This window comes from Schistocerca nitens, chromosome 12, assembly GCF_023898315.1.
Source record: "Schistocerca nitens isolate TAMUIC-IGC-003100 chromosome 12, iqSchNite1.1, whole genome shotgun sequence".
In the NCBI taxonomy this organism is placed as follows: Eukaryota; Metazoa; Arthropoda; class Insecta; order Orthoptera; family Acrididae; genus Schistocerca; species Schistocerca nitens.
The window spans coordinates 73,191,982-73,336,160 of NC_064625.1; positions in this window are offsets into that span (position 1 = coordinate 73,191,982).

A 144,179-nucleotide genomic window follows, 5' to 3' on the forward strand; every position below is an offset into this window, starting at 1 on the left:
TCCTTAGGTTAGTTAGGCTTAATTAGTTCTGAGTTCTAGGCGACTGTTGATCTCAGAAGTCAAGTCGCATGGTGTTCAGAGCCATTTGAACCATTTGAACTTTCGTCACGTCGTGCAGTACAACAGAAAGTTTAGAATACATGTATCCCCACCCTGTTATAGATACGCACCCACTCTTGGATACTTCCTACTGTGGATGCGTCCCACTTTCTAGAAGCACGTAAATTTGTGTTTATTATGTCCGTCAAATTTGTAGACTTAGAGAAAGCTTTTGACAACGTTAACTGGAATACTCTCTTTCAAATTCTGAATGTGGCAGGGGTAAAATACAGGGAGCGAAAGGCTATTTACAATTTGTACAGAAACCAGATGGCAGTTATAAGAGTCGAGGGGCATGAAAGGGAAGCAGTGGTTGGGAAAGGAGTGAGACAGGGTTGTAGCCTCTCCCCGATGTTATTCAATCTGTATATTGAGCAAGCAGTAAAGGAAACAAAAGAAAAATTCGGAGTAGGTATTAAAATTCATGGAGAAGAAATAAAAACTTTGAGGTTCGCCGATGACATTGTAATTCTGTCAGAGACAGCAAAGGACTTGGAAGAGCAATTGAACGGAATGGACAGTGTCTTGAAAGGAGGATATAAGATGAACATCAACAAAAGCAAAACGAGGATAATGGAATGTAGTCAAATTAAATCGGGTGATGCTGAGGGGATTAGATTAGGAAATGAGACACTTAAAGTAGTAAAGGAGTTTTGCTATTTGGGGAGCAAAATAACTGAGGATGGTCGAAGTAGAGAGGATATAAAATGTAGACTGGCAATGGCAAGGAAATCGTTTATGAAGAAGAGAAATTTGTTAACATCGAGTATAGATTTAAGTGTCAGGAAGTCGTTTCTGAAAGTATTTGTATGGAGTGTAGCCATGTATGGAAGTGAAACATGGACGATAACCAGTTTGGACAAGAAGAGAATAGAAGCTATCGAAATGTGGTGCTACAGAAGAAGGAGGTATTGAATAGGATTGTGCAGAAGAGAAGTTTGTGGCACAACTTGACTAGAAGAAGGGATCGGTTGGTAGGACATGTTCTGAGGCATCAAGGGATCACAAATTTAGCATTGGAGGGCAGCGTGGAGGGTAACAATCGTAGAGGGAGACCAAGAGATCAATACACTAAGCAGATTCAGAAGGATGTAGGTTGCAGTAGGTACTGGGAGATGAAGAAGCTTGCACAGGATAGAGTAGCATGGAGAGCTGCATCAAACCAGTCTCAGGACTGAAGACCACAACAACAACAACATGTCCGTCAACATAATGAAACAGAGCGGAGATTTTTGTAGAAAAATGGTTCCCATAGGGAAGATATCAATCCACTCCGACACAGAAATTAAAAAGTTGGCTTGGCTTCCCCCACAGGAACAAATCCAACACTAGATTTTTGTCCCCCCCCCTCCCCAGAACATTTTTTTAGCAATAACTTGTACGCTCTTCAGCCATATGATATACAGGGTGAGCCACTAACTATTGCCACGTAGAATAACTCACAAATTATGATAGTAGCTGAAGAGTTTGTGGGACAAATGTTGCATAGGACAACGAGGGCCATAATATGACGCTGGTTTTTTGTTGCTAGGTGGGGTCGCGTCAAAGATATGAAGGTTAATTTTGTTTTTCTCAAATGGGATGCTATAGTTTGGTACTTATTTTCTGCTAGCGGCCATCGAGACGAATTCAGTGATGTGTAACAGTAAGGTCTTTGAAGGTCAATGAAGGTCAAAATGGTGGCATGAACGTCCATTTACAGAAGGTTTTCGATGTGATGACCATTGGTATCAATGCAGTGCTGCAATCTTCTTATCAAGGATTGAGTGGTATCCCTTATCACATCGGCACGTATGGAAGCACATGTTCTGACAATTCGTTTATCGTGCAAATAGCAAATATTCGCCGACTACGGCGTATCCAACTAAAGTGCCATTGACATGTAAACACCATTCGCCGGTTTCGCAATACAACACTAATAGGAACGGTAAGACTAATATCGTCGAATCAAGCGAATGTGAATGATGTATTCCTTCGAAGAACAACTCGATATGCTTTTCATTTACGGAGAATGCCAACGAAATTCAGTGAGAGCTGGAGACTTATACGCTGAAATACACTCCTGGAAATGGAAAAAAGAACACATTGACACCGGTGTGTCAGACCCACCATACTTGCTCCGGACACTGCGAGAGGGCTGTACAAGCAATGATCACACGCACGGCACAGCGGACACACCAGGAACCGCGGTGTTGGCCGTCGAATGGCGCTAGCTGCGCAGCATTTGTGCACCACCGCCGTCAGTGTCAGCCAGTTTGCCGTGGCATACGGAGCTCCATCGCAGTCTTTAACACTGGTAGCATGCCGCGACAGCGTGGACGTGAACCGTATGTGCAGCTGACGGACTTTGAGCGAGGGCGTATAGTGGGCATGCTGGAGGCCGGGTGGACGTACCGCCGAATTGTTCAACACGTGGGGCGTGAGGTCTCCACAGTACATCGATGTTGCCGCCAGTGGTCGGCGGAAGGTGCACGTGCCCGTCGACCTGGGACCGGACCGCAGCGACGCACGGATGCACGCCAAGACCGTAGGATCCTACGCAGTGCCGTAGGGGACCGCACCGCCACTTCCCAGCAAATTAGAGACACTGTTGCTCCTGGGGTATCGGCGAGGACCATTCGCAACCGTCTCCATGAAGCTGGGCTACGGTCCCGCACACCGTTAGGCCGTCTTCCGCTCACGCCCCAACATCGTGCAGCCCGCCTCCAGTGGTGTCGCGACAGGCGTGAATGGAGGGACGAATGGAGACGTGTCGTCTTCAGCGATGAGAGTCGCTTCTGCCTTGGTGCCAATGATGGTCGTATGCGTGTTTGGCGCCGTGCAGGTGAGCGCCACAATCAGGACTGCATACGACCGAGGCACACAGGGCCAACACCCGGCATCATGGTGTGGGGAGCGATCTCCTACACTGGCCGTACACCACTGGTGATCGTCGAGGGGACACTGAATAGTGCACGGTACATCCAAACCGTCATCGAACCCATCGTTCTACCATTCCTAGACCGGCAAGGGAACTTGCTGTTCCAACAGGACAATGCACGTCCGCATGTATCCCGTGCCACCCAACGTGCTCTAGAAGGTGTAAGTCAACTACCCTGGCCAGCAAGATCTCCGGATCTGTCCCCCATTGAGCACGTTTGGGACTGGATGAAGCGTCGTCTCACGCGGTCTGCACGTCCAGCACGAACGCTGGTCCAACTGAGGCGCCAGGTGGAAATGGCATGGCAAGCCGTTCCACAGGACTACATCCAGCATCTCTACGATCGTCTCCATGGGAGAATAGCAGCCTGCATTGCTGCGAAAGGTGGATATACACTGTACTAGTGCCGACATTGTGCATGCTCTGTTGCCTGTGTCTATGTGCCTGTGGTTCTGTCAGTGTGATCATGTGATGTATCTGACCCCAGGAATGTGTCAATAAAGTTTCCCCTTCCTGGGACAATGAATTCACGGTGTTCTTATTTCAATTTCCAGGAGTGTATGTGTATGATAAATTTTGAACAACTGAACCTTTAACGCATCGGAAACATACCCGGCAAAGGAAAGTTACTAACGAGGTCACGTGAGCTCCCGAGGCCCACCGCACAATGTCCATGGAGACGAGGCACTCGCCGGAGCTTAAGTCTTGGTGGTGAATTAGTACCTACGTACCGCATTTTCAAAATGGGACTACGCCTATTCAGGCTGATTTAGTTTTATTTCTAGACCATGCCCTCGTATGCATATTATAGAATCAGGTTTATCTTCTGAAGAAGGCTCAATTACTTGGGCTGAAACCTAGGCAAAGGTTGGTTTCATTACCGCAATCGAGGCTGATAGTTTATTATATATTAGATCATCACGATTGCTGACAGGGCTACAATGTTGAAAGTATTAAAACGTTCCAACTACATCTGAAGATATGCGAGAGAGAATTGTCAGAGCACGTGCTTCGACAAGTGCCGATGTGAAAAGGAATACCACTCAATCCATGACAAGAAAATTGCAGCACTGCATTGATAACAATGGTCATGACTTCGAACAGCTTCTGTAAATCGACTTTCATGTCACCTTTGTGACTATCGTTGACCTTCAAAGACCTTACTGTTGCACATCATTGGATTCGTCTCGATGGCCGCTATGAGAAAACACCAAGCTTTGTGGTAGATGGCGCTGTAATAGTCACAAACGTATGGCTCACAATTTTAGATGAATTGTTGGTAACAAAAAGTGGTTCAAATGGCTCTGAGCACTATGGGACTCAACTTCTGAGGCATCACTCCCCTAAAACTTAGAACTGCTTAAACCTAACTAACCTAAGGACATCACACACATCAATGCCCGAGGCAGGATTCGCACCTGCGACCGTAGCGGCCGCGCGGTTCCAGACTGTGGCGCCTAGAACCGCTCGACCACTACGGCCGGCAGTTGGTAACAGGTAGGTTTTTTAAATTAAAATACAGAACATAGGTACGTTCGAACATTTTATTTCGGTTGTTCCAATGTGATACATGTACCTTTGTGAACTTATCATTCCTGAGAACGGATGCTGTTACAGCGTGATTACCTGTAACTACCACATTAATGCAATAAATGCTCAAAACGATGTCCGTCAACCTCAATGCATTTGGCAATACGTGTAACGACATTCCTCTCAACAGCGAGTAGTTCGCCCTCCGTAATTTCCGCACATGCATTGACAATGCGCTGACGCATGGTGTCAGGCGTTGTCAGTGGATCACGATGGCAAATATCCTTCAACTTTCCCCACAGAAAGAAATCTGGGGACGTCAGATTCGGTGAACGTGCGGGTCATGGTATGGTGCTTCGACGACCAATCCACTTGTCATGAAATATGCTATTCAATACCGCTTCAACGTACACGAGCTATGTGCCGGACATCCATCATGTTGGAAGTACATCGCCATTCTGTCATGCAGTGAAACATCTTTTAGCAACATCGGTAGAACATTACAGAAAAAAGTCAGCATACATTGCACCACTTAGACTGCCATCGGTAAAATGAGGGCCAATTATCCTTCCTCCCATAATGCCGCACCATACATTAACCTGCCAATGTCGTTGATGTTCCACTTGTCGCAGTCATCGTGGATTTCCCGTTGCCCAATAGTGCATATTATGCCGGTTTACGTTACCGCTGTTGGTAAATGACGCTTCGTCTCTAAATAGAACGCGTGCAAAAAATCTGTCATCGCCCCGTAATTTCTCTTGTACCAATTGGGAGAACTGTACACGACGTTCAAAGTCATCGCCATGCAAATTGTGAGGTCTCTCTCATACCATGTATGACAATGATCTCAACTCTTTTATCCATCCAAGCTACTTCAGTTTCCAATCACGGATTAGTTTGCAATAACAATAATCGTCGTTCAAGGTCAGAGAGAGGGGGGTAAGAGGAGTTGGGGTGGAGGAAATGGATGTAGAGAAGGAAAAGGAGAGGGATGGAGAGAGGGGGAAGGAGAGAATAGGCAGAGAGAGGGGAAAGAATGAGATTAAGATGTATTTCAGTTCCCAAATATATTTAGCAATTCCCAAGTACTGTCAGGCTCACTAGCTATCTGACACACAATATGTTTTTAGGTATAAACGTCGGTTCAGGCTAGTTTAGATATACGACAAACATTTAACAGAAGTACATGTAGATATTAAGGCTGTTCTGTACAGTCTTGGTATGTGGTGTGAGCATCTTGCATGAGAAGAGGGTAACGTGTTATTATGAAATAAACACTTCATTTATTGGTTTGCTGTTAGCATGTTTTTAAAATAATCAGTGACTTTATTGATTGAAATGGCTTTGCTTTGGCTCCCTGGACTGCATTACCTATAACCTTTCAAAGTGCACTTAAAACACATCATCACAACAAAGCACACGATTGTGATGACTTGTTTTAATTGGGCTTTGTAAGTTTATACAAATCGATACACATTATAGCGTATTAAGACATAGTTTCGGTGGTACTAGAAGAAGCTGTAGAGGGTAAAACTTGTAGGGGGAAGGCCGAGATTGGAGCAAATCCAATAAGTAATTGAAGACATAAGGCGCAAGTGCTACTCCGAGACGAAAAGGTTGGCACAAGAGAGGAATTTGTGGTGTACCACATGGAACAAGTCTATGATGATGATAAAAAAAAATTTTTGAACAAGACCCAAGGAGAATTGAATGTAACAGGACACTCCTCAAGGAGACAGGTATTTCATATGAGCAATGTGACCGATTATTTAAAAGAGAAAAGTTAACAGCAAACTAATAATGTTAATATTCCTTCATATTAGGTTCTTCACAGTATGGATGCAGCACATGGCAACGCTGTAGAGAGTAACTTTGATCTATATGTGTACTTTCGTTAAATGCATTGCCATTGTAGCCTGAAGATGACGTTTGTAGCACAAAACATGTTGCTTTATTAAATAACTAGTCTTTTCCACACAGCTTTGTTCATGTACACGTTTGTCACTTGTACTGCACACAAATCCCCTCTGCATCCAGTTCTTCCTTCTTGTCATTGTCCACTTCATCCCCCACCTCTATCCATCTTCTCCTTCCCACTCTCTCTACCTCTCCATCTCCTCCTCTTTTTTCATCAGCTCTGCCTCATCTCTTCAGGCAAACTTTCTTATGACTACCTCTGTACATATCCTCTTGTCCTCTCTCTGTCAGTGTCCTCCTGCGCCTTCTCCATCTTCTCCTTCCCATCACTCCCTATCGAGTTCCTCCTGCCCCCTCTCCCTATCCATCTGCAGGGTAGCCTACACATCAGCAGTTGGAAAACTGTTTACGCCCCTGATGTGTAGGATGCCCTACAAAGCAGGTCCATAACGCAGACCTTCACTTTTCCCACACAACACCCCTTTCATGTAAGGCAACCTATACTGTAGGGGTTGAAAACACCCATTTTCGTCCATACCTCTGCTGCTATTGGAGTTGGTAGGGTGTAACTCCCACAGTGCTGATACTTACAGAGTATGTTGTTTGTGTGCCAAATTTGCCCGAAGTCGATCCAGTGGTTTAGGAGGAGATCCTTGACATGCATAGACACATTGTTTTATATATGTGTGATGATGATGATGAGGCCCCATACTCCGAGGAGCATAGGGGGCGATTGCCTTCCTCCAACCGTAATGGGGATGATGATGAAGATGGCACAACAACACCCAGTCATCTCGAGGCAGAGAAAATCCCTGAACCCACTGGGAATCAAACCTGGGACCCCGTGCGTGGGAAGCGAGAACACTGCCGTAGTGTGTAGTCTTGAATAAACCGACATATTTTCTATTAGTCTGTGAAAAACCTTTTCGTATTGGAAACCAATATACGAGCGCAGTTCAATAAGTAATGCAACACATTTTTTTTCTCGGCCAATTTTGGTTGAAAAAACCGGAAATTTCTTGTGGAATATTTTCAAACATTCCCGCTTCGTCTCGTATAGTTTCATTGACTTCCGACAGGTGGCAGCGCTGTACGGAGCTGTTAAAATGGCGTCTGTAACGGATGTGCGTTGCAAGCAACGGGCAGTGATCGAGTTTCTTTTGGCGGAAAACCAGGGCATCTCAGATATTCATAGGCGCTTGCAGACTGTCTACGGTGATCTGGCAGTGGACAAAAGCACGGTGAGTCGTTGGGCAAAGCGTGTGTCATCATCGCCGCAAGGTCAAGCAAGTCTGTCTGATCTCCCGCGTGCGGGCCGTCCGTGCACAGCAGTGACTCCTGCAATGGCGGAGCGTGCGAACACACTCGTTCGAGATGATCGACGGATCACCATCAAACAACTCAGTGCTCAACTTGAGATCTCTGTTGGTAGTGTTGTCACAATTGTTCACCAGTTGGGATATTCAAAGGTTTGTTACCGCTGGGTCCCTCGTTGTCTAACCGAACACCATAAAGAGCAAAGGAGAACCATCTGTGCGGAATTGCTTCCTCGTCATGTGGCTGAGGGTGACAACTTCTTGTCAAAGATTGTTACAGGCGATGAAACATGGGTTCATCACTTCGAACCTGAAACAAAACGGCAATCAATGGAGTGGCGCCACACCCACTCCCCTACCAAGAAAAAGGTTAAAGCCATGCGCTCAGCCGGTAAAGTCATGGTTACAGTCTTCTGGGACGCTGAAGGGGTTATTCTGTTCGACGTCCTTCCCCATGGTCAAACGATCAACTCTGAAGTGTATTGTGCTACTCTTCAGAAATTGAAGAAACGACTTCAGCGTGTTCGTAGGCACAAAAATCAGAACGAACTTCTCCTTCTTCATGACAACGCAAGACCTCACACAAGTCTTCGCACCCGAGAGGAGCTCACAAAACTTCAGTGGACTTTCCTCATGCACCCTACAGCTCCGATGTCGCACCGTCGGATTTCCATATGTTCGGCCCAATGAAGGACGCAATCCGTGGGAGGCACTACGCGGATGATGAAGAAGTTATTGATGCAGTACGACGTTGGCTCCGACATCGACCAGTGGAATGGTACCGTGCAGGCATACAGGCCCTCATTTCAAGGTGGCGTAAGGCCGTAGCATTGAATGGAGATTACGTTGAAAAATAGTGTTGTGTAGCTAAAAGATTGGGGAATAACCTGGTGTATTTCAATGCTGAATAAAACAACCCCTGTTTCAGAAAAAAAATGTGTTGCATTACTTATTGAACTGCCCTCGTATTAGTTTCGACTGAAATGTGTTGTGGAGGGAGCAGGTGTTGATCACTATGACCCCATCCCTCCCAGTGACTTCGATGTGCTGCTTCACGTACTCCCTGTGTGCTGCTGGGCGGAGGACGCTATACGGGGTCTGCAGTATACAGTAGCAGAAGGGCAGGCCCTTGCAGGGCGCGCCCTTGCAGCTCGGCTCCCGCGCAATAACGGCCGTAATCCGCGAATGCGAGCTGCGCCCGCGCTCTCGACGTGGTCGAGCCTCGAGGCGGACGGCGGCCGGGGCTTTCTTTGTCCGCACAGCCCATTGTCCGCGCACGCCAGCCCTTTGTTAACAGTCGTACCTGGCCGCTACGTCGCACAATCCCGGCCTTCAGCAGCTCGCTGCACTGTTGACTCGCTATCCGCCGACGCAGCAAGCGGACACACCACCCCATTATTCACGACACCTTCCCCCACCAAACTCGCAGAAAAAAAAACACTAACGACGTCTCGCTTACTACTAAACAGTTGAAACAGCGGAAAACATGTTACAGGTTGCCACTCTGATACCTAGGGGGAACATAAATTTGATTTTTAATAGGGGAAAATATTAGAATCATAATTTAATACAGCTTTGTAAGACTTAAGATTAAAGAAGGTAGAAGGGATAGGTAACGTTCCACTGTAATTTCTTAAATCATTGTGGGAAGTGGCAACACAAGTATTATTCACGTTGGTATGTAGAATGTATGAGACTGGCGCTATACCACCAGACTTTCGGAAAAATTGTACTGTAAAGATACAGGGTGTTTCAAAAATGACCGGTATATTTGAAACGGCAATAAAAACTAAACGAGCAGCGATAGAAATACACCGTTTGTTGCAATATGCTTGGGACAACAGTACATTTTCAGGCAGACAAACTTTCGAAATTACAGTAGTTACAATTTTCAACAACAGATGGCGCTGCAAGTGATGTGAAAGATATAGAAGACAACGCAGTCTGTGGGTGCGCCATTCTGTACGTCGTCTTTCTGCTGTAAGCGTGTGCTGTTCACAACGTGCAAGTGTGCTGTAGACAACATGGTTTATTACTTAGAACAGAGGATTTTGCTGGTGTTGGAATTCCACCGCCTAGAACACAGTGTTGTTGCAACAAGACGAAGTTTTCAACGGAGGTTTAATGTAACCAAAGGACCGAAAAGCGATACAATAAAGGATCTGTTTGAAAAATTTCAACGGACTGGGAACGTGACGGATGAACGTGCTGGGAAGGTAGGGCGACCGCGTACGGCAACCACAGAGGGCAACGCGCAGCTAGTGCAGCAGGTGATCCAACAGCGGCCTCGGGTTTCCGTTCGCCGTGTTGCAGCTGCGGTCCAAATGACGCCAACGTCCACGTATCGTCTCATGCGCCAGAGTTTACACCTCTATCCATACAAAATTCAAATGCGGCAACCCCTCAGTGCCGCTACCATTGCTGCACGAGAGACATTCGCTAACGATATAGTGCACCGGATTGATGACGGCGATATGCATGTGGGCAGCATTTGGTTTACTGACGAAGCTTATTTTTACCTGGACGGCTTCGTCAATAAACAGAACTGGCGCATATGGGGAACCGAAAAGCCCCATGTTGCAGTCCCATCGTCCCTGCATCCTCAAAAAGTACTGGTCTGGGCCGCCATTTCTTCCAAAGGAATCATTGGCCCATTTTTCAGTTCCGAAACGATTACTGCATCACGCTATCTGGACATTCTTCGTGAATTTGTGGCGGTACAAACTGCCTTAGACGACACTGCGAACACCTCGTGGTTTATGCAAGATGGTGCCCGGCCACATCGCACGGCCGACGTCTTTAATTTCCTGAATGAATATTTCGATGATCGTGTGATTGCTTTGGGCTATCCGAAACATACAGGAGGCGGCGTGGATTGGCCTCCCTATTCGCCAGACATGAACCCCTGTGACTTCTTTCTGTGGGGACACTTGAAAGACCAGGTGTACCGCCAGAATCCAGAAACAATTGAACAGCTGAAGCAGTACATCTCATGTGCATGTGAAGCCATTGCGCCAGACACGTTGTCAAAGGTTTCGGGTAATTTCATTCAGAGACTACGCCATATTATTGCTACGCATGGTGGATATGTGGAAAATATTGTACTATAGAGTTTCCCAGACCGCAGCGCCATCTGTTGTTGAAAATTGTAACTACTGTAATTTCGAAAGTTTGTCTGCCTGAAAATGTACTGTTGTCCCAAGCATATTGCAACAAACGGTGTATTTCTATCGCTGCTCGTTTAGTTTTTATTGCCGTTTCAAATATACCGGTCATTTTTTAAACACCCTGTAGCAAGAGTAGACAAGTGCTTAACAGCTCAAGCATCCAATTTGCTGACAAGAATAATATACAGATGGATGGAAACGGAAACTGAGAATCAGTTAGATGACGATCAGTTTGGCTTTAGGAAACGTAAAGGCACCAGAGAGGCAGTTCTGATATTGTGGTTGGTAACTGAAGTAGAATGAAGAAAAATCAAGACAGGTTAATAGGATTTGTCGACCTGTAAAAAGCGCAAAACATGCAATGTCTTCGAATCTCTGACAAAAAGAGGTTAAGCTATAGGGAAAGCTGGACAATATAAAATATTTACAACCAAGTGGGGACAATGAGAGCGGAAGACAAAGAACGAAGTGCTTGGATTAAAAATGGTATAAGGCAGGGATATAGCCTTTCGCCCCTATTGTTCACTCTAAGCATCGGAGAAGTAATGAAGGAAATCAGAGGGAGGATCAAGAGTGGGAATAAAATGCACAGTGAAAAGATATCAATGATAAGATTCACTGATGACACTGCTACCCTCAGTGAAAGTTAATAAAATTGCAGGATTTGTTGAACAGAAAGAACGAACTAATGAGAACAGAATGATGATGATGATGATGATGATGATGAAGTCCCATACCCCTTGACAGAGCACAGGGGAACGATGCGAGTCGGTCGCTGATAACCTCCCTGTTGTGCGCCCTAAAACACTAATCATCACGATGCGAGAGATCCGCACCACCATCTAAGCGACGTCCTAGTGGAAGTGGTTTGCCACTGCCTTCCTCCGACCGTAATGGGCATGAATGATGATGAAGACGACACTACAACACTCAGTCATCTCGAGGCAGGTGAAAATCCCTGACCCCACCGGGAATCGAACACGGGACCCCGTGCTCAGGAAGCGAGAACGCTACCGCGAGACCACGAGCTGCGGACTGAGAACAGAATACAAGTGAATGAATTGAATGAAGACAAAAGTAATGAGAAATAACAGAAATAGAACTGCGAGAAACTTAACATTAACTCTGGGGATCATGAAGTACACAAAGTTAAGGAATTGTGCTTACTAGGCAGCAAAATAACCAACGACAGACGGAGCACACTAGTACAGGCGAAAATGGCATTCTTGGCCAAGAGTAGTGTCAGACACAGGTCTTAACTTGAGGAAGACATTTCTAAGAATGTACGTTTGGAACACAGCATTGTATGGTAGTGAAACACGGACAGTGAGTAAAACAGAACAGAAGAGAATCGAAGCTTTTGTGATGTGGTGCTACAGAAGGATGTTGAAAATAAGATGGAGTTATGAGGAATTAAGAGGTTCTATGCGGAATCGGAGAGGTAACGAGTACACGGAAAAATTGACAAGAAGAGGGGACAGGACGAAAGGACATTTGTTAAGACATCAGGGATTACATACATGGTTCTAGAGGGAATTGCAGGGGGTAAAAACTGTAGAGGAGAAGAAAGATTGGAAAAGACGAGGGGAAGAGCGTTAGACGAAAGCGCACCGACCAACACACTATGTTTTTTGGTCGGTACTTCACTTCACTGTCTGATTTTAGAGTCACATGTCGGAACGAGCACCAGAGACAGCCATAAGCAGCTTCTGTCACTTTTTACAGTTTTCGTTATTGCGACAATTGATGTTATGTTCTGAACAGAATTTGCAAATAACTCACGTTCTACACACTTAAGTGCTGTATAGTACCGTGTGATTCGAAAAGAAAGAACAGATTTCAGTTGTTCATTACGGGGAAGAAAGACAGACAGAAAGGAAGAAAGGTAGAAACGCATTGCGCACGTCAATGGACAGAGGAAGGTTCGAAGTCTTATGTTGGCATACACACTATACCATACATTCAATATGAGCACCATGCGTTGCTCTAGAAACATCGAAATGGTAGTCCATTTGATTCCACGTACGAATGAACAGGTCCCAGCTTCAACAGTCCGATTTCTCAGCTCTAGTTGCCATAGATGGGACAAAGATTGTCTTTTGTGTACCCCAAAGAAAAGAAATCATCTTCATTGTCCAACACTTCAGGAACCAGTCTTTGAGATACCTGGAACTCTGTCCGTTACTTGTGGACGGAGATTACCGTTTTCTCGAAGGCATTGATCCAGGTGACGAAAAACATTCTTACCGGGACGGCGCCTTCGAGGACTTTATGCAATACAAGCACGAGCAGCAGTAGCAGCTTGCTTACAGAGGCCAACGAAATCTTTTTTTTGAAAAACAGTATTTTTCTTTGATAGCTGATCTTTATAGATTTTTATGAGCTAGCTTTAGTTTTTTTGTATCACTCATAGTTGTCGAGCAATATTCTGTTTATTATACAGGGTGGTCCACTGATCGTGATCGAACCAAATATCTCACGAAATAAGGAGGAGGAGGAGGAGGAGGAGGAGGAGGAGATTAGTGTTTAACGTCCCGTCGACAACGAGGTCATTAGAGACGGAGCGCAAGCTCGGGTGAGGGAAGGATGGGGAAGGAAATCGGCCGTGCCCTTTCAAGGGAACCATCCCGGCATTTGCCTGAAGCGATTTAGGGAAATCACGGAAAACCTAAATCAGGATGGCCGGAGACGGGATTGAACCGCCGTCCTCCCGAATACGAGTCCAGTGTGCTAACCACTGCGCCACCTCGCTCGGTACGAAATAAGCATCAAACGAAAAAACTACAAACAACGAAACTCGTCTAGCTTGAAGGGGGAAACCAAATGGCGCTGTGGTGGGCTCGCTAGATGGCGCTGCCATATGTCAATCGGATATTAACTGCGTTCTTTAAAATAGGAACCTCCATTTTTTATTACATATTCGTATAGCACGTAAAGAAATATGAATGTTTTAGTTGGACCACATTTTTCGATTTGTGGTAGATGTCTCTGTAATAGTCACAAACATATGGCCCACAATTTTAGACGAACAGTTGGTAACAGGTCGGTTTTTTTAATTAAAATACAGAACGTAGGTACGTTTGAACATTTTATTTCGGTTGTTCCAATGTGATACAAGTACCTTTGTGAACTTACTATTTCTGAGAACGCATGCTATTACAGCGTGATTACCCGTAAATACCACATTAATACAATAAATGCTCAAAATGATGTCCGTCCACCTCAATGCATTTGGCAATACGTGTAACGACATTCCTCTGAACAGCGAGTAGTTCGCCTTCCGTAATGTTCGCACATGCATTGACAATGCGCTGACGCATGTTGTCAGGCGTTGTCGGTGGATCACGATGGCAAATATCCTTCAACTATCCCCACAGATAGAAATCCGGGGACGTCAAATCCGGTGAACGTGCGGACCATGGTGTGGTGCTTCGACGACCAATCCACCTGTCATAAAATATGCTATTCAATACCGCTTCAACCGCATGCGAGCTATGTGCCTGACATCCATCATGTTGGAAGTACATCGCCATTCTGTCACCATGCGGTGAAACATCTTGTAGTAACATCGGTAGAACATTACGTAGGAAATCAGCATATATTGCATAATTTAGATTGCCTTCGATAAAATGCGGGTCAATTATCCTTCCTCCCATAATGCCGCACCATACATTAACCCGCCAAGCTCGCTGATGTACCACTTGTCACAGCCATCGAGGATTTTCAGTTACCGAATCGTGTATATTATGCCGGTTTACGTTACCGCTGTTGGTGAATGACGCTTCGTCGCTAAATAGAACGTCTGCAAAGAATCTGTCATCGTCCTGTAATTTCTCTCGTGCCCAGTGGCAGAACTTTACACGACGTTCAGTGTCGTCGCCATGCAATTCCTGGTGCATAGAGATATGGTACTGGTGCAATCGATGTTGATGTAGCATTCTCAACACCGACGTTTTCGAGATTCCCGATTCTCGCGCAATTTGTCTGCTACTGATGTTTGGATTAGCTACGACAGCAGCTAAAACACCTACTTGGGCATCATCATTTGTAGCAGGTCGTGGTTGACGTTTCACATGTGGCTGAACACTTCCTGTTTCATTAAATAACGTAACTATCCGGCGAACGGTCCGGACACTTGGATGATGTCGTTCAGGATACCTAGCAGCATACATTGCACACGCCCGTTGGGCATTTTGATCACAATAGCCATACATCAACACGATATCGACCTTTTCCGCAATTGGTAAACGGTCCATTTTAACACGAGTAAATGTATCACGAAGCAAATACCGTCCGCACTTGAGGATTGTTAGGTGATACCACGTACTTATACATTTGTGACTATTACAGCGCCATCTATCACTAAGCGAAAAAAGTGGTCCAACTAAAACATTCATATTTCTTTACGTACTACGCGAATATGTAATAAAAATGGGGGTTCCTAATTTAAAAAAAAAAAAAAAAACGCAATAGATACACGTCTGATCTATGGCAGCGTCATGTAGCGGGCCAACCATAGCGCCATCTGGTTTCCCCCTTCAAGGTAGACAAGTTTCGTTCTTTGTAGTTTTTTCGTTTCTTGCTTATTTCATGAGATATTTGGCCCGATCACTATCAATGGACCATCCTGTATAGTATAAAGGTTCTATGCTATACGGTGAAGGGGGAAATTAATGAAGCGCTTTGTTACAACGTAAGCATGGTTTGTATTTACAGTAAGCTAATTAAATCAATGATATGTGCTAACAGAGGTTTCACTTGTCAGCTGGAATTGGTTTGTATTTTCTTTCCCTTTTTTCTTTCAAGCTTCTTGTGTAGCTTTTTCTACGATGAGTCTCTTGCTGAACTTCTCGGTGAAGTGACCAACAGTAGTCCCCTATGATGTTGGTCTTCAGCAGCCTTGGTAGCGTTTTTCCATCACTTTAATGTCCTGGTGAAAACGCTCTCGTTGCTCCTCACTAACATCTCCCATATTGTCCGGAAAGTAATCAAGGTGACTGTTCAAATAGTGAACTTTCAGGCTCAGTAAACATCCTAAACTTTTAAACTTCTTTAACATTGTAGCTGTAATAGAAACTTATTATCGTTTTTGATGTCCTAAGAACTTTGTAACGGCTTACTTGAATGATACCCATGCTTCTTTCTCATTTAAGGTCATTGTGGATTCAAAGTTAACATCAAACATCAATTTTCTAATGTCAGGTCCGACAAAGACACCTTCTTTTAGTTTAGCTTCCGAAAGGTGTGGGTACTTTTGGCAGAGATACTTAAAACATGGTCCATCTTTAGGCAAAGCCTTTGCAAACTGTTTCGTTAGGCCTAACCTTATATGTAGAGTTGGCAGAAGTACGTTTTTTTGGATCTACAAGGTCTTTGCATAGACTGTTCTTCTCACCAGGTTTTAAAGACTCCCTCGCAGGCCAGTTCTTTCTGCACAAATGTTGATCCCTAGCCCTACTGTCCCAATTCACACAAGAAACATGAAAATTTGGTAAAGCCACCTTGCTGACCAAGGAGCACACATGTTACTTTTAGATCGCCACATATCATCCAACCATGAGCAGAACAGATTTTATTTAGCATCATTTCTAGGTTTTCATAAATTTCATATGTACAGAATGTCCAACAGATATAAAAACATATATGTAGCATTGTGTAATAAAACAGCCTTTAAACTAGTTATGGATGAATCAATAAACAGCCTCCAGTCTTCCTTTTTGTATTCAATACCAAACTCATTCATCAGACTGGGAATGTCTGAGCAGTACACTAAATCACCTTCTTGTTGAAAAAATTGCTGCCCTGTCTTACTATACATGTATATGCTAGTTCCAACTGCCAATAAGTTCTTTTCTTTTAATCTAGCAATTGAGCTTTTTCTTTCGTTAAGCCCAGATCCCTAACCCAATCGTTAAGCTCGGTGTGAATAAAAAATTTGTGCTCTAGACTTTCTGTATTACAATGGAATTCATCATCATCTGGTTCATCTAAATCACATTGTAGATCAGCAAATCCTTCTGCTGGAATAGAATTTAAATCACCTGGTGGTTCAGGAACCGGCAAATCTACACCTTGCCCTACTGGTCAGATGGCGGATGGGAGGTTACGGTACCTTCTCGTTTTTCGAAGTATGACCAGTAATATCAACACTGCAAAAGTAGCAATCGTCTGAATGATTTCCTAGCTCACTCCATAACATTGGAACAACAAATGTAAAGGCTTTTTTCTCCTTATTGGACCATTTTCTCAGTCACACATAACATGCCTTATGCGTCGCCTAAGATTTATCTTGAGCACCAAGTTTAGATCCAAAGTATGATAGATAAACCTTTTTCACGAAGTCTGTAATGTGTCTATGGTGTTTTTTAATCACAAATTGACCAGAAATATAACAAAAACAGTCATCAGAGGTTTTACAGCCACGATTAGATATTTTACTGAGCACATGTACAGGAAACGGGAAAGTGAGGTTAGGTTGGCAGTAAACAAATCGCCATCTGTTAACACAATAATAGAATCGACCTCTTTTGCCAGCAAATGTTTTTCATCAGTGCTACCAACGTCAACTTCATTCATTACTCTTCCTTTTTAAATAATTTTGAGTATATAAAAGCTGTTAGATTCTTTCAAAAATTGTTAATTTAGTAAATTCAGTTGTAAAAAGTGAAGAAATGGTGCGTGATACAGTTTTTAAAGTAGCATATTTAGATTTCCCACTCTAAAAAACGTAAGAATAAGGTATTTTCAACAAAAAAGTTTTTCCATCGTTGGCGTCTGTTGTGGGACGCACCCAGTGCTGAAAGCATATCGACGTACTCATCATTTGTGTACTCCATAGGGAAGCCGCCCTACATGAAACGTGACAAGTTATGGTTGTGTACTGCTTGGTTAGTAGACAGATTTGTGCAGTTTAATGGATCCTACTGTCATCTTAGTTTGATTTCCCAGCAGTCTATTCAGTGAACTACGACGGATGGTATGTTTGTGGGGATTGGTTCCTCTGTACACTCCTATGCGCTGCACGATGTGACAGTGTTGCCATCTCCTCGTCTTCATACATGTGTTTTCAAATTCAACAGATCTGATTTTTCTAGAAAAACTTCTGTCTTCAGTCTGGACGTGGAATCACATGCCGACCTACAAGGGCGAAGTTTTTTGCTTCACTCTGCAGATAATATCGGGCTATTTAAAGGTGGTTTACCGCTGACTCTGCGACTCAAGAGGTCAGTATTAAATGACAGGCAGGTACGTGGGTCTCAACACAATCGCGTCGAAGAGGTGGTAACATAAAATGTGTAACACTACTAAGAGTGGCAATCGGAGCTGCTCCTCTAACTGCAACTTTGTCCCATTGTCTCCACAAAAACTGTACGAGGGTGAGTCAAATGAAAACCTTAAGTTTATAATAACAAATCTAAATTTTGCGCCGTTATCCTGTAAGTTGGTACGCGTGCTACAAACAGCACGCAGAATGGCCTGTAGGTGGCAGCATAGTGCAGATGCACACATACCGTCGCAGTATCAGTATAAAGATGACCGCCCCACTTGCGACTTGCACCAGGGAAGAACATCGTTCTGTTATTCGGTTTTTGCGTAGTGAAGGTGCGAAACCTATTGAAATTCATCGTCGAATGAAGGTTCAGTACGTTGATACACGTTTGTCACAGCAGCAAGACTACGAATGCTCCCTGTGGAAGATGCTCCTCGTCCAGGTGAGGCACAACGAGTTGTGACTCCACAGAACATTGCAGCAGTTGAAGCAATAGTGAAGGAAAACCGCCGAGTGACACTGAATGACATTGCAGCATGTTTACAGATTAGTCGTGGGTCAGCACACCACTTTGTGCATGATGTGCTCCAGTTTCACAAAGTGTCTGTAAGATGGGTGCCATGGCAGCTGACTCCTGAAATAAGAGAACGACGTGTTGATGCTTTTGAAGAACTTCTTCGGCGCTTTGAACGAGTAGGTGATGGCTTCCTTGCAAGAATCGTCACTGGGGACGAAACCTGGGTTCACTTCCACCAACCGGAAACGAAGACAGCGACCAAGGAATGGCGCCATTCCTTATCACTAAAACCAAATAAGTTTCTAACAGAACCATCAGCAGGGAAGGTTATGCTGACTCTCTTTTGGGACGAAAAAGGCGTCATTTTGGAGCATTACATGCCTAGAGGGACCACTGTCACCAGTGCATCATACACAGATATCATAAAAAAATCATCTTCGGCCTGTAATCAAATCAAAGCGACGTGGATTGCTTTCAGCACGTTTCCTTTTGCAACATGACAATGCAAGGCCCCACACTGCCCGTACAACGGTTGCAATAATGACAGACCTGCATTTTGAGCGTCTTCCTCATCCACCATACACACCAGACCTTGCCCCAAGTTATTTCCATATGTGTGGACCACTCAAAGACGCAATGGGAGGAAAGAAGTTCCGTTCTGATGAAGAGGTAAGCCACGCGATACGCCACTCCAAAAAGAATTTTTTTCTAAAGGAATTTATGCACTTTGTAAGCGCTGGAGGACTTGCATTGAGCGTGGGGGAGATTATGTTGAAAAGTGATACAGCTTTGTACCACTTCAGTACAATAATTAATATTTTTAAAAAATTATTTAAGTTTTTCATTTGACTCACCGTCGTAATAACTGACATGAATGATCTTCCTGTCTCTTTAACGGTGGCTACATCGGACAACGAAACCTACAGCAGGTACTTCAGGCAGAAAATTTTGCGGAATAACGGTCTGGGGAAATGCCACAAACAACAGAGAACAAGTAAGCCAATTAATATTTCTGCATATAGAACAACAAACACAAATGATATACATGGGAAATCCACAATGCCAGATTTTCTGTAGTAATTACACGTCCTCCATGGGATGATGAATTTATGAAACAAGCAAACAAAAGCTGAATGAAATATTCGTGCAGCCACTAGGTAGTTCTAATTGGTAAAAAGGGTAGGAAACAGCTGTGAGACAAAGAGAGGTCACATCATTTTGGCCATGAGGGAGAATGAGATTCGAATGCAAGCGGTGACGTGTGTGGCAACTCTGAGCAAAGTATCACCGCGGCGTGTGGCGTTGTATCGGTTCACAGAGCGTAGTTTCGTATGTAGCTCTAGCTGTGTGTAATGTTCCGCGTGTCCTGATGCAACACGACTGGATGCCTGTCATGATTACTCTATGCACGTCTGACATCAAGTGACGGAGGCCAAACAACATGCTGCTAAGAACAACTAATGAGCGAAACTTTACAGACTAAACAAACTTTCGCATGATGTCTAACTGCCAAGTACCATAGCTCGATGAAACTTGGACCTACAAAGAAAGAACTGCCACAGTATAGAAGCACTCCGTCTTCAGGCCACAAGTGGCCCATCGGGATCATCTGACCGCCGTGTCATCCTCAACTGAGGATGCGGATAGGAGGGGCACACTGCTCTCCCGGTCGTTTTGATTGGTTTCTTTGACCGGAGCCGCTACTATTCGGTCGAGTAGCTCCTCAATTTACATCAGGAGGCTGAGTGCAACGCGAAAAGTGGCAACAGCACATGGCGGCCCGGATGGTCATCCATCCACGTGCCGGCCTCGCCCGACAGCGCTTCGGTGATCTGAACGGAACCGGTGTATCCACTGCGGCAAGGCTGTTGCCCACAGTATAGAACAGAAAATAAAAAAACCAAAAACACCTCTGAACAGGCCTTGGAGGCCCAGTGGTACCGACCGGCCGGGGTGTCAGCCTTAGCCCTTAGGTGTCACCAGATGTGGATATGGAGATGCATGTGGTCAGCACACAGCTCTCCCTGCCTTTGTCGGTTTTCGCGACCGGTGCCCCTACTTCTCACTTTAAGTAGCTCCTCAATTTGCCTCACAGGGGCTGAGTGCGTCCAGCTTGTTAACAGAACTCGGCAGACTGGGACAGTGGTGTAGAAGATAACTGAAAGAAATAGGCAGTGAAACGAGCAGAAATAACCCTTTTAATCATAGACAATAACATGGTTGTCTCCTAGACATTACAGATGGCGAGAGATGACTCTTAATAGGGTGTGTGATCACCACGGGCGGCATTGCGTGCTCCCGCGCTGGTTACGTGGTTGGTAATGAGTTATTTTGCTAGGGCGTTCCATTCAGCATGTTGACAACTGCTAGATGACCGTTGGTGCGTGGTGACCAGAGATGGGCAAAACTGTTCTTTTCAGAGATCGGATCAGAACTGTTCACTCCCTGAAATGAACTAGGTCTTTTTCATGACTCACCACTCATTCACTATAGAAAATAAATGGAAGGCACATTGCCCTTTAAACTTGGTTTATTCCAGTACTATACCTGTATTTTGATCTTATTTGATCCTATTTTGAAGTAACACAGATAATGAGTAAGAATTTTGTATTGTTTATTGAAATTTCCACGATATGACAAAGTTTTTGATTATCAATTTATTTTGCACTATCGTGGTTTTTTGGGTGATCGGAAAATGTTGTAACCTGAGATTTACGTTAACAATGTATTTGGCTATAATGTACTAAAATTTCATTAACCTCGTACAAATACATCCCAAGCCATATATTTTTAAAGTGAACGTTTCCTTCCGAAGACGCCCAAAATCGCAAAATCCGTACTACAATTAGAAAAAAAATATAAATTTGACTGTACGACCAAAGTGCTGCATATAGCCTTATGCAGAATAAAACAAGGAAAATATTGGTGTATCACATTTTGCGATACGTTTATTGGTTCGCTCGTAATTAAAGTGTAAATTCGAGTGTCCATAATAAAAAATCCTATAGTAAGAGCAGTCGTCAGGAACCTCATCTGATCAGTTTAAACAAATAAAAATAAAATAAAAACAAATGATGTATACAAAACATAATTATGTAATATACACATCGGTATTAGTACGAAGAACAATATCCAATATAGACGAACTCCGATGCAGAGGCGCTGAGTCAAGCTGGTCGAGCCGCGAGCTGTATTGCTGCGTGAGCTAAGATCGCAGAGACCAGAGTGACACCTGAGTTGCTTTGCTCAACGCTCTGGCTAGAGTCGAGAACGGTGGGGTGAGCGTTGAGCGGGGGGAGGGGGGGTTCCGAGGGTGGGGGGAGCGGTGAGCGGCCACCAGTCACCCGCTCCGAGACAAATCGTCCACTCTCTTGCGAGCAGGTTGTTGCAAGTAGTTCTTATGTTCTCTGCTAGGAGGCTCTCTGTCCTGTTGCTCGCATCAACTGCCCAGAGGGCAGGACGTGCGACTGAAACGATCGCCAACGGAGTGCGATGCTAAGGTGCGCCAGACACTGCACGTGGCAGAGGAAGCACAGAGACGGCACGGGATATGTGAAACACAAAATCCAATGGGGCACTGCACAATGCAGGCAGCCAAGGCAGAAGCAGGGCAGAGGCCGGCGCTGGCTGTGTTGTGTGGTGCGCAGTGTGCTGATATGCTCCTTCTCTCTCTCTCTCTCTCTCTCTCTCTCTCTCTCTCTCTCTCTCTCTCTCTGCTGTGGGAAACGTTTGGAGCTACCGTTCTTTTTTTCTGAATCACTGATTGTTCACTTCTTTGAAAGATTCAACTCTATAAAACAGTTCAGGAGCGGATCCCCCATCTCTAGAGGTGACGGCTGAAATACTTCTCCCCAACGCATCCCACACCTGCTAGATAGTATGTAACTACGGAGAATGGGCAGGCCAGTCCATTCGCTGACTATCATTTCGTTGCAATAACTCCTGCACCAGCTGGCCGCGGTGGCCGAGCGGTTCTAGGTTCTTCAGTCCGGAACCGTGCGACTGCTACAGTGGCAGGTTCGAATCTTGCCTCGGGCATGGATCTCTATGATGTCCTTAGGTTAGTTAGGTTTAAGTAGTTCTAAGTTCTAGGGGACTGATGACCTCAGATGTTAAGTCCCATAGTGCTCAGAGCCATTTGAACCATTTTGAACTCCACCACCTGCGCCATTAGATGCGGCCGCGCATTTTCAACCATTAAAATTAAGTCAGGGCCGAATGAACCCTGAAAAGACGCCCATAAGTAAGAAGTACTGTTTCACAATAACATTCACTGGTGAGTGTAACAAGTTCATACGAGGGTTGTTTGGAAAGTATGGAAAGATTGATCCCAAAATGGAAACCAGATTCAGCTACACCTTGCAGGTACTTCTGTACATAGTGGCTGCTCCGACTTAGACATTTGTCAGAGCATATTACCAAATTTCCAAAACAATCCTCTTAGAAGGCAGCCACCTGTGCTTTCTGATAATTCTCTACACTGGTCTATAAGACATAGCCTGCGCCCAAGTGTTGTCTTCGTATCCAGCGTTTCATGTGATGATACTCAGGACGAGGTGATAGCAATCTATAAAAAGAGTAGAAAATCGAATGCACATAATATACTGGCCAATTTCCGATTTGTTGTAGAATCATCGAACATATTTTGTGTTCAGACATAATGACCTTTCTACACTCTGAGAAGCTCATCTGCAGAAACCAGCAAGGTTTTAGGAAACAGCTGTCATGCGAGACACAGCTGGCCCTCTTTGTGCATGATATACAACAGGCTCTAGGTACCGGCTCCCAGGTTGATGCCATATTTCTATACTTTCGAAAGGCGTTCGACTCAGTTCCGCACTGTCGCTTGATCCAGAAAGTGCGCGCTTACGGTTTATCCGATGACATATGCGGTTGGATAGAAAGTTTTCTAATAGACAGGAAGCAGTATATCGTTCTGAATGGGGTGACTTCAACAGAAACAAGGTGTGCCCCAGGGCAGCGTAATAGGTCCGCGGCTTTTTACGATTTACATAAACGATCTGGTTGATTGTATTGACAGCGGCCTTTGACTGTTTGCCGATGATGTTGTAGTCTACAGGAAAGTAGTATCACACGAACGTTGTGAACAAATCAATGAGGATTTGCAGAAAATAAAGGCGTGGTGCGTTGACTGGCAGTTATCTGTCAATATTAGTAAGTGTAACCTACTGCGTATAAGAAGGCGAAAATCCCCATTAATGTTCGAATACAAAATAAATGTCCGTACGTCAAGAATCGGGGTGTGGCTCTTCGAAATGATCTCAAATGGAATGATCAGATTACACAAGTAACGGCTAAGGCAAACTCTAGATTGCGGTTTATTGATAGAATTCTGAAGCGATGCAGTCCTTCAACAAAGGAAATAGCTTACAATACGTTAGTTCACCAGTCTTGAAATATTGTTCGTCAATATGGGATCCTTACTAGTTGGGTCTGATTCAAGATATTGAGAAGGTCCAAAGAAGAGCGGCAAGATTCGTGACTGGTACATTTAGCCATCGCGAGAGTGTTACAAATCTGATAGAAAGTTTGAAGTGGGACATACTTGCAGATAGACGGCGCGTTAAACAGAAGGGACTGTTCACTACCGAAATCCGATTTTCACCGAGGATGTAGAGCATATTACCACCAACTTTCAAATCGCGCAATGATCACCATTCAAAGATAAGGGAAATTAGAGCTCGTACTAAGGCGTACTGAGGCGATCCGCGAGTGGAACAGAGGGGAGGGGGTGGGGGTGGAATATGACTTTGGCGCGAATTGTGCTCTCCGCCACACACCGCTTGGTGGCTAGCAGAGTATATATGTAGATGTAGATGTAGACGAGCCAATTAGGGCTGTGTTGTGGGTGATCGAACACTTCCCATCGAAAAGGCTGCAGTAGCGTCTTCACTACCCCTGCAGCGTGCGGCTGAGAATTGCCATGAAGAAGGAATTGCGTGGCAGTTGTGTTAGGTGGGCTGCATTCATTAAGGCGCAGCCTCTCAGCGGGCCCTCCTACTTGGCGGGAGACATCTTTCTTCTAGGCACCTTTACTCGCTCACAAAGCGCTAGCAACTGAAAAGAGCGTCTTGATGCGATCGAGGAGCATACTAGAGACACTGCCCAAAACGTCTGTGAAAAGCCTCGTCGGATTTTCATAGTGGTTTCCATTTCGCGAATGATCGTTGCTCACTTTCTAAATAGCCCTCGTAGATTTGGAGGTCAGTACGCTCATGCAACATTGCACTTTCCCATACCATAACACCTAGACTACCGAAACGATCATGTTCAACAGCATAGCGTCATATGGCGAGTGGTGAGACCCCGTAATGCAGCCAGGAACATTTTCCCATGTTTATCCAGTACTCCTCCATTACAGAACAGAAAGGTGGCTTGCAGAGTACAGGGTGCGGCGCTTGAATACGATTAAACTTCACTTTGAATTGTCCACCATATCGTAATTCCGACGGAGGTCGCAACTGGCGTTCTTGAAAGCCATAGGCACATAGTAAACGGTCAGAAACTCAAAATTGCCGAGATTTTATGGAAAAGTGCGGAGTACAACCGAAGAGCCGCGATTATCGGAAGTATTTGCACTGGTTCCGGGGATCAACTATTTACGGTATTGTGGCCAAGTACAATGCTTTGGAGAAATCTGGGGAAGGTTGCGCTAACCCTGCGAGGAAGCCTCATTTGGGGAGAGGCGTGTCATGACCTGCGCAGTTACGGAGAAGGCTCAGGCCTGATTTCGGAGGGCCCGGGGCAATCGATGAGGAAACTGGCGTCAGTATTGAATGTCAGCGAGTGTCGGATGGCAGAGGAGGATCTCATACCAGCCGTTTAGTGCAAAACGGGCTCCCGGATAGCGTTGATATATTCAGGTCAATAGCCCACGTTTGAACTCCCTCGACTACTGTGTTTGGAGGCAAACGAAAGAGTTACCAAGAAAAAGAGGCACCCTTATGTCGCACCTCTACGCACCGCTATCGAAGCAGCATTTGCGAATATGGACAGCGCAGTTTCAAAGAGTGCGTGCTATCAAATGGTTCAAATGGCTCTGAGCACTATGAGACTTAACATCTGTGGCTATCAGTCCCCTAGAACTTAGAACTACTTAAACCTAACTAACCTAAGGACATCACACACATCCATACCCGAGGCAGGATTCGAACCTGCGCGGTTCCAGACTGAAATGCCTGGAACCACTCAGCCACACCGACCGGCTGCGTGCTATCGCTTCAGGACAAGATAGGAGGTGGTCTCTGCAGGTGAGGGGGCCGCGAGGGGGCTTACACCGAGTAATGGTACTCTTGAAAGATACCACAACTTAATACGTAAAAGGATTTTCGTTTTGACTTGTACTTCGTTTCAATAAATTTGCCTTAAAAACGTTTCATTTGTCCGGATTTAAGCGCCGCAACCTGTATGGCGGTAAATGTAGACATCATAACAAAATCATCATATTTTCCCTTACTCAGGTTTTCTGGTACTGAATTTCACTTCTGATCTCAAATAACGACTACGTTCTTTGATGAGCCCGAAAACTTTACGTAATGCGGAATTGACGAACAGATGTCACGAGACGCACCCCCCTCCCCCCCCCCTCCCCCCGGGGCTATAGAAGGAAGGGGGAAGCATTGTGTTCTCGGTAGAAAACAGTATTGGCACAATGGTTCGCACAGGAGACCCCAGTGACTACAAAAGTGGACTAATCACTGGATCTGACTTCAGTAATAAATCCACCATGGACATCTGAACCTTTTTAAGGCTTCCCAAGTCCACTCATCCATCTTCTGACTGGTTTGATGGGGCACACCACGAATTCCTCTCCTGTGCCGATCTCTTCATCTCAGAGTAGCACTTGCAACCTACGTCCTCAGTTATTTGCTAGATGTACTTCTATCTCTTTCTTCGCCCACAGATTTTACTCCCTGATGGCTTAACACATGTCCAGTCGTCCCGTGCCTTCCTCTTGTCAGTGTTTTCCTGATGTTGCGTTCTGCGCCGATTCTGCTGAGAACCTCCTCATTCCCTATCAGTCCATCTAATTCTCAACATTCTTTTGTACCACCACTTCTCAAACAGCTCGATTCTGTTCTGCTCCAGTCTTCCCACACTCCCCGATTCACAGCCATACAAAGTTGAGTTCCAAATGTACATTCTCAGAAATTTCTTCTTCAAATTAAGGTCGATGTTTGATTCTAGCAGAAGGCCAGGAATGTCGTCTTTGCTTGTGCTAGTCCGCTTTATACGTCCTCCTGTCTTCTTCCTTGCGCTGTTTCTTTCCAAGGCAGAATTTCATCACTTTGTGGTCCCCAGTTTTCATACTAAGCGTATAGCTTATCTCACTTATGCTTCTCTTTTGGCACTCTACATTTATATTCTGTACTCATCAGCCCGTTCATTTCGTTCAACAGGTCCTGTAGTACCTCCTCACTTTCATATCAATGTCGTCAGCGAATTTTATCATTCACGTCTCTTCACCCTCAAATTAAATCCCACGTCTGAATCTCTCTTACTTTGTTTCTTCGATGCCTAGTGAACAGTATGGGCGAAAGATTACATCCACATCTTGTGCCCTTTCTATTTAGATCACTTTGTTCATGGTCTTTCATCCTTATTCTTGCCAAACGGTACCAAGAACCTTCGTAAGTACTTAAGAAAACTGTTTGATCTTAAAAAGGTAATCTGACTGGATCAGAACAAGTGGCGAGAAAATTCATAGCACGGAAATCGCACCGCACGGTATTTGCTACGGTGGTCGCTCTATTGTATATTTGATTTGAGAGAAATAGGTATGAATTACGAAATTCGGAAAGAAGCTAAATAGATTCACTCGGAGTGGCTATACGAAAACACCAGTGGACGTTCTGCTGGCCAGTTTGCCACTTCTGTCAGCTATCGTGCGCTGTGCGGCAACCCAGTTTCGCAAATTTTGTTATGATTATTCATACGGCAATTTACATGTTTATTAAGGAACTCATACGACCGCAGTATGAATTTTAATGGGTAGCGAGCTTGGTGCTTTAATTTTTTGGAGAAGAGTCACTGGAGGCAGGTGGTACCACATAGAGGGAAATGCATATCCGGTATGGCTGGCAGTGACGTATCGATTAACAGGTAGCATTCCTGTATCCCTTGCTGCCTGATACAGTTCCGAACAAAAGAGATGCGACAGCAAGAGGAGATCATCGGAAAAGTAGAAACGTGTACTGTTCCAGTCCGCAAGGTACAGTGCAGTGTGAGGCGGTAGGTTACTTGGAGCATCCGAATCAATCCCACACCCCACTCTAGTGACGTGGACTGCGACGGGATGTTAAATGGCAACATTCATCCCCTTCCTTTCCTTTCTATGACTCCATCCCACGTTCACATTCTTCTCTCCCCCCTCAGGCTTTGCGAATTGTCAGTATCTCTCGAAATGCGTTACACTGTGTCTATTTTTTTCCGAGAATTCACTACCAGAGATACACGAGGTTTGTTGAGAAAGCAACAGAAATTTTATAATGTAGCGTTTTGTACAGGGGAGCGGCAAAGCGAAACTGGCAGCGAAAACAATTTCATGCACCTTGAGACAGGCAACCCAACTTACATCATCTGCCCCACTTGTGGATGATGTAAGTTGGGTTGCCTATCTCAAGGCACATTTCATTTTTTTCGGTGCCGGTCTTACTTTGCGCCTGTCCTGTATTAGTGACTTTCGCGAAGATCTTCCGTTTTGCTACTAGACAACATAACTGAAAATTATACATGCAATGTTAGCCATATTGTATATTTAGTCTGTTGTCAGCTGTCAAAAATGTTAAATCTGATTTGGTAGTTCGGGCGAAAATTTATTTCGTTGAAAGACAGATGAGAGAACAGGTGTTAGACTTTGCTATAAGAAGGTAATAATGTGTAGCAAAGTTTGAGAAATATTAAATTTTGTTTTTGGTGTGTCAGCTAAGAGTAAAAACGAGCTATACGAGCGATATAACAAAAGGTCTTGAAGATGTTGAAGGTGTCGAAAGCCCTGCACGCCCCAGCACATCAACGGATGAAATGATGGAAAAAGTCAAACAAATCAACATGAAATATCCCCAAATAGCAGAATTCATCTACTACTTTCAGTGTCTCCTTTCCTCATTTATTTCGGCTACATTCCATTACCCTTATTTTACCTCCTGTAACCTCTTTTTACGGTATTGTTCATTTCAATGAACTTCTGTTCCAAGTCTTTTACCGTCCTTGACAGAATTACGATGTCATGGGCAAGCCCTCTTCTCCCTGAATCTTAATTCCTTATCGATATTTCTTCTTGATTTCTCTCACAGCTTGCACAGTGTACGGATTCAATAACATTAGCCTCTCTTACCGCTTCACTTTTATGCCCTTCAAGTCTCATAACAGCTACATAACCCTTCGCTCCCAAATTTCATCCTTGCTACCTCCAGAATTTCGAAGTTCAGTCCAGTCACCATTATCAAATGCTTTCTCTAAATCTAAAAATGCTGTAAACTTTGTGTCGTAGAGTAAGTCGTAGGGTCAGTATTGCTCCAGAACTCAAACTGATCTTCTATAAAGTCAGTTTCTGCACAATTTTTTGTAGTTTTCTCTGAATAATTCCTGTTAAAATTTTATAACTATGACTTTACAGGCTGGTAGTCCGGTAATATTCACTACGGTGAACACCTGCCTTTTTTGGAATGTGTACGAAACTGCTAGTTTTTGACGTATCCCCTGAATTTTGTGTACGTTCAGTGATACAGGTGGATACTCTGTGCAAAATGTAGTGCGTATAGAGTTAGTAGTATAGTAGTAATTAATTATAACGTCATGTACGTGCTAATGTTTTTTTGCGTGAACTTCGAAAATGTAAGAAACGAACTTTTTCATTTCATCTTTCTTTCGTTTCATCTTTTTGTCTGTGATGTCAACGAGAAAAAGTTTAGGAAAAGTTTGAAATTGTGTGTAAAGTTTGTTGAAGTCCCTAAGGGCTCTAATTCAGGAAACACTTGATAAATATAGACTGGCTAATTTGCGCGTTGTGAGTTAGGCTGCCTCGAAACGTATACAGTTTCTGACTTTAATACCTGACTGTTAAACCTTTAATTTAAGACTATACGCCTTAATCACTTCACGGTTTTTATTTATTTAGCATACATCAGAAAAATAAAACGTCAAAACCCGCCTTCCTTTGTCATTAACAATATACTTTCACAACCAAAAAATTTCAAGCTGACCGATTTTCTTGAAGTGGGACACACGTGTCACGTGCACCTAACTAGACTCAACTTCTCATGTGAACCTAGGACTTTGAGAGTTAAATATTTAATTTTATAATGATTTTATCGGGATGGTATTTATGGGAAAAAAGGATAACAAATCAGTACGAAAACACAATTATTTTCCTGACAATGAAAAATATGAAACATCGCACACGAAATTTCAACGACACATTTGAAGATGGCTTTGACATATCGCACATCAAAGTTTTATACATTCTGTTTAGTCTTCAGGCGCATATACGATCCACTACTTACAAACTACATACAAACCAGCATAACTGCTGAGTTGTGTAGTAACGCTTCAGAACAATGTCTGTGATGTACAATATAACATAATTAGTTATTTCAGACATTCCTGGAATGGAGTAGATGTCGAATTGATCTGATGTTCGTGAAACCAACGCACTGTGACACACATTGGCACACGTCGCCCCATTCGATCACTCACAGCCTTCTATATCCGTCCCACGGACCGTAGTATTTTTCTTCAAGTTATGAAAGCATATCGGTACATGCTAGCATTATACATATATGAGATATGTGTTTCCATCGCTAAATCTGCATGTTACTTTGTTGTTGTTGTTGTTGTTGTGGTCTTCAGTCCTGAGACTGGTTGGATGCAGCTCTCCATGCTACTCTATCCTGTGCAAGCTTCTTCATCTCCCAGTACCTACTGCAACCTACATCCTTCTGAATCTGCTTAGTGTATTCATCTCTTGGTCTCCCTCTACGATTTTTACCCTCCACGCTGCCCTCCAATGCTAAATTTGTGATCCCTTGATGCCTCAAAACATGTCCTACCAACCGATCCCTTCTTCTAGTCAAGTTGTGCCACAAACTTCTCTTCTCCCCAATCCTATTCAGTACCTCCTCATTAGTTACGTGTTCTACCCACCTTATCTTCAGCATTCTTCTGTAGCACCACATTTCTAAAGCTTCTATTCTCTTCTTGTCTAAACTATTTATCGTCCATGTTTCACTTCCATACATGGCTACACTCCATACAAATACTTTCAGAAACGACTTCCGGACACTTAACTCTATACTCGATGTTAACAAATTTCTCTTCTTCAGAAACGCTTTCCTTGCCATTGCCAGTCTATATTTTATATCCTCTCTACTTTGACCATCATCAGTTATTTTGCTCACCAAATAGCAAAACTCCTTTACTGCTTTAAGCGTCTCATTTCCTAATCTAATTCCCTCAACATCACCTGACTTAATTCGACTACATTCCATATCCTCGTTTTGCTTTTGTTGATGTTCATCTTGTATCCTCCTTTCAAGACACTGTCCATTCCATTCAGCTGCTCTTCCAGGTCGTTCGTTGTCTCTGACAGAATTACAATGTCATCGGCGAACCTCAAAGTTTTTATTTCTTCTCCATGGATTTTAATACCTACTCCGAATTTTTCTTTTGTTTCCTTTACTGCTTGCTCAACATACAGATTGAATAACATCGGGGACAGGCTACCACCCTGTCTCACGCCCTTCCCAACCGCTGCTTCCCTTTCGTGTCCCTCGACTCTTATAACTGCCATCTGGTTTCTGTACAAATTGTAAATAGCCTTTCGCTCCCTGTATTTTACCCCCGCCACCTTTAGAATTTTAAAGAGAGTATTCCAGTCAACATTGTCAAAAGCTTTCTCTAAGTCTACAAATGCTAGAAACGTAGGTTTGCCTTTCCTTAATCTTTCTTCTAAGATAAGTCGTAAGGTCAGTATTGCCTCACGTGTTCCAATATTTCTACGGAATCCAAACTGATCTTCCCCAAGGTTGGCTTCTACTAGTTTTTCCATTCGTCTGTAAAGAATTCGCGTTAGTACTTTGCAGCTGTTGCTTATTAAACTGATTGTTCGGTAATTTTCACATCTGTCAACACCTGCTTTCTTTGGGATTGGAATTATTATATTCTTCTTGAAGTCTGAGGGTACTTCGCCTGTCTCATACATCTTGCTCACCAGATGGTACAGTTTTGTCAGGACTGGCTCTCCCAAGGCCGTCAGTAGTTTTAATGGATTGTTGTCTACTCCCCCGGCCTTGTTTCGACTCAGGTCTTTCAGTGCTCTGTCAAACTCTTCACACAGTATCGTATCTCCCATTTCGTCTTCATCTACATTCTCTTCCATTTCCAGAATATTGTCCTCAAGTACGTCGCCCTTGTATAGACCCTCTATATACTCCTTCCACCTTTCTGCTTTCCCTTCTTTGCTTAGAACTAGGTTTCCATCTGAGCTCTTGAAATTCATACAAGTGGTTCTCTTTTCTCCAAAGGTCTCTTTAATTTTCCTGTAGGCAGTATCTATCTTACCCCTAGTGAGATAAGCCTCTACATCCTTACATTTGTCCTCTAGCCATCCCTGCTTAGCCATTTTGCACTTTCTGTCGATCTCATTTTTGAGACATCTGTATTCCTTTTTGCCTGCTTCATTTACTGCATTTTTATATTTTCTCCTTTCATCAATTAAATTCAATGTTTCTTCTGTTACCCAAGGATTTCTACTAGCCCTCGTCTTTTTACCTACTTGATCCTCTGCTGCCTTCACTACTTCATCCCTCAGAGCTACCCATTCTTCATCTACTGTATTTCTTTCCCCCATTTGTGACAATTGTTCCCTTATGCTCTCCCTGAAACTCTGTACAACCCCTGGCTTAATCAATTTGTCCAGATCCCATTTCCATAAATTCCCACCTTTTTGCAGTTTCTTCAGTTTTAATCTACAGCTCATAACCAATAGATTGTGGTCAGAGTCCACATCTACCCTTGGAAATGTCTTACAATTTAATACCTGGTTCCTAAATCTCTGCCTTACCATTATATAATCTATCTGATACCGTCTAGTATTTCTAGGATTCTTCCATGTGTACAACCTTCTTTTATGATTCTTGAACCAAGTGTTAGCTATGATTAAGTTATGCTCTGTGCAAAATTCTACCAGACGGCTTCCTCTTTCATTTCTTTCCCCCAATCCATATTCACCTACTATGTTTCCTTCTCTCCCTTTTCATACTCTCGAATTCCAGTCACCCATGACTATTAAATTTCCGTCTCCCTTCACTACCTGAATAATTTCTTTTATCTCATCATACATTTCATCAATTTCTTCATCATCTGCAGAGCTAGTTGGCATATAAACTTGTACTATTGTAGTAGGTGTGGGCTTCGTGTCTATCTTGGCCACAATAATGCGTTCACTATGTTGTTTGTAGTAGCTAACCCGCACTCCTATTTTCCTATTCATTATTAAAGCTACTCCTGCATTACCCCTATTTGATTTTGTATTTATAAAATGGCTCAAATGGCTCTGAGCACTCTGGGACTTAACATCTATGGTCATCAGTCCCCTAGAACTTAGAACTACTTAAACCTAACTAACCTAAGGACATCACACAACACCCAGTCATCACGAGGCAGAGAAAATCCCTGACCCCGCCGGGAATCGAATCCGGGAACCCGGGCGTGGGAAGCGAGAACGCTACCGCACGACCACGAGCTGCGGACTCGTATTTATAAGCCTGTATTCACCTGACCAAAAGTCTTGTTTCTCCTGCCACCGAACTTCACTAATTCCCACTATATCTAACTTTAACCTATCCATTTCCCTTTTTAAGTATTCTAACCTACCTGCCCGATTAAGGGATCTGACATTCCACGCTCCGATCCGCAGAACGGCAGTTTTCTTTCTCCTGATAACGACATCCTCTTAAGTAGTCCCCGCCCGGAGATCCGAATGGGGGACTACTTTATCTCCGGAATATTTTACCCATGAGGACGCCAGCATCATTTAACCATACAGTAAAGCTGCATGCCCTCGGGAAAAATTACGGCTGTAGTTTCCGCTTGCTTTCAGCCGTTCGCAGTACCAGCACAGCAAGGCCGTTTTGGTTAATGTTACAAGGCCAGATCAGTCAATCATCCAGACTGTTGCCCCTGCAACTACTGAAAAGGCTGCTGCCCCTCCTCAGGAACCACACGTTTGTCTGGCCTCTCAACAGATACCCCTCCCTTGTGGTTGTACCTACGGTACGGCCATCTGTATCGCTGAAGCACGCAAGCCTCCCCACCAACGGCATGGTCCATGGTTCATGGGGGGAGGGGGGGGATGTTACATGGGATACATATGTCCCACCACATGTTACTTTAGTGGGACATATGCATCCCATCAGAAGGGCTGAGTGGATTATTACAGCATGCAAAGCTTTTAAACTGGGTTAATAAATATATATAATACCCAACCAGTTTTGTCCTGTTCTTGAATGCCGTTAAATATGAATCTGGCTCTGTGATTTGGTGACGGAGTGATCGTTTTATGTGTTTGTTATTAGTCTATATCCTTGTTGAAGATAATTTTTGCACTACAGTTAACTATGGCTGACGGGTATTCGATTTCGAGTCACATGGAAGGCGAGTAGTGCGGACAGAATGGTACAGGAAGTGACGTCATTCCAAGAGTTGTCTGGGAACTACTGGCGGTATTTCCCGCGACGTTCGGCCGAAAATAGACGCGCAGTTTGGTGGGGGGGGGGGCGGGGAGGGGGGGAGGTGGGTCGCGTGTTAGTGAGGCACTCGTGGCTGGCGAGCGTGCGGAGAGGTTGAGGTGACTGTGTGATGTGACGTCTTGGACAGCGCGATGCGATAGCCGCTGACGTTTGGAAAGGGTAATGATTCTAATGCGGCAGCTCGCAGAACCGAGTTCGAGGTCTGGTTTCGGCAATAACTGTCAGTTGTATCAGCGAATGACGGAGAAACGCGGCGACGGAGATATTCGGACAGCAGGTTATGCGGGAGATTTGTGTACACTTGTTGTGGCAGGTAGTTTGGCCATTCATCCCTTCCGCGAGCTGTCGGTGTCTGTAAATCTCGCCTTTCAAGCCGTAGTGTCTGCATCCTCCCAACAGCTGTAGTATATAAAGAACCTCCACACGTTCAATATTTATTATCAGTTTTATCTTGTCTACCCATTTATGTAATAAGGCCGCCATCACACAATTAATATTCATCCCAGTAATTTCACTCGGAAACGCGACTTCAGAGAGAGAAGATGTAGAGAACGTTTGTGTGTATGTTGCTATTTTATTAACTAATCTGAGTTTCAATATTTAAAATGAAAGCAGTGTTACGGAGCATCATTTATTAACCAGTTTCTGAAATATTTGATACAATTATCAGTGCATGAAGTTAAGTTACCTAAGAATTTTGTGTTCAAACACAAATCAAAAAATTCAATCTCAGCAACTAGCTTTCTGGTTTGCTTTAAATGTGCAGTATGCAGACACGCATGTATGCGTATTTTCTGAGGCTAATCAATGCTTTGTGCTTGTCTATAAATGGGATCGTCGCTTCATCAGAGGTTGTTCATTCCTGTGGAACGCGCCCACTTTGCTACCGTTCTCGGTAGCGAATAAGAAGCGTGGGAGAGAAATCACGTGTTAACTGCCGGCCGCCACCTGGAAATAAAGCTCCAGGAAGCATTCTCTGTCCGGCTACGATTTCCAGCTAGCTACGGCGTTGTTTCTTTCCTAGTACCTTTTCCTCGTACTTTGTTCTTACACCGAGGTTAACGTCTTTTAAGGCCGCCATCACAAATCAAGTTGTGGGAGCCCATTTGTATTCCAGAACAGAAATAAGCTTCCTTTTTGTTCATGAAAACTCAACGACGACCCCTAAAACAAAAATAGAAATACACTAGTCTTGCTCACCGATATAATGTTTATTGAACACCTCATCAATATGTGTTTTGCAATACGCACGTCAGCTGTGTGGTATAAAGTAAATTACACGGTGTAACGCATGTAAGTGCAGATGTCGCTATTGGTGTGCTGAACAACATTACATCACTATTTACGTCATCTGCAGACGAATAATTATAGCTACTAGAAGTCACTCGTTTTTAGGTTGGGTAGTAGCACCAAGCACACGTGGTAAGAGCAAGCCGTCAATGCTCCTCGTCCATGTCAGACACAATGAGTTGTGACCGCACAGAATATGGCAGCAGTTGAAGCCATCGTGAAGGAAAACCGCCGAGTGACACTGAATAACATTGCAGCATGTTTACAGATTAGTCATGGGTCAGCACACCACACTGTGCATGATGTGCTCCAGTTTCACAAAATTTCTACAGGACGGGTGCCACAGTAGCTGGCTCCTGAAGTGAGACAACGACGCTTGTGAAGAACTTCTTCGGGGCTTTGAACGACAAGCTGATGGCTTGCTTGCCAGAATCGTTACTGGGGACGATACCTGGGTTCACTTCCACCAACCGAAATTGAAGAGAGCCAGCAAAGAATGGCGCCATTCCTCATCACCAAAACCAAAGAAGTTTCGAACAGAACCATCAGCAGGGAAGGTTATGCTGACTCTCTTTTGGGACCAAAAAGGCGTCGTTTTGGAGCATTACATGCCTAGAGGGACCACTGTCACCAGTGCGCCATACACAGATCTCCTAAAAAATCATCTGTGGCCAGCAGTCAAATCAAAGCGACGTGGATTGCTGTCTGCAGGTGTGCTTTTGCAACATGACAATGCAAGGCCCCACACCGCCCGTACGACAGTTGCAACAACCGCAGACCTGCATTTTGAGTGTCTTCCTCATCCACCATACTCACCACACCTTGCCCAAGTGATTTCCATATGTTTGGACCACTCAAAGACGCAATGGGAGGAAAGAAGTTCCGTTCTGATGAAGAGGTACGCCACGCGGTGCATGAATGGTTGCGCGGACTATCAAAAGAGTTTTTTTCTAAACGATCTTATGCACTTTGTAAGAGCTGGAGGACTTGCATTGAGCGTGGGGGAGATTATATTGAAAAGTGATACAGCTTTGTACCACTTCTGCACAATAAATAATATTTTAAAAAATGTTTAAGGTTTTCATTTGACTCAGCCTTCTAATTGTTGTACAATCTAGACCAGAAGACGTGCCTTTGTTAAGTGATTTAAGTTGCTTCCTTACTCTAAGGGGTATGAATGTATAATCTACTCACGCTGGCAACTGTGCTTGATTCGAATTTTGGAATATTAGCTTCGTTTTCTTTGGTGTAGGAATCACGGAAAACTGCGTAAGCTGTAGAGGTACTGTCATCGGTAACACTGACATTGCTATCGCGCAGTGAAGGTACTGACTGCATCTCGCCGTTCGTGTAGTTTAGATATGTCCAGACTCTCTTTGAATTTTCTGTAACATTTCGAGACAGACTTTCGTTGTGGAAACTATTGAAAGCATCTCGCATTCAAGTCCGTGCTAGATTTCAAACTTCTGCAAAACATGACCAGTCTTCGAATTTCGAATGCTTCTTAAATCTGGGATGCTTCCTTCGTTGCGTCTGCAACGGTGTGCTTACATGTTTTGAATAACACGGGGAATCGGTTCAGCTCTTATTAATTTTGTTGGTATGACACTTCCACTGCAGTTAATGCCATCTCTTTGAATCTAACAAGAGGAGGCCACGACGTTGGGATCACAGACTTTCTTCTAACTTTGTAGACATTCAGCAGGTCATCAAAACAATACAGTGTGCAAGTAGGATGGCACACCACTCTGCCAATTCCGAGAAAATAGCAAGTGAACCTTTACGCATCTAATATGTAACTGGTGTACCTGTATGCAGATGCCGGGGGTTACAGTTCATGGTGGTGAAGTGGTTAGCGTTCGAAATTCGTGAAGCGAACGTGTGTGAGGTGACGCTTTGACAACTTATATTGCCTTCATCACTTGTCATATTTTTATACGACGTTTTAGAGGTAATATAATTAAGAAAATAAATGTGTATTTGGATGAAGTTTTAGTGAATTTCATGTAATTTGATTTGTTCTTATTTTAATTAAAATTTAATTAATTAGAACAAATAATTATCGACGAGTAAAAGAAGAAAGACAAAGAGTTTTCCTGAAAATGTTTGCGTGTCATGATTTGCGAAACACCTTATACATGCAATCTGGTAAAGTACCCGGAACTACTTTGCACCTCGACATGCAGGGACCATGCGTTTACGAGGTTGTCTCCACACCCGTAGACGTCCATCCGCTCGATACAATCTGGAACGAGACTCGTCCGACCAGGAAACGTGTTTCCAGTCATCAACAGTCCAATTTCGGTGTTGCCGGGCCCAGGCGAGGCGTAAAGCTGCGTGTTGTGCAGTCTTCAAGGGCACGCGAGTGGACCTTCGGCTTCGAAAACCCATATCGATGATGGTTCTTTGAATGGCTCGCGCACTGACACTTGTCGACGGCCCAGCATTGAGATCTGCAGCAATTTGCAGAAGGGCTGCACTTCTTGCAGGATCTTTTCCCGGCTGTAGCGTTATCGGAGATTTGATGTTTTACCGGATTTCTGCCGGCCGGTGGTGGCCGAGCGGTTCTGGCGCTACAGTCTGGAACCGCGCGACCGCTACGGTCGCAGGTTCGAATCCTGCCTGGGGCATGGATGTGTGTGTTGTTCTTAGGTTAGTTAGGTTTAAGTAGTTCTAAGTTCTATGGGACTTATGACCTCAGCAGTTGAGTCCCATAGTGCTCAGAGCCATTTGAACCATTTGAACAAACCGGATTTCTGATATGGCTCAAATGGCTCTGAGCACTATGGGACTTAACATCTGTGGTCATCAGTCCCCTAGAACTTAGAACTACTTAAACCTAACTAACCTAAAGACATCACACACATCCATGCCCGAGGCAGGATTCGAACCTGCGACCGTAGCAGTCGCGCGGTTCCGAACTGAGCGCCTAGAACCGTGAGACCACCGCGACCGGCGATTTCTGATATGCACGGTACACTCATGAAAAGGTCGTACCGGAAAATCCCCACCTCACCCCTACCTCAGAGGTGCTATGGCCTATCAGTCTTGGGCCGACGTTATTAAACCTGCCATTGTAGCAGCAGTAACCGATCTAACAACTGCACCAGACACTTGTCGTCTTACACAGGGGTTGCCGACTGCAGCACCGTATTACGCCTGTTTACATATGTCTTTACTTGGATACGGATGTCTATAAGAGTTTCTTTGGCGCTTCAGTGTAAAATACGTGATCCCAGCGCCGTGGCCACTCCTTGTCTGTCACATCTTGTCTATAGTTGCGTGGTTAGTTTGGAAGTAATGGGGGGGGGGGGGGGGGGCGTAGGACGGCGTCAAGCAAATTTTTATGTCCTTCTTTCTCTTTAAAAAAGAACATATTTTGTTTTGTGTTTATATTTGGTGGGTTCGTATGTTAAGGTATTCAGTATCACTACCACGACCATATAATATAATATAATTAATTCGAATCCCAAAGAAAGCAGGTGTTGACAGATGTGAAAAATTACCGAACTATCAGTTTAATAAGCTGCAAAATACTAAAACGAATTCTTTACAGACGAATAGAAAAACTGGTAGAAGCCGACCTCGGGGAAGATCAGTTTGGATTCCGAAGAAATGTTGGAACACGTGAGGCACTACTGACCATACCACTTATCTTAGAAAATAGATTGAGAGGCAAACTTGCGTTTCTAGCATTTGTAGACTTAGAGAAAGCTTTTGACAATGTTGACTGGAGTACTGTGTTTCAAATTCTGAAGGTGTCAGTGTGGTAAAATACAGGGAGCGAAAGGCTATTTACAATTTGTACAGAAACCAGATGGCAGTTATAAGAGTCGAGGGGGATGAAAGGGCAGCAGTGGTTGGGAAGGGAGTGAGACAGGGCTGTAGCCTATCCCCGATGTTATTCAATCTGTATATTGAGCAAGCAGTAAAGGAAACAAAAGAAAAATTCGGAGTAGGAATTAAAATGCATGGAGTAGAAATTAGAACCTTGAGTTTCGCCGATGTCATTGTAATTCTGTCAGAGACAGCAAAGGACCTGGAAGAGCAGCTGAACGGAATGGACAGTGTCTTGTAAGGAGGATACAAGATGAACATCAACAAAAGCAAAACGAGGATAATGGAATGTAGTGAAATTAAATCGGGTGATGCTGTGGGAATTAGATTAGGAAATGAGACCCTTAAAGTAGTAAATGAGTTTCACTTATTGGGGAGCAATGCAACTGATGGTGGTCGAAGCAGTGAGGATATAAAATGTAGACTGGCAGTGGCAAGGAAAACGTTTCTGAAGAAGAGAAATTTATTAACATCGAGTATAGATTTAAGTGTCCGGAAGTCTTTTCTGAAAGTATTTGTATGGAGTGTAGCCATGTATGGAAGTGAAACATGGACAATAAATAGTTTCGACAAAAAGAGAATAGAAGCTTTCGAAACGTGGTGCTACAGAAGAATGCTGAAGATTAGATGGGTAGATCACATAACTAATGAGGAAGTATTGAATAGAATTGGGGAGAAGAGGAGTTTGTGGCACAACTTGACTAGAGGAAGGGATGGGTTGGTAGGACATGTTCTGAGGCATCAAGGAATCACCAGTTTAGTATTGGAGGGCAGCGTGGAGGGTAAAAAACGTTGAGGGAGGCCAAGAGATGAATACACTAAACAGATTCAGAAGGATGTAGGTTGCAGTAGTTACTGGGAGATGAAGAAGCTTTCACAGGATAGAGTATCCTGGAAAGCTGCATCAAACCAGTCTCTGGACTGAAGACCACAACAACAACAACCACGACCACGTGGTCATTAATCGTTGTCGTCATCGTAATAAGTGTTTTTGCCTGAGAGGTCAAGTATGTCATAGCATCATTTACACTTTAGGTGTTGTTTGAAGATTATATTACGCTCGTGGTGTGTGTGTGTGTGTGTGTGTGTGTGTGTGTGTGTGAGAGAGAGAGAGAGAGAGAGAGAGAGAGGGGGGTTGTAGGGAAGAGAGAGAGAGAGAGAGAGAGAGAGAGAGAGAGGGACGGAGGGAGGAAGGGAGGCATGAACTCCGGTGAGGTGTTAGCAGAGCCCTGGATGCCCTCCACTTGGCGTGCGGTCGGCCTGTTGCTCAGCTAGCTGGTCCGGTGCCAGGTCGTAATGGAGACTTCGCTCCCTGCCGCGTTAGCGGACGGGGCGGCATGTTCAACAAGTAGAGGGATGAGGGGGCTGGCAGGCAGGGGGGGGGGGGGTACAAAGGCATGGACAGGGGTGGACGGGGCACGCGTCCGTGGCGGGCATCCGCTTTAAGCCGGCGGCCGGCACTGCGGGTCTGCGATCAATGCTCGTTGCCGGCAGGCGCACAGGCGCGCCCCACCTCGGCCCGTATCTACCGGATACCCGACCCGACAGCCAACCGTAGCAGCAGCGACAGCTGCGTCCAGAGCGCTCTGCCACCCCAAGCTGTCCTCACCTGCGTTGACATTGGAAACGCACCAAAGCTGAGCTCAGTGAAGCGTTTCGCGGCTTTCTGCAGCTACGAAACACGAGAGAGAAAGAGATTCTATGAGGTCCGGATTGCAGTCGGATCGTGTTGACTTCTTGCCACAATATTTCGGCTGGCAATTGTCCAGCCATCTTCCGGTGGGTGTCCGCTGCTGGAGACTGCTGGTTCACGGTGTCGGCTTTAGAGCAGAAATTGGCACGGAAAGGCATGTGCATTGGCGGCCGTCAAAGGAGCGTCCTCTTTCGAAATCCACGCCCTCTGCAAGTACTACAGAGGAGTCCAAAAAATGTATCCGCTGTTTAAAAGTCCATAACCTGCAAACTAATTGACGGAGTTATCTCATTTTTGGTGAAAGTGTAGCTCAAAGTCCAACTTAAAGATATCACTATAGGTGTTCGAAATGGTCTCCATTAACATCCACACACAAACGATGCCGCCGAACTGCAGCACGAACTACTGATTGCAACGTGTGAGAGGTCTCTGTTGGATTCCTTTCATGTTAATTTCTTAAATCTGTTGTCATTTACGGCATAAATTCCTCTTCTAAATTTACTGTGGTGTTTCTGACTCTATCTGGAAGGAGACTGAGCAGTGGAACGTGTTACTTTTACACATAAACAAGTACGATCTGTCACACTACTACACTTTAAAACACAGTTTATATGTAATTCATGTCACACAGTCTCATACGGAACCTACATCCGCTTTCTTTTATACACTGTATATGATAAGATACTGTCATCCCCCTTCCCTCCTGTGTGAAAGGATGAATGAGCAAATATATTTCTAGTTGTATGCTTGATGGTAACAGACAAGCCTGTCTGCTAGAGAACAGTAGGACCAACGTCAGAACAGGTAGCTACCCTTTCTAAAAGCAGAGATGTTTCTATTCTTAGTATGGTTCTGTCCGTCCCTTGTCATGTTGGTATAGGAAGCTGCCTCTCTGGTCACTTCCGTTTTGTATACGGAAGCACCCTCGGTAGGGGCCCAGGTCAGTCTGTCCGCGGCGAGCGTCTGAAGTGGTAAGATCTCCGGCTAAGCGCGTGTCTGCTAAGTCCGTAGGACAATGGACTTCTTAAGTTCAGCCTAACTGAAAATTTAATCACCTTTATTTCAGGTTTAGCTCTAAAATATGTTATGTTATCTTAAATTGCAACGCAGTGTAATTCGAGTGTGAAGTTCAGAATATCTTCCAGTAGTTGCTTTGTCACTACTTTGTGAGTAAAGTGGAACCACGTATTGATGATCCGTAACTCTAACTTAGATCATCAATCTTAAATGCAAATGTGCGTGAGATTATAACGTCTCGTCTTGACAATATTTTTCGATATAGCAACTTTTCTTTATGTTCAACCCACGTGGGGTGTACTTTGTGAGACCAGTACCATGTGCTTATACAATTGTTTGATTCATCAGGTTAATAGTAAGACGATATTAATCAGTTGGAGGCTTTTCTTTTGTAAATTGCGTTTCGATGTAATTCATTTTAATTATAAAAATTATTGTGGAGTTACACTCTTTGTGTAAACCAAGTTGACCACGTGAAGCATGTGGTGTAATCATCAAAGTAGCCCTCAGCTATTCTTTTCGGGAAGATTTCACAGAGAGTTAGTATCAATTTAGTATAGCAGTGTATGGTAATTTTATGACGGACAGGATTGCGCTACGAACGTAACTTCTTTGAGTTAAATTTGAAACGGTTGCTTGTGGTTAATTTACTCTTGCATATGTTTCAACGTTCTTCGTGTGTTATTTGATGAATGCAGTGTTGTATGCAGTCTCCCAATCTTGGCTCCATATTTGATGTGTTCCGTAAGATTACAAACTCACATTTTCACAATCCTCAATAAGGCATCAGTTTAGTTATGAATCAAGTTTAATATGCTCAAATTTTAACGGAACAATGATCAATGTTAAAATAAATGTCCAAATATAAACTGATTTATTTCCTTTTATTTAAATTCTCTTTTTATATATACATATTACCGGTTGTCGTAAGATGACTATTAAAAGATTATAATTAATGTTAGTCTGGTTGGGAATTTGGTAAGCTAGACTGCATACCTGGTGAAACAGTTGCTCAGTAATGCAAGGTTAATTTCCCCAGATAGCTCACAGCTATTAACCCGCCAGCTATTGTCCTGAATATCAGCAACGCTTTCAGAGCAACTTAATGCATCAACATTACACGTGTTCAGTTGGATATTTGCACATGAATGTACGCTGGATTCTCAAAGTTCATGCAATGCGCGTGACTTTCGTCGATAAACGACGTCCTTTAGTGTTCGCCACAGGTAAAAGTCCAGAGGAGTTAGGTCTGGGGAACGTGGTGGATGGTCCACAACACCTCTACGGCCTGTCCATCTTCCTGGTAGATTTACGTCGAGATACGCCCTAACACGATTTTGGTAGTGGGCTGGGGCACCATCTTGTTGAAAGTAAACTCTTCCGTCTCCATACGAGTCTCGGATGGCAGGTAAAATGGATGTCTGAAGCTTCTGAAGATACACCTCACAGGTAACTTCGCCTTCAAAGAAGAATAGCCCAATCACGCCCCGGTAAGACAACCCACACCACACATTTACTCCTGGCAAATTCACGGCTTTATCTACATGGACGTTCGGATTTTCGGCGGCCCAGTAGATGCAATTGTGGCGATTTACTATACCACGTTTTAACTGTGCCTCATCGGACCACACAGTCATCTCTGCAAACTTTTCATCCTTGCGCACCATGTTAGTAAACCACTCGCAGTACTCCATTCTACGATCTGGGTCGTCCTCGTTCATTGCGTGTAGCAGTCGTGGTATGTAGCACTTCCACTTTGCTGTCTTCAAAAGTCGCCCAACACTTGAGTGACTCACTCTAATTTCACGGGCACACTGTCTCACAGACTTCTGTGGTGAGCGAGTGAATTGTTGTAACAAACGACGGGAGTTAGCTGGACTTGTTACTGTTACAGGTCGTCCATATCGTTGTTTGTGTACATCTTTAACACAGCCTTCGACTTCAAATTTGTCTCGAATGCGACGAATCGTTAAACGTGTCGGTGGCTCTGCTTGATACTCATTTCGCCATTGCCGTTGAACCTCATTAATTTTTCCGTACTTATAATACCACTTGAAGACTGACTTCCTTTCATCGAATGTAAGCCTTGCGCCAGCCATGTTTACTCGAGTAACCAGGTGCAACTGAGAACAAAATTGACTACCTGGCGAGTGTCATCTGACAAAACAAAACAACGCAATACAACGCTTGTGTGGCGATTTCCGGAACTACAAAGTAGTACACTACCAAAGATGAGACAACTCCGTCAGTTAGTTTGCCACTTATAGACTTTTAAACAGTGGATATATTTTTTTGGACCCCTGTGTATTATATCTGTGTCGCGCATGCCAAGCGTAAAGGCGAAAAGCTTGCATGTCCGCCCTCTGTCGACATACGCGTTCGCTAGATGTGTCATTATGAGCAGAATGTTTTCTCTCAGAAGAAATTAAAGAGATCACCAGGTCCCAACCCTCGTCCAGTTGGCAGCCGTCGTCACTATTTACAAGATTTTGAGCTAGACGTATTTGCACAGATTCTTTAATTACTGAATCCAAAAAGTATCTCGCCGGGGCCAGGATTTAGGTGGCAAAATAATCGGTAGACTGTATCGTGGTAATACAGTGCTCAGCTACGGCCGACTTACTGGGCTGCGAAAGGTGAGAGTGGCACTCATGTCCAAAGCACCTTTCATATACTGTGCGTATCGTCTGACCTATGTAAGCTTTGGCACACGGGCAAGAAATTTTGTAAATCTTGGCCTTCCACAGACTCAGGATGTCCTTTAGCGAACCGAGAAGGGCACTAATCTTCGCCGGTGGCCGGAAGATTAAATTGATGTTCCCTCAGGATCCTGCCTACTTTAGACGAAAGGTTGCCGCCGAGGGAACGCAGTCGACTTCAACCTGCTTATCCTCTTGATACTGTGGGTGGTCACGTTTTTTCCACCTTAGCTCTGTACTAACCTGAGAAACCTCATCTTTGAATACCGACTATAGATGTTCTAGCTCCTTTGTAAGGCTGTCTCCATCAGAAACGACATGAGCCCGGCGCATCAACGTTCTAAGAACGCCGGTAGTTTATGAACGGCGATGGCAGCTCGACGCTAGCAGATAAAGGTCCCTAGGTGTGGGCTCACGGTAGACAGAAGGCCCTAATTACCCATCCCGCGCCAGGCCGTTGTGGCGCTGCTGCTACGGTCGCAGGTTCGAATCCGCCTCGGGCATGGATGTGTGTGATGTCTTTAGGTTACTTAGGTTTAAGTAGTTTTAAGTCTAGGGGACTGATGACCTTACATGTTAAGTCCCACAGTGCTTAGAGCGATTTGAACTATATGTACCCATCCCGCTTTTCTAGTGACCACGACGTCCAAAAATGGTAAGCAGCTTCTCTATTTCCATCCTAAACTGGATGTCCTTGTGGATTGAATTCAGATGTCACAAGAAGCCTGACAGTTACCTTCACCATGGGGCTATAACAAAAGAGTCTCTTCTAATCATACATATCGCCAGAAGACTCTCAGTTTAAGTTCTGCCGAATCAAGTGCCCTTAACTCAAAGTCTTCCATAAAAAAGTTTGCTATGAGAGGAGAGAGAGGACTGCCCATGGTCTCATACAATATTCAGTACGCCGGGAAAGCTTCAAGAGAGAGAGAGAGAGAGAGAGAGAGCTGCATAAGTAGGCTGATGAACCAAAACATTATGACCACTTGCTTAATATGACCACTTGCTTAGTATCTTGTTTCTCAGTCTTTCGAACGAAATACATCACTGGTTCGGGGTATTAGGGATCTGACTTTCTTGGTAAGTTTGTGGACATATGTGGCAGTAGATTTCTACGCACAGCACATGCAATTCGCGAATATAACCGGCCGCTGATTTGTGTACGCGATCTACATCTACATCCATACTCCGCAAATCACGTGACGGTATGTGGCGGACGGTACCTTGAGTATCTCCATCGGTTCTCCCTTCTATTCCAGTCTCGTACTGTTCGTGAAAAGAATGTCGATATGCCCTTGTGTGGGCTCTAATCTCTCTGATTTTATCCTCATCGTCTCTTCGCGAGATATATGTAGGAGGGAGCGATATACTGCTTGACCCCTCGGTGAAGGTATGTTCTCAAAACTTCAACAAAAGCCCGTAGCGAGCTACTGAGCGTCTCTCTTGCAGAGTCTTCCACTGGAGTCTATCATCTCCGTAACGCTTTGGCGGTTACTAAATGATCCTGTAACGAAGCGCGCTGCTCCCCGTTGGATCTTCTCCATCTCTTCTATCAACGCTATATGGTACGAATCCCACATCGGTGAGCAGTATTTAAGCAGCGGGCGAACAAGTGTACTGTAACCTACTTCCTTTGTTTTCAGACTATTGATTGTTTCAAATAATTGGATTGTTTCAAATAATCTCAGTCTGGCATCAGCTTTACCGACGATTAATTTTATACGGTCATTCCATTTTAAATCACTCCTAAGGCCTACTCCCAGATAATTTATGGAATTAACTGCTTCCAGTTTCTGACCTGCTATATTGTAGCTAAATGATAAAGGATCTTTCATTCTATGTATTCGCAGCACGTTACACTTCTCTGCATTGAGATTCAATTGCCATTCCCTGCACCATGCGTCAATTTGTTGCAGATCCTCCTGCATATCAGTACAATTTTCCATTGTTACAACCTCTCGATATACTACAACATAATCTGCAAAAAGCCTCAGTGAACGTCCGATGTTATCCATAAGGTCATTTATATATATTGTGAATAGCAACGGTCCTACGACACTCCCCTGCGGCACACCTGAAATCACTCTTACTTCGGAAGACTTCTCTCCATTGAGAATGACATGCTGCGTTCTGTTATCTAGGAACTCTTCAATCCAATCACACAATCGGTCTGATATTCCATATGCTCTTACTTTGTTCATTAAACGACTGTGGGGAACTGTATCCAACGCCTTGCGGAAGTCAAGAAACACGGCATCTACCTGGGAACCCGTGTGTATGGCCCTCTGAGTCTCGTGGACGAATAGCGCGAGCTGGGTTTCACACGATCGTCTTTTTCTAAACCCATGCTGATTCCTACAGAGTAGATTTCTAGTCTCGAGAAAAGTCATTATACTCGAACATAATATCTGTTCCAAAATTCTTCAACTGATCGACGTTAGAGATATAGGTCTATAGTTCTGCACATCTGTTCAATGACCCTTCTTGAAATCGGGAATGACCTGTGCCCCATTCCAATGTTTTGGAACGCTAAGCTCTTCTAGACACCTACGGTACACCGCTGCAAGAAGGGGGCAAGTTCCTTGGCGTACTCTGTGTAAAATCGAACTGGTATCCCATCAGGTCCAGCGGCCTTTCCTCTTTTGACAGATTTTAGTTGTTTTTCGATCCCTCTGTCATCTGCTTCGATATCTACCATTTTGTCATCTGTGCGACGATCTAGAGAAGGAAGTACAGTGCGATGAGGGCGCATGATACCGACCCAGATGGGTTCCACAGGATTTGCATCAGGCGAGTTTGGTCCCCGAGACATCAACGTGAGTTCACTATAATGCTCCTCAAACCACAGAAGCACGGTTCTGGCGCCGAAAAGCGGACAATTATACTTCGGGAATACGACGTCGCTGTCGCGGAAGGCATCAAGCATGAAGGGATGCAGGTGGTTCACAGCTGTCAGCGTGACTTCAGTTACTACCACAGGTCCCATGGAAGTGTAGAACATCGTCTCTCGTATCATAATACTGCTGCCACCAGCCTGCGTCCATGGCGCGCTGCAATTTCGAGCCGCCGTTCTCTTCGATGGTGGCATTTAGGAGACGACCATCGACCTAGAGTAACAAAAATGTGATTCACCCGAAGAGCCGACACTTTTCCACCGACAGTCGAATCCAGAGGGTCCCCACTGCAATCGTAATTGACGATGTCGTTGAGACAACGTGTGAACATGAGGGATTGTCTGCTGCGGAGCTCCATGTTCAACAATGTACGCTGAAAGTCGTGCCCCTAACCACTTGTGCTCTCTCGGTAGAGACGCCACAGATCATAATCTATCCTACTTTACAGAGGAGACAAGCCTCCGAACCGCACGTTCTCTGAACCATTTAACGTATAATGGTAGTTTCACTGTCCTACCTCTTTCCGTAGATGGCTCTGACCACCATGGGACTTAACATCTGTGGTCATCAGTCCCCTAGACTTAGAACTACTTAAACCTAACTAACCTAAGGACATCAAACACAGCGATGCGTGTGGGAGGATCAGAGCCTGCGACCTTAGCAGCAGCGTGGTTCCGGACTGAACCGCCTAGAGCCGCTCGGCCACCACTGGCTACGGATGTCAGCCTGTGGTATCCGTTCCCATTCTTCAATGACAGTCCACGAGATTTCTTAGAGAGTCTGTGGTGGAACAGGACGACTGCGAACACGTCTGTCAGACATGTTCCACATATGGACGATGCGGTTTAGGTCGGCATTCACCGCCGATCACTCCATTACTTGTGTCCAGGCTGATGCTGATGGAATTCAGGGCAACCACCGTATATAGCAGCCGCCACGTGGTCCAACAGGATCTGTTCGATGTACTGACTGGTGGTAAGGCAAAAATGGACGACGACAGCATCCATTATAACTGTCAACACTGATGTCTCCTCGCAACATCACAGAACCTTGGCCGAACCTGATGATTTCCCGGACAACATTTGCCAGCTACCGCTCACCACGGTGTCTCTACACATGAACGCGCCCATCACCTTACCTCAAAGAATATCTGGACTTGTCTGTGAATAACACGTTTCACCAGTGACGAAGTTGCCAGTTGTCACGGGAACGGTAGAACTGAAGACGAGCTGGGAGATGTTGTCGTGTCAAGCTAGGATGCTCGAATAGGACGTCTGGGTCGTAAGGGACTTTTCGTAACCTGTTCATTACAATCCGATCGGATGCAACAGCTCCAGTGGCCCTTCTGAGACCGTCTTGCAGTGCTGTGGCAGTACCCGTACGGCGCCACAAAGCAGAGGTGGCCAGATACCGGTCTTCAAGTGGGGCTGTAATCAGTCGGCGACCTTGTCCAACTCGCCTTGTGTACTCACCTGTCTCCCTGCAGCGTGTCCACAGCCCACCGATGACACATGGAGAGGCATTGGCAACTGCAGGCAACACGACCGAAAGTCCATCCTTTTCGGATCAAACAGACAGCCCTTTCAATTCACATTTGCATTAAGACCTCGCACTGCACATGCTTGGTTGAATATACGACGTCCACAAATGACAAATACCATCTGTGTGCCTCACTGGAAAACACAGGGCCACCGGTTCTCACTTCCTTCTGAGGGGTCACCTGTCACTGTAGTACAGGGTGTTTCAAAAATGACCGGTATATTTGAAACGGCAATAAAAACTAAACGAGCAGCGATAGAAATACACCGTTTGTTGCAATATGCTTGGGACAACAGTACATTTTCAGGCGGACAAATTTTCGAAATTACAGTAGTTACAATTTTCAACAACAGATGGCGCTGCAAGTGATGTGAAAGATATAGATGACAACGCAGTCTGTGGGTGCGCCATTCTGTACGTCGTCTTTCTGCCGTAAGCGTGTGCTGTTCACAACGTGCAAGTGTGCTGTAGACAACATGGTTTATTCCTTAGAACAGAGGATTTTTCTGGTGTTGGAATTCCACCGCCTAGAACACAGTGTTGTTGCAACAAGACGAAGTTTTCAACGGAGGTTTAATGTAACCAAAGGACCGAAAAGCGATACAATAAAGGATCTGTTTGAAAAATTTCAGCGGACTGGGAACGTGACGGATGAACGTGCTGGAAAGGTAGGGCGACCGCGTACGGCAACCACAGAGGGCAACGCGCAGCTAGTGCAGCAGGTGATCCAACAGGGGCCTCGGGTTTCCGTTCGCCGTGTTGCAGCTGCGGTCCAAATGACGCCAACGTCCACGTATCGTCTCATGCGCCAGAGTTTACACCTCTATCCATACAAATTTCAAACGCGGCAACCCCTCAGCGCCGCTACCATTGCTGCACGAGAGACATTCGCTAACGATATAGTGCACAGGATTGATGACGGCGATATGCATGTGGGCAGCATTTGGTTTACTGACGAAGCGTATTTTTACCTGGACGGCTTCGTCAATAAACAGAACTGGCGCATATGGGGAACCGAAAAGCCCCATGTTGCAGTCCCATCGTCCCTGCATCCTCAAAAAGTACTGGTCTGGGCCGCCATTTCTTCCAAAGGAATCATTGGCCCATTTTGCAGATCCGAAACGATAACTGCATCTCGCTATCTGGACATTCTTCGTGAATTTGTGGCGGTACAAACTGCCTTAGACGACACTGCGAACACCTCGTGGTTTATGCAAGATGGTGCCCGGCCACATCGCACGGCCGACGTCTTTAATTTCCTGAATGAATATTTCGATGATCGTGTGATTGCTTTGGGCTATCCGAAACATACAAGAGGCGGCGTGGATTGGCCTCCCTATTCGCCAGACATGAACCCCTGTGACTTCCGTCTGTGGGGACACTTGAAAGACCAGGTGTACCGCCAGAATCCAGAAACAATTGAACAGCTGAAGCAGTACATCTCATCTGCATGTGAAGCCATTCCGCCAGACACGTTGTCAAAGGTTTCGGGTAATTTCATTCAGAGACTACGCCATATTATTGCTACGCATGGTGGATATGTGGAAAATATCATACTATAGAGTTTCCCAGACCGCAGCGCCATCTGTTGTTGACAATTGTAACTACTGTAATTTCGAAAGTTTGTCCGCCTGAAAATGTACTGTTGTCCCAAGCATATTGCAACAAACGGTGTATTTCTATCGCTGCTCGTTTAGTTTTTATTACCGTTTCAAATATACCGGTCATTTTTGAAACACCCTGTACATGACACGGCCTGTAGGTAGCGGATGATTTTATTTGTTGCCAACAACGAAAGTAAGGAACTCGAGCCACGCAATAAGACCACAGGTACCGCCTGGTCACAACAAATTCAACATGTGTCTGCTGTTGGAAGGGGTGGGGGGGGGGTAATTTATCGACTTCTTTCGTCACTGTGTCATATATTAAACGGTTAAAAACCGATTGCTTGAATAGTGGTTTACGTTCGTTTCAATAGTTAAAATAAAACAGAAAGTTAAACGCGGTCAGCGTAGAAATAGAGTAGCAGACGATAGTCAAAGGAATGGTGTTAATAAGAACAGCATACACGTTTATTTTGAGAGAAGTTAAGTCGTCTGCATTTTAATGGTGAGAACGAAGTGTTTGTAACAGTCGTATCAACATTAGTTCATTATTCCTGTGTTCTAAGTAGCAATGCATACAAAGTATTAGGAGATATATACATACACTGACATACGTTCGGCTCACGCATGCAGTGTTTTTCCCGTTGATACAGATAACATCCATTCGCCCCTCACTCTCTCTCTCTCTCTCTCACACACACACACACACACAGAGAGAGAGAGAGAGACAGAAACACACACACGCTAAGCTGCCGCCAGAAGTTAGGACCAAAGTTAATGAGCACATATCGCGCTCCAGTGGTGCAAAAATAGACTTCCGCCAGAGCTTACCTAGGAGCGCCAGTACGGTGCGTGGCAGAGGGTACCCTGCACCACAACCAGTCATTTCGTTTCCTCTTCCATTCGCAAATACAGCGAGGGAAAAAGGACTCTGTCACTGCCTCCCCATGAGCCCTAATTGCTCGTATCTTATTTATTTGGTCCTTACACGAAATTTCCGTTGGCGGCAGTAGAATCGTTCTGCGGTCAGTTGCAAATACCGGTTCTCTAAATGTTGCCAGCATTGTTCCTCGAAAAGAACTTCTCCTTCCCTCCTGGGATTCCTATTTCAGTTCCCGAAGCATCTCCTTTACACCCAAGTGTTGTCAGATCCCGCCTGTGAGAAATCTAGCAGCCCGCCTCTGAAGCAGCAAAGGAGACCAAAGATAAACCGCGAGTAGAAATCAAAGATATATGCCGATGACACTGTAATTCTGTCGGAGACAGCAAAGGACCTGGAGGAGCAGCTGAACGGAATCGACAGTGTCTTGAGATACAAGATGACCGTCAACAAAAGCAAAACCACGGTAATGGAATGCAACTGAATTAAATCAGGTGATCCCGAGGGAATTAGATCAGTTTTGCTATTTGGGTAGCAAAATAACTGACGACGCATGAAGTAGAGAGGATACAAAATGTAGACTGCGAATGGCAAGAAAAAGATTTCTCAAGAAGAGAAATTTATTGATATCGAATTTAGACTTAAGTGTTAGGAAGATTTTTCTGAAGGTATTTGTACGGAGTGTAGCCGTGTATGGAAGGGAAACATGAAGGATAAGCAGTTTAAATAATAGGATAATAGCAACTTTTGACATGTGGTGCTACAGAAAAAAGCTGGATATTACATACGTAGATCGCCTAACTAATGAGGAGGCATTGAACAGAATAGGGGAGACAAAACATATGTGGCACAACTTGACTAAATGAAGGTATCGACTGAGACATCGTGGGATCACCAGTTTAGTACTGGAGGAAAGTGTGTGTGTATTTGTGTGGGGGAGGGGGTGTAAAGTAATGGATGGAGACCGAAAGATGAATAGAGTAAGCAGATTGAGAAGGATGTAGGTTGCAGGTTGCAGCAGTTATTCGCAGATGAACAGGCTTGTACAGGATACAGTAGCATGGAGAGCTGCATCGAAACAATCTTCGGACTGAAGATCACCATAACAATAACAACATGCAATTAAACTCCTCTATTGGCCAATACGTTTCCATTTCTTACTGACGCTATTCGCAACACAGTTTGCACAGTTTTTGCACGTATACCACTGAATGTTCGTGCAGAATTATTTCATTATATGACACGCAGTTCAGGAGGTAAGACTTTGTAAATATTAAGGTGCTTGAAAAATTAGCTTATCTCTAGTGCTTCGATTCTTTAATAAATCGTAGAGGGTAGGGAGTGCGGGGGGGGGGGGGAGGGGGAGGGAAAGGGTCATGGTTAGTGATAAATTAAAAATTAGAGAACCTGAGGGCGAGGTAGGCAGCCTAGCATGCCACAGCTACGACTCCGATTGCAGAAGAAGTCTGAAAGTTTAATGAGTTCCGGGACTTGCTCTGAAGTGGAGTGAGGGGCGGAGCCTGCTCGAATGCACTTCACGTGAACCCGGGAGCGGAGTGTTGTTTCCGCAGGAAAAAGAAAGAAAAAGATGTAAAGAAAAGAGTTTTTTCTGTGAAAATATTTTTGTTGTCTCACACGCCTGACCCCCCAGATGTGAGATAGATCGGTACCGAACGTTGTATATCAACCAAAACTGCAACGTAGTTTGTGTTATACGCTGTGGTCCAGGAGAGCGTGCGTAAACGGCAAGAAATAACTAACACCTGACCTACGGAACATAGAAAAAGCGTAACAACGTAGAGCTCCTGTGGGGAAGTCGGTAGAGCGTTAGATTGTCGTACCAAGGCTCTCAGGTTCGAATCCTGGTAATGACAGGTTTTGTAATGTAGTACGTGTGAAACTGTAATGTGGCACAACATCTTCCTGAAATGTAAAAGGACTGTTCGGAGATTACAGCAATGCTCTATTGTCAGTTCACTTGGGCTTCGTTTATTTGATGGTAGAAAACCTACAGAGTACATCTGTAGTCTCACAGAACAAACATTAGCAATCGGAACACAAGAGCATAGAAACAATTACATCACAGACACCAAATATTAATAGTAATAATAATAAGAATAGTAATAAAACGAAACTGTACACGGTTCCAGAGACACTATCAAATATCAGTGATCTATATACGTAGACTATAGTGACGAATGAAGATTAGTACCAAGGCCGGGTTTAGAACCCGTGTCTGCTGCTTACTAGGGAGGTGCGCTAACCACTACACCAACACAATGGCTTTGCACAGCTGCACGAACTGTTCTAGCATCCCTCTCTACTCAATGCAAATTCCCATTCACATATCAGCCCACTTGGTATCCCCCCCCCCCCTGAAATCAAATAGCATTGCAGAGTATTGGAATAGCACCTCTGCGTCGAACAAAACGGGGGATCCTGCCTCGAACACAGGCATAGGGGCTTTAATTAAATTAAGTTATACAGGGTGAGTCACTAACTATTGCCACCTAGAATAACTCCGAAAATATGAGAGGAGCTGAAAAGTTTGTGGGACAAAAGTTACATGGGACAACGGGGGCCATAGTATGACATTCGTTTTTTGTTGCTAGGAGGGGTGGTTTCTGACATATGGAGGTCAACCTTTTTCTTAAATTATTTTTAATGGGGTGCAGTAGTTTGGTACTTATTTTCTGATAGCGGCTATCGAGGAGAATGCAATGATGTGTAACGGTAAGGTCTTTGAAGGTCAACGAAGGTCACAAAGGTGGCATGAACGTTCATTTACAGAAGGTGTTCGAAGTGATGACCATTTGTATAAATGCAGTGCTGCAATCTTATTATCAGGGATTGAGTGGTATCCCTTATCACATCGGCACTATCGAACAACATGATCTGACAATTCTCTCTCGCATATCTTCAGGTGTAGTAGGAACTTCTTTATAAACGATATCTTTTACGAATTTCCGCCAGAAAAAAAAAAAACAGTGGCATCAAGTCTGGCGGACGAGCCGGCCACGACACATCTCCGCGTCCAATCCTACGATTTGGGAATTGTCCCTCTGCCGGACACCCATCGTGTTGATACCATATTCTGTTCCTTGTTCCTAAAGGAATTTCTTCCAATAACAGACCTAATGTTTCTTGCAGGTATGTGGTGTACTTCCTACCATTAAGATTTCCTTCGATGAAATAGGGGCCTATAATTCTGTCCTAGAGAATCCCACACCACACATTCACTGACCACGGTTTTTGGTCTGCAACTTGCCACAATCAACGTGGATTTTCAATTGCCCAATAACGCATGTTATGCAAGTTAATATTTCCACGGTTCGTGAATGTAGCGTCGTCAGTAAATAACACCAAATTAATAAATGAGTCATCCTTCTGAATCTGAAGTGATCCGATCGGCAGAATTCAATGCGACGCATCCAATCCATACCAGTTAATTATTGGTGGAGACTGATATGGTAAGGACGATATTTATGACGAAGCAGAATACGAACAACATTACTCTGGCTCGTGTCAGATTTCATTGCGATTTGACCCGAACTAACACAAAGATCTCGAAGCACAGTGGCAAGAGTACCAATTTCCATTTCCTCTTTGGTAACTTTCCTTTTTCCGGATATGTTTCTGATGCGCTAAAGATCCAGTTGCTCTCAATTTATCATGTACATATTTAAATGTACGACATGTAGGATGAGTACGTTGAGGATATATTTTTCATCGCGTAAGTCTCTAGCTCTAACTTAATTTCGTTGGCACTCTCCGTAAATGGGAAGGATATCGACTTGTTCTTCGAAGAAATACATGATTCACATTCGCTTGATTTGACGATACTAGTGTTACCTATGAGTGCTATATTGGGAAACCGTAGAATGGTGTTTATAGGTCAATGGCACGTTGGATGGATACGCCGTATTCGGCGAATATTTAGTATTTGCACGATATACGAGAGGGAAGTGTCAGGCAGAGCATGTGCTTCGATAAGTGCCGAAGTAAGTGCCGAAATAAGTGTCCAAGGAATAGAAAAGCAACTGGAATCACTCAACAGAGGAAAGTCCACTGGACCTGACGGGATACCAATTCGATTCTACACAGAGTACGCGAAAGAACTTGCCCCCCTTATAACAGCCGTGTACCGCAAGTCTCTTGAGGAGCGGAAGGTTCCAAATGATTGGAAAAGAGCACAGGTAGTCCCAGTCTTCAAGAAGGGTCGTCGAGCAGATGCGCAAAACTATAGACCTATATCTCTGACATCGATCGGTTGTAGAATTTTAGAACATGTTTTTTGCTCGAGTATCATGTCGTTTTTGGAAACCCAGAATCTACTATGTAGGAATTAACATGGATTCCGGAAACAGCGATCGTGTGAGACCCAACTCGCTTTATTTGTTCATGAGACCCAGAAAATATTAGATACAGGCTCCCAGGTAGATAATATTTTCCTTGACTTCCGGAAGGCGTTCGATACAGTTCCGCACTGTCGCCTGATAAACAAAGTAAGAGCCTACGGAATATCAGACCAGCTGTGTGGCTGGAATGAAGAATTTTTAGCAAACAGAACACAGCATGTTGTTAACAGTGGAGAGACGTCTACAGACGTTAAAGTAACCTCTGGCGTGCCACAGGGGAGTGTTATGGGACCATTACTTTTCACAATATATATAAATGACCTAGTAGATAGTGTCGGAGGTTCCATGCGGCTTTTCGCGGATGATGCTGTAGTATACAGAGAAGATGCAGCATTAGAAAATTGTAGCGAAATGCAGGAAGATCTGCAGCGGATAGGCACTTGGTGCAGGGAGTGGCAACTGACCCTTAACATAGAAAGAAGGATATTGTATGATTACATGATAGCGGAACAAACACTGGTAGCACTTACTTCTGTAAAATATCTGGGAGTATGCGTGCGGAACGATTTGAAGTGGAATGATCATATAAAATTAATTGTTGGTAATGTGGGTACTAGGTTGAGATTCATTGGGAGAGTCCTTAGAAAATGTAGTCCATCAACAAAGGAGGTGGCTTACGAAACACTCGTTCGACCTATACTTGAGTATTGCTCATCAATGTGGGATCTGTATCAGATCGGGTTGACGGAAGAGATAGAGAAGATCCAAAGAAGAGCGGCGCGTTTCGTCACAGGGTTATTTGGTAATTGTGATAGCGTTACGGAGATGTTTAGCAAACTCAAGTGGCAGACTCTGCAAGAGAGGCGCTCTGCATCGCGATGTAGCTTGCTCGCCAGGTTTCGAGAGGGTGCGTTTCTGGATGAGGTATCGAATATATTGCTTCCCTCTACTTATACCTCCCGAGGAGATCACGAATGCAAAATTAGAGAGATTCGAGCGCGCACGGAGGCTTTCAGACAGTCGTTCTTCCCGCGAACCATACGCGACTGCAACAGAAAAGGGAGGTAATGACAGTGGCACGTAAAGTGCCCTCCTCCACACACTGTTGGGTGGCTTGCGGAGTATAAATGTAGATGTAGATGTAAGTCATAAGGTACATCACTCAATACGTGATAAGTTTACAGCACTGCATTGATACCAATGGTCATCACTTCGAACACCTTCTGTAAATGGATGTTCATGCCACCTTTTTGACCTTCGTTGACTTTCAAAGACCTTACTGTTACACGTCATTGGATTCGTCTCGATAGCCGCTATCAGAAAATAAGTACCAAAGTATCGCATTCCATTTAAAAAAAAACAAAGTTGACCTTGAAACCTCTGACGAGATCCCACATAGCACTAGAAAACCAACGTCATATTGTAGCCCCCTTTGTCCCATGCAACATTTGTACCACAAACCTATCTTCGGAGTTATTCTATGTGTGAATAGTTAGTGACTCACCCTGTATATTGTTCCAGATGCCTTCAGTCTGCACATATACATCATTAAAGTAATGATGCTAATAACAAACAAAATCGTAAGTACGTGGCTATCACGAATGAATATGAACATCACCCAACACGCATGGTGTCCTTCATTCAAAAATGGCTCTGAGCACTATGGGACTTAACTTCTAAGGTCATCAGTCCCCTAGAACTTAGAACTACTTAAACCTAACTAACCTAAGGACATCACACACATCCATGCCCGAGGCAGGATTCGAACCTGCGACCGTAGCGGTCGCGCGGTTCCAGACTGTAGCGCCTTTAACCGCTTGGCCACCACGGCCGGCTCCTTCATTCAGGAACAGATGTTTCACGACAGTGGTTGTGTGTGAAGCAGATTACTTTCGTGCACCAAGCACATTTGGTTGGTTGGTTCATTTTGGGGGAGGGGACCAAACAGCGAGGTCCTCGGTCCCATCGAATTAGGGAAGGACAGGGAACGAAGTCGGCCGTGCCCTTCCAAAGCAAGAGTCCCGGCATTTGCGTGAAGGGACTTATGGAAACCGCGGAAAACCTAAATCAGGATGGCCGGACACGGTTCTGAAGCGTCGTCCTCCCGCATGCATCCAATTCCACGGATTCATATGTCCAAACAGCACTATCAGCTTCAGCGCTAGCTGTAGCATACAGACTCCACAGCTGTTTCGCACCCACTTGTTCGTGAGTGTGCACAAATACGAGACTCTAGCCACAACACGCACATCTTACGTACGGCGGTGCTTCCGTGTAGTGCTTCCCTGTAGCAGTAAATTATTATTATTATACTCTGCTCAGATTGTTTGTGTTTATTCCGTCAAACTATAAATACATTACTTGACCACAATATTATTGCACCTGATAGCGAGGGGGCATCGGACGGCTTATTGTGAGATTTCATCGTGATATTTTAAGCGGACAGGCTATAACGCTTGACAGTATATGTACAAGTGTCCTGGTATCATTCACAGTGCGATGCGTGACCACTACTTGTTTACTGCAACATCCTTCCTTTAACGGCCACGTGAGGCCAAGCGCAATAATATCTTGGTCAAGTAGTACTCTATAGGTTTGCTATTCCAGATAAACGAACCGGAAGCGGACTACCAATAGACGTAAACTCCGAATAATCCTGTTACATGTCAGGAATACGTTGTGCCACGTAACACTTTCAGACGCACTACAATATAAAAACTAACACGAACAGGGCTCGAACTTGGGACATTTGGTATGAGGAACTGACGCCCTAACGACTTCCTCACGAGAACTCTAGACGACAGACGCTGTCAGTTATGTCTTTCCTGTGCTTCACATGTCAGCTGTTACCCCCAACTTACCGTTTACGCTCGTTCTTCTGGACTACAGCGCATAGTACAAACTGTATCTGTGTTTTGGTCGATACTGTATCTATACACAACGTTTGGTACCGATCTGACTGACTGACATATGGCGGTTTGGGTGTCAGAATATACGCCATTAAAAATTTTACACTTTTGCAGGTGGGCTCAGGCACTCATTGGTCTGACATGGAGACACTATCATATTAGAAGCCCGCCACACCTGGATACTGCACGATACCATCAGCTGGCCAAACGGAGACCTGCAATGAGACCCCTTACAAACGCTGTAAGGTGCTGATACAGCTGTCTTACACAAGTACGCGGTACCTGTGTGTTCTTCACAGCCATCACTCAACATCGGACGCTATCACTTACATACCCTACGAGGTCTTGCAAACAAACATAAACAGGAACAATATTAATGGTCTCTGGGGCCAGTCTACCTGTCACAGAAAACTGAAGTTCTGATTGTTTACGTACCAGTCGATGGTGCGTACATGTACAAAGTTACATTGACATCAGATCACATCTTCTGGGTGTTTCGCTATCCTTGTCAGCCAGTGTATTCTGAGACACCTTTCATAGCTTCCTTACTATGTGTACTGTTAGATGAAGTAAGCTCCATTCTCTGAAAGGGAAGGACGGGGGGAGGGGAGGGAGGTTGAGGGAGGTGTGATGTGAGGGGTGAGGGAGGGGGAGGTAAGGGTGATGGAGGGGGAGGAGGATGGAGGGGGGAGGGGATGGAGGGATGAAAGAGAAAAGTACAAACTGGAAGTATTATGTTGCTTGTGAACTCCAAGGAAACTATTTTCGCAGTTCCTGGGCAGTAGCAAAAACATCATACAGCGGTTAGAAGAAAATGTAGAGATCTGCATGCTCGATTGTAAATCAAGGTGATGGCCAAGCCTGCAGGTAGCGCTGTTGTATTTGACAACGAACGGCACTTGTGCGATGTCCTCAGTGCGTTACATCGTCACTCGTGTTCAGAGCAGTGGTCTGTACAGTTACGGGTGCATTATGTAGGACCTAAGCGAATTCGAACGTGGCCAAAATGTTGGCGGTCGCATAATGTGTGCTTCTGATGTTTCAAGAGGCACCATATCGAAGATATACAGGGTTAACAAAAATTCGCACACTCGAGCTCCGCTGCGCGAATCTTCATATACTGGCATTACAAAAATGTGTATCACGAAATTTTGTTCTGCGCATATTTCGGGCAGTAAGTGAACGTTAAAGATTGGAAATGTGGCAACACTGTTATCGTCTGTACGGTAACTACCTCGGCCGGCACACAGAACTAATGCTGTGCTGGTAGTGCAGCAGATAGCGTTTAGGGTTAGCATGCAAGTGGTCCGTGGTTCGATTCTGGGTTCGAGGCGTATTCGTTTTTATTTGAGAATATCATTATACCAAATAACACGGTAATAAACATCTTTATTTAAGCCAAATGCATCTGACATACACATCTAACGAAATGTGGTGGACCTGAACGTGGCAAGAACAATAATTGGTCCTAATCGATGGGACCAATGGGGGAGGGTGCATAGAAAACAAATTTGGAATCTAGTAGATGCTTTGGCGCGAGACAACTAGCGAGCACGACGCACAAAAGGCTTATTTGAAAACTGACTAGTGGAAACGATTGTACTTCTATTTCTGTGATCGTAGTACGTAAGTGTAAATGTTTAGCAGAGGATACACAGTGATCGCTGTATGAAGATTAAGACTCCAGATACCGTGCCGCGCAGACTACATGTAGCAAATAAAAAGCAATTCGTCTCGGTCCAGAATCGAATCTGCATGCCAGCCCAATACGCTATCCATTGTACCAACTGCACAGCACCACTCCTACATACTGACTGAGGTTGTTACCGTACATATGTAGCCCAGACTGCCAATCTCTGACGCACGTTTACTGCTGGAAATATGCGCAGGGCGAAATTTAGTGACAGACCCTTTTGTGTTACTAGTATGTGAGGAATCGCGCAGTGAAGTCCGAGTGCGCCAATTTCTCTTCACACTGTATAACACGTACAGGGAAAGCGGGAAAACATCACCTGCTACGTCACGCGGACGAAAGTGTGTGTTGTGTGATCTTGACAGATGGCGTCATGTTCCCATGCACTCCAGTGCAGTGTCACTACCACATCCGAATGTCCACACGTCTGGATCGCTCTAAATTGGATCAGCTGATCAAATCAACATACACTACGGGGGCCCTTTCAAACTCTGTTAGATGCTGATAACGTTGTCTCACACGAGTATGGTACCGAGCGAGGTGGCGCAGTGTTTGGGACACACAATTGGACCAGCTAATCTAATGAACACACACTACGAGGGCCCTTTCAAACTCTGTTTGATGCTGATAACGTTGTCTCACACGAGTATGGTACCGAGCGAGGTGGCGCAGTGTTTGGGACACACAATTGGACCAGCTAATCTAATGAACACACACTACGAGGGCCCTTTCAAACTCTGTTAGATGCTGATAACGTTGTCTCACACGAGTATGGTACCGAGCGAGGTGGCGCAGTGTTTGGGACACACAATTGGACCAGCTAATCTGATGAACACACACTACGAGGGCCCTTTCAAACTCTGTTTGATGCTGATAACGTTGTCTCACACGAGTATGGTACCGAGCGAGGTGGCGCAGTGTTTGGGACACACAATTGGACCAGCTAATCTAATGAACACACACTACGAGGGCCCTTTCAAACTCTGTTAGATGCTGATAACGTTGTCTCACACGAGTATGGTAGCGAGCGAGGTGGCGCAGTGTTTGGGACACACAATTGGACCAGCTAATCTAATGAACACACACTACGAGGGCCCTTTCAAACTCTGTTAGATGCTGATAACGTTGTCTCACACGAGTATGGTACCGAGCGAGGTGGCGCAGTGTTTGGGACACACAATTGGACCAGCTAATCTAATGAACACACACTACGAGGGCCCTTTCAAACTCTGTTAGATGCTGATAACGTTGTCTCACACGAGTATGGTACCGAGCGAGGTGGCGCAGTGTTTGGGACACACAATTGGACCAGCTAATCTAATGAACACACACTACGAGGGCCCTTTCAAACTCTGTTAGATGCTGATAACGTTGTCTCACACGAGTATGGTACCGAGCGAGGTGGCGCAGTGTTTGGGACACACAATTGGTCCAGCTAATCTAATGAACACACACTACGAGGGCCCTTTCAAACTCTGTTAGATGCTGATAACGTTGTCTCACACGAGTATGGTACCGAGCGAGGTGGCGCAGTGTTTGGGACACACAATTGGACCAGCTAATCTAATGAACACACACTACGAGGGCCCTTTCAAACTCTGTTAGATGCTGATAACGTTGTCTCACACGAGTATGGTACCGAGCGAGGTGGCGCAGTGTTTGGGACACACAATTGGACCAGCTAATCTAATGAACACACACTACGAGGGCCCTTTCAAACTCTGTTAGATGCTGATAACGTTGTCTCATACGAGTATGGTACCGAGCGAGGTATCGCAGCGGTTAGCACACTGGACTCGCATTCGGGAATACGTCGGTTCAAACCCGCGTCCGGCCATCCTGATTCAGGTTTTCCGTCATTTCCCTAAATCGCTTCACGCAAATGCCGGTATGGTTTCTTTGAATGGGGCACGGCCGATTCCCTTCTCCATCCTTCCCTGATCCGATGGGACCAATGACCTCGCTGTTTGTTGCCCTCTCCCGAATCAACCAACCAACGAGTATGGTACGTCTCCGTACCTTTCACAGTGGTCACTCAGCACTGGACACTGTTCATTCCCTTTCATACCGGACCAGGCCTGGGAATGCCACACCACTAACGCACTCTGGTGACTAACATCATCGAAAATTGCAACTCTTAGTCATGTCAGGTCATCCCCATGAGTGCTAAAAGGAACTCGTTAAACTTCAGTTAGACGATAAATTAGTCTAATCTAAAAGCCGCCAATTCAACTAAATACCTAAGTATTACAATAACGAACAAGGTAAATTGGAAGGAACTCATAGAAAATGTTGTGGGGAAGGCTAACCAAAGACTGCGGTTTATTGGCAGGACACAGAAAATGTAACAGAGCTATTAAGGAGACTGCCTACACTACGCTTGTCCGTCCTCTTTTAGAATACTGCTGCGCGGTATGGGATCCTTACCAGATAGAACTGACGGAGTACATCGAAAAAGTTCAAAGGAAGGCAGCACGTTTTGTATTATCGCGAAATATGGGAGTGTTACAGAAACGATACAGGATTTGGGCTGGACATCATTAAAAGAAAGGCGTTTTTCGTTGCGACGGAATCTTCTCACGAAATTACAATCACCAACTTTCTCTTTCGAATGCGTAAATATTTTGTCGACACCGACATACATACGGAGGAACGATCACCAACACAAAATAAGGGAAATCAGAGCTCGTACGGAAAGATATAGGCGTTCGTTCTTTCCGCGCGCTATACGAGGTTGGAATAATAGAGAATTGTGAAGGTGGTTCGATGAACCCTCTGCCAGGCACTTAAATGTGATTTGCAGAGTATCCATGTAGATGTAAATGTAGATTTTCGCGCTCGCCGATATTCTGTACGTGTACAGAGTCACATTGATATCCGACAATGTTTTCTCGGCGCGTCACTTTTTATGTCAGACTTTGTACACGCATTTGTCGAGCTACTTATTTACTTTCGTCAATAAAGGAGTAGACCGCAGGCTTTGAACAAACGTTTTCTGAAAATTTGCAGGCAGGCGAAAACGTGTATTTTGGTGGTGATACACAATGAAATTGGCAAATTGAATGGAAATTCCTGATACTCATGTCTGAATCTCTTGTTGTTAGTCGTGCTTTCGAAGAGAATTGGAAGGTCTTACCGTGAGGTACTCTTTCTGATACAGGCCCAATCGTCAGCTATTTTATCAATATTTGGCCTTTTTTTTTAATTTCAGATATTTAATTGACCCGGTATGCGCGCAATATCCTGTTACGGCCCACGGGAACTGGCACGCGGGAATTGGAAGCTACAGGAATCCCGGCGGGGATGTAATATTCAGCGACCCGCGCGCCACGAGATAAACCAGGCCATGAATTTAAAATAATAGCGCGGGCGAGCGACGAAGCACCGGCGGGGCTGCGCTAACACTTTCCGTAGTGGAATAATCTCGAAATGGAGCACCACAATTCCAGTCGCTACAGGCTTTAAATGTCTTCTACTTTGAGTGCAACCGCTCGCTTCCGAGTACGATTCGGAACTCAAGTTTTAGCTGAAATCATAATTTTTGCCGAACTCTCAGATTTGCTGGTATTGCTTCGCCATAGTTAATTACTTATGCACGTATTAACATTGAATACACAGATAATTTGGGTAGGGAACTGAATACGACCTTGAGCCGTGTGTGGCTCGCGCTCGTACGATTACTTATTTTACATCTTGTTTTCACTCTACTGCCACCTCGTTATGTTAATTTTCAATCACTGGTGTCACTGAGTTGCTGCCTTGCCTGCCCGTGAGCGGCAGCAGCAGCGCTTATCGATATAGGCCCTGCCGTATTATCTTTGCTGCACTGCTATTACTTCCCGGTCGTCGCGGGGTGTGGGTTAGTTCAGTCGCGGCGCGGCAGCAGTGAGGTCCGGACCTCCATGACTCGCCCGACGGTTGCCGACACACATGATTGGAGTGGCGACGACTAATCAGTCGTCGGTCGGTCGTCTTGCCGGACGACGTGTTTTTGGCCGGTGAGGTTGGTACGTCACTTCGTCCATAAACAGCCCTTTTCAATCAATGCCAGGGATGTTGGTTCATATCTGGAGAACATGCTGGCCACTCTAGCCGAGCGATGTCGTTATCCAGAACGAAGTCATTCACAGGCTGAGCACGATTGGGGGGGGGGGGGGGGGCGAATTGTCGTCTATGAAGACAAATGCCTCGCCAAAATGCTGCCGATATGTTTGCACTATTGGTCGGAGGATGGCATCCATGTATCGTACAGCCGTTATGGCGCCTTCAGTGACGACCAGCGGCGTACGTCGGCCCCACATAATGCCACCCCAAAACAGCAGAGAACCTCCACCTTGCTACACTCGCTGGACAGTGTGTTCAAGGCATTCAGACTGAGGGAGTTGGAGGCATATGCGACACTCACTGGTGAAGAGAAAGTGATGCCAATCCTGAGCGGTCCATTCGGCATATTGTTGGGACCATCTGTACGGCGCTGCATGGACGTCGGGAATGAAGTTGTGCATCATGCAGCGTACTGCACACAGTTTGAGTCCTTAACACGACGTCCTGTGGTTGCACGAAAAGCAATATTCAACATGGTGACGTTGCTAACATGGTTTCTCCGAGCCATAATCCGTAGGTAGCGGTCATCCACTGCAGTAGTAGCCCTTGGGCAGCCTGAGCGAGGCATGCCATCCACAGTTCCTGTCTCTCTGTATCTCCTCGATGTCCGAACGCCATCGCTTTGGTTCACTCCGAGACGCCTGGACATTTTCCTAGTTGAGAGCCGTTTCTGGCACAGGATAACAATGCGGACGCGATCCAACCACTGTATCAACCGCCTAGGCAAGGTTGAACTACAGACAACACGACAGTGTACCTCTTTCCTGGTGGAATGACTGGAAATGATCGGCTGTCGGTCCCCCTCCGTCTAACAGGCGCTGCTCATGCATGGTTGTTTACATCTTTTGGCGGGTTTCAAAAAATGGTTCCAATGGCTCTGAGCACTATGGGACTTAACATCTGAGGTCATCAGTCCCCTAGAACTTCGAACTACTTAAACGTAACTAACCTAAGGACATCACACAACACCCAGCCATCACGCGGCAGAGAAAATCCCTGACCCCTCCGGGAATCGAACCCGAGCGTGGGAAGCGAGAACGCTACCGCACGACCACGAGCTGCGGATTGGCGGATTTAGTGACATATCCGAACAGTCAAAGGGACTGTCTGTGATACATTATCCACAGTCAACGTCTATCTTCAGGAGTTCTAGGTACTGGGGTGATACAAAACGTTTTTTTATGTGTTTATTATGACATCTTTTAAAAACCTCATCATATTTAAGGTGCTTGCATGCCAGTATACTTTCTATTATGGCGTTAAGATGTACACAAGTCGACTAGTTGTATATGTGTTCCTCCAGTGGTGACATGAGGATTTATTGCTGACCGAAACCGGTAGTCTAAGAGCCCAACAATTTTGTGATCACAGATGAACATTAAGAAATTAATTTTCTATATTCTTTACCCACGTTTTGTTTCTTCACTGGTGACAATCTGACTTTATATTGTCCGTAGTTGCTGTACACTCGGACATATGTGACCCTCGATGTGTTTTCAGAGAACCTGTGTTAATCTTATTTCTCGTATGTTTACGTATCCCACTGCTAAAGGAAAGCCTTCAAATGGATTGCAGAATTTTTATTATTACAGACTACACCTGTAAGCTGTGCTGCCTTCAAGTGTCATTACATTTTACGGACTATTAGATGCACTTTTTTCTTCGAAAAATAGCCTCCCAAATTCAGGTGTGTCTTATTCACGAAAGTAATACAAAAATCTTCCGTTTTCGATTTAAAATACTCGACAGTCTTAAAACTGTCCTCATGTTCGAAGCCACGGGAAAGCTATTATCTCTATCTGGCAACAATGGATTCATCCGGCAGCAACAGTGCACCGATGCGACGAACGTGAACTGCGGGAATCACAAGCTTGCTAACACTGTCTCCCTCCCACCCTGCCATCACAAACGCAGAACACTGTCTAGACTATGACGCGTCATTACAGTCTACGGTGCCAGTGAACTTGAACTGAAAGTGATCTGCGTTTTCGGTTACAGTACAATATTTTTGCTAGTAACTAGTTTCGTAATGAAAAAATAAAAGGTACTCATACTATGCGGGCTATTAATTGAAAGTAATAGCATGTGGACGAGAACATGGAAAAACAGTAGCTGAGCGGCATTTCGGCCCTCCACCAAAAGAAAAAATAATTCGTGATTGGTGGGCTAGTAAAAAAGAACTGTAAAACATGAGGTACACTAAATGTGCAAATAGCGGACTGTACTGAAAATGGCCGAAACTAGAAGATGACATGTTGAAATGGATTCAAGGACACTGTTAAAATGGTACTGGAATTCTACATCCACATCCATACCCCGCAAGCCATCTGACGGTGTGTGGCGGAGGGTACCTTGTATACCTCTATCGGTTCTCCCTTCTATTCCAGCCTCGTATTGTTCGTGGAGAAAAGGATTGTCGGTATGCCTCTGTGTGGTCTCTAATCTCTCTGATTTTATCCTCATGGTCTCTTTGCGAGATATACGTAGAAGGGAGCAATATACTGCTTGACACCTCAGTGAAGGTATGTTCTCGAAACTTCAACAAAAGCCCGTACCGAGCTACTGAACGTCTCTCCTGTTGAGTCTTCCACTGGAGTTTATCTATCATCTCCGTAACGCTTTCGCGATTACTAAACCATCCTGTAACGAAGCGCGCTGCTCTCCGTTGGATCTTCTCTATCTCTTCTATCAACCCTATCTGGTACGGATTCCACACTGCTGAACAGTATTCAAGCAGTGGGCGAACAAGTGTACTGTAACCTACTTCCGTTGTTTTCGGATTGCATTTCCTTAGGATTCTTCCAATGAATCTCAGTCCGGCATCTGCTTTACCGACGATCAACTTTATATGATCATTCCATTTTAAACCACTCCTAATGCCTACTCCCAGATAATTTATGGAATTTACTGCTTCCAGTTGCTGACCTGCTGTATTGTAGCTAAATGATAAGGGATCTTTCTTTCTATGTATTCGCAGCACATTACACTTGTCTACTTTGACATTCAATTGGCATTTCCTGCACCATGCGTCAATTCGTTGCAGATCCTTCTGCATTTCAGTACAATTTTCCGTAAACCTCTCGATATACCACAGCATCATCTGCAAAAAGCCTCAGTGAACTTTCGATGTCATCCACAAGGTCATTTATGTATATTGTGAATAGCAACGGTACTACCACACTCCCCTGCGGCACACCTGAAATCACTCTTACTTCGGAAGACTTCTCTTCATTGAGAATGACGTGTTGCGTTCTGTTATCTAGGAACTCTTCAATCCAATCACACAGTTGGTCTGATAGTCCATATGCTCTTACTTTTTTCATTAAACGACTGTGGGGAACTGTATCGAACGCTTTGCGGAAGTCAAGAAACACGGCATCTACCTTTGAACCCGTGTCTATGGCCCTCTGAGTCTCGTGGATGAATAGCGCGAGCTGGGTTTCATACGACCGTCTTTTTCGAAACCCATGCTGATTCCTACAGAGTAGATTTCTAGTTTGCAGAAAATTCATTATACTCGAACATAATATGTGTTCCAAAATTCTACAACTGATTGAAGTTAGAGATACAGGTCTACAGTTCTGCACATCTGTTCGACGTCCCTTCTTGAAAACGGGGATGACCTGTGCCCTTTTCCAATCCTTTGGAACGCTACGCTCTTCTAGAGACCTAGGGATCATACACGCGTTCGTAAGCTAGCGCTACAGTGGAACGTAACAGGCTTGGTTGGTTGGTGATGCAGGTTTATGAAGAGTCATGGACTTAGTATGCGAACCAGTTCCAAAATATCTCGGAGAATGCCACAAGAGTATGAAGACAAAATATCCTTCCATCTCTTTGTTAGTCAACATCGAAGGAAAACCAGAGTGGAACTAAGTCAAATAACGAGTATGGAGGAAACTCCTCTGAGATTTGATGTGCCGGGTGACAGAACTGTAGCCATAAAAGGAGGTACAACCGTAACTACAAAGCCAAGTGGATAAGAACGAAATGTACTACACTGTTGTTTAGACAGTATTAATCATAATACAATGATCATTTTGAAGTGCCAAACAATGCCGAAACCTTAATACCGCCGGGTAGTGGTGTTAACGCACATGAAAACGGTAAGAGGACAAGGCTGGTATGAAATTATGGATTAACAGAGTGTGCCAGAGAAGGAAAGGTGTTTTATTGAAGAAGAGTTCTCTTGTTGTGCTGGTTTAGTAGTAACTTGAAAAATTCTGTGATAGAGAAACTACGGGGATATACGGAGCTTGCTGTTATTCCGGGAGGACTTACTTCGCAATTACAGGCTCTTGGTGTCTCGATAAATAAACCATTAAAAGTGGGTATGAGAGAGGAATGGATGAAACCCAGCATGAGTTCACGCCGAACGGAGCTTTAAAACGACCTACAATCAAACAAGTGTATCAGTGAATAAAACAGTCGTGGTCCACAGTGAGAGAAGTCGTTATTGTTAAATCTTTCAAGAAGTGTGACAGAAGTAAGGCTCTCGATGGTAGTGGAGATCATCTTATATACAAAGAGAACAGTGATGACGACGAAGAGAAAGAAGAAGAAGAAGAAGAAGAAGAAAGTTCAGATGACGGTTTTCAAGGGTTTTAAAGGTCAGTTCGGTTTTATAAACTAAGAACTTTTTTAACCTGGCCTTGCAATCAAATAATAAAAATGGTAAAAATGTTATTTAAAAATACCTAAAAAATTAGGGTGCTTCTTATAGTTTGTAGCGTCTTAGAGTCCGTAAAAGACGGTAACCCTCTGCTCGCTAGATTTCTCGCCATAAAAAACTGCCTTAATTGATTTGCTTTTTGCTTTTGCAGAGCAGATAAAATGATTGCACTGAGAAAGAGAGACACGATTGTTAAACGAGAGGTGGTGAACGTCCAACTGCTGCTTACAAATATTTGGTAAATGTTGAGGACCTTATATTATCTGAAAATGAAACAGGAAGGAAGTGCGCAGTACGCGCTACGAGAAATTAGGAAACCAGAACAAAGATCATGTGTAGAAACTATTTCACGGCGTATCAGTAGCAGGAGAATCGATATGACTGTCACACGAGACACTAGAATTTGCATGTAATGTCAAAGAGCTGGTTATCTGGAGTAATCTACCGAAATATAGTACATATGTAATGTATATCTATAGTACTATGTCAAGACAAGGCGTTGTTTAACGTTGTTACCAAAAATTTCTAAAAGTGCTTCACCAATTTACTTCATATTTTTACATGATACTCTGACAAACATTAGCACGAACATAAGCTATACTATTTTATTCATTGTTGTTATTTCCAGAAGTTTAATGACATGATATGTCCAAAAATGTATATCCTTGCTTATCATAGAAATTTAGAATATGGTCAAAATGCATACAAGATGAACCTTTTGTAAGAATTTAAAATGCGTAAAAATACCCACCTAAATTGAAAAATAAGTTGTTGAATGATCAACTTGCGGTAAATAACCTATTTTGATTTCATATTATCTCTTAGATTGCAAAATATGAAAATTAGCCCGTTCCTTTTGTGTATTAGAATTATGTTTCTGTAATATACTTCACATAAATGCATAGCCAAAGTCCAAAGCTTTATAATATCCCTAGAAGTACAAATTAAAAAATGCCTTCAGTCACCAATTTTCGTGTTTTATGAAATACACGATGCATTTCGTGTCCTGTGGGTATATCATCAGGTGCTACATGTCTTAACACACATTTTATTTTTGCTCTTGGATTGTGAAATGCGTAGCCCTGTAATGAAAAGGTTTGATACTAGAGTATGAATTCCTTAATTCAAATGCGGAAAATATACGCGAAGTAGTGAAAAAATGAACAGTGTAAACTTACCACATAATCTAAAAAAAGCGTTTTTAACTTTTTAACACCGTCATACGTTCGTTTCTCCACCCTGTTCATGCATACTATTTAACTCAAAAGGCCCATTTACATACACATTTTTGTAAAGACTTCGCAGATATCGTTGTACATTATGTGATCAAACATGAATTTATTCACAGTGCCAGAGGTCTAATTATTAAATAATATAAATATCCAGGGAATAACTTTTGAAAATTCTTCACAATTACTAAAATAACTGTGGCTTGCGAAATCTGTTTATTCATTAAATATAGATTATGCTTTTTAGATTTTAAGAAAGTATCTCTGCAGTTGTTCTAACAGATTTAGGGTCTTACCATTTGTCCTCACTACGCAGTACTGTCGAATTGTTTTCTAGACTGTTGTTGATATGTTTCGTTTCCAACAAATGTTGTGCAATAACTGATTTTTCGAAGTGATTGACCCTGAAAGCATTCATGTTTTCTTGAAAATGGGTTTTGATGTTTCTCCCTATTTTTCCTACACAGTACGTAAGACAGCTGGTGCATGATACTTTGTGCACTTCACTGTAGTTGAATTTTTATGTATTTGATTTTATGTGATAGACAACTACTTTACTAACTTCTTATTAGTTGAGAATGCAACTATTACAGATGTTTTTTTAGAAAATGTTGGTGATTTCTTGTGATATGGGGCCCAGGTATGGGATGCTGGTAAATATTTTCTCTTCTTCCACAGCATGACCATTCGCTGTCTTGCTTTTTGTATTTGGTGTATTTGTCTGTCTACATTGTCAATTGTTGTAGCGGTACAGCCATTGCTTATGACAATGCTTTTTATTGTATCTGTCTCATTTCTGAAGATGTTTTCTTCTAAATCAAGAGAGTGTTACTGCTTGCCATGGAGCTAAACACAGAATGTTTTTATGTGGTGGGACGGCACAATGAGTTGCTCAGTGTTATGTCTGTGTATGTGTGTTTTCTGTGTATGCTGAACTTATGTTTTTGTTGCTCGTTGGTGATTTTAAGAGCCAGGGAATTTATGCTTCTGTTGTCCTCATGTTCTGTTGTGAATTCCATGTTTTTGTGGGAAGAATTGAATAATGCTTTAATTTTACTTGGTAATTCATTAACAAGTCACTTTTGTAAATTGAAATGAAGTTGTGTGTGTTTCTCACTTTACACGGTAACAGATTTTATTTGTTTTCGTTCACATTATAATTGTTTCCAACCTGTGAAACTACTTTTCTCTGTGTATGTGTGTGTGTGTGTGTGTGTGTGTGTGTGTACGCGAGTGTAAATTAGTGAAATTGTCTTAAATGTGCTACGGTCGCAGGTTCGAATCCTGCCTCGGGCATGGATGTTTGTGATGTCCTTAGGTTAGTTAGGTTTAAATAGTTCTAAGTTCTAGGGGACTAATGACCACAGCAGTTGAGTCCCATAGTGCTCAGAGCCATTTCTTTGTCTTAAATGTTAGGTAGAAATATGAGAGGAGATGGGAGGACTTCGTTGTAATTGGGGGGGGGGGGGGGGGAGGGGGGGATGGGCCTGGATGGTGATTATAGAACAGAATCTGGGAGGAGATGGTAGTGGTAAATGGAACCTGTGATTATATGTGTTTTATTAAATGTTATATTAAATGCTCAATGAGTTTAATGAGTGTGTGGTTTGTCAATGAGAAAATTATTTTACACTGTTTTCAGTGAAATTCCTGACCTCTATCTTGATTCATAGGCAACTGCAAACGCCAGTTTTAAGAAAAGTGATCCATTACGCGTGCAAGGTTTGCCGCAAAATTATTTCCACTGCACATTTCTTTCCTGACTGAGATTAATAAGAAGAAATATCAACCCCGTCTTCGGACAGTACTTGTGGAATTCAGAGCACCTGTGTTTCGAATGACTGTACGATTGGTATCATCCAAGCAAATGGACCAAATCTTCCTGAAGATTAAACGTATGTTTACAATATAAGAATTAACGTTGGAACCGATATGAGAATGAAATATCAGAATGTGACAATCTAAGAAGAGTGTAACCCTTCAGTATACCATACACTCATAACAAAATATCGCCCGAACAGGCCTTGAAGACCCAAGGGAACCGACCGGCCGCTATGTAGGTCAGCACACCGCTCTCCCGGTCATTGTCAGTTTTTGTGACCAGAGGCGATACTTCTCAATCAAGGAGCTCATCCAATGACCTTACAAGGGCTGAGTGCACCCCACTTGCCAACAGCACTCGGCAGATCTGGACGGTGGCCCACCCAAGTGCTTGCCCATCCCGACAGCGCTTAACTTCGGTGATCTGACGGGAACCGGTGTTACCTCTGCGGCAAGGCCGTTGGATACCATACCCTCACATATTATACAGTAAATGGATGAAACTTATTGTGAAATCCAGTTGTAATTTTACAGTTAATATAACGCACGCGTATCTCCTAATTTGATAGGACATATTCATCTAGTAGCCTTCTACAGACTCGGATAAACACACGAAAACAATAAAAATAAAATAAATAAAAAGAATAATCGAGTTTCGAACACGGGATCCAAAATCAAGAAGCTGTGGTGCTGACCATTATGCCACCATTTCGTCTGACTATATCGAGCCGTAAAAAGCACATAAAATACCTGGAAAATACCTCGAAAACATTGAACGTCGTTTTTTTCAGAAACGTTGAGTACCTACGGATAATCTGAGACACTTTTTCGCTTATTTTGACTCATCTTGTACTGAATGAAGGTACTAGGAAATCGAGTTATTGCACCTGCCGTGCTCTCCTCGTAAATTGGCAGGTACTACCAAGTTTTTTGTATATTTGTACGCTTTTTGTATTCACCGAAATAACATCACATATCTTCTCTGCCTGTGAAGTTTCATTTCGTTTCCTTCTTTTATTTTGGGCTCTTCAATTTTTTGGTCAGGCACTGTATATCCACATTGTGTGTTTGACCTGCTGCGAAGTATTATATCCAAGAACGTGCAACCCTTGTCACTTACGTCGCATGTTTGTACAGAAACTGTTAAACAAATGACAACTGTGTGCTGTTTTCTCCACGCTGGTCATAATTGATTCTTTTAAAGAGCTGTACTTCCATGATCAGAAATTGCACTACGTCTAAGTAACAAAATAATACCGCATTTGATTTATTTAAGTGTATTAAACGGCGGAATCAACATCATTACAATACTATCCTAGCTATTAACTGCGTCTAGTATAGTATGTGACGTGACTGAAAATACCCACCTTCTCAAGATGAGCCTCCGGTTCCAAACGTAGCTAATGGGAGTGTATTTTTTTTAACAGAAAAGAGAACCTTAAAAATCGGCTGCTCGTGGTATAAATACAAAGCATCCGCCCTTTCTTCTCCCTCTACATCCACATCTCCATCGATACTCGGCAAATTATACGTAACCGCCTGGCAGAGGGTTCATCGAACCATCTTCACAATATGAAACTTCCTGGCAGATTAAAACTGTGTGCCCGACCGAGACTCGAACTCGGGACCTTTGCCTTTCGCGGGCAAGTGCTCTACCATCTGAGCTACCGAAGCACGACTCACGCCCGGTACTCACAGCTTTACTTCTGCCAGTATCTCGTCCCCTACCTTCTGCAAGGTTCGCAGGAGAGCTTCTGTAAAGTTTGGAAGGTGGGAGACGAGATACTGGCAGAAGTAAAGCTGTGAGTACCGGGCGTGAGTCGTGCTTCGGTAGCTCAGATGGTAGAGCACTTGCCCGCGAAAGGCAAAGTTCCCGAGTTCGAGTCACGGTCGGGCACACAGTTTTAATCTGCCAGGAAGTTTCATATCAGCGCACACTCCGCTGCAGAGTGAAAATCTCATTCTGGAAACATCTTCACAATAGTTCTCTATTATTCCACTTTCAAATAGCGCGCGGAAAAATTAACAACTATGTCTTTCCGTGCGAACTCTGATTTCCCTTATTTTATTATGATGATCGTTCCTATCTATATATGTCGGCATCAACAAAATAGTTTCACATTCAGAGGAGAAAGTTGATGATTGAAATTTCTTGAGAAAATCCCGTTGCAACGAGTAACGTCTTTGTCTTAGTGATGTTCACACAAAGCCTGTATCACGTCCGTGACACTCTCTCCCCTATTTCTCGATATTTCAAAAGGTGCTGCTCTTCTTTGAACTTTCTCGATGTACGGTACTCTAAAGCGCCCTCCGGATGGAAGATGTGCTTGCGGTTTTGTAAGATTATGACGACAGTGCACAGAGCAGGGAGTTTGTGTTGTCGTCATCATTTCATTATTCGGGAAAGTGGCGAGACTGGACAGTGAAAAGATTGGAAATTTGTACGGGGGCTGATAACCTCACAGTTGAGTGCCCCTCAAACCAAATACGGGGGTGGTTTGAAAAGTTCTCGTAACCATCACGAGAGGTCAGCTCTAGCGCAACGAGTTGTTCTCGTGATATTCATCGGAGTGTTGCCTGTAAACACGTGCCACGTCAGTGCTCCTGGAAGACAGCTATGGCGATGACGTGGCTCTGTTGTTCCCGCGTAGTGATTTGCGAAGATGGAAATAATCGAGATTCGAGCAGTGATTAAGTACTTCGTAAAGCAAGGTATGAAAGCAAAGGACATTCATGCCGATTCTTAGAATACGCTGGGCCACTCTGCTTTGTGGCCAAGTGGACAAATGAATTTAACTGTGGTCGGAAGGGCTTAGATGATGATCCGCACAGTGGTCGGCCAAAATGTTTCACTACTCCAGAAATCATGGCAGAAGTGCACAAAATGGTCATGGAGGATCGCCGATTGAAAGTGCGTGAAATTCCTCATGCTTGCCAGATGTAATCTGACGGGGTATATCACATTTTAACTGAAGATTCAGATATGAAAAAATTATCCGCAAGATGGGTGCCGCGACTCTTGCTGCTGGATCAAAAACGCATCAGAATGGACATACCGGAACAATGTTTGGCCCATTTTAGGAGAAACGAACACGATGTTTTGTGCCGGTTTGTGACCACAGATGGAACTTGGGTGCACTACTATTACCCAGAGGCAGAACAGGACTCAAAGCACAGGAAACATGGTGATTCTCCGCCACAAAAAGAAGGAAAAGGCAATTCCTTCGGTGGGATAGGTCATGACATTACTGTTCTGGGATGCGAAGGGGATTTTGTTGGTAGATTATCTCCACACTGGGCAAACAATCACTGGACAATTCTATGCTAACCTCCTGGACAAATTGCAACAAAAGATACGCCGAAAAAGGCCAGGCTTAGCAAGGAAGAAAGTCATCTTAGACAATCCGTGTCATCACACATGTACCGTCGCCTTGCCAAAATTACACGAACTAAGGTATGAATTGTTACCACACCCGCCTTATTCACCTCATATGGCTCCGTCGGACTACCATCTCTTCCCAAAACTGAAAATTTTTCTTGGCGGACGAAGATTCATTTCAAACGAAGAATTGATAGCCGTAGTTGACAACTATTTTGCAGGTCTGGAGGAAACTCGTTTTCGAGATGGGATCAAGGCACTGGAACATCGTTGGACCAAGTGCATTAATCTACAAAGAAGCTACATTGAAAAATAAAAATAGTTTCACTCATGTGAGTACTTTTTTCCTATTCCGTCCTGACTACTTTTCAAACCACCCTCGTAGCATCATGATCATCATCATCATCATTATCATCGAATTAAAGTGATGGCGTATTCTCTTTTGGACGACGGCTTCGTCAATAGACTCTGGGGTTGCAAATAACGCGTGGGAGGTACGATGTTATTCGACGGACCCTGCACAGCGATATCAGTCCGTGGAGCGGGCCACGCGATCTCCAAACAATAGCGACGAATCGCATTAACAGGAGGACTCGCACACCGTGAAATGTATTCTAGTGCGCCAGCGATACCGGTTAATTATCAATCAATACCGCACGGCGAGTCCGCTGAAGCGATGTCCCTCCTGATATCCTCGCTAGTTACAAACACCGAAAACTGTCGGCAAAACACAACGAGCGTAGGCACAGGTCGTTATGGAAACTACTGACTCGATTCACGCGATTTACTCCGTTATTGGTTGTGAGCGTGTATCAGGAATGCAACTTGCTTTACAAACTGCATGACAAAGCCTATAGCTATCGGAATTGGTTGAACAAACATCCGAAACTGATAACGAAAAAAGAAGTCGGAAGTTGAAAAAAGTGGTTGCTGTATGAAAATACATTACTGGCCAATAAATTGGTACACCACGAAGATGACGTGCTACAGATGCGCAATTTAACAGAAAGGAAGAAGATGCTGTGACATGCAAATGATTAGCTTTGCAGAGCATTGACACAAGGTTGGCGCCGGTGGTGACACCTACAACGTGCTGACATGAGGAAAGTTTCCAACCGATTTCTCACACACAAACAGCACTTGACCGGCGTTGCCTGGTGAAACGTTGTTGTGATGCTTCGTGTAACGAGGATAAATGCGTACCATCACGTTTCCGACTTTGATAAAGGTCGGATTGTAACCTATAGCGATTGAGGTTTATCGTATCGTGACATTGCTGCTCGCGTTGGTCGAGATCCAATGACTGTTAGCAGAATATGGAATCGGTGGGTTCAGGTGGGCAATACGGAACGTCGTGCTGCATCCCAACGGCCTCGTATCACTAGCAGTCGAGATGACAGGCATCTTATCCACATGGCTGTAACGGATCGTGCAGCCACGTCTCGATCCCTGACTCAACAGATGGGGACGTTTGCAAGGCAACGACCATCTGCACGAACAGTTCGACGACGTTTGCAGCAGCATGGACTATCAGCTCGGAGAACATGATTGCGGTTAGCGTTGACGCTGCATCACAGACAGGGGCGCCTGCAATGGTGCACTCAACGACGAACCTGGGTGCCCGATTGGCAAAACGTCATTTTTTCGGATGAATCCACGTTCTGTTTACAGCATCATGATGGTCGCATCCGTGTTTCGCGACATCGCGGTGAACGCAGATTGGAAGCGTGTATTCGTCATCGCCATACTGGCTTATCACCCGGCGTGATGGTATGGGGTGCTATTGGTAACACGTCGGCTACGGGGTATTTTTCCGAGATGTTGTTTACATTATCAGTCAATAGGGGCGTCTCCAAACACGTCTTCGGTCTGGAATCTCAATTGACTGGTGTAGAATTGTCGTGAGTGATGAGTCCCGTTTCGAAATGAGTTGCGATGCCCAGAGAAGACGTGTCTGGAGACTCTCAAGGCAGTGAAGGTACTGAGATCCAGGAGTGATGGTGTGGGGTGCCATGTCTTTTCATAGCAGGATCCAAATGGTTGTCATTCGTGGTACCTTTACAACTTAGCGGTACGTCGACGATATTCTACGTCTCAATTTGTTGCCTTTCACGACACCAGCTTGGGCTTACATTTCAACACGATAATGCTCACCCATACACGCGAGAGTTTCCACTAATTATCTCCGTGCTCGTCAAATCCTCCCTTGTCTGGCAAGGTCGCCGGATCTCTCCGCAATTGAGAACGTTTGTAGCATTATGGGTAGGGCCCTGCAACCAGCTAGGGATTTTGAAGATGCAATGCACCAGATAGAATTTGACATGATATCCCTGAAACGGACTTCCAATAACTCTATCAATGAAACTTCCTGCCAGATTGAAACTTCGTGCCGGACCGAGATTCGAACTCGGGACATTTGCCTTTCGCGGGCAAGTGCTCTACCATCTGAGCTACCCAAGCACGACTCACGACCCGTCCTCACAGCTTCAATTCTGCCAGTACCTTGTCTCCCACCTTCCAAGCTTCACAGAAACTATTCTGCTAAGTTCCATATCAGCGCACACTCCGCTACAGAGTGAAAATCTCATTCTGGGAACTCTGCCAATGCCAAACGAATAACTGCTTGCGTAAGGGCCAGAAGTGGACCGATGCGTTACTGATTTGCTCCGTTTGTGAAGTTCTTTCACTTCAAAAAGTCATCCAACAGTCTGAAATCATAATCAGTTGTTTGTCTGTGTATATACATCATATCTACCGATTTCCGTCCCATTCCGGTAATTCCTTCGTGGTGTGTCGATTTCTTTTGTCTTCGAATGTATCATGACTGTGTGCCTATTGTATGGTATTGTACTGTATTGTATGTTAACCGGTAGCCTAGAAACGACGGAGAGGCTCCGTCCCCGCCGCAGCCGCAGTGGTCCACAACCCCACGATGACTACCGCAGTCCACTTCGCCCCTCCGCCACAGGCAAATTCTGGCACACAAGATGCTTTCTGTGTCTCCTGCGTTGCCGCCGTTTCCATTAACTATAATAGTTGGTGCCTCTGTAGGTGGCTTTTTGAACTAGCTTGCCGGTAACACGTATATTCTTTCACGTACTGTCATTTGTTATGTAGTGATGCTTCATGGAGATTCCAAGGGTCGCGTTTTCGATATCATTACTAATAATCGATCACTACCACTTAGTTCTCGCCTTCTAGAAGTCAAAAATAACAGAATTAATTATGAAAGACAGATTAATGAATTACCTGAATAAACGTTTAAGCGAATCACAATTTGGTTTCCGGAGTGGCAAAAAAAAGGAGTCAGCCATAGTAGAACTCATAAAAGTTGTACTTGATGCTCTTGATAAAGATGAGTGTGTCACAGGCATATTTTTGGATCTCTCTAAGGCGTTTGATACAGTCGACCACAAGATTCTACTAAATAGAAGCATTAGGGATAAGAGGGGTAGCTAATGACTGGTTCCGGTCATACTTCAAATAGATCAAAACATTTAGTGAAACACTTATCATAATCAAAATATATTAATATAGGGGTTCCGTAAGGTAGCGTGTTAAGACCAATACTGTTCCTGATATACCTCACTGACTTTCCCAGTAGTGGCGAAAAAATTCTGTTCGCTGATGACAGCAATATTATAGTCAATGAGAAAACTAGAGAGCTCCTTGCCGAGAAAGCAAATGAAACTCTCAAGGAAGTTTATGATTGGTCAATAAGCAATAAAGTGACATTGAAGATAAAGAAAACTAATGTCATGAATTTCAGTTTGAAGAGGAAAATGGCAATGTTAAAGTAAATGTAGATGGCACCTCTATAGACTGTGTAACAAATGCAGAATTTATAGGAATGAATATCGATTCTCAGTTGAAGTGGTGTGAACACACAAAGGTACTTGTAAACAGAATGTCATCAGCATGTTATGCCTTTAGAATCCTATCATCAGTGTGTAACATGCAGTGTCTTTTAGTTACATCTTATTCATATGTACACTCAATTCTTAGCTATGGCATTCTTTTTTGGGAAACAAATGCACAAAATATGAACACAATTTAAACTCCAGAAAAGAGCCATAAGAATAATAACCAAAAATACTACTCGAGCTCATTGTAAAGACCTGTTCAAAACACTGGGGAATTTAACTCCTCCATGTGAATGCATTTACCAGTCTGTTGTACACATCAAAAATAACATTGGTAATTACTCCACAAACAGCTCTGTCCATGATCATGCAACAACTTACATTTACCAAGAAAAAGTAAACATAAGACTCAAAACAGCTTTTTCTACCAAGGAATAAAACTGTACAATAAATTACCAAAAGAGATTAAAGAAATTGCAAAAATGCACTTATTTAAAAAAGGCAGCTAAAAAGTACCTGGTATGCAATACATTTTATACATTGAAGGACTACTTAGGTAAAATAGAGTAGGGGTCTGATAAAAAAAATGTTATACAAATAAATAATAATAATAATGATTATAAAACGTCCCACATTCCACATAACACCTTCACTTTATGTTTTTTCCCTTCTTTTTTCCTTTCTAGAAATACTTACCCCCAAGCTATGCATAGCACAATACTAACACCTCTTCCTCTTTCTGAGCTCAACATCTCACTCATTATGGAAGGATGCTGACTCAGTTTTTCAGGATAGCAGATGGGAAGTTGCGGTACAGAAAATGGGCCAGAGATCACCAGTGTGTGTGTGTGTGTGTGTGTGTGTGTGTGTGTGTGTAGTGAGTGAAGTGATATGAAACAATGTGTGTATAGTGTGTGCAGTGACTGATAGTGAAATATGAGTGACAAATGTGGTATTACATTATTTAATAAGTTATTTGTAAAAAAAGTATACAAGGAGTAAATCTACTGATTTTCTCTAACCAGAAGTCTGTAAATATATGTGTGTACGAATTAACTTATTTTAAATTGATCTAGGCTTGCAAATACTTTGACATGTCCTATATCCTTGTAAAAAGAGATCTACAGATGAATAAAGCTACTACCGAAAATGGAGAAGGTTCAGTACTGGATCGTGCATCATTTGCATTCAATGGGGAAGGTCACCTGACTTTGCGCCCTCAGATTTTCAGTTTCTCCGCCCTCTATCGAACAGCCTTGAAGAAACTTCCTTCCTGGGTGGAAATGCGCTCCGAACATGTGTCGGGGAGTGCTTCGCCGCAGAACCACGTGATTTCTACATTCGCGGAATCGCAGTTACTCCTACGTTACCAGACTGTTGTAAACAGTGATGGAGCATATATTATTGATGAATAAAGTTTGTTGTGTGAAACTGTTTTGTTTACCAAAGTTATGGAAAAACGCTACGGACTTACGAACAACCCAATATATCATCAGATTTAGGATTATTTTTTTATTTTACTTTCATTTTACTTATTTTGTATTTTACTTTCTTTTACTTAACTTTACTTACTTTACTTTACTTATTTTACTTTCTTCTTTTTCTTTTTACTTACTTTACTTTAGTTTAGTTATTTTACTTTTTATTTTACTTACTTTATTTTGCTTATTTTACTTTACTTTATTTTACATTACTTTACTTTCTTATTTTACTTAATTTTATTTTCATTACTTTATTTTACTTAATTTTTATTTTACTTATTGTACTTACTTTTATTTTACTTACATATTTTACTTTACTTTTATTTTACTAATTTTACTTACTTATTTTATTTTACTTTACTTTTTTATTTTACTTACGAAAGTCACAATTTTTCATGCATTCAAAAACCACCGTCGCCTTAAGAACTGTAAGCACTCAGCTGCCTAAGACTGTTGTGACACAATGGAAATGTTTCGTACTACACTGCGGTATCTTCAATGGGGACTTTTTTCCCAGTTTAGGAAATTAATCGTCGCGTAGGAACCTTCTAACACCGTGGGTATGAAAAGAACTGGAACAACGCCACTCTAGAAGATCCCTTTTTTTGTGGGAATGCTACAGTTGATTTTGTGTGTGTGTGTGTGTGTGTGTGTGGGCGATCGGAACGATGAGTTATGGGCTCGGTCGGTGCGACATCGCCGCGACGGCGCTCACCGAAATAACTCAGTTCGCTGCAGTGTGGCGCGTCGTTCTCTGGGAGGGGGCCAACGAGGAGATCCAGCCACAACTCCCTCCAAATCTCCCGGACACATCGGGGACCGAGCGAACGTTTCGTGTGCTCTTATAGTGACGAACAGACGTGGACTCACTCTGCAATGAGAAGCCTACTTTCAGATGTAAATGTCTCCAGTCATTCCACCACTGTGCTTTCCAGTTTGACATGACCCACCTGTTTCGTCCTTTAACTAGTAGCGAAGTATGTATCCGTGCACAGTCCCCGTGCCTCGAGTGCTAACGATGGATACACTGATAAGCCAAACCGCTTCGACGTTGGATGTCGCCTGGTAACGTTGCGGCCTCGTGACTCGGTGACAAAAGTAAGTAAACAGAGCAGAGACGGACAAGGGATCACCCTACCGAGGATATGGGCTGGAAATCGGGAAACCCATCGAGATAAATGACTTTGAGAAAGGCCATATTATTATTACGCAGAGCCAGTCAACGAGGATCTCTTGCCGCGCGGAGTGGCGTGCCGTTAGACGCGCCATGTCACTGACTGCACGGCCCCTCCCGCCGTCCTCCCTCGGACATGGGTGCGGCTGCGTACGTTCTTGGCATAAGTTAGTTTAAGTAGTGTGTAAGTCGAGGGATCGATGACCTCAGCATTTTGGTCCCTTAATATTTACACACATTTAACATTTGAACAGATATCGAAACACACAAGGTATACGACTGTTCATTCCTAAGAAAAAGGTGTCTTAAGGGGGGTAGGGCGCAAACGGGCCGACATGGAGCAGGAGAGGCACCACAGGACATTTTAATTTGCACTGCCTATAATTTTACAAATAAATTCATAAAACTTTGTCAGCATGACCAGGAAGGATACAGACTTCACACTCATAGCAGTGGAAGTTCGAAAACATAACGAAGTAATTTTTTTTACATGTGAAATTTGATCATTTTTTTCACTTACTACTGGCAGCATTTGTTGCTATAGGTACACTTTTCTTCAAAAGTAAGAGAGATTCTTCGATGAATTTTGCACAGCATTCAAACCATACTTAAAGGTGTATGAAACTCTAGAATTTTCCAAATCTATTAACAACTGTGGTAAAAATTGAGGTAATTAACTATAAAATTTGTGTTTTTCCTAAACATGAAGTTTAAAATATAACAGCTCATTCGTTTTTTTCATAAATTAAATATATTCTAGAGTTTCATACACCTGTAAGTATGGTATGTATGCTGTGCAATATTCATCGAAGAATCTGTCTTACTTATGAAGAAAAGTGTACCTATAGCAACAAATGCAGCCATTAGTAAGTGAAAAAATAATGAAATTTCGCACTTAAAAAAGAAGATTATTTTGTTATGTTTTCGAACTTCCACTACAATGAGTGTGACGCCTGAAACCTTCCTGGTGATGCTGACAAAGGTTTATGAACTTATTTGTAAAAGTATAGACACTGGAAATTAAAATGTCGTGTGATGCCTCTCCTGCTCCAAGCCGGCCCGTTTGACGTCCTAGCCCCCTTAAAAGGACAGACAGACAGCCGGATAACAAATAAAAAAACCAAACGTTTCTGTGCGCGATATAATTACAAACTAGCAGTTTTCAAATTTTTTCTCTGCTTGTACTGTGAAAACGAGTTTTTTGTCATACATCGTGATTCTAGGTCGACGGGAGGTACCCTATAGATTTGGTTGAGGGACTTTACGAGTTTAAAATATGACAATTAATTGGACTTAAGGTTCGGTTATATTTACTTAGAGGCTTAAATCTCTTACCAGATAAGCCTATCTGTTCCTGAGAAAAGGACTTCTTAACAATCAGAGACATAGTTGCAAAAAAATGATAAAAATCTATTTTTTCCCGTGATTTAATTACAAATTAACAAGTTTCTGACTTTTTTTTACAGTTAAACCTTGCCATATATCACGATTTTATGTCGAACGGGAGGTACCCTTTAGGTTTTTGACGAGTGACTTTGCCAGTGTAAAGTATATGAACTGAATGGCCGTACCGTATCTTTTGACTATATTGACTGACAAGCTTAAAGTTATTACACCGCCAACGGACGCGGATCTTTGCTTGTAATATGAATTTCAACGAGATAAGTGTTCTCAACAGACAGACACACTGCCTTATAACAAATGATAAAAATACATTTTTTTCCTGTGAAATAATTAAAAATTAACAGTTCTCATTTTTTCCTCCTACTTGTACAGTGAAACTCTGCTTTTTGCCAAATTTCTTGATTCTAGGTGAACGGGATGGACCTTTTCGGTTTTGAAGTACGGAACTGTAAAAAAAAAAATTGTGGAGCATTACTCAGTAATTAATCGGTTGATTCGCAGAAAGTGCGAGTAATTACACATGAAAATAGTGGTAAAATCAATGTCTTTATACGCAGACAGTAGCATCCGTCGGCGGGTTATATTACTATTTGAACACTTATTGATATTATCTGAACAATTATTAAGGCCCCCGTGAACTCTTTATAGTATGATAGTTTACTCTGGAAAGGTGTACAGCAGTAACACACTTCTCACCACTGTTGGGTACTGTGTTGCTTTTGAACTCTATTAAAGCAGTAAATAATGTGAACTGTTCCGCTTTAACATCAACCTCTCTTCACTTAAAATTAAAATTCTTCAATATTCGCAGAGAAGAAGAGAGACGTTTTCGTTTTAGGCAACACGGTCTGGTTTCGTATGCAGTGTTTTATCTCTATTAGCCAGTCCTTAACCATGTCCGAATGCAACGAAGACAACGAATCGACAAAATGTAGCATGGGTGATGAAGGTTACACGCTATACTGCGGACCGAACACGCAGTCATCCAGCTGATGATAATGAGTTGCTGACCAATGTGATTCACAAAAACTGATACTGCACGACTGTATTTACATTTTTCTAATGTAAAATAGCTGTGTTTATTTTTACACGAAAGACAGATTTGATTCTTTTTCCTATCTTGCGTAAGATCCGCCCCCCCCCCCTTCCTCACCCCACACACACACTCAAACCCCGGACAAAAAAAAAAAAAAAAAAAAAAAAAAAAAAAAAAAAAAAAAAAAAAAAAGCAAATTTTTCCCACGTCTCAATGTTTATGATGTAACACCTTATATACGTCTTACGATGGTATAATTTTGCAGGCACATGCAGCGCTATGTATGGATACTGTCTACAAAGCTGGTGCGATTAATCCGAGTAGTAAAAACTGTAATAAATTGAAACGTCATACAAGATGTTGAAGTTCTGTTGAAAAACAGTGAAAAAGTATTACGCGAGAAACTTGTTTCCTTCCATTTTTTTTTTGTGTGTGGTGTGTCAGCGAGAAAAAACTTTCAGAAAGGTTTAACATTATGAGTGAACCTTATCAGATTTCACTCTCATTCTCAAATACTCGATGAATATAATCTGAGTAACTTGCGCGACATGAGTTTCGCTGCCTCGAGACATTTACATGGATACTACCTGTAATACTTGGCTTGCTGTGTTAAACCTTCAATGGAAGATTATACCTCTTAATGAATAGATTGTTGCATATATATATATATATATATATATATATATATATATATATATATATATATATATATATACGAGGGGGTAGCCAAACAGAAACCGGAATTATGTTTTGAAAGATATATTCATATTGTTCGCCAATACAACCGTATCCGTTTCAAAATACTCTCCATTATAACTAATACAGTGTGAGTCCACTATTCGAAACATTGTTTGTAGTCATCTTTAGAAATGGCTGGCAGCTACCGCCTCGTTTTTTTTTCTTGACTTCTTCAGTGTTGTCAAATGGATGTCCTTCCCTGTCACTTTTTATACGTGGAAATAAAAAAATGTCGCACGGAGGCACGTCAGGGGAGAAAGGGGTGTGGTTCAGCGGAATTGTGGCATTTTTTGCCGAAAACTGTCTAACAGAGATGGCTATTTGTGCAGGTGCGTTGTCGTTGTGGAAGAACCAGTCTCTTGTCTGCCACAAGTCGGGTGTATTTTGACGAACGCTGTTGCGCAATCTTCATAAAAAATCAAAATAAAAGATTTGATTGGCGGTCTGACGTAGGGGGACAAACTCTGAATGAACTACGCCCTTGGCATCAAAAACGCAAACCAGCAATTTGATTTGATTTGACGACTTCTTTTTTTTTGTGGACAGGGTGACGATGACGTCTTCCACCGTTGTTTTTGCTTCTGGGTCGTAATCATAGCACAATGTCTCATCTCCAGTAATGACCTCGGACGGAAAATCTGGATCAGTTTCAAGCTGTTGCTTCAAAGCACGGTATGTTTCAACCCGACGTTCCTTTTGACTATCAGTCAGAACACCAGGAATGAACTTAGCAGAAAATTCTGTTAAAATTCGCTCAACCGAGGTCCAAGATGACCCACTAATCCCTGACAGTTGATCAATTGTCTGTCGACGGTCTGTGAGCACAAGCTCTCGAAGTTTTTCAATATTTTCGGCGATTCGGGCAGCTGATGCATATCCACAACGAGATTTGTCGACATGTCGCTTTTTTTTTTTAAATCGAGCAAACCACTGGTAAACTTTTCCCATAGCGTCATCTTGGTAAGCTGCTTTCAACATTAAAACAGTTTCAGCAGCATTTTTATCGAGTAAAAAAACCAAATTTCATAGCTGCACGTTGTTCACTTAAACCCTCCACTATAAGAAACGAAACAAGAACAAAATAGCGCTAGCCAAAGCAATTACCGTAGACTTACAGGGCAAGCCAGGTCGACAACGCAGGCGGCACTGGTCTGGAAATGAGCTGCGCTATACACCCCTAGCGGCAGAAATGCGTACTAAACAAGCTCCGCCCACGGTAATGTCATTCCAATTTTATTTATTTATTTATTTTGGGTATCCCTTCGTATATGCCCAGGAAGCCTTTAGACGCCAGATCTGCGAGTGGGCCTGGCTGACAAATTTCGCTGTATAATAATGTAGATTGGGATACGTGAATAAGTGGACAACCCTATGTAATCGTGTATTTTCTTACAGATGAAGTTTTTGGTTATTACATTCAATGAACGAACAGTACAAAGTAATGATGTTGTCATACGTCCACCAGCAACCTATTATGCTATTCTTGGTAGCATGTCGTGCGCCTCACTTGCTATAAAAGACTAACGAGGAGACGGTACGAACTACCCCTCACCAATTTGATTGATATTGACAGGCTGTGAAGGGTTCGGATAGGACTTCAATATATGTCAATAGCAAGACTCGACTCTCAATCCTTTTCGAGAAAATCAAGTTCGAACATTTTACGCATGCTTGAATACCTCGTATCACTGCCAGTAACGAAGGATTCCACAGCCAAGCGAGAAGCAGTTTGGTTTCAAAAGCGTTAGGAGTCTCGCTTCCTGTACTATTTTCATTTTTTTTATTTCATTTCCACATAATTCCAGTAACAGATATGCGTGGTACCTCGAAAAATTACGACGAACGAGAGCCGCTTAAGAATGTAACCCAAGTTCGCTTTGCACAGTACACACTGAAAACACCACGCGCACGAAAAGATTCGGCGTTCATTACGAGTGCTCTGTGTCGCAGTAACTTGTAATATCTCTTTATATTCTACTAATTACCCCTGCACAATTCTATGAGTGTTTTACGTTTCCTACTTGACCAACTATGTACTCGGAAAATCGATGCGCAAAGTAGTACAATACTATTACTATTTCATGAGCGCATAATTACTCTTTGTAATATTCTCTCTGGTGTGTGTTGGGAGGACTTCTAGGATCTTCTCCGCGCCGAATAGCAGCATTGAATAATTGAAATTTTTCTATTACTGGAAGAAAGAGATTGGAAATATATTGTATGCTAATCAAGAGAATATATACTGAGCATTTACATTAAAGGTGTGTAAGGAATTTTATTATGTATGTATTCTCTAATTGGAAATTTGCACGGATGTGAGGTTTCGTTGGTAATCAGAAGGGAACTTCCGATGAATTGGAAACGAACTTGCAATTATTAGACCCAAGAGCTCCATTATTTCATCGGATAATTAAGCTCTATCATAGCAAACTTTCCGCTTGATCTGAGGTTTCCCGACTGACTACGCAACGCAAGAAAAGCAAGACATTTTATTTACATAGGATTGCAGATCACTTCGAATCATCGAGACTGCGGACAACGAGAGTCATCGTCCGATTCTGATTAAACAAGTAAAGCTTAATTATAACTTTCTTGAGCGACTGTGATGACTGTGATATGGCTGCTTATGAATGAGATCATGAAAAAATACTAATAACGAACTTTCCTTCTCACCAGCAGCCAGTATAAACACAATATTAATTAAAATTATAAAGTATTGTTTCCAATGTACCCTACACATCCTGTCAATATAAATCAAATAGGTGACAGGACTTGCGTACGATCCCCTAGTAATACAAAGTAACTGAAACGTTTTCAGTGAGCTATTGCCTGTTTCTGTGAATTTCCCGGATCCATCCACGTCCATAGAGAGCCGCTGCGTATTTTCAAGGGGAGTATGAGGCTGAATGCACTATTTGTCCGTGTGTGGGTGGTGGAGTATGTGCTCAGGTGGTTCGTGGGTACGCTCAGGCGGAATTCTGTTTTTGCGCCATTGGAGCGCGATGTGTGTTCATTAACGGTGCTCCCAACTTCTCGCGGTAGCGTAGCGACTAGTGTGTGTGTGTGTGTGAGAGAGAGAGAGAGAGAGAGAGAGAGAGAGAGAGAGAGAGAGAGAGACAGAGAGGGAGAGAAGGGGGAGGCTAATGAATATCATCTGCTCTAACTGAAAATACACTGCGTGTGTGAGCCAAACGTACGTCGGTTGTACACATCTCCTTATCCTTTGCATCCATTGCCGCTTAGCAATATAGGAATAATGAATGAATGTTTAGACTGCTTTATGTCGTTGATACACACATTTAAAATACAAACGACTTTCTTCTCTGAAAAGAAACGCGTGTGCTGTTCGTATTAACACCGTTTATTAGACCATCGTCTCCTACTGTATTTTTACGATTACCGCGGTTTCTATTCCATGTTTAATTTTAACATCTGTAAACGGATGTAAACTATTGTTCAAGTAAAAGGTCTTAAACGTCCAGAGTCGGTTGTTATAAACGAAATCGCATCCAAACTTGGTTCAAAAATGGCTCTGAGTGCTATGGAACTAAACTTCTGAGGTCATCAGTCCCCTAGAACTTAGAACTACTTAAAGCTAACTAACCTAAGGACAGCACACACATCCATGCCCAAGGCAGGATTCGAACCTGCGACCGTAGGGGTCACGCGGTTCCAGACTGTAGCGCCTAGAACCGCTCGGCGAACATGGCCGGCTCCAAAATAGGGTCCAGTTGTTTCACGTATGACACAACGCTGAGTGAAGTCAACAAATTACGGCTTTTCGACTAGTACCTACCATTCAATATGGTGCAATTACTTGCAAACACCAGGTACTTGGATGAGAATAATGCGACGCAATATAAATAAGCGAGTTTTGTAAAAAGTAGGACCATTGTAGGAATCATTTAGGAACTCACTAGTTCCACAACCATGGTTAGTAAACGACAGTTAGGCTGCTGTGAAACGGCAGTCTACAAGTGGGATTGTTTGAAAAACTCTGGTGCGACCCATCCTAAAATACTGACTATAAGTGTGGGACACATAGCAAGGTGCACTGAAGGGAAGAAATTCAGCGAATACAAAGAAGAGCAGCACCAACTGTCACAGGTTTGACTATTACGGGAATGCTGGGAACCTGAACCGGCAGACGTCAGAAGACAGCCACCGACTGGCCCGCGAAAGACTAAGAATTGTAAGAAAATAGTATAGCCGCTTAGGCATCGCTCCAGCTAAAGTCACCTTTTGGCTAATTACAGAGTGCATGGGCACATTTAAGCAGTAAGTTTTGCCACGCTTCAACCGCAAATGCTAGAGGAAGAAATACTAATAACTGGTAGAACGGGATCGGCGGTCCATTTCACAGTGGATTGCATAAATTGGACGTATATATGGATAATGATTAATCTTTACCTTTTGGAAGTAATCGAACAACCAGGATACAATTCCCCACAGACACTTCAGGACAAATTACTGGCCTTTCCCTCAATAATCTAAAAGAATTGTATTTATTGCATGTTAACATGATGTGTTGCTATGGTGTGTATCTGCAGTGTGCTCTGTACGTAATACACACACTGTGATCTTAATTATCAGCTGCAATACGTATGAGGGGCAGTCAAATGTGAAAGAGACATGTGGAAAAAAGGTAAGTAAACTACACGGTTCAGTCACATTAATGTGACCACCGTCTTTGTCGTCAACGTGCAGTAACCGTTCACAGACGGCGGCTGGCAACACTAGCAGTGGAGGGAACATAAAGCGTGACCTGAACGGTGGAGAGGGGGGGGGGGGGAGACGTGGAAAACAGTACAGTCGTTGTTGTAATGCAGGAACTGGACGATTTGTCTGACGCTCGAAAGGGCATATCTTTGGCTTTCTGGTGAAAGGTGGAAACATTCCCGAAACGGCTAAGATTTTCAGCTGTTCGCGTACCGCTGTGATTAAAACATATCGTGCGGGGCAAAATCGTGCTGTCCAATACCAGCCCCGAAACGTGCACGCCTCAGTTCAGCGTTGGTTCCGTAGGCAAACATTTTTTCATGAAGGCGTTCACCGTCTTGTTTCACAGTGGAATAAAAGTATTAACAGCTATCGCGACTACTTTCGAAATTATAAACAGTTTACTTACAATTTCTATCCGCCTCGCTTTCACTTCTCTGGCCTTTAGGTATCTATCTATACATATTACGAATATTAAAGTCACTCGTTGCGTTTTTCTGTCTGTCTCAGTAACTACTGCACCGACGTACGAGAGAGATTTTTGCACCCAATTTATCTACGCTACGACAGGCAAGCCGTCTTGCCGTAGATATTGATGCTATCTGTGCGAAGCTTGAGTTGGCAGTAGTACATGTATAAAGTAATCAAAGGTGGAGAAAATAAAATATCACGCAGTTTAAGGACATTTTAGTTCGTCGCCAAATAACAGGTGACAGTCAACTACAGATGGTTATTTACTGTAGGGAAATAGTATTTGCTGCATAAGGCGATCAAAGCTTCAGAGAAACCGAATGTGAAACGAAGATTGCTTCTTCCTCACTAATGTGGTTCGAGGACAAATTCTTGGAATTAGAATTCTTTTTACGAAGGTGAAAAATCGGCCGTTTATACGAGGAACGTTCAGTAAGTAACCCCACACTTTTTTTCCGGCGCTAATTTCGCCTGAAAAAATGTGGAATTTGTTGTTGTACGTCTTGCAAACTTCTCAGTTCAGCAGCTATAGTTACATAAAGTTCTGATGGGTGATCATGCTGTACGAAGCCTTCAAAATGGCGTCTGAAACAGAGGTGCGTTCTAAGCAGGGAGCTTTTATTGAGTTTCTTTTGGCGGAAAGCCAGAGTATCGCAAATATTCATAGGCGTTCGAAGACCTGACAGTGAACAAAAGCACGGTGAGTCGTTGGTAGAGGCATCTGTCAATATCGCAACAAGGTTGCGAAAACCTGCCCGATCTTCTGCGTGCCGGCCGGCGGCACACAATTGTGACTCCTGCAGTGTTGGAACGTGCAGACACTCCCACTCGAAGCGATCGACGGATCACAATCAGACACCTCAGTACACAACTGGATATCTTTGCTGGTAGTGCTGACTCTCTCGTCCACCAGTTGGGATAAACAAAGCTGTGTGCCCTCGCCGACTAACAGAAGATCAAAAAGAGCAACGGAGGACCATCTATGACGAATTGCTTGCGCGTTACGTGGCTGATAGTGATTTTTTTTTGTTGAACACTGTGACAGGCGTTGAAACATAGGTTCACCACTTCGAACTGGGAACAAAATGACAATCCACGGAGTGACACCACACCACCTGAAAGCCGCAACCTCAGCCGGGAAAGTTATGGTGACGGTCTTCTGCGACTCTGAGGGGTTATTCAGTCTCTCATTGTGCAACGATAGACTATGATGTGTATTTCCATCAGAAAATTGAATGAACGACTTGAGCGTTTTTACCGTCACAGAAATGAAAACGAACCACTTCTTCTCCACGATAACGCAACGCCTCACAAAAGTCTCCGCACCCGAGAAGAGGTCACAAAACCTAATTGGACAGCCGGCAGATGTGGCCGAGCGGTTTTAGGCGCTTCAGTCCGGAACCGCGCGATTGTTACGGTCGCAGGTTCGATTCCTGCCTCGGACATGGAAGTGTGTGATGTCCTTAGGTTAGTTAGGTTTAAGTAGTTGTAAGTCTAGGGGACTGATGACCTCAGATGTTGAGTTCCATTGGTCTCAGAGCCATTTGAACCATTTTGAACTTAATTGGACTGTTTTTCGTCATCCACACAGAAGCGCGGATCTCGCACCTACCGACTTATACATCTGTCTGGCCAATGAAGGATGCACTCCGCCGGAACCAGTACATGAATGATGGGGCAGTGACTGACGCCGCAGGATGTTGGCTCGGACGTCGACCAGTAGAACGGTACCATGCGGGAATACGGGCCCTGCCAATAAGCTGGCGTTAGGCCGTCATATTGAACGGAGATTGTGTTGAAAAACAAGGTTTCGTAGTCAAAAGAATAATATGATTTATTGGGATCCTGAATAAAACCAACCTGCTTTCAGATAAAAAGCGTTGGTATTACTTACTGAGCACTCCACGTAAGGAGAGACTTATAAGTTATGAAGTTCCTGATGTACCAGACAGACAAAATTATCGTGCTCACTCGCGGTATGGAATGAAGACAGTCTGGATAAGTCGTGCAATGGAGAACCATATCTACGTAGAAGATATACAAGACGACAAGAAATAAAACTAAAATATCGATAGTGAATCTGGCATCGTATGCAAAACATGAAAGTTGTAGAAAAGATTTGCAAAATGCACTAGAAAATCTCGTCTGTGTAACTAGATTATTGAAAAAATTGTCCGAAATGATTACAAAATGACAGTAGAAAAAATTCACATCTGACAAGAGAAACAAGTGGAATCCGCATAGTACGTGGTCACAGTGGATTTCTGAAACAGGCAGTGGAGTATCAACAGAAATGCGGCAGATGAAAGAATTTTTCTTTCATTTCTTCACATCTCATGTGACGATATCGTCAACCGTTTTGCGCTGAACCTGGTTCCACTCGTCATTCACAGTAAACTGCGCTTAAGAATACTTCCTATTCCATTCAATCCTTGTGCATTGTTGAACACAAGTATACAAGATGACTCAGCTGTGGTTTAATGCAACCCGTAACGCCTTCAAATATCACATGCAAGATTTTCATATTTTCTCGCTTGCTGTGTACGAAATGTTAGTCCTACAGAAAAAACTGAATGAGACCCTTTTGTAGGGAATTTAACGTAGTTAAATTTTGTACTGGAATACGTTTTCGTTGGAGGTCACGATTTTCGAGTTCGTCTGGAAAAGGGCATTTGAAGATCACTTTTGTACGTTTTTCTTGAGTAATTACAAAACTATGGTCTCTAGCGAAAACGCACCTTCTACAAAATTTATCTGTTTTAGTTTTCCTACAGCAAGATCCTGTCCTTTTTTCTGTAGTATTAATGGTTTGCGCGTAGCGGGCGGAGAATGAGAAAATCTTGCACACGCTGTTTGAAGGTGCCGTGGGTTGCTTAAAACCCAGCTGTAATGTATCACTCCATACTCCCACCTTCGAACAGATTCCTCAGTAACTAGATATGTAAAACGTTTTACAGTAATGGACATGGGGTATACAGGGTGAACAAAAATTTACTCAATTGAACGCCTCAATACTTTTTCTTGCATAGCAACTGTACAAAAACGTATGTGACAGAATAACTTGCTGTACGTATTTTCTAAAGAAATTGGGCGTTGAAGAAAGACAGTTTGCCAATGCAGCAACCATATGTACTACATATCCTCCCCATCATTGTGCAGTTGAAGCAGTGGGTAGACTTTTCCATTAGAATACTCGAATTCAGTAGTTTGGCTCTAGATCTAGATAATTTTTTTTTAATTTTCTGGGCTGTATGATATGGTACCTGGCTCTTTATTCGTTATTGCTAACTGAGGCAGGTCTCACAAAAAACGCGCAATTATTAAATACTGAGACAGAAACTGAGAGTATCATCCTTTTTTTTTGTTATTCCACTTTTAGAGACGTATTTTGCCTTAAAATATTTTTCTGTTGCCTTCTCACACCGCTCCATGAACCCCAGCCCATTCTCAGCAGTGCTTCGCTTTTCTCCAGTTATATCCCTCCACCCAAAGGAAAAGAATGCCTACTCCGCTCTTATCCTTACTGCTCTATCCATGCTTTTTTCTCCCTTTAACTACGTCGTCTAAGTATGTCGTTCCGCACTACTTCATAAACTAAATTCAGTCCCAGCTTCCACTACTCCTTCCAGCCATTAGTTCAGTCGCTTAGTACCAGCTATCATACTTACCAGTTTCATGACCATTACACTTTTTACGACGTTACGTATCAACAGCACTAGCAATCCGCTTAACTCTAACAATACCAAGGCATTCTCCATGACGCGCATTACCAAGGGATGGAGGGCTCCTTTTTTTTAAAAAAAATTCGTTGGCTGTTTTTGAATTGTACTGACAACACACTTTATAAAGAGGTATTGATGTGTAAGTAGTCTTCAGAATCTTTTTAAGTATCTTTTCGCACACTCTTAGTAATATCAACACATTTTTAGTAAAATACACTACTGACTTCATGACCACCAAAAAATTTTAAAAATGCAGTTCCTCTCATTTCTGATGATTTTTACTCTCAACATTCTTTTCAAGAGATACTGATGTTTCAGTACAGCTCTGAACCTGGAAATATTGACTACGACATTCACTGGAAATGTGAGATATACTACTGAAATTTTTGAGTTCAGCTTACATGAAAAATTGAAAACATATATGCAGTCTGGTAGAAGAATTGATTAAAATGGCAAAAAAATCCCCTCTCCCCTCCTGCCTACCACCATGGCATTGCGAGCGTTAGCAGGTAATCACTAAACTGTGTCACTATTTTCATTAACATCATCATGTAACTGTTAATTATATCTTTCAGTTTTCAGTCGACTGATTGTTCTTAATGACTGCAGTAGGTATGTTTAACCTATCCACATTAATTTCTAGCTGGTTCTGATCTACCACAGGTAACTAATTTTGACTGATTATTACTCTTCATGAGTAGTTATGATATGTCTGACAAATAACTGTTCAACGTTAAAATAACTGTAGTTTAGTATACGTATCGTTAGGAAACAGTGTATTCTAAAGCATCATTGGGGAAATGAAAAATTAGAAAATTTATAAAACAAAACCTATTCTCGGAATCGAACTTTCGAACTCGAATATTCTACCGTAAAACTGTAGCCAATACACTAACTGTGCATCACAGTTGAACAGTATTATATAATTATAATGTTGAAGAAATGAGTGACTGATGTCGATTTCCTACTGAAAATATGCAGGGGGACGAAATTGTTTTGCAGCCTTTTATTGCTATTAGTTTGGAACGAGTCGAGTTGTGGCGTAAGTGTGCGCGCATTCTCGTTCACCCTGTATACCATTTTAAACATTAAACTCTGCCAGATGACGACATAAATCATCTCAGCCTAATGATGTATTATCCCACCTTTCTGGTGCTATACATACAAATGTCTTATCAAAAGTGTCGAGTACAACAATAATAAAAAAAAAGATTTTTATGAATCTGTCATTTCATGTTACATTCCAATAAACTTGTATGAAATCAGTATTCAGATTTCTTCAAGAGACATTCAGAGTTCCCCCTCTCCCCTCCCATGGACGAAATGATTTTTATTGAGTCGAGGCATGCTGCTTGAGGATGGTAGGTCTGCAGCTGTGCAGTACTGAGGTAAATTTGATAAATTTTTGTTTTGTACCTCTCAGCTGCGTGAATATACAATTTACTGCTGCAGTGCTTACCGGTTTTGGACTTACTAGCCCATTCTCAAATCATACGCCTTGTAATTAACAGTAACTAGTAACACAACATTGTGCCAGAAGGCATGAATAGCTTTGTACAACGAAGACTGCGAGCAACACAGTCTGACTTTCTTGTACGAAGCCATTCATGCCTTTTGCAATTCATGCAGCTGGGACGGACAGAATGAAAATTTATCAAATTTTCCTCGAAATAATTTTTTCTTTATCTTTTGCCACGCCTGACGCCCTGAGATCCTTAACCATATACGGTGAAACTGGTTTCATTTCCAATAGAACTTTTCAGTACAATATTTTTAAGAAATAATTTCAGATTTTTGCTCATTTATTTGAAGCAATAATAGAATGGTATGCGAATAGACAAAAGAACAAGAAAAGTCGACGAAACCGAAACACACAAATCACAAATTGTGAAAGATGTCGGCTGAAAAACTCCTAACACATGTGAAGAAGAGGGCAGAAAAAAAAGGCGAAGAAGACTGCAGACAGTATCGTAACCAGCCTGCTGCCAGCCAGTCCTCGGACTGAACACTGAAGAAGGGGGATCAGGTTCTTCTATACCGGAAACAGATTCGGTTCTGTTTGTTAATAAAATAACATTTACTGCTGCCATTCACCTGGTTTTCCTTTATTTCCTGCCCGGAAATTTTTGGGAAATCCCATTATCAAGCGCTTTTTTTCCGTGTCTTATGGCACCTTTGGCGCGATGTTTGCGGTGTTTGAGCTGCCGATTTTATTCTGGTGCCTTTAGGATTTTTTGTTACCCTCTCATGCAGAAACACAAAGAAACCAAAAGTCGCTGTAACTGTTATTGTAAGTTTCTGTTTGTAACGTAAATTGTGGACTGTCGGTACCATATTAGATGTACTTTTTGTTCCGTAAATCTAGAGACAGAAGTTCCTCAACGATGTAGAACATGTCCTAAAATAATACGTAAAGGATACTTACAAGAAAAAATAAAGACATATGTTATTGTACCTCCACATGCATGTCGAGTAAGTTGAAATATATTAAACAAGTTTTCTTTTTAGGTGTGATAAAAGACTAATTACGAAACATGTAAATCTACATTAACACTGAAGTGCATACGATAATTCTTATGCTTTGTTATATCGCTTGATCAAGAGAAAATCATTTTAAAACACTTATTTACATTTATCACTTAGCTGGACCAGAGATACGCAGATGTTAGTCTTAAGTAACATTCTAGTTACCTGGTGTTGTTAATAAAGTACATACCGGTCAGTTATAATAAATTCGCCAATGGAGCAGCACCCTTTAGAGTCTTAAACTGCACTTTATTAGCAGCTGAACTCTTTATGCCTAGTGGCAAATGATTGGAAGTGTGTATTCTTGGACAATGGACTCCTTTATAGACCAAACTGACTTCAGATCTTTGTGGTGTTTACTCTTATTTCTAGTACTGATTCCATGAACTGAGCTGTCGGTTTGAAAAACAGATCTATAATACATTTCATTAAGGGATAATTGCACTGGAAAGCAGTACTTCGTATTCCCAGTTCCCTGAACAGGCTTCTGCAACACGTTATTGAGTTCATACCACAAGTAATTCTTAATACACGTTTTTGGACTGGCAAAATTTTAACTTGGAGGAGGTATTAAAAAAAAATCATCCTGCAAGGGAAGTATGCAAGCTCTTTCTACTTTTATAATACGTGCATCTCACGAAATCCGGATTGCAAATAAAGATTTGTTTAGACGCTTCAGCAGTTCCGATATATTCCCCTTTCAGTAGAGTATAATATAGACCCGTAATCTCAAGTATTTAACCGACAAATCTGTTCTACGTGTCTCTCGTGATATTTTAGACATATAGGACAGGACCTCTTACAAATTCTCAGTTGCATGTGGTGTGTATTTTCAACTTTTAGTAACAATGAATTAGCGAGGAAGCATTTATTAATGTCCGTGAAATTGTATTAACCAATTTATCTTACACTACGCTTGATTTGCTATTTATCGAAAATGCACAATGTGTATGAGTTTCTGCATAAGGGCACAACAAAAAACTGTAAAGTATTTACTCACACTTTGCAAACATCACGCCTAAAAATGACAAATACACTACAAAAGGAACTTGATGATGGAAATTATTTCTCAAATAGCTTCGTGTAGAAAATAAAGGATAATCGTAAGTGGCAGCAGCAAATGTTATTTTACAGCAAACAAAACTTTTACAGTAAATAAAACCATTTTTACAGCCGCAAGCTTTCACCAACAATTTTTAATGGATAAAATAAAAAAGAAGAGTAATTTGTTGCTGGTTGCCAGAAGCTTATTTTCCACACCACACGTGTATTACAAAAGATCCTTATTTCGCAGTACTGCAGTTTTTAAATACCATATTTGCATCGACATTACAGTGGAATACAATATCTTTTGGTAATTGATAGTGAAATTTCTAACTCCCATTTCTTCTCACATCGTGACGTAGAAGATGGCAGAATTAATTTAATCTAGCTCCGAATTTTAGTGTTAAGTTGGGATTTGATTCTAAGTTTATAACGAGGAAACAAAAAAGTAAGAGTGAAAAAATTTTTCGGTCTCACGTTGTTCCACTGTACCTGCAATCACATCTTGGTTGCCGAATACTGCATCAGTGCTGTGTTTCTGCGTAGTTCATACCGCTAATTTAATGTGACACGGAGTCGTGTACTTAGTGCTTACAAGATTTCTCGTGCAGCACCTTCACAAGTGATACTAGTATCTGTTAAAATATGAAATGCTTTCGTTGACAAGCAATGAAAGCCGCGGAAACTTCTTATACCAATGCCTCCCAGTAGTATTACAGTATTGCTCTGTCACCTGTGTTGTTGATTCGTTTCTTCATTTATTCATTTTTTTTTCTATAAATATCGACAGTACCGTATTGACGAAGACAATTTCACACGGTTCCTTTTGAAGTCTTCGTAGTTACGGTGTGATGTATTTTCAGATTAATCGTACCGTTTAAACTGATCTTCTTGCTTCTGTGGAGAGCAGTATATATTTATGCTGTGACAATTGCACATTAACGGATCTGGAAGTGTAAAGGGCGTTTCGTAACTGTTGCGTTGCCGCGAGAAGTCGCTATTTGACGATGCGCGATGCTGTCATTTCGGGTCGCGTTTTCACCGACCGGACGAGAGAACAAGAGGACGCACTCGTACGCGGGAGTGGTACGAAAGACGCGAGTGAGTTCAACGCGCGGAATGCGCCGACAACGTTTCGGTACTGCTCGAGCGCTTAATCGTCAGGAGAGAGAGAGAGGATTTCCGACGCCGTGCGCGCACGATGTCCGCGGAGCGTCGTGTTTGACTGAGGCGGAAGCGGCGCGCGTCTGGGCGACGCCACAGTGTGGGAGGTATTAGGGGGGGGGGGGGGGCGGAAGGTGCGAGCACGCCGACGCCGACGCCGACGCCAGCCGAGGAGGGGAAGTGGAGGGGATGGGAGGGCGTCGCGGGGCGGTGACGTCAGCAGTCGGCGCCCCCTCCAGCGGCGGCGGGCTGGATGCACCTCTTCGCTGTGGCGAGGTAAAGAGCTACGCACTTGGGAGGGCTAAATTAATCCCGCCTATCTCAGCGAGCAAAAACTTTTGCCCTCCACCGAGGGAATCTCTGGCTGCTAAATGGTCAGTGACTAGCCTCGCAGACGAGATTCTGCTTTCAGATCCGAGACTGCTTTCCTTGACAACATGCTGTGCTGAGCACGCAATAAAACACGATACAGAGAAATAGACTACAAGAATGGATCCGTCTGCTGCATACGCCCGGTGTTTAGGCAACCGTGCTAACTCCGCTGTATCGCGTGCAACCTCAGTGCCCCGTGGATACACCACTTTGTTCGGGAACGAGGTTTTCCACATATTTTGGAACCAAAGTTCCTTGAAATAAATAGCTTCGTTGATTGAGGGTGAAATCTTGTACTAATTTTGAATACACACAGATAAGCCAAAACAGTACGACCACTTCCCACCGCAACGTTAGATGTCGCCTGGCTGCATTGCGCTCACGTGACGCGGTAACAAAGGCGTGTAAGCCGAGCACACACTGACTGGGGATCACCCTAGCGAATATATGGACTGATGGTGGGGAAATCCATTGAAATAAACGATTTTCACAAGGGGCAGATTGTTATTACGCGGAGCCTGTGGACATCGCGAAAACGCCAAACCTGATCGAACGTTCACCTACTGCTGTCAACATCTATTGAAAGAGGTAGATGAACAGTGAAACTAACACTGGGCGCTAAATGGTTGGACGTTCATGATTCTTCACAGAACGTGGGGTTCGGAGGGTTGTCTGCTCTGTAAAGTACGATTTATGGTGATTTGTGGCGTCTCTGCTGGAAGAGCACAGCGCGGGAGCACACACAAATGGTTGGTGGCACACCGTTCATCTTACGTTGTCGCAAATGCAGCGCCGCAGCAGACAACCCCTACCTGTTCACTTGTTGGCCAAACAACATCGTCAGTTACGATTGCAGTGGGTACGGGACCATCGGGATTCGACCGTCGATCACTGGAAAAGTGTCGGCTTTTCGGGTGATCTGCATTTTTGCTGCACTAGGTCGCTGGTCGTCTCCACAAACGCCTTCGTTGAGGTGAACAGCGGTTCGAACGTGCAGCGCGCTTCGGAAGCAGGCTGGTGCAAGCAATATTATGCTACGGGAGACATTCCTCTGCGCTTGCGCGGGACCTGTGGTAGTAATCGAAGACACCCTGACGGGTGCGAACCATTTGCACCTCTTCATGCTCGATGTCTTCCCCGACGGCGGTGTCATCTTTCAGCAGTACGACTGTCTCTGTCTCAGAGACACAATCGTCCCACAGTGGTTTGAGGACCGCTGTTCTAGGCGCTTCAGTCTGGAACCGCGCGGCTGCTACGGTCGCAGGTTCGAATCCTGCCTCGGGCGTGGATGTGTGTGATGTCCTTAGCTTAGTTAGGTTTAAGTAGTTCTAGGGGACTGATGACCTCAGATGTTAAGTCCCATAGTGCTCTGAGCAATTTGAACCATTTGAGGAGTGCTATAGTGAACTCACGTTGATGCCTCGGCGACCAAATTCGCGTGATGTGAATACTATGGAACCCATCTCGGTCGCTGTCATGCGCCATCACCTTGTACAAAAGTCACCAGCCCGTGGTTTACTTGAATTAGATGTGTGCGTTGACGTCTGACGCCACATACGTCCACAAGCTTACCTAGAAACTCTCGGATCCGTGATACGCAGAATCAATGTATTTCGTTCGAAAGATGGATAGGGTATTAAGCTGGTGCTCATGTTGTTTTGGCTAGTCAGTGTAAACGAACAAGCTTTATTACCAGTAGTTCTGTTCTTTTGTTTACCCGCCAGGGTAGCCGAGCACGCTAACGCTAGGTCCTTCCTGGCCACGGGTAGTCGCGCCGGCCCCGGATCGAATCCGCCCGGCGGATTGACGACGAGGGCCGGTGTGCTGGCCAGCCTGTATGTGGTTTTTAGGCGGTTTTCCTCATACCCCTAGGTGAATACCGAGTAACACCCCAGGTGCCGCCTCAGTTACATGACTAGGAGAAATTTGCAGAAACGTTAGCACTATTTCATGGTTTATACTAGACGCAGACAGCTGGGGTCCAATGATTCCGTCCCAAAGGGTACGGGGTTGCGACAGGAAGGACATTCGGCCACCCTCTGACACTAACATCGCCAAATCCATAGTAACACAAAAGACCCGGCGTTGAAGTGGGTCAAAGGCCTAAAGCACATGACGATGAGGTCCGTTCTTTTGTTTATCCACAAAAATCACCCAGAACATAAAAGTTTAATCATTACGTAAGACGATTTATTAAGGAGCAAGTCTTATTTCGTAAGTATTCCACACAGGCTCCCTGGCGTTCCAAGATCGTTAAAGCCGTACTTGGAGTTATGATGTGCAAAGTAATTCGAGGCGGAGAAAACCTCACGAACCGCAGGGTCACGGAATACCAATGACCAGAAGATTACAGCAATAATGTATGTATTGGTTAAAAACAGTCTCGGTTGCAATATTAGTTTTTTTATTTTTCAACGACGCGTTTCGCCTTATTTAGGCATCTTCAGGTTATCTTTTCTAGATGGATGCGAGAGGCACCAAGATCTGCACAACTACCTGAGTACTACCTGAGCCCCATCTTACTCTGTTACTCGCTCCTGTGAACGGCAACACGTTATGCAGTTCTTGGTGCGTCTCGCGTCCATCTAGAAAAGATAACCTGAAGATCCTTAAATAAGGCGAAACGCGTATCTGATCACATCTTGTAATTAAAGGCACAGTAAAGGCCTTCTTATTATTCAGAGTTGATGAGCCTTGGCTTTGGTACTAAGGGTGTTCAAAAAGTTTTACACAGTCTTCCCTTTTTTTTTTGTTTTTTGCAGGAGGAGAATGAAATTTTTCGTGAACATACTTCGAATATTTAGCTCTACATTGAGGCTGCTTAATGTAACCCCCATCAGCTGTGAAGCATCTGGCGCAACGTTCTTTCCATGACGTAAATCCACTTTGGTAAAATTCTGGGGATTGAATTTTACACCATCGCTTGACAAAGGGAATAAGGTCTTTCTCACTATCAAATATTTTACCGCACAGGTGGGCCTTCAAACGACCAAAGAGGTAAAAATCAGACAGAGCTAACTCCGGACTGTAGAGAAGATGAGGAACCATTTTCATACCAATTTTCATGGTTTTCTCCTGCGCCTTAAGGGCTATATGTGGTTTGCCATTGGCATGGTGTAGTCTGATGAGGTGATCCTGAAGCTCTGGTCTGTGGGTCTTGATGGCACGTCGCAGCTTGTCCAGTGACAAGCAGTAACGGCGCCTGTTAATTGTGGAGCCAATCACTTACTGGAAATGATTATGTTCGGGTACTTGGAGATCTCGTTTTCCCAAACAGCGATGGAATTTTTAGGGATGACAATGCGCCATCTCACCAGGCCGCAGTTGTTCTCGATTGAGTTGAAGAATGCAGAAGTCGACCGAATGACGTGGACGCCCAGATCACATTAATCCCATAGAACATCTACGGGACATAAGGGAGGAGTCGGTTGGTGTAGTAAATCATGCTCCGGAAACACTTCCACAGTTACGTACGTCCTGTAAAGGCAGCATGGCTCAACATGTTTTCAGGGGACTTCCAACGACTTTTGGAGTCCATGCCACGACGAGTTGCTGCACTATGCCAGAAGAAATGAGGTTCGACTCTGTATTAGGAGGTATTCCATGACTTTTGTCCCCTCAGTATGGCTAAATGACGAGTAGGCGACAGGACACTTTAGTTCTTCGCATTACAGAACACTGAGACCAGAGATTCTCTCGTTCTCTGCAGTTATGACGACAGAGTACAACGCTGGTGCAGGCACGAGTATTTAGGAGCATAACGTTCAGCACACATTGATGAACATGAGACACCACCGCACACCACACCTACGTGTTGCCATGTCGACCAAACGACATTCTCATTTACAACTGTAGTGGGCACTGCGTAATCGGGATTCGATTGTGGATCGATGAAAACATATGACCTGGTCAGATGAATCATGTTTTCTTCCACGCCATTCCTATGGTTTTGACCGGATATGCCGTCATCCAGACGAACTGCTGCTCGAAACTTAGATCGAGTTCTTCGCTACAATGATTATCGCGCAACAGTGTACTGCACAGTGTTAATGTAGCGCAAACTCTTGAACAGTATCCCGTGTGGGTACGTGTACTGCCAAGGAGTGTATGTGTGTGTGTGTGTGTGTGTGTGTGTGTGTGTGTGTGTGAGCCAAATATTAGCCCAAGTTCTCCTTCGTGTACTTTCCGCAACATCGCTTCGGGCACGAAGAAGAACACCACTTGTGTGTAACTTGGAAACGTGCGACGTGTTTGACGGTGCGGTAATTAGCGATACATGCTCGGCTAATAAATTGGCGAAGCTTACAAGGGTGGGAGCAACCGTACTGCTAGCGGTTCAGCGCCGCTGGGGATTTGTCGTCGGAGTACCGGTAACGCACAAGGCCTCTACAACCACCACCTTAACAGCAATAGAGCACCAGTGAAAGCACAGGTGGAACTCTCTTCTTTTCTGCATGTGTTTTCACAACTCCTATCTTTTGTGGTGTTAGAGCTTGAAAGGGCTATAATTCACTGGACAGAAATTGTAGAACAATTAATGCTGAGTGATACGTACTATTTTTTTTACTACATCTCACTGATGAACACAGTGAGAAGAACCAAAAACGTCGCATCGTTGTTCACTATCACCATGCCACCTGGCACATGGCACGTCAAACAGTCAATGTGTCATTGCCCATGTTTATACGACTTATCGCCTAACTACTTTTTTATTCCCTTATGCCAAACGAAAAATATGCGGTAAGCAGTTATCATCTCTAGCATCCGCTGGATCCTTATGAAAATGATTTCTTCAGATACCAACAATAGGAGGGGAATAAACGTTTGCTGAATTATGAACTTTATGCATGCTGGAATAATTGCAGGTCAGAAACTTCTCTTAATCAGTACCACGAAAAACCAGCCAAGTTTCAAATTTCATTGTTTTCCATTTACTCGATGACTAGCTTCAGTCAGGGACCCATTTTCAAATCATCGTGCCAGATAGTCAAAGTAGTGTTTCCAAAAATACAAAAACCATGGGAAAAAAATATACGTTTCAGGAAGTGCTAATGAACAGTTAAAGCACATACAGTATGGTCCCGGCTACGACAGTAAATAAAGTTACATTCGCTACTTTGGCTGATTTTTCGTTGTACTGGTTTCCTGAATTGTTTGATAGACATATTTCTGTACACAATACAAAACAATGTTCCCCTCTATGTTTTCCTGTTAGCATGTTGAGGCTAATCTCAGATACTACTGTACGGATTTTGATACGACTTTCAGTGATTAAGACACTGCTTCACGAGGAACGTTCGTGTATACAATTTACTATCGCTGCACCAGATGAAAATATTCCGGCTATACATAGTGAGTGCGGCATAGGTGAAGCCGGCGTAGGTGGCTTCAGTGCGTACAAATTTTAGGATGATATATTTTGAGAAACAATAAGACTATTTCCAGTAAAATGTGATTATCCCGTTTTTTTTAAAGAAAAAGTGCCCTCATACATTCGAAGAAAGTGAGCGTCTTGTTTTCTTCAGTGAGGTTTCAAAAACGCGCAGTAAACCACACGTGCGTAAGTGTGTTAGCTAATCTACTACAATTAATCGCAAGCAGTTTACATATTCTCTGTAGTCCGTACTACAGCAGAAATTAGTTTCTTAAGGGAATGCGGCATTCTATGCTACACTTATTTAATACTGATATTCGTGAAGAATAACGACGAATTGTAACATAATGTAAAAGCAGCTGACGTCAATGGGTAGTCGCAGAATGCGGGTCTCTTTCGTAATACTCATTTAGATTTCCTCTTTGCTCGAGAAGTGGTTTCCGCTCCTCAGGCCATTTTCTAGCTTTATAGAAAGCACACGAATTAATGCCACGAAACGGAAATACAACGTCGCGAACGTAAATTAATGGAAAGTTAGTTACAAAAGGTGTCACGTATATGAAAATTGCAGCATACTCATATCACATGATTACGTTCGTTCTAGTTTACAAATTTTGTAGCATTTCCGTTCTTGGGAGCCATACGCTTCGTTCCCACGTTTCACAGCTCAGTTAAATGAAGCCGCAATAGCCGACGCATGACGACCATAAAGCAGAATGAGGTACGAGCAACAGATGTTACTGAAAGTACCGTTTGGTCATAATTAAAGTGCAGCTACTCACACAGGTGTGGGCTGTAATTATCGTATGACACTGAAACTTGTTCGATATTCTAATGCGTTAATGAGGAGCCGATTTTGGCTGGGAAAAACAATTAGTTCCAATTTAGGCCACCAGGTGCAAAACTGGCGCTGTGAATGCAAGAAATACTTATAGAAATGCTGCCGAGTGTAATGCTTCAGGAAAAGGGCGCGTACAGAAAAGATTGTACAAGTGAGAAAGGCATAATGTTGACTTTATTATTAACCAAAGCTCACAGAATTTGTTCAGTATGACCGCTGGAGATGTCGACGAAATGGTGTACAGAGCCACATTTGCACCTGGTGGCAAAAACTGGAACTGAATTTTTTTTGCAGCGTAAATCAGTTATGTATTTCTACCAAACTCCACAGCCATACTCACTCGACCTCACTGAGTTGCTGCACTTCAAGTTTAACTAACCAGAACATCGACTGGAAAAAACTGCACCAACTTCATAGCCTTGGGATCTGATGGGTTGCTACAATAAGATATCGAGGGATCATCCTTCGGTCAACACGCCAAATTTCGTATTTTAGTGCATCAAGTATTACTGACGTATGATTGAGATTTTGTATGTAATAATAATAGGGATCCGGATAATACTGACGTCTCACCACATAGTCAAGACGTCATTCTTTTATCAGTTTTTGAATAACGAGAAGGATCCGAATCATTTCACGCCTCATAGGCCCGGATAAGTGGTTGCTGTTTGACAGTACAGTTGTTACTGAAGGGGCGAACGGTAAGGTTAAATGGATTGCGTTGCACGTCCAAATTTATAGTTCTACAACAAGTGCAGAGCATATTTGAGCTTGGGAAGATTGGTTTGTTTGGGGAAGGAGACCAGACAGCGTGGTCATCGGTCTCATCGGATTAGGGAAGGATGGGAAGGAAGTCGGCCGTGCCCTTTCAGAGGAACCATCCCGGCATTTGCCTGGAGTGATTTAGGGAAATCACGGAAAACCTAAATCAGGATGGCCGGACGCGGGATTGAACCGTCGTCCTCCCGAATGCGAGCTTGGGAAGAGTAACTGGACTTGTCAAATATGTTCAGTAATATCCACCATGTTAATAGTGTGCCAGAATTAACGTTTGTGAATATAACGATGACTGGTAACTAAATGTGTGACTCTCGTAGAAGTACGTTTTTAGCTGCTCAAATTGTGTGTTTTTTTTTATTTTGTCTGATGCCATTTGCGATGGTATCCAAGAAAACTTCCGAAATTATTTCAGCGAATTTAAGTCTTGGGCAGTTTATTAATAGATCCAGCCGCATTAATGCCACCACCACGTACAGTATGTGATCAAAAATATCCGGACGCCACGAAAAACATACGTTTTTCATATTAGGTGCATTGTGCTGCCACCTACTACCAGGTACTCCATATCAGCGAACTTAGTAGTCATTAGACATCGTGAGAGAACAGGGTGGGGTGATCCGCGGAACCCAAAGCCTTCGAACGTGGTCAGGTGACTGGGTGCCACTTGCGTCATACATCTGTACGTGAGTTTTCCACACCCCTAAACATCTCTATGTCCACTGTTTCAAATGTGATAATGAAGTGGAAACGTGACTGGACACGTGGAGCACTAAAGCGTACAGGTCGACCCTGTCTGTGGACTGACAGAGACCCCCGAAAGTTGAAGAGAGTCGTAATGTGTAATAGGCAGACATGTATGCAGACCATCAAAAAGGAATTCCAAATTGCAACAGGATCCACTGCAAGTGCTATGATAATTAGGCTGGAGGTGAGAGAAATTGGATTTCATGGTCGAGCGGCTGCTCATAAGCCACACATCACGCATGAAAATGCCAAACGACGCCTTGCTTGGTGTAAGGGACTTAAACATTGGACGACTGAACAGTGTAAAAACGTCGTGTGCAGTAACGAATCACGGTACACAGTGTGGCCATTGGATGGCAAGGTGTGGGTGTGGAGAATGGCCGGTGAACGTTATCTGCCATCGTGTGTGGTGCCAACAGTAAAATTCGGTGGCGGTGGTGTTATGGCGTCCAGTCACATTTTTTTATGGAGGAGGTTTGCACCTCTTGTTGTTTTGCGTGGCTCTATCACAACACAGGCGTACATTGGTGTTTTACGCACCATCTTGTTCCCACTGTTGAAGAGCAATTCGGGGATGACGACTGCATCTTTCAACACGATCGAGCACCTGTCCATAATGTACGGCGTATGGCGGAGTGGTTGCATAACAATAACATCCCTGTAATGGACTGGCCTGCACAGAGTCGTGACCTGAATCCTATAGAACAACTGTGGGATGTTTTGGAACGCTGACTTCGTGGCAGGCCTCACCGACCGACATCGATACCTCCCCTCAGTGCAGCAGTCCGTGAAGAATGGGCTGCCATTCCCCAAGAAACCTTCGAGCACCTGACTGAACGTATGGCTGCGAGAGTGGAAGCTGCCATCAAGGCCAAGTGTGGGCCAACACCATATTGAATTGCAGCATTACCGATGGAGGGCGCCACGAGCTTGTAACTCATTTTCATCCAGGTGGCCGGATACTTTTGATCACATAGTGTATGATCGACGTCCAAGTGCAATAACAACTCACAGAGGGCAGGCGACAGCGTTAGCAGTGGAGGAGGGACGAGGTAGATGGTACAGTTGCTTTTATAAAGCCGAAACCGAGTGCTTTATGCGACTTCCGAAAGGGCAGTAACGAATCATTAGCTTTCAGGCCGAGGGTGGAACGGCTAAGTTTTAAACTGTTTGCGTGCAGCCGTGATTAAAGTACAGGGTGATTCAAAAAGAATACCACAACTTTAGGAATTTAAAACTCTGCAACGACAAAAAGCAGAGCTAAGCACTATCTGTCGGCGAGTTAAGGGAGCTATAAAGTTTCATTTAGTTGTACATTTGTTCGCTTGAGGCGCTGTTGACTAGGCGTCAGCGTCAGTTGATGCTAAGATGGCGACCGCTCAACAGAAAGCTGTTTGTGTTATTGAGTACGGCAGAAGTGAATCGACGACAGTTGTTCAGCGTGCATTTCGAACGAAGTATGGTGTTAAACCTCCTGATAGGTGGTGTATTAAACGTGCCATTTCAGCCAATAAAGTTTTTGGTCCCTTTTTCTTCGAAGGTGCTACTGTAACTGGACTACAGTATCTGGAGATGTTAGAGAATTGGCTGTTCCCTCAGCTCGAACAAGAAGCACAACAATTCATATTTCAGCAGGATGGAGCGCCACCACATTGGCACTTATCTGTCCGTAACTACCTGAACGTCAACTACCCGAGGCGATGGATCGGCCGCCAGGCAGCCCGTAACAGAGCACTTCATCACTGGCCTCCAAGAATCCCTGATCTTACCCCCTGCGATTTTTTCTTATGGGGGTATGTTAAGGATATGGTGTTTCGGCCACCTCTCCCAGCCACCATTGATGATTTGAAACGAGAAATAACAGCAGCTATCCAAACTGTTACGCCTGATATGCTACAGAGAGTGTGGAACGAGTTGGAGTATCGGGTTGATATTGCTCGTGTGTCTGGAGGGGGCCATATTGAACATCTCTGAACTTGTTTTGAGTGAAAAAAAAGCCTTTTTAAATACTCTTTGTAATGATGTATAACAGAAGGTTATATTATGTTTCTTTCATTAAATACACATTTTTATAGTTCTGGTATTCTTTTTGAATCACCCTGTATATCGTGCACGGCAAAACGGTGCTATCCAAAACCGGCGCTGGGGCAAATGTGGAGCGCCAGGGGCCGTAGACGACAGGGGTGAATAGTCTGCGGAGACGTGTACTGGAGTATAGACGTGCAACTGTTGAGGAAATGACGGCTACCAGCAGTATTTTCTCCACAACCGTTCAGCGCACGCTGCAGTTTATGGAACTCTGCAGCAGGCGCCTGGGTCATGCCCCCATGCTGACCTCTGTCGATCGGTGACGAAGGCTGAAATATACATGCCAACACCGAAACTGGACACGTCAGCTGAGTAGTGACACGCAGCCTTTTCAAATTAATCACGCTGTTTGCTCCACTTAACACATGACCCTTGATGTCTGAAAGCATACATGCTGCAACCAGCAGGGAGTATTGCGGTTTGGTGACTGTTTTCCTGGCACTTCTTGGGTGATGTCATCGTTCTGTAAGGCACTATGGATCAGGACAAGTACGCATGTATCCTTGGTGACCATGTCAAAATGGTTCAAATGGCTCTGAGCACTATGGGACTCAACTTCTTAGGTCATCAGTCCCCTAGAACTTAGAACTACGTAAACCTAACTGAGGACATCACACACATCCATGCCCGAGGCAGGATTCGAACCTGCGACCGTAGCGGTCTCGCGGTTCCAGACTGTAGCGCCTAAAACCGCACGGCCACTCCGGCCGGCGTGACCATGTCCACCTCCACATGTAATTTGTTTCTCCTCGACACCACAACATTAACCAGCAGGACAATGCAACATATCACACATTTTGCAGAGTACGTGTGCGGTTCGAAGAGCACCAGGACGAGCTCACGATCCTCCCCTGACCAGCAGACTCTCTGGATTTAATCCCAATGCAAACTCTGTGGCACCAGTTCTATGGAACTGTTCATGCCATGGATCCTAAACCGAGAAACCTGGCATTGGCTGCAGCTCTGCACTCGCCGTGGCTCCACATCACCATCAGGACCTTGCAGAACAACTCTGAGGCTCTCCCTGCAAGTCTAGTGTCGCTGGTGGTCATTCAGGCTTTTGACCGGTGGCCACATGAATGTGACTGGACAGTGTAGCTTCATAGAAAATGTAGCAAACTCTGGACCTACCTGCTATCTGTGTACTGGGACGATATCACCACTTAAAGATCGAAGTTTGATGGATGTTTTTCTGAAATTCTGTCTTTTGCTTTGACAACGTAATACGTATGTCCTACTGGAAACAGTTACATCACATCTGTGGTAACACAAGGAAGGGAATCGTAAATGCACTTGTTCTGGCGACTGACGTACGTCATATTCATTAGCGACGACAGTGTATATTATACGCTGAAGAGCCAAAGAAACTAGTACACCTACCTAGTACAGTGAAGGCCCCCACGAGCACGCAGAAGAGCCACAGCATGACGTGTCATGGTCTCGCTTAATGACGAGTGCTGGAGGGAACTGACACCACGAATATTGTAGGGGTGTCTATAAATCCGTAAGAGTACAGCCGGCCGGTGTGGCCGAGCGGTTCTAGGCGCTTCAGTCTGGAACGGCGCGACCGCTACGATCACAGGTTCGAATCCTGCCTCTGGCATGGATGTCTGTGATGTCCTTAGGTTAGTTAGGTTTAAGTAGTTCTACACTACTGGCCGTTAAAATTGCTACACCACGCAGATGTGTTACAGACGCGAAATTTAACCGACAGGAAGATGGTGCTGTGATATGCAAATGATTAGGTTTGTCAGAGCATTCAAACAGGCTTGGCAACGGGGGCGACACCTACAACGTGCTGACATAAGGAAAGTTTCCAACCGATTTCTCATACACAACAGCAGTTGACCTGCGTCACAACAACAAAAGTTCTTGTGATGCCTCGTGTAACGAGGAGAAATGCGTACCATCACATTTCCGAATTTGATAAAGATCGGATTGTAGCCTATCGCGATTGCGGTTTATCGTATCGCGACATTGCTGCTCGCGTTGGTCGAGATCCAATGCTGGTAGGAGAATATGGAATTGGTGGGTTCAGGAGGGTAATACGGAACGCCGTGCTGGATCCCAACGGCCTCTTATCACTAGCAGTCGAGATGACAGGCATCTTATCCGCATGGCTGTAACGAATCGTGCAGCCATGTCTCGATCGCTGAGTCAAGAGATGGGGACGTTTGCAAGACAACAACCATCTGCACGAACAGTTAGGTGACGTCTGCAACAGCATGGACTATCAGCTCGGAGTCCATGGCTGCGGTTACCCTTGACGCTGCATCACAGTCAGGAGCGCCTGCGATAGTGTACTCAACGACGAACCTGGGTGCACGAATGGCAAAACGTAATTCTTTCGGATGAATCCAGGTTCTGTTTACAGCATCATGATGGTCGCATTTGTGTTTGGCGACATCGTGGTAAACGAACATTGGAAGCATGTAGTCGTCATCGCCATACTGGCGTATCACCTGGCGCAATGGTATGGAGTGCCATTGGTTACACGTCTCGGTCACCTCTTGTTCGCATTAACGGCACTTTGAACAGTGGACATTACATTTCAGGTGTATTACGGTCCGTGGCTCTACACTTCATTCGATCCCTGCGAAACCATACATTTCATGAGGATAATGCACGAACGCATGTTGCAGGTCCTGTACGAGCCTTTCTGAAGATGTTCGACTGCTGCCCTGGCCAGCACATTCTCCAGATCTCTCACCAATTGTGAACGTCTGGTCAATGGTGGCCGAGCAACTGGCTCGTCACAATATGCCAGTGACTACTCTTGATGAACTGTGGTATCGTGTTGAAGCGGCATGGGCACCTGTACCTGTACACGCCATCCAATATCTGTTTGACTCAATGCCCAGGCGTATCAGGGCAGTTATTACGGCCAGAGGTGGTTGTTCTGAGTTCTGATTTCTCAGGATCTATCCACCCAAATTGCATGCAAATGTATTAACATGTCAGTTCAAGTATAATACATTTGTCCAATGAATACCCGTTTATCATCTGCATTTCTTCTTGGTGTAGCAATTTTAATGGCTAGTAGTGTAAGTTCTAGGGGACTGATGACCTCAGATGTTAAATCCCATAGTGCTCAGAGCCATTTGAACCATTTTCTTTACACAGAATGGTGTGTGGGACTTCGGCTGTTCAGCATAAAACGTCGAATCCAAAAGACCTTCAGCCATCGACATTTCCAGTTTTGTTTTAATTTTTCTAAGAGTTTCGGCGCTACTCTAACACGCTTCAAGTGATGATCGAAGCAACACCGTTACTAAGTCTTCGGATACCAGTGACCGTACGATGGGTTCTATTTCGATTGTGCAAGAGGTAGGATTGTTCCTGCTCGTCCGTCAGAGAGCCTGAAGATGGCGAAGCGTAACGCCGAAACTGGCGGCAAAAATAAAATAAAATTGGAAATACAGACGGCTGAGCCGTAGTAAAATTTGCTGTTTTGAAGAGCGCGCCGCAGCGCGTAGTCGAAAGTAGTCGTTCTTCGTTTCTGGCGGTGGCGCCGCTGTGGCAATCGCAGGTTTGGTGTCTTCCTCTGGTGGGAAAGGGGAAAAATTGCCTGTTCACTTGCATTTAAGCGGCGCTACGAGCTCCGCAGTGGTGAGCTGTCAGTCTGAGTCTAGTCAGTTGGTCAGCCGCCTCAGTGTCGGGCAGTCAGTGTCTGTCTGTCTCTCGGTATGCCGTACGTTAATATCTCCCTCTGTCATGTTTGTCGGATTCGGTGCTAACGAATTAATAGAATTAAGGCTGAATTCCTGAAATATGTTTTTATCTTGCCTATCATCTTGCGAGGCGGTATATGTGTAATGTAGAGCATGTTGTACACTTTTTGTAAGTCTGAATTTCATGGGTTTTATTTTAAATAGTCATTTTTATAAAGTTGCCGCCCTTCCACCGTAAGAGCCCTTTTAAAAACAAATTGCAGTTTTGGTGGAAAATAATTTCTTAGTGTGAGTGTATCATTTCCATCCCTCTTACGGGGTGCATAGTTAATGTGTCTGTGTGAGTAGTTAAAAATTTTAGTTTGAAGTAATCTGGTGTGTAAAAAAAAATAAAAATAAAATCTGCCTCTGAATAATTGTAACTTGACATTTCGAGGGTACTTTTCTGCCTATAAATTTTAAATCTGTTATGAAAAGGCTTTCAGGAATAAAATTTCCATTGGTTGAAATTTAATTTGTTCCCCTCAATTACTCCTTGGCAACTTCCACGCTTGTTCTTGATGAATCGCTACTAAATAAAGTAAATTCTTTAAGAAAAGATTTTGAAAGTAAATTTTCACGTTTCAACGGGTGTAGTTGTATTAGATTTGGCATATTTTTGGTGTGGAACCGTCCCCGGGCAGAGTGGAGCCTGTCTTCCGGCTACCAGAGCGGCCTCAGTGCAGAGACAGCCTCCTGGCGTGGTCCTCCAGGCCCGCCACGCGTGCAGACCGCCCGCCTTTGACGCAACTGCCTGCCGCCAGTCGTAAACTAATTCTGGCCACTGCGGCCAGAGAGTGCTCCAACTAGAGACGCTCAGCTGTCTGCCTGGTCTCTGCTCGGAACAGCGGAAGCTGAAGGCTGCAGGCCGTCACAGGACCGCCCTAGTTCCCACTGCGTCCTTCCTCTTCCAAGCTTCCTGTCCATTTCGCAACATCACTCCAGGACACTGCCCGATGGTCCCAACGAAAAGAGGTCACAGCTTCTTCCTCACAGACACCCTTCAGTGTCTGCCTCTGCTTTCGTGTCGTCCTTGGTTTCAGCTAAGCTTGAAAGTAGACGAGGTTCATTCTATAAGACAAAAAAAAATTTTTCTCCAAATATTTCCGTCTAAGATAATGGGGAAAAACTTTTTATCCATTTGACTGACGAATTTATCCATGTCTAAGGGATATGATCATTCAGACTTGGAAAGTAATAAATTCTAGGAGATGTTTTGGCAGCGAACGAACTTACTTATTGTAACACGTTTCGGTACATCATCTTTGGAAAATTGTGACAATAAGAGACAGTACAAAAGTCGTAAACAGGATATACTAGGATATGTTGTTGTTGTTGTTGTTGTTGTTGTTGTTGTGCTCTTCAGTCCAGAGACTGGTTTGATGCAGCTCTCCATGCTACTCTATCCTGTGCAAGCTTCTTCATTTCTACTGGAACCTACATCCTTTCATCAATTAATTTCAATATCTCTTATGTTACCCAATGATTTCTATTAGCCTTCGTCTTTTTACCTACTAGATCCTCTGCTGCCTTCACTATTTCACTTCTCAAAGCTACCCATTCTTCTTCTAAAGTATTTCTTCCCCCCATTCTTGTCAATGGTTCCCTAATGGTCTCCCTGAAACTCTCTAAAACCTGTGGTTCTGTCAGTTTATCCAGGTCCTATCTCCTTAAATTCCCACCTTTTTGCAGCTTCTTCAGTTGTAATCTACAGTTAATAACCAATAGATTGTGGTCAGAGTCCAAATCTGCTCCTGGAAATGTCTTACAATTGAAAACCTGGTTACTAAAACTTTGTCTTACCGTTACATAATCTGTCTGACGCCTTCCAGCATATCCAGGCTTCTTCCATGTATATGGACTGTGAAGCTGGTCCCGGCGGAGGTTCGAGTCCTCCCTCGGGCATGGGCGTGTGTGTTTGTCCTTAGGATAATTTAGGTTAAGTAGTGTGTAAGCTTAGGGACTGATGAAAAAAAATGTGTGTACAGTCTTATGGGACCTAACTGCTAAGGTCATCAGTCCCTAAGCTTACACACTACTTAACCTAAATTATCCTAAGGACAAACAGACACACACCCATGCCCGAGGGAGGACTCAAACCTCCGCCGGGACCAGCCGCATAGTCGATGACTGCAGCGCCTTAGACCGCTGGGCTAATCCCACGCGGCTCAGGGACTGATGACCTTATCAGTTAAGTCCCATAAGATTTCACACACATTTGAACATATTTTTCGTCCATGTATACAACCTTCTTTCATGATTCTTGATCGAAGTGTTAGCTATGCGTAAGTTATGCTCTGTGCCAAATTCTACCACGCCGCTTCCTCTTTCATTTCTTAGCCCCAATCCATATTCACCTACTACGTTTCCTTCTCTTACTTTTCCTACTATCGAATTTCAGTCACCCATGATTATTAAGTTTGTGTCTCCCTTCACTATCTGAATAATTTCCTTTATCCCATCATATATTTCATCAACCTCTTCGTCATCTGCGGAGCTAGTTGGCATATAAACTTGTACTACTGTGGTAGGCGTGGGCTTCAGGTCTATCTTGGCCACAATAATGCGTTCACTATGCTGTTCGTAGTAACTTACCCGCACTCCAATTTTTTTATTCATTATTAGACCTACTCCTGCATTACCCATATTTGATTTTGTATTTGTAACCCTGTATTCACCTGACCAGAAGTCTTGTTCTTCCTGCCACCGAACTTCACTAATTCCCATTATATCTAACTTTAACCTACCCATTTCCCTTTTTAAATTTTCTAACCTACATGCCCAATTAAGGGATCTGACATTCCATATACCCTAGGATATATGACAAAGAAACATAAAGTATCAGCAAGAATGAAACTTACGCTGAAAAGTAAATACTTACAAAATGGTCACAAATGCTCACATTAGCAAGCAGTTCAACTAAAATACAGACTCCCATCCGAGACCTACACAGTAATTCCAATTTCAAAAGCTGTTCACCATGGGATCTCACATGCCAAGCTGACGTTGGCAGCAGCATCGTGAACGTCACAAACCTAAGAGGGCGCCAGACCGCGTTGATGTCAGAGACTGGAAATATGACATATTGACGTAATAAGATTAATAGTTTGTGAAATACAACGTAAAAATCCTTTACCATGTTACACCAGTTTTTACAAATAGCGAATCATGTGTAATGAATAAAAACTTATTATGGCATATAGACATCGTAACGTGTAATCAACGTCATAGAAGTTTACAGTTTGTGAAATACACTCCTGGAAATGGAAAAAAGAACACATTGACACCGGTGTGTCAGACCCACCATACTTGCTCCGGACACTGCGAGAGGGCTGTACAAGCAATGATCACACGCACGGCACAGCGGACACACCAGGAACCGCGGTGGTGGCCGTCGAATGGCGCTAGCTGCGCAGCATTTGTGCACCGCCGCCGTCAGTGTCAGCCAGTTTGCCGTGGCATGCGGAGCTCCATCGCAGTCTTTAACACTGGTAGCATGCCGCGACAGCGTGGACGTGAACCGTATGTGCAGTTGACGGACTTTGAGCGAGGGCGTATAGTGGGCATGCGGGAGGCCGGGTGGACGTACCGCCGAATTGCTCAACACGTGGGGCGTGAGGTCTCCACAGTACATCGATGTTGTCGCCAGTGGTCGGCGGAAGGTGCACGTGCCCGTCGACCTGGGACCGGACCGCAGCGACGCACGGATGCACGCCAAGACCGTAGGATCCTACGCAGTGCCGTAGGGGACCGCACCGCCACTTCCCAGCAAATTAGGGACACTGTTGCTCCTGGCGTATCGGCGAGGACCATTCGCAACCGTCTCCATGAAGCTGGGCTACGGTCCCGCACACCGTTAGGCCGTCTTCCGCTCACGCCCCAACATCGTGCAGCCCGCCTCCAGTGGTGTCGCGACAGGCGTGAATGGAGGGACGAATGGAGACGTGTCGTCTTCAGCGATGAGAGTCGCTTCTGCCTTGGTGCCAATGATGGTCGTACGCGTGTTTGGCGCCGTGCAGGTGAGCGCCACAATCAGGACTGCATACGACCGAGGCACACAGGGCCAACACCCGGCATCATGGTGTGGGGAGCGATCTCCTACACTGGCCGTACACCACTGGTGATCGTCGAGGGGACACTGAATAGTGCATGGTACATCCAAACCGTCATCGAACCCATCGTTCTACCATTCCTAGACCGGCAAGGGAACTTGCTGTTCCAACAGGACAATGCACGTCCGCATGTATCCCGTGCCACCCAACGTGCTCTAGAAGGTGTAAGTCAACTACCCTGGCCAGCAAGATCTCCGGATCTGTCCCCCATTGAGCATGTTTGGGACTGGATGAAGCGTCGTCTCACGCGGTCTGCACGTCCAGCACGAACGCTGGTCCAACTGAGGCGCCAGGTGGAAATGGCATGGCAAGCCGTTCCACAGGACTACATCCAGCATCTCTACGATCGTCTCCATGGGAGAATAGCAGCCTGCATTGCTGCGAAAGGTGGATATACACTGTACTAGTGCCGACATTGTGCATGCTCTGTTGCCTGTGTCTATGTGCCTGTGGTTCTGTCAGTGTGATCATGTGATGTATCTGACCCCAGGAATGTGTCAATAAAGTTTCCCCTTCCTGGGAGAATGAATTCACGGTGTTCTTATTTCAATTTCCAGGAGTGTAGAATCGTAAATTTTTTTTTCAATGTTGCACCAATTTTTTTGCAAATATCATTACGTACGTCATGAATAAAGCCTATTATGACATAGAGACACTGTAAATATGCTATAAGCACGATATCAAAGTAATCTAACGAAATACCATAATACATACTGAAGGCCAACATTCTAAGCAAACCAAATTGCACACTGTAATTATTTCAAAAAAAGGAATAAATATTAACAGATTGTATGTACAAAGGGGCCATGTCTCGAATAAAAGCAAACTTTTTTATGGATAACAGGCACCATAACCGTATTAAGATGCTGTAAGCAAAGATACAGAAACAGTTCAATGGAACGAAGCGTTAAATATATGATGACAAACATCATACTATCCAAAACCAACCACAAATGGAACTGTATCGTGAAAAATGGGTATGGAGTGTTCACCTACCATTTAGACAACACAGTTACTGCCACAGTTTTCTGAAAATGATGTATGGAAACGTGTCAGAAGAAATAAATTTGTTTGCGACCAATACGTCTCCGAAAATTTTTTACGTAAAAGAAAATTTATTTTATAAAAATACTTTGACGTCTTAGCTACACATTTGGAGAGATTCCAGTGACCAAAGGGTTAGGACAAGGCTACGCAGTAGCACCTACATTATTTACCAAAAACTTGAGTTCTGCCCAAAAGTTTTGGAAATGTTCCTACTGCAGAAAGAGTGTGCATATACCTCGTAATTGGTGACAAGCTCTTCACTTTGCCTATTGTTGATCACAAGTCATTTTTGGAAAGGATGAGGATAACATCAACTAGGTGGTTAGGAAGCTGCATAGACAGTATGAAAAATGGGTTTAACCATTAATTTAGAGAAAACTAAGAATTTGGTTACTGGAGGAGTGTGTCAAGACCTGACGTTCTGGGGTACTGAGGTCTGTGGACTCTTACAAATATTTGGCAGTTGGTTATTATTAACAAAGATGGCTGTAGTAAATGAAACTATATGGCTCCAGAGACCTTTTCAAGTGTACTATGTATATGATGTATACATGGACATTGAAGTGACAAATGAAGATTCGTCCCAAGGCCGAGATTCGAATCCCGGCCTTGATACGAAGTTTCATTCTTCGCTTCAGTCTGCATATGTACATCATGGACCTAAAAACTTAAGAACCACATTCGACAAGATAGACAAGGAACTATACCATTAAGCGGAGTTTTACGGAGCTCATATGTTAGATAAAAAACGAAGTTAGGGTAATCAAAACTATTGCAGAAACTACAACAACGAGTGGGGTAGACATATAGGAAACAACGGAAAGAATTAAGTGGAGCTTATTGTTGCGGGAGATGCGATGTTGGACACGTTGCTGTAAGTCATTATGGCGTAAAATTGAAATTAGCGGAATGTTCAAAAATGTTCAAATGTGTGTGAAATCTTATGGGACTTAACTGCTAAGGTCATCATTCCCTAAGCTTACACACTACTTAACCTAAATTATCCTAAGGACAAACACACACAACCATTCCCGAGGGAGGACTCGAACCGCCGGACCAGCCGTACAGTCCATGGCTGCAGCCCCTAGACCGCTCGGCTAATCCTTAGCGGAATGAACATGGGGACCACTGTAATGGGTACAGTCGAAGCAAAGCACACATTCCGCTTTGGGTGAGGACTAGAGTCGCACTCTGCCCAAACTATGGTCCGATAGTTTTGGTGCACTACATAAAATACGCAGTAAGTGATAGGACTAAGGTAGAAATGGTAGGGAAAGAACGCAAATTAAAGGCAAGAGATTCCTGTTATTATTGATAAATGCGAAAGTGTTTTTATTAATAACAACAACGTATTTTATATGACTTCGATGAAGTACTGAAGCGACGTTCTACATATTTTTATTTTTTTTATTTTGCCTGTTTTGATGAGGAAACTAGCGCTAAATGATAAATCTGTCTTTCTTTCTTCATTTCCACAACAACATCCCTCTGTTTCAAGTTACAAATGAACAATTTCGGAATAAATTTTTAATGAAACTTTGACGATTTCATTTTTGCTATAAATATCGTTTATTCTTAAGTAGCAGACAGAAGGATAGCTATGTTGAATAAAAAAAGTTCTGTATGTTACCAGCCCCTTATATCCTCACTCACTTCCTAGATGGTTCACTGTTTCCAGTTGTTAGGAATCTAGTAAGACATTGATTGCATATGTGAAAAAAAGAGATCATTTTCAGGCAACGCCCGATAATTATGCAACACACCTAACGTACTGGTAATGCAGGTACAAACTCAACTGACCAAAGTTACTAGAAAAACTACAGTACTCTACACTTTTTTATGGTAGAGTACAGTAGACTAAGGTAGTCTTACAACTCTAGTGAGGAGAGACGGCCTGAAAAGTTGATGGAATGGATTCCATGTAACAGGAAACGAAGAGGATGCCAGAAGACAATGTGGGAAGGCGTACTCAGAAGGGCTATGTCGAAGAGTAATTTGCAGGCGTACGATTAAAGAAAACTGGAGGCTTTGGTCGTGTTTTGTTGACCGAGGGACGACTGTAATGTTGTAATGAATTGTTTTAAAAATCTATTTTTATACGTGGACGCCGTTAAGAAATTGAAACATTTGTCATAGTTCTCCACATGCTTTCCTATGCCCTCTGTGTATGAGTTGCAAGTTACTGAACGTATCACTTAAATCAAAAAATGGTTCAAATGGCTCTGAGCACTATGGGACTCAACTGCTGAGGTCATTAGTCCCCTAGAACTTAGAACTAGTTAAACCTAACTAACCTAAGGACATCACAAACATCAATGCCCGAGGCAGGATTCGAACCTCCGACCGTAGCGGTCTTGCGGTTCCAGACTGCAGCGCCTTTAACCGCACGGCCACTTCGGCCGGCTCACTTAAATCCTCTCGTAAGTTGCTTGTCATGTCCATAGTGCTTTCCGCCCAGTACGTCCTTCAATTTCACAAAAGGGTGGTATTCACTAGCCGCCGTGTATGGACTAAAAGACAAATGTTCAAACATTGCCTACTTAAAGAGCAAATCCGTCAGCGCAGCAGAATATGGGTGAGCTTAACCGTGAAGAACCATAACGCCACTTGTTTTGAACGGCTAGGCGTGGTGGGTCTAAGCGTAAAGTCCATGAGTAGAACGTCCTTCAGATCCCGAAACACTATTGCCATAACTTTTTTAACACTCAGAATTTTTTTCTTCATGTTTTCTGTTTAGTTCCTTGTGAATTGTAAATAACGCCGTTGCATTGATTGGCGCTTTCTTTCTGGACTTTTATGCGAAACCCAGCTGGCCCTTAGGAAAACGTGGCATTATTGTTGTACCGTGCGAGAGAAGTCAGTGCAGCTCATATTCGTTGTTTTTTGTGTTCATCTTTCGAAAATCGAGGAACCCATGTGGCACACACATTTCCATAGCCACAATCACGACTGGCAATTTGATAAATATGTGATCCTTAAATTTCTGGAAAGCAGAAGCTCCGTCCATCAGTAGTTGAATTTTCTCCTCAGTCCTTGAATTGTGTTTGTCAGTCACAACTGTACGACAGCCTAATCGTTCATCATCAGTATTCGTTCGTTTGCCATTAAACATGACACGCTGTTTTCGGACTGAAGCTTCATCTCTAGCCGCAGCATCCGCTGATCATGGCTCGTCGGCAGTAATGACCTCGGGGAAAAAATTTGGCCAGTCTGGAGAAATTTTTTCTAACCACAGCGTTCTTCTACTCTGAACCTTGATCTCTATAACTGAGCTTGTAATTGTTTTACCAAAGGTATTTGAAGGACTCTATGATTAATCTGTTGTCATGAATTTTCTATAAAAGCCCGAAGAATATCAGTGTTCCCTATCTTATTGTTCTAATTTTTTACATTCGGATAATTTTTTAATCTCCAGAAATCTGTGTGTGTGTGTAGTAGATCCACTACTTTTTTATAATTCTTCCGTATGATGTTTCTAGTTTATTCAAGTTGTAATTCAATATTAGATATTCATCGTGTGTAGGCGCCTTGGTATCACTACCGTACTGTATCGCTTTACTTTAAGGCTCTAAAAGTAGCACATTCTGCGCTGCATATTCTTCATCATATCATATATTCTTTCCACTTTGTTAATGCTTTCCCGAATAACAGACTTTCCTAATACGTCTTCTAGAACCAATACTCTCAGATACTTGATTTTTTCCCCCTCTTTTTATTTGACCAATGTCTGATACGATTTTTTTCGACAATTTTAGAGCAGTGTTGTTCTCTTACAGAGGAGATGCTTAAGACTGCTTTGTTGGCTACCACCTACAAGTGGGAGCATTTTTTGAAGCCTGTCTGAAAGTATAGCAAAATCCACACATATTATAAAAACGGATTTCAACAAAACTTAGTACACGTATCAATTACTGTCAGGAAACAATCTCTATGGATGTAAGAACCATTTACCTATCAAATATCAGGAGATATGTCGTCGTAAACAATGAGATGCGTGAAAACCGCCGCAACATGCATGACGTTTAAATTTATTACTTCTATGCTACTAATACTATTCACAATAAATTTTGCAGACAGTATCCTGGCTGTCGGAACGTATGGCGAGCGACAGTCACGATGGTGTCCTATCGCTGCCCTATAGTTCCTTCGTGATGGCCGTTGTATCTTTTTTTTTTTATTGTATGTACGATAATTTTGAAATTACATTATTTGAATGAAAATAACTTTTTCTTACACTCATTTTATATTGGATGCAAATCTTTCATTAATAATGTCTGCATTGTAAAACAAAATAATATTGTACGAAAAATTTTACTGGATCGCGAGGCGAATTAAATAAGTGTATCGTGTACCTTTCTAAACAGCAAGAGCGAACCGGTGACTAGTTCGGCGAAAATGTAGACACTGACATTTACAGTCAAGTGAGTACCCTCAGACGCAGGTGCTGAAAGATTCTCTTTCCCTCTGCTTGACAAAGGTGGGCGTGTGAGGGGGAGGTGGGCGGGGTCGAGCGGGGGGACAGAGGGAATGAAGCGTCAGAGAAGGGGATGGATGGGAGCGAAGCGCAACTGGCAGCTAGCTCAGTGTCTGCCAATCCCACGCGACCCTCATCCCTGCATAATGTATGCTCTGCCACTCGCTCCGAGAGTAGCCCAGCCCCCGACGCTACACCGGCGGCGACAGCATTGATATTGACGATCGCACAGTACCTCCCACAGTGGGATCCAAACCCTGTGAGGGGGATCGTGGACACACTGAGGCAGCGTTACGTCCAGCACTCTGATGCAGGTAAGCAAGAGAGGTACAGTCCATAGTAAAAAGCGAAACAGTGAAGTCGAGGTGTCCGAAAAGGAATTTACCCTTTCCAAAGAAAATGTACTTGGCCATCCTGATATGACATTCGAATGCTGGAGTTCCGTTGTTTCGCTTAAGAAAATGCTACATGCGGCAGGACTTCACAGCATCATGTACTGCATACAGCAGAGGAACAGTTCGAAGACGATGAATATTTCTGGCAGTATCACAACTCACTGTGACAGAAAGCAGCATCTATGAGGAACTGATATGCCGAAAATAAGGTTCCTGAAATGAACTGGCCTCCCAGCGTCCCGACATGAACCGAATGGAACAGTTTTTAGATGAGTTAGACCGTCAGTTTTATTCCAGAGACCAGCCTCCAACACCACTTCCTTCCTAAAACCCTAAAATAATATTAAATGATGTGACGAATAGGAGAAGCGCAGTAACGATATATCTAGGGGTATTTCTGAACGAACCACGTAATTCTGCACCTCACGTAACGGAAGCAGGCATAAAAGTTACAAACGTGAAGAATACAATTATAATCATTGCATATACGCGATTTCGGCTTCCCTTGAAGACAATCGGAGCATACCAGCAATCTAAATGATATACTACCTGATCAAAAGTATCCGGACACTCCCAAAAACATACGTTTCTCGTGTTAGGTGCATTGTGCTGCCACCTACTGCCAGGTACTCCATATCAGCGACCTCAGTAGTCATTAGACATCGTGAGTGAGAAGAATGGGGCGCTCGGCGGAACTCACGAACTTCGAACGTGGTCACGTGATTGGGTGTCACTTGTGTCATAACGTCTGTACGCCAGATTTCCATACTCCTCAACATCCGTAGGTCCACTGTTTCCGATGAGATAGTGAAGTGGAAACGTAAAGGGACACATGCAGCACAAAAGCTTACAGGCCGACCCCCTCTGTTGACTGACAGGGACAGTCGACAGTTGAAGAGGGTCGTAATGTGTAATAGGCAGACATCTGTCCATACCTTCACACAGGAATCCCAAACTGCATCATGAGCCACTGCAAGTACTATGACAGTTAGGCGGGAGGTGAGAAAACTTGGAACTCATGGTCGAGCGGCTGCTCATAAGCCACACATGAAGCCGGTAAATGCCAAACGACGCCTCGCTTAGTGTAGAGAGCATAAACATTGGACAATTGAACAGTGGAAGAAACGTTGTGTGGTGTGACGAATTACGGTCAACTGTGGCGATCCGATGGCCCAGTGTGGGTATGGCGAATGGCCGGTGCACGTCATCTGCCAGAGTGTGTAGTGCCAACAGTAAAATTCGAGGGCGGTGGTGTTATGGCGTGGTCATGTTTTTCATGGAGGGGGCTTGCATCCCTTGTTGTTTTGCGTGGCTCTATTCGTTTAGAAGGCTGGAACCGGCATAAACTAACAAGGCAGTGAAGGACTTTGCGATGTCGCTGTTCGGAACTGCTCTTCTGTCCACGTAATTTACCCTGGAAGGAACACACATCAAGGATTTACTGGATGATTAATTTTGGTCTGGGAAATGATGATGAGCAACCTCAGGCTGCAGAAGAAGAAAATGTGCAGGCTGAACTGCCACCAGTTGAAGGTGACTGTGAACATGCTACATGTGTGATGCTGCTAAAGACTGTATATCATTTCCCATTCTATGAATGCTGTAATTCATGACTGCGTTTACCTGTCACCTTATTTATGTCATTTCATTGTAAGCCAGCCATTTTTGCTACCGTTTTTGCGGAATAAAAAAAAAGTGGTCACAGTATATGCCTTGCAAGCAGGAGTCCCTGGTTCGAATCCCGGTCTTACATAAATTTTCAACTTTCCCCATTGATTTCAATCAATGCCCGCTCGTATCCAACGTATGAAATTCCTTTGTATCTTAAAACGTGTTGCTTTCAATGATTTATTCGTCATTTCTCTTCCGCATGTCCATAAAATATTTCCAACAAGTTTCATTGCCCTACGGAAACTTGTTTTTCATTGGGGGCACTCTAACCCATGCAGCTGGCTTATAGTAGATAACGTGCAAAGCTAAACCGCACAGCGATAGTGATCAGCTGTGGGCGACTAACTTATTTAAAAATTAGGCTACATTGTCTTTACTACAGTTGGTTGACTGCCAGAGAGGGTTGTAAGCCCAGCCCACACATAGACTGCCACAGGGTGATGAGCCTTGGTGAGTTGGGGGGGGGGGGGGTTTGGGAACAGTTCCTCCCCTACCCGCCCTCTCCCCATAGTGCAGATACCTGTGCTTCATGATTCCACGAAAAGATCACGAGGAAAGGAAGCAGTAACATAGCAGACAGACACAATGCTGGGAACATTCTGTAGCTTTGGTGCTCCGCAGCCAGTAACAATCTTATGGGAGACATCTTTCTCTAGGCCACCAGGTGCATTAAAATATTTAATTGCCAGACCGCTATTCGGACACGAAGCCCGTCATCAGTGGTGCCTAACAAATGTTTACATATCAGTATCTGCAACCTAATAATGTATACATAACTATTGAAACGTAAGCTTGTTTACTCGTATTGTGCAGGCTCTTGTCAAATGATGTGCGTGTCATTTATAAAATCTTTATGATGTAAAAATGGATGTGTATCTTTAAAACATAGGACCCCATGTCTATGTGTTCACGGTAGGAGCCATCATGTGTCCCACCTCTGCTTTGTACAATATAGTGTACACATTTGTTTGCTTCCCTTCTGTATCAGACTCCATTGGACAGAATACTGGTCTGGTAACGAAAAATTTTTGTCAAGTTTATGTTGCAAAGCAACATTTGTTATAACATACACAGTGTTGTCAGCTAGGTAACGTCGGATGCGGCAAAGTATTCCGACTTATACCGTTTTGGAACAGGGTAACCTGTCGCCAAAACTACAGAAGACAACACTGTACATCAGAACGAAGCTATGCCTACATTGTACACTACTGGCCATTAAAATTGCTACGCCACGAAGAAGACGTGCTACAGACGCTAAATTTAACCGACACGAAGAAGATGCTGTGATATGCAAATGATTAGCTTTTCAGAGCATTCACACAAGGTTGGCGCCGGTGGCGATACCTACAACGTGCTGACACGAGGAAAGTTTCCAGCCGATTTCTCATACACAAACAGCAGTTGACCGGCGTTGCCTGGTGAAACGTCGTTGTGGCTCTGAGCACTATGGGACTTAACTTCTGAGGTCATCAGTCCCCTAGAACTTAGAACTAGTTAAGCGTAACTAACCTAAGGACATCACACACATCCATGCCCGAGGCAGGATTCGAACCTGCGACCGTAGCGGTCACGCGGCTCCAGACTGTAGCGCCTAGAACCGCACGGCCACTCCGGCCGGCAGACGTCGTCGTGATGCCTCGTGTAAGGAGGACTTTGATAAAAGTCGGATTGCAGCCTATCGCGATTGCGGTTTATCGTATCGCGACATTGCTGCTCGCGTTGTTCGAGATCCAATGACTGTTAGCAGAATATGGAATCGGTGGCTTCAGTAGGGTAATACGGAACGCCGTGCTGGATCCCAACGGCCTCATATCACTAGTAGTCGAGATGACAGGCATCTTATCCGTACGGCGATAACCGATCGTGCAGCCGCGTCTTGATCCCTGAGTCAACAGATGGGGATGTTTGCAAGACACCAACCATCTGCACGAACAGTTCGACGACGTTTGCAGCAGCATGGACAATCAGCACGGAGAACATGGCTGCGGTTACCCTTGACGCTGCATCACAGACAGGAGTGGATGCGATGGTGTACTCAACGACGAACCTGGGTGCACGAATGGCAAAACGTCATTTTTTCGGATGAATCCAGGTTCTGTTTACAGCATCATGATCGTCGCATCCGTGTTTGGTGACATCGCGGTAAACGCACATTGGAAGCGAGTATTCGTCATCGCCTTACTGGCGTATCTCCCGGAGTGATGGTATGGGGTGCCATTGGTTACACGTCTCGGTCACCTCTTGTTCGCACTGACGGCACTTTCAACAATGGAAGTTATATTTCAGATGTGTTACGACCCATGGCTCTCCCCTTCATTAGATCTCTGCGAAACCCTACATTTCAGCAGGATAATGCACGAACGCATTTTACAGGTCCTGTACGGGCATTTCTGGATACAGAAAATGTTCTCCTGCTGCCCTGGCCAGCACATTCTCCAGATGTCTCACCAACTCAAAACGTCTGGTCAATGGTGGCCGAAGAACTGTCTCGTCACAATACGCCAGTCACTACTCTTTATGAACTGTGGTATCCTGTTGAAGCTACATGTGCAGCTGTACCTGTACACGCCATCCAAGATCTGTTTGACTCAATGCCCAAGCGTATCAAGGCCATTATTACGGCCAGAGGTGGTTGTTCTGGGTACTGATTTCTCAGGATCTATGCACCAAATTTGCGTGAAAATGTAATCACATGTCAGTTCTAGTATAGTATACTTGTCCAATGAATACCCGTTTATCATCTGCATTTCTTCTTGGTGTAGCAATTTTAATGGCCAGTAGTGTACATGTGATTCATTTTCCAGTCAAAGACAGGGGAAACTATGACATATCGGGTAACAAACTAGAAAGAACAGGAAATTTGCGAATTATCCAGCCGACCGAAGTGATTCAGGTTTCACCGTAAAACAGGTCCCGCAGGACGCAAAATTCTGCGACGTAGCGGGACAGTTGCTGTAGTTGCCAACTTACTGGTTGACGTAGAGTGACGTTTACGACCACACACACTGACGCAAGCACAGTTAGGATTATGACGGCTGTGGGAGACCTCAGTTCCGCAACAGACCCCGTGATCCACATAGCAAACTGAGGCGTTGCTACCACAGGGAGGCCAGCGAGCTGCGGTGGCGTATCGGGGTTCGATACCCGATACCGCCGGCAGGTTTGCTCTTCGGCGAACTGTGCAGACGACAATTCGGACGGCACCAGCGTAAACAAAGCTCGCTCTGCACCAGTTTCCAGAGAAATATCTGGAACTACACTGGCGGACAAATTAAGTTTAGCCCGCATAAGAGAGAGAGAGAGAGAGAGAGAGAGAGAGAGAGAGAGAGAGAGAGGGGGAGGAAACTCAACAAAACTACAGGCTTTGTGAGTGTATGTGAGGCTATTTCAGTGATTACAAAATACAATCAGATTTACAAAGAACATGGTGCAGTGGTCTAACACACCCTTTAACCAGCCTATTACGTTGTGGGGTATTAGGACTAGGCCAGAAAATAAGGAACAGCAGTCGCAGTGGAGAACACCCGTATTGTTTTATTCAGTAGAATATTAACGTAAATTCTTTTGTTCTCCCATCCTCCTACCCTTTTTTTAATTACAAAGCTCTTAACAAGAAAAATTTCTCAAATTGCCAAAACCTGCCTTTCAGTTTGTTTATAAATAACTTTTCTGTTGCCAGTCACGATTTTCTTTTATTCGTATTTCACACGACTGATTCCCATTTTCAAGTGTGTTTTGTCTTTTTTGCTATGGCATTATACGTAATATTTTTGACTTGTGAGGTTCTACTTTGTTTCGTTGACTTCACATGCGCAATTTTTACTCAGTCATTGATTTTTGTATTTGATTAGTGACATAATTTGGAAGAACTTTTACTTGCAGTGTTCTTATGATCCATTTGTGCAGAGTGTCACACATGTTAAACATCAAAGTCTCGCACATGTTAAACACCACACACAATTTTCAATGCACAGTGTACTTCGAGAATAATTTACGTAAACAGTTACAAATATCGGAAACGTTACGTGAAAATGGCATAGTATAAAGGGAAAATGCGCTTGAAAATGGGAATCATTTACCGAAACGCGTCATGTCAAATATGAATAAAACTGGGAGCAGAGAAGTTATTTATAAACAAAATCATCATTTTTAACAGTCACAATCTTTCACAAAACTATTTATACTGGTCAAAATCTTTTAGCTATAAAACATTACCAACGAATAAAAATTATTTTTTTTTTGTAGCTTCATAATTTCTTGAACTGACTTTGCGTACAGAATTTGGCATGGAAATTCACGTTAGACTGGTAGTAAATACACAGCAAATGCGTTACCCCTGTCGATGAATAATTTTAGGATAAAGCTAATTTATTTGAATACAGTTCAAAGCCAGCTACAAGAGATGATAATCTAAGCGACGGGATGGGCAGTGCGAAATCGCCACCCACAGCCGTACTGGTACATAGGCGAGCCCCATTCAAGATGAACTACAACAGACCAAAAACTAATAACAGTCAATTGTTTTTACAATAAATGAAGGTCACGTTATAGTACTTAACAACTTGCAACACCAAGATAAATTAATAAAAACATCTGCTTAATGACTATATATGGCGGTAAGGAAACTGCAGCGCCAGCCGTTGTGGCCGAGCGGCTCTAGGCGCTTCAGTCCGGAACCGCGCTGCTACTACGGTCGCAGGTTAGAATCCTGCCTCGGGCATGGATGTGTGTGATGTCCTTAGGCTAGTTAGATTTAAGTAGTTCTAAGTTCTAGGGGACTGATGACCTCAGATGTTGTCCCATAGTGGTTAGAGATATTTGAACCATTTCAAGTACATGCAGCGTAAGGTGACAATGAGCTATACAATTCTTAACTACTGGGTAACACCAGAATTACAGTAGTAGGCGGTGAGACAAGCCCTCAATTCCCATAAATTATTATTTCAAATGACTGCCTTTAATAACTACACTGAAAAGAATACCTCTTATTGAAATCGCTATTTTTAGAATAAGATTTCACTCTGCAGCGGAGTGTGCGCTGATATTAAACTTCCCGGCAGATTAAAACGGTGTGCCGGACCGATACTCGAACTCGGGACCTTTCCCTTTCACGGGCAACTGCTCTACCCCCTGAGCTACCCAAGCACGACTCACGACCCGTCCTCACAGCCTCAATTCTGCCAGTACCTCGTCTCCTACATTCCAAACTTCTCAGAAGCTCTTCTGCGAACCTTGCAGAACTAGAACTTCTGGAAGAAAGGATATTGCGGAGTCGTGAGTCGTACTGGTGTAGCTCAGTTCGTAGAGCACTTACCCGCGAAGGCAAAGGTCACAACTTCGAGTCTCGGTCCGGCACACAGTTTTAATCTGCCAGGAAGCTGTATATCAGCGCACACTCCGCTGCAGAGTGAAAATCTCATTCTGGAAACATCCCCCAGGATGTGGCTAAGCCATGTCTCCGCAATATCCTTCATTCCAGGAGTGCTAGTTCCACAAGGTCCGCAGAAGAGCTTCTGTGAAGTCTCGAAGGTAGGAGACGACGTACTGGCAGAATTGGAGCTGTGAGGACGGCTCGTGAGTCGTGCTTGGGTAGCTCAGATGATAGAGCACTTGTCCGCGAAAGGCAAACGTCCCCAGTTCGAGTCTCGGTCCGGCACACAGTTTTATTCTGTCATGAAGTTTTGCTATTTTTTCGAGTACTCCAGACATTCTTTCGATGACCAAAAATTTTTTACAAACTCTAGCCCTGAATAATTGCAGTGAAAAAGAGAAATATTGCTAAAATAGACTTCACTGTTTTCAAATAGCAGACAAGACAAAATTTCAATCATTGTTCTACAAATAGTTGCTCATAATAATTGCAATGAAAGGCACAGATCTTTTTAACAAAAGCTTCACCATTGAAATAAGGCTTCCCTTCTTTCGGAATGAACAGTAACTGATAAGAAATACAGCAACAGCGTTGAGGGGAAACTGGTCACAATAACAAGAAGTTAACACGGCAAGCACACAGTTTAGGCAGTAACAAGCTCAACAAAATATTTGGCGAATCAATACCGAACGGGCACTCAGGGTCTCCACAACCTCTTCTTGGGCAAATTTCCAGAGTGTACCACTACCCCACAATTGGTCTGTTGTACGGCTCTTTTGATTCAACCGCAGAAGATTTTATTCATCGCCACCCTCAGCTAGTGATAGTGCGCTGAGAGGAACTCTATGAGAGGAGAACGGGGAGAGCACTGATAATGATTAGTGAGAAGAACACATACATTCATTGACAGCTACTCAAATGGTTCAAATGGCTCTGAGCACTATGGGACTTAACTTCTGAAGTCATGAGTCCCCTAGAACTTAGAGCTACTTAAACCTAACTAACCTAAGGACACCACACACATCGATGCCCGAGGCAGGATTCTAACGACTACTCAGTTTTGTACAAATCGGCTCAGGCAGCAGATCCTGATATTCAACTACTATCCCAGAAGGCTGGACAGTTAACAGTTCGAGGGTGTTCTCTGAGAACGGGCTGATATGGACTCGCTAGAAGCAGACGATGCGGCGCGAAGTACACAAGTAGAAGGCTGTCTTCTCGGTAGTGGAGTCCGCAACTCCTGCTCTAGTGGCTAGCGTTGGTGCACCTGGATCACGGGGTCCTGCGTTCGATGCCCGCCCCGGTTGGGGATTTTCTCTGCTCGGGGACTGGGCGTTTGTGTTGTCTTCATCCTATCATAGTAATAGTAGCTAGATTGGACTGTGTAACAAATTGGACTGCGTAAAAAAATTGGGACTTCTCACTGGCGCTGATGACCGCGCAGTTGAGGGTCCCACAAAACAAACATTGTCGTCATCATCGTCATCATCATCGTCGTCGGTAGTCGAGCTGACTTGGAACTGCTGACCGTTGTGGCCGAGCGGTTCTAGGCGCTTCAGTCTGGAACCGCGCTGCTGCTACAGTCGCGGGTTCGAATCCTGCCTCGGGCATAGATGTGTGTGATGTCCTTAGGTTAGTTTGGTTTAAATAGTTCTAAGTCTAGGGGACTGATGACCTCAGATGTTAAGTACCATAGTGCTTAGAGCCATTTGAATCATTTTTTTGACTTGGAACTGCCCGCTCTGCTGTGGCACCGGCGCGTATCACTTGTCTGGCGGCACCATCGCTTCGACTTTTTGGTGCGACAATTGCTGGGCTATACCCTGTCTCTGGAGTGGGTCGTCGACTTATCCACTCTGGTGGTGCTGCCTAGTGTTGCGTGCTGTGCTTACGACAAAACGTGGCCAAAACACCATCCTCGTGCAGATCAGGACTCCAACAGATGAGGCAGCGTTTCACATGTCAGGCCGGAACGGTGGTACACAGCCCTTGCGTCCCCTGGCCTTCACTGACAGTCTCCAATTCCCTAGCCATGTGCTGCACAAAGTGTCTCTTGTAGCGAACCGTCAAAGATTTCGCACGGCTATTGCGATCGATGATGATGATGATGATTTTAGGTGAGGGGTGCTCAACATCATGGTCATCAGTGCTCTGACGAAACGTCAGCATGCCAGTCGCATGGGCGAGGGCGAAGGCTGTCCCCACATGCGGAGCAGTTTATAATGCATTAAAATCTGCTTCCCTTGTTCACCAGTTTAGGGATGAGGTCTGACAGTTAACAAATTGCCACCACTCTTTCAATACTGGAATAAGTATCGACGAGGATGGTGGATAGATCTCCATACAGACTGATGGTTGCCCCGACATCAGTATATAAGACACGCATTGCCAAAATATGCACACCACTAGCCTCACAAAGTTGGTGAGGAGTAAACCGTCTGTTAAAGGGCTATGTCTCATGCGAAACCTGGTAAGCACAACCTGCTACCAGCGGTGAGGCTCAAATGGCTCTGAGCACTATGGGACTTAACATCTGAGGTCATCAGTCCCCTAGAACATAGAACTACTTAAACCTAACTAACCTAAGGACATCACACACATCCATGACCGAGGCAGGATTCGAGCCTGCGACCGTAGCAGTCGCGCCGTTCCGGACTAAAGCACCTACAACTGCTAGCCACCGCGGCCGGAACCAGCGGTGAGGTTGTCATGAAGTCCACCATGCCTGTGTGGTCGATCTGAGCGACCGCAGTTTGCTCGCTGTCACCATGAACCGTTCAGTCTCCCACTGACGCGTCTACATAGCGCTCGAATGATCGATCCGAGCCGACACGGCTCACATGGCAGTATGAGCCCATTTATCACTATGATACAGCACTCCTGATTGTACTGGGAAGGGCGTCATAGATACTCTCCTGAGGCAAGGTAACACACAACTGTTGTAACTGGTCCTTGATATCCTGGATGCTGACACTGGAAAGGACGTGACGTCCGAGCTGGGCAGTCACTCTTTCTTCCTGGGAGCGATCCATCAATCTTGCTGGCCATCGGAGTACGTAAACTTCACGGAGATATGTCATATGCACCTGCCCTGTGCGGACGAACACTGCCCTGTTAAAAAGTGGCACAATCAGACTATCACTTGAGAGGTAACACATGAGGAGCCTGGTGTCCGTAACATGCTATTGTGCCGTCACAGCTCCCTCTGTCACTACCAGTGAGACCTGAAGTCATACGCGAAGGGCTTCCCATACCGTGACGGCACCAGTAATACCACTTTGTCCCTCCAAAATATTGTGAGAATGGGATCTCTCGTCAAGCCGTCAACGACTGTCGGCTGTGGTAGTGCAGAACCGCGATTCAGCGCTGAATACAACGAGACGCCATGCTTGCCAGTCACTGCACAATTCGATACAGCCGTTTGTGTTGTGAGGTTAACGCATGGCACGCTAGTATCCTATTTCGTCAGCTGCTCGTCCCCCACCAACAATGCGGGATGACCCAACACGTTACAGTCCGCTACTTGTTCTCGGAATGCAGGCACGGCTGTAGAGGCGTTACGAGGAGTATTTGATCATGTATACTGTATCTTAACACCCCTTTCTATCGACACAGACGAGAGGTGTTCAATAAGTAATGTAACCCTTTTTCCCTTCTGCGAATTTCGGTTGAAGAAATGAGGAATTTACTCTGGGACATCGTAGAATATTCCCGCTTCAGCTCCTACAGTTTCATGAGGTTCCGAGAAGTGGCGGCGCTGAACGTTGCTTTCTAAATGGCACGTGGCTGCGGGCCCTGTCCACGGTTCCGTATAGATTGGAGAAGCGGTAAGTGCTTTTCCGCCATCAGCTATTAACGATTTTGTCTAGGTAGAGCACCCCTGAACTGTGTGGCAAACACTTCTTGGTTTTTCATTCTAGCCCAAAATCAGGTCTTAATTGTATTCATTTGTTTTTTTTTTCTTGCCAATAGATCACTCTGATACGATTTCTACTGGAATCATCCACTATACTGGAATTTGGCAGTAGGGGTGATTTGTATTTGACAGACAACGAATGTTGGGAAAAAAAAAAGATTCCGAGCTTTCCCGCTCTAGTGTGATCAATAACACTTTCATATTCTCATGTAGAAGTTTTTAATATACTTTTTTAACATCTTAAATAATTTACCATACCAGTGTTTGTGTGAGGGTTGTTGTTCCTTGTGGATTTATTGTTATACAGATCTCACCAGAAGATGTGGCTTTAACGCCACGAAGCAGAGGGATAGAAACACAATTAAAATCTCTGAAAAGAGGAAAGGCCGCTGGACCTGATGGGATACCAGCTCGATTTTACACAGAGTAAGCGAAGGAACTGCCTCCTCCCACCCCCCCTTCTTGCAGTGGTGTACCGTATGTCTCTAGAAGAGCGTAGCGTTCCAAAAGATTGGAAAAGAGCACAATCATCCCCGTTTCCAAGAATGGACGTCGAACAGATGTGCAGAACTATAGATCTATATCTCTAAAGTCGATCAGTTGTAGAATTTTGGAACACGTATTATGTTCGAGTATAATGACTTTTCTGGAGACTAGAAATCTACTTTGTAGGAATCAGCATGGGTTTCGAAAAAGACGATCGTGTCAAACGCAGCTTGCGCTATTCGTCCACGAGACTCAGAGAGTCATAGACACGGGTTCTCACGTAGATGCCGTGTTTCTTGGCTTCCGCAAGGAGTTTGATACAGTTCCCCACAGTCGTCTAATGAACAAAGTGAGAGCATATGGACTATCAGGCCAATTGTGTGATGGGATTGAAGAGTTCCTAGACAACAGAACGCAGCATGTCATTCTCAATGGAGAGAAGTCTTCCGAAGTAAGAGTGACTTCAGGTGTGCCGCAGGGGAGTGTCGTAGGACCGCTGCTGTTCACAATATACATAAATGACGTTATGGAGAACATCGGAAGTTCACTGATGCTTTTTGCGGATGATGCTGTAGTATATCGAGAGGCTGTAACAACGGAAAATTGTACTGAAATGCAGGAGGATCTGCAACGAATTGACGCATGATGCAGGTAACGGCAATTGAATCTCAATGTAGACAAGTGTAATGTGCTGCGAATGCACAGAAAGAAAGATCCTTTATCATTTAGGTACAATATAGCAGGTCAGCAACTGGAAGCAGTTAACTCCATCAACTATCTTGGAGTAGGCATTAGGAGTGATTTAAAATGGAATGACCATATAAAATTAACCTTCGGTAAAACAGATGCCGGACTGAGATTCATTGGAAGAATCCTAAGGAAATGCAGTCCGAAAACAAAGGAAGTAGGTTACAGTACGCTTTTCGCCCACTGCTTGAATACTGCTCAGCAGTGTGGGATCCGTACCAGATAGGGTTGATAGAAGAGATAGAGAAGATCCAACGGAGAGCAGCACCCTTCGTTACAGGATCATTTACTAATCGCGAAAGCTTTACGGAGATGATAGATCAGCGGAAGACTCTGCAAAAGAGGCACTCCGTAGCTCGGTACGGGCTTTTGTTGAAGTTTCGAGAACATACCTTCACCGAGGAGTCAAGCAGTATATTGCTCCCTCCTACGTATATCTCGCGAAGAGACCATGAGGATAAAATCAGAAAGATTAGAGCCCACACAGAGGCATACCGACAATATTTCTTTCCACGAACAATACGAGCCTGGAATAGAAGGGAGAACCGATAGAGGTACTCAAGATACCCTCCGCCACACACCGTCAGGTGTCTTGCGGAGCATGGGTGTAGATGTAGAAGGCGGTAGTGGTGCAGTAATAAAGATCCAAAATACAGCTGAAGGGATTATTAATACGAAAGATTTCTAAATGGCGTCTGTAACAGAGGTTCCAAGCACAGAGCTCTCACGGCGTTCTTTTTGCGGAAAGCCAGAGCATCGCAGGATGTCTATGGACGCCTGGCAGGGAGCAGAAGCACAGAGAATCGTTGGCCAAGACGTCTGTCATCATCACAAGAATGTCGGGCAAACCTGTCCGGTCTCCCGCATGCCGGCCGGTCGCACACACGTGAGACTCCCGCAGTGTTGGAATGGGCGGACACTCTCATTCGAGATAAAGTAATGGCGACGGTCTCCTGGGGATCTGAAGAGATAATTCTTGTTGACGTCCTCCCTCATGGCGCAACGATCAACTGTGAAGTGCACTGCTCTACCCTCACTAAATTGAAGGAACGACTTCAGCGTATTCGTCGCCACAAAAATGCAAACGAACTTCTCCATGACAACGCAAGACCGCACACAAGTCTGCGCAACCGGGAGGAGTTCACAGAGCTTCATTGGACTTTTCTGTCTCACCCGTTCCACAGCTCGGATCTCGCACCTTCTGACTTCCAGCATGAAACGCCCGCTAAACCCGGTGGGCACAACAGGTAGTTAGGATTGCGGAAATGGTCAAATAGGTTGGGGTCAGTTTCATCTCCTAACTGTAATTTATTGTAATTTAATAACTTTTACAACCAAAGCGGCACACAGCTGGAACTTTACCGAATGCAACTCTTTCACGGCTGAAGGCTTCCAAAGAAGAAATCTTAATTCAACAAGATAAAAAAGCCAATTAAGATAGCAATAAAATAATTAAAAAAAACATCACAGCAAAGTAGATAGAACAAAGATATTCAAGATGCAATACAAATGGCTGAAGGCCACAAATTTCAAAATAATAGAACATATTACCATAGACTTTTAAAGGCAGAAGGCCACAATGTTTAAAAACAAAAAATAATAAAAATCAACAAGATAAAAATGCAATTAAAGAGGCAAAAAAATAAAAAAAACATATCACGTCTAAGTGGAAAGCCTCAACGGAAAGCAGATAGAAGAAACATATGCAAGGGGCATTGCCAATGGCAGAAGGCCACAATTAAGTTCCAAAATTTTAAAATATATTACCATAATCTTTTAAAGGCCACATTGTTTAAACTTGAAAGATAAATTAAAGAACAAATTTTGGAAAATTTTTAAGAAAAAAGAAGAAATAATTATAAGCCTTAAATTTTAAACAGCTGAAAACAGATAATTGAACACCGGTGGCACTCAAAAGCCTCCAGGGAGGTCGGTCTGCCCTCGTTCACTTAGGTGTGACAGGTGATGAGCCCAACTACACTTGACCGGCGGAACCCAAACAGGGGACCAACCACGGACCGACCGACACAACTACTTGCTTCTCATCAATCAGCACATGAGAACTCAAACAGAAAAGGTTACAAACGTGATAATCCACAATGGAGTATGTATTAGCTGTCAAAATTGCACACCATGTAGGACAGCGACAACAGGTGAGGAAATGACGCTGCCTGAATTTATGTTAGGGGCCAGGGCAGGTAACCGCAACACTAACAGTCACTAGGCAGAAAATTCCGCTGGTACACTTGAATTTGAAAGGCGGTAATATAGTTAACTCCACCCCAAAGAACACTGCCTGAATTAACGTCAGTGCCCAGGGCAGGTAACCAGAACACTAACGGCCACAAGGCAGAAAATTCCACTGGCGCACTAGAATTGTAGACAACCAAAATAGTTAATTGCACCTCATGGCGGTTAAATTTCAGCAGTAGAAACACTCGGTGTTGCTCACAGGAAAACCTCCCCTACGCAAACCACTACTCAACTTTGACGTCGTGGGTCGGTGATCCACGAAGCTCGTACCGCTCGGACAGCTCCACACACGCTCCGACACTGCGGTGAGACTGCCAGCGGCCCCAGCCGAGTGCAACACGCGGAGATAACTTCCCTCGTCCACAACGGCCGACCGACTCACTGCTGAATGTTGACCACATCTAAAATAGCCGTCACTGAAAATAACACCGACTACACACACAACCTGACAACACTTGCACGAAGACCTGAACGATTCCCAACTGTAACTAACAAGGGAACCTCCCCATCGCACCTCCGTCAGATTTAGTTATAAGCTGGCACAGTGGATAGGCCTTGAAAAACTGAACACTGATCAATCGAGAAAACAGGAAGAAGTTGTGTGGAACTATGAAAAAAAATAAGCAAAATATACAAACTGAGTAGCCCATGCGCTGGGTAGGCAACATCAAGGACAATATGAGCTCAGGAGCGCCGTGGTCCCGTGGTTAGCGTGAGCACCTGCGGAACGAGAGGTCATTGGTTCAAGTCTTCCCTGGAGCGAAAATTTTAATTTCTTTATTTTCGCAAAGTTATGATCTGTCCGTTTCGTTCATTGACGTCTCTGTTCACTGTAATAAGTTTAGTGTCTGTGTTTTGCGACCGCACCGCAAAACCGTGCGATTAGTAGACGAAAGGACGTGCCTCTGCAATGGGAACCGAAAACATTTAATCGCAAGGTCATAGGTCAACCGATTCCTCCACAGGAAAACACGTCTGATATATTCTATACGACACTGGTGACGGCATGTGCTTCACATGACAGGAATATGTTGTCGACCCACCTAACTTGTACACTTGGCGAATGGGTAAAAAGATTCTTCTACCTTGCCCTTTTTACGTTTTCTTGTGGATGTGATAATCACTCCAAAAAAAGTGATGAAAACATGAGTTTGTCACATGAACTGCAACAAATGAATGCAACAGTTTCACAGTCGCACAGATTTCCCTGTGCTCTGTCAAAACATTTGTTTTTAACGTTTTCAAATTTTTCCGTGTGTAGACCGTCAAATCCTGCATATGTCCAAGCAAATCTGAACATGTCCTGGAATTTTGGAGAGCGAAGTTGATTATGTGTGAGTGCCTGAACTTTGATAATTGTCTGAAAACAAAAAATTAAACTTTTCACTCGAGGGTAGACTTGAACCAAGGACCTCTCGTTCCGTACGGGCTCACGCTAACCACGGGATCACGGCGCTCCGGAGCTCACATTGTCCTTGATGCTGCTTATCCTGCGCATGCACTACTCAGTTTGTATAATTTGCTTATTTTTTTCATAGTTCCACACAACTTCTTCCTGTTTTCTCGATTGATCTGTGTTCAGTTTTTCAAGGCCTATCCACTGTGCCAACTTATAACTAAATCTGAGGGGGTTGCGATGGGGAGGTTCCCTTGTAAGCACGCACGAAGACAAATCGGGGGCCGATCCACACACACACAGCCGACTCATGATGATCGGCGAGCCAAAACACGTCGTTCGGTAGGACGACCGACCGACGATCCTCCAAGACCGTGGCCCGGCTCAAGTGATGCGTGGCGGCAGTGGTCGGGCGAGCCATATCGGCGCAGGCCTCACTGCTGCTGCAACCCGGCTGCACTGGCGCCGCATCGCAACTCCCCGACTGCGCTCTAGGCACGTTCCAACTGACTGGCAGAGGCGAACTCGCAACCCGAACTCGCTTGCGGCAGACTGTGGTGTGACCGCTAGACACCACACTTGCTAGGTGGTAGCTTAAATCGGCCGCGGGCCATTAGTACATGTCGGACCCGCGTGTCGCCACTGTCAGGATCGCAGATCGAGCGCCACCACACGGCAGGTCTCGAGAGACGGACTAGCACTCGCCCCAGTTGTACGACGACGTTGCTAGCGACTACACGTACGAAGCCTTTCTCTCAATTGCCGAGAGACAGTTAGAATAGCCTTCAGCTAAGTCCATGGCTACGACCTAGCAAGGCGCCATTTGTACCATTGCATGTATCTCAAGATAGTCTCACTTGTATCATCAAGAATGCTGTATACCAAAGGACGATATAAAAGTTAAGTGTTCTAGTAGCTACGTTCTTTTCTTTATCACATTCATTACGAATCCTGTTCCAAACTTCGCGCCAGTCTGCGTGTGTGTACGTGTGCCCTTTCGGCTACCCGTCACTGTGGACTGGCTGCCTTGTCAGCCCACTACACAGACAATGACCGGAAAGTAACAGCAGTCAAGCAAAGATATCAAAACTAGGCATAATTGTCTCAGTGGGAATTCCGCGATCGTTCATTAATAAAATATGGCGTTTCAGTCTTCGATCGCTATACTTTATTTTCAATTACCGGTTTCGGGCTAGCTGCCCATCTTCAGATCTGTTAGACAAAGTTAAAAATGTAATTAATAAAAGAGATACAGTTATTGATAGAAACATCTTAGTTCACAAAAAGAAATTTTGGAACGTATTAAATGCCAACATACCATGTATTGTAGTTACAGAGTAACTTGTCCGTACAGAACACTCGGTTCACTGTCATAAGTAAAGTAAATTTCAATCTGTTAAAACCTTATATCGCAGTTTTTAAGAGTAACCTGATTGGTAACAGTAAAAAGTGCCCTCTACCTATAAAAACTGTGCATCTGTTATTATTTCACCGTATACTGCAGGAGGATCTGCAGCGAATTGACGCATGGTGCAGGGAATGGCAATTGAATCTCAATGTAGACGAGTGTAATGTGCTGCGAATGCATAGATAGATAGATCCCTTATCATTTAGTTACAAAATAGCAGGTCAGCAACTGGAAGCAGTTAATTCCATAAATTATCTGGGAGTACGCATTAGGAGTGATTTAAAATGGAATGATCATATAAAGTTGATCGTCGGTAAAGCAGATGCCAGACTGAGATTCATTGGAAGAATCTTAAGGAAATGCAATCCGAAAACAAAGGAAGTAGGTTACAGTACGCTTGTTCGCCCACTGCTTGAATACTGCTCAGCAGTGTGGGATCCGTACTGGATAGGGTTGATAGAAGACATAGAGAAGATCCAACGGAGAGCAGCGCGCTTCGTTACAGGATCATTTAGTAATCGCGAAAGCGTTACGGAGATGGTAGATAAACTCCAGTGGAAGACACTGCAGGAGAGACGCTCAGTAGCTCGGTACGGGCTTTTGTTAAAGTTTCGAGAACATACCTTCACCGAAGAGTCAAGCAGTATATTGCTCCCTCCTACGTATATCTCGCGAAGAGACCATGAGGATAAAATCAGAGAGATTAGAGCCCACACAGAAGCATACCGACAATCCTTCTTTCCACGAACAATACGAGCCTGGAATAGAAGGGAGAACCGATAGAGGTACTCAGGGTACCCTCCGCCACACACCGTCAGGTGGCTTGCGGAGTATTGATGTAGATGTACATGTAGATGTATATATTAATGGCGAATATTTTATTTAATAAAACAATTTTTTAAAGCAATAACATATGAATAATCTTTTATGAGTGGACCATGAACCGAAAAATTTACACTAATTTAAAATTTCTTTTTAAAGAAACATAAAATATAATTAAAATGTAGATATTGTTTCGAAAATATGCGTTCCCTCTTCTTTGTTTTGATTGGTGGTGGAGTGGATTTCCCTACGTCAGAACGTATACAACGCCACGCCGAGTCCTCTTCCGCCGCGCCCAATTCACCTCGCCGCCAGTACCCGAAACGACAAACATATCTGTCATTGTCACCTTGAATTGCAATTTACGTATTGCTACTACTTGCTAACGTGCTTGACGTAACTGAAAATGTCTGTCGATTTAAAGTTGTAGGTTCATTTGGCGCTAATGTCAGTCGGTGATCTCTGCTCGTCGTATAAGCTGGGACAAACATTCCCAATGGCAAAGATACTACGAGAGGGGATATATCGATACGCACTGCTAGCGCTGATCACGGTCAGGCACAGCAGCAACTCAGTAGTAATTTAAATTAACGTAGTGAGGTGGAAGTACGTTAAAAACAGGGCGTAAATCAGGTGATGGCGGGAACACGAGCCACACACGGCTCACAGCTGTTTGGCCTAATGAAGCACGCACACCACGGGAACCAGGATGTGGATGATGGGGGACTTGCTGATGCAGTAAGGCGTCGGCTCCGACTTCGAACAGTAGAGCGCTACCATGCGGTTATACTGGCCCTCCAGTAACGAGGTCTACAGCCATGGTATTGAAAGCAGAATATCTTGAAAAAGAATGTTTTGTAGGCAAGTTAGTGGGAAATAATACGGAATATTGGATTCTTGAATGAAATCAACCTGTTTTCAGAAAGTGTGTTTCATTACTTATTAAACAGCCCTGCTAATCATCGTACAAAGATGAAAGTAGTATTGCTAGAAATGTTTTTAACCGCCTTCTGACACTGCATATCGATTTTGGACTAAAGCTTGAAAAGTGTCATTCTTTGTAGATGTTGTAGATAAAACAAAAGAAAAGAAAACTGTAAAAAGATGAAAAACGAAAATTGTAATACATACGACCTACTTTAAACATCAGGTAACATGTCTATAATTTGACAATAAATAAATGAATAAATAAAATAAAACTTGCTATCTGTGGAATATTTTAACGTAAGAGAGACTTTTAACCGTTTTCGGGTTTCCAACCGCGTCAATTCCTTAAATCTACACGAGCTTTCGGCCAAGCACTCCTTGGCCATTGTCAAGTGTTATGACACCGTTATGACAATGGCCAAGGAATGCTTGGCCGAAAGCTCGTGTAGTTTTAAGCAACTGACGTGGTTGGAAACCCGAAAACATTTTATTCAATGTTATCGCCGCAAGACTCTGCATTCGTACCTAATTTTGTTTCTTTTAAAGTAATTATTAACTGATTAATTTGAATACAGCATTGTCATAGATAATGACTGGGGCCACCGTGGTAGTGCTTTATCTCTGCCCGTTATACAAGGTGACTTTTCTAAGTGAATATACTACCCGAAACGACAAACATATCTGTCATTGTCACCTTGAATTGCAATTTACGTATTGCAACTACTTCCTAACGTGCTAAACGTAACTGACAATGTCTGTCGAGTTAAAATTATAGGTTCATTTGGCACTACTGTCAGTCGGTGATCTCTGCCCGTCGTATAAACTGGGACAAAAATTCCGAATGGCAAATTTTTTGACACATGGAAATGTATATACAAGACTGTACAACAAATTCCTGATGCTTATTTCGTGTCGTTCGGTACATTTTTGATGACGTTTTCTCTTCAATCCCATAACTACACTCCTGGAAATTGAAATAAGAACACCGTGAATTCATTGTCCCAGGAAGAGGAAACTTTATTGTCACATTCCTGGGGTCAGATACATCACATGATCACACTGACAGAACCACAGGCACATAGACACAGGCAACAGAGCATGCACAATGTCGGCACTAGTACAGTGTATATCCACCTTTCGCAGCAATGCAGGCTGCTATTCTCCCATGGAGACGATCGTAGAGATGCTGGATGTAGTCCTGTGGAACGGCTTGCCATGCCATTTCCACCTGGCGCCTCAGTTGGACCAGCGTTCGTGCTGGACGTGCAGACCGCGTGAGACGACGCTTCATCCAGTCCCAAACATGCTCAATGGGGGACAGATCCGGAGATCTTGCTGGCCAGGGTAGTTGACTTACACCTTCTAGAGCACGTTGGGTGGCACGGGATACATGCGGACGTGCATTGTCCTGTTGGAACAGCAAGTTCCCTTGCCGGTCTAGGAATGGTAGAACGATGGGTTCGATGACGGTTTGGATGTACCGTGCACTATTCAGTGTCCCCTCGACGATCACCAGTGGTGTACGGCCAGTGTAGGAGATCGCTCCCCACACCATGATGCCGGGTGTTGGCCCTGTGTGCCTCGGTCGTATGCAGTTCTGATTGTGGCGCTCACCTGCACGGCGCCAAACACGCATACGACCATCATTGGCACCAAGGCAGAAGCGACTCTCATCGCTGAAGACGACACGTCTCCATTCGTCCCTCCATTCACGCCTGTCGTGACACCACTGGAGGCGGGCTGCACGATGTTGGGGCGTGAGCGGAAGACGGCCTAACG